At 42.6% G+C, this 144,179-nt stretch overlaps 2 protein-coding genes and 1 pseudogene across 2 annotated transcripts; 1 reads left to right on the top strand and 2 right to left on the bottom strand.

The window, feature by feature from the left end:
* The window catches only part of LOC139453179 (uncharacterized), an 8,631-nt pseudogene extending 6,082 nt beyond the window's left edge, over positions 1–2,549 (bottom strand).
* Positions 2,550–4,983: 2,434 nt separating this feature from the next.
* LOC139446657 (vacuolar protein sorting-associated protein 4-like) lies at positions 4,984–19,758 on the bottom strand. Its single transcript, XM_071227934.1, has 12 exons — positions 19,428–19,758; positions 18,877–19,009; positions 17,237–17,336; positions 16,885–16,967; positions 15,698–15,814; positions 11,902–11,939; positions 11,097–11,215; positions 8,752–8,964; positions 7,766–7,903; positions 6,669–6,765; positions 5,745–5,870; positions 4,984–5,232 (listed from the first exon to the last, which is right to left on the bottom strand). The coding sequence occupies exons 1-12, from the start codon at positions 19,680–19,682 to the stop codon at positions 5,140–5,142; spliced, it is 1,512 nt and encodes a 503-aa protein (XP_071084035.1). The 5' UTR covers positions 19,683–19,758; the 3' UTR covers positions 4,984–5,139.
* Positions 19,759–33,354: 13,596 nt separating this feature from the next.
* Positions 33,355–99,536, top strand: LOC139446648 (uncharacterized). The gene is made up of 2 exons (XM_071227925.1): positions 33,355–34,605; positions 97,254–99,536. The coding sequence occupies exons 1-2, from the start codon at positions 34,109–34,111 to the stop codon at positions 98,212–98,214; spliced, it is 1,458 nt and encodes a 485-aa protein (XP_071084026.1). The 5' UTR covers positions 33,355–34,108; the 3' UTR covers positions 98,215–99,536.
* Positions 99,537–144,179: the final 44,643 nt, after the last annotated feature.

Below are 144,179 nucleotides of genomic sequence, written 5' to 3'. Positions count from 1 at the left end.
TCCAATGGCGGGTACAAGATATTTCAAAACTGAATAAACAAAAAATATGTTCTTCTGGTTCAACACGATCATACGGTGGCCCATAAGGGACAAGGAGCGATGTGAAAACTATTTACACCGCAGTGGAAATATTATCACCTCGGTGGGAATAGTTTTCTGAGGTTTTGACATTTTCGCTTTTGTTTTTGACATTGTCGTTTTTGTTTTTGACATTTTCATTTAGTTTATGACCTTTTCGTTTTGGTTTTTGACATTTCCATTTTATTTTTTGACATTTTCGCTTCACATTTCAGCGACTCAATAGCTCCTTGAAAGTACATTTTCTATGTTTCTTTTGTTTTTATACATGATCTATAACATATTTGTATGAAAAATTGTGTTAATTTGCTAAGTGAAACATCAAAATATTGAAAAACAGACTCATGTCCCTTATGGGCCACCGTACGATCACCGTAATCCACTGTCCTTCAAGCAATGACCTCTATTCATGTTTTAGCCTGGTCAGTTTGCGATGACCTTTATTGATGTATAGCCCTGGTGGCCTAAATGCGATAACCTCCATTGATGGGTTGCCCAGCATGGTTACCTAGCGATGACCTCATTTGATATCAGACAGTGTAAATGTCACCATACTTTGGACAGATTACACACTGGTGTCATATATTCAGGTCATTCCAGAATATTTGAAGAGGTGAGGTGAGGCGAAATGGGGTTTATCGTTGCGTCCAAGATTATTGCACCCATATAGCGATGTGCATGCACGTGTGTGAGGGGGGTGGGGGTGGGGGTGGGGGTGGGGGGTTGAGGCTGCTTGTTTTAAATGCTAGCCCACTAAGCTATCATGCTACAGTTTAACATGAATACCCCACCCCGACTCCGAGCCGACCAGTCCTTGTGTTAGCCCCTAAATGCCGAGCGACAGGCAGGGTAACAACAAGTACCATCTCTTAACGTCGTTTGGTATGACGTGGCTGGGAATCAAACCACAGACGCTCTATCCACGAGACCATAGAGGGGGTACCTGTTATGGGGGCAAATTGCTTAGTTCTTTATCACTCACAAACAAACACAATTCCACAACGGCATGAGGGGTGGCTGAAAGGTTCTGAGCCTTACAGTGATAAACTGCGTTGATGGAGTTAGTTGCAAATGTTCTTCAACACAATCCCCTCCGAGGTCCACACACTTCTGTAAACGAAGTTGGAACGACCAGGGCACCGTTCCACAAAGCGATCGTAGCACTACGACAGTAGTAAGTCAAAATATGAGAGTCAAGATTTCCTTAGACCTACGATCGCATTGTGGAGCGGACTCTTTGGTGGAGTGGAAGACTTCCTCCTGGTAGTGCAAAAGGTCCTCCACAACATAAATGACGTCATTATTGTTTTCATAATGCTTGCCAGACAGATCTTTCAAATTTAGGAAGATGTGGAAATCTGATGGTGCCAGTGCTGGTGTATACCAAGATGTCCAATGAGTTCAAAGCCATATTCCTGCATTGCAGCCATGGTGACAATAGATGTGTGCACAGGTGCATTGTCCGAGTGAAACAACACACCTTCAGTGAGTTTGCCCTGACTATAGCCATGATATTCTCACCCAGTTGCCTAGGCATAATATTGGTCATTAATGGTCTGATCTTCAGGAGATTGTCCACCAATAGGATTGATTCCTCTGGCATCCCAGAGAACATAAAAGGATTGATTCCTCTGGAATCCCAGAGAACATAAAAGGATTGATTCCTCTGGAATCCCAGAGAACATAAGCCATCACCATGATAGCTGATGGAGCCAACAGACTTGACCTTCTTTAGAGAAGGAGATGTTTCCACTGCTTTTAGTGTTGTTCAGTCTGGCTGATAGTGGTGAACAAACGAATCATCCGCAGTGACAAATTGCTAAACAAAATCAGCTCTGTCTCCTTTAAAACAACTTAAATTCTAACGAGAGATGATGAACAAAGAGCGTTTCTGATCAGGATTCAGAAGCGTTGGAACCTGTCGTACTAAAACCTTTATGCCCAGTTCATTCCACAAAAGTTTCTCAACTCTCTGATGAGAGCCGTGAAGATCCGGGGTAGAATAGGTCTTCAGCAACCCATTCTTACTGTAAAGGCGACAATGCTTGTCGTAAGAGGCGACTAACGGGATCGGGTGGCCAGGCTTGCTGACTTGGTTGAAGCATGTCATCGTATTCCAATTTCGTATATCGATGTTTATTATGTCAATCACTGGATTGTCTGGTCCACACTCGATTATTTACAGGCCGCTGTCACAGCTGGAATATTGCTGAGTGCGGCGTAAAACAACAAACCAACCAAGCAACCAACTCTCTGATGAGAGATGCCTACTGCGCTGCCTATGTGACATATGGTGAGTCGTGGATCATCCATAACCATATTATGTATTTCATCAACATTCTCCTTAGTGGTTGCAGCTGAAGGTCTTCCTCACCCAGGATCATCTTAGAGGCTTCCTCTTGCCCTCTTGAACACTGCTGCCAACTTCTTGTGGCAAAGGAAGGAGCATCATCCCCTAAAGTTGACACCATGTCCGTTGTCCCCTTTCAGAAATATGCTGCCTGTTTGCTTATTTGGTTCAAATGCAGCCAGTGAGAGAGTATGGTTTTACAACGTTTATAGCAATGTAATGGTGGGGTACTCTAGAAATAGGCTTCACACATTGTACCCACGAGGGGAATCAAAACTGGTCCTTTGGGGTGGCGAGAGGATGCTTTAACTGCAAAGCTACCAGAAAATAATTGAGTCTTGGCCAGGCAAATAAAGACAAGCATTATTGTACAGCCACTTTTACACATAAACATATTTCAAGAAATAAAATGGGGAATAAAATCACTGCTTGCCTCAGGTACATCCAACGTTTGAAGATCATATCTTGAAGGAAACTGAACATCACTCTGGACAAGGACATACTTGGGTACCTCTCAAAGAAAAACCTCGCAAATGGAGGAATACTTGGAGAACATGAACAACGCACTGGGTTGACAAGTTTTATTTTGAATCAAACAATCAGTTGAAATTGAATGTCAAGACAGGACAGTAATGGTCGGCAGTCTATGCAGATTCATCTCATTGTGGTTCAGCCTGAGTATTCTGGTCAGTCAGCACCATGTCTGTGCTCGTAGGAGTTGTCTCAGGCACAGTGGCCTACTTTCTGATCAGAACTGGTCTTTTTCTGCCAACTCATTGATTGTGGGATGCACCTTTCATCCATATACATTTCGTGTAAAAATGAACACATTAAAACCATGGGATGATAAAACAACAAGGTTTGTTTGTTTGATTGGTTGGTTGTTTAACGCCGAACTCAGCAACATTCCAGCTATATGGTGGAGGTCTGTAAATAATTGAGTTTGGACCAGACAATCCAGTGATTGATATCATGAGCATTGATCCACACAAGTGGGATACGATAACATGCATCAACCAAGTCACCGAGTCTGACCACCTGATCCTGTTAGTTGCTATAAGTAGACAGATATAGAACCTGACACACAAGCAATAATCTCACCTAGTTTGGAGTATACAACTGTATTTTCTTTGTCAGTCGAGGACAAAGCAGTTGACATCACACTAATTATTTAATTATATACATAAGAAACAATAATCAGATGTATTGTGAAAGAAGTGAGTTAACACTGCTTCGAACAGTACTGAAGTCATATCACAGCATGTCAGCTTGAGAAAACTCGTTCCAAATACCAAATGATCCTGTCACGACTAATGGATTGCACCACTCTAGGCCAAATTACATGCATGAAATGGATCTTTGTGCACAACATGTTAGTTATAGTTATGTGATACAAAATAATATATGTGAATACTATCAAAAAAGATACAAAAATGTGGAATAAGCATTTCACCTTGAAAGTTGTATTATCACAGTTATATGCATAGGTAGGTTTGGTCAATAACATATTATCTCCTGTACATCCAGTGACATCCTATTACGGGTCATGCCAGAATGACCTTTCAGCCAATCAAGTGCTTACCAGATTTGGAATGTGTTGCTAATCATGTAACATCAAAATGTTTAACACAGGGTGTTCCGAATGACAGTTACGGGCTGTCAAACTGATTTCGTCAAAATCATCATGTCTTGCTGATAAACATTTGTAACAGAAGAGCCTTTCCACATGCAGCCCATAAGAAGTACTTCCAGGATTTGCAAAGCATGTGTACCGTCAACTTAGCGTCAACAGATGTTTTCCAAATCTTGTCATTTTTGTAATCAAGGTGCTCACATGATTTGATGCTCTTCGCGAAGTAAGACCCATTTTATTACAATATAGATCTTGATTATCGATCAGATCATCTTCATTGGGCGATGCCATTTTATTTGAGGCAAATTCAAGTGACATGAGAGGTGGAATCTGACTGGTCAATAGGAGGGACGTAGAAGGGACATAACTCGTAATAGCCACTGGTGGCACTACCGTCGAACCCAAAATTCCAGCCTTGTTCGGCAAGGGTGGAAACTGGACTTTTACAGTCAGTAACTCCCTTGCCTCCGGTAGATGACAAGTGGTGGAAGGTGCGGGTATCACTCTACATCATGGATCAGGATCACAAGCTAAAGCTGCTGCACCTGCTTCTCTTAGTGGTCCCTGACATAAGCATAAGATCCATATACAGGAGTCATTGTGACCAACCCATCACCAATTCAGCCCACACGTGACAATGTTGTCTGTGGTCCTGTGTCACAGAGATGGTACTTAAGTTATCATTGCTCATCCAGGGGCACGGGTGGCGCAGTCGTCTAGGGTGCCACAATTCACTGTGCAGAGTTGCGTCCCTTGGGCACGCCAAAGACCTATGATTGTGGGTTCGAATCCCGGTTCGCCCCGATTATGTTTCTAGGTTTGTCAGCACCATACCCGTGCTCGTGGGTTTCACCGAAGTGGTAAACGTCTAAGACCTGCATCACTTCGGGCTTTCCTCCCACATTACACTGACATGCCATGATATAACTGGAATACTGTTAAAAGCGGCGTTAAATCCAACTCACTCACTCACTGATTGCTCATCCAGGTTAAATGTGAAGATAAGAGTGCACTGAAACCCAGGCTTTCAAGGCATGCAAAGTTCATTTTGGTCAGCTGACTTCACATGTCAATGAAATTAAGTAACCATGTCCCTCCAGTCAGACATCTGTCGGTCTTCCCCTGGTTCGACTGTCCCACTGCAGTTAGCCAGAGAAAGAAGAACATCACTCTGAAAAACAGGAGAACATCACACTAAAAACACAATTGAACACCATTCAGTAACACAGGACACTGCTCTAAAACACAGGATGACGCTCTGAAACACAGGAGAACACCACTATGAAAACCTAAGAAACAACCGTGAAACACAGAACATCACTCTGAAATCAAAGTACACCTCTCTGAAATGCAGAATACCACTCTGAAACACAGGACACCACATTGAAACAGGAGAATATGACACTGAAACACAGTTGAACACCACTCTGAAACAGAGGACACCACATTGAAACACGAGAATATGACACTGAAACACAGTTGAACACCACTCTGACACCACATTGAAACAGGTGAATATGACACTGAAACACAGTTGAACACCACTCTGAAACAGAGGACACCACATTGAAACAGGAGAATATGACACTGAAACAAAGAAGATAATCAGGACAACATCCCCAGCATTCCTAAAACATTAGTAATATGTTGCATATGTGTTGGCAATGGCAATAGTAAATATACCATTTCTATGTCCGGCTCTAAGAATTTCTTTGCATCTACATCCATCCAGGTCATCTCTACAGCTCCTTCATCATCTTGGTGACATGGCATCCAGTGATCCTCGATGTTAGTCACAGGGTGTGCAATCTGAAAGAACATAACCTTTCATTGTTGTAGCTACCTTAAAAATCAGGATGCTAATGTAACTCACACACACAAGTATATTGCAGGCCTTTGGTTCGAAATTCCATGTGCTTAAATTCCAGTGGCAAGGCTAAAATCATAATAGAGGGTTCCCTGAGCTTGAAGGGAACTCTTACATGTTCAAAATATAAAATGACAGTGAGTGAGTGAGTGAGTGAGTGAGTGAGTGAGTGAGTGAGTAAGTGAGTGAGTTTTGCCAAAAGGTCCACTAAAGGTTCTCTACAGTGTGGTGTGACAATGACCATTTGAATATAGTGTAAATCTTTAACATATCTATAACATAGGACACGTGGAACATATTATGGGAACATTGATATCTTCAGTAGTCTAAAATCTTACATTTAGAACTAAGATGACGGATGGACAGGTTGCTGGGCAAAGGGACAAAAATAGATGAGACAAGTTCACTTTGACAATATCGAAGTGAGTGAGTGAGCTGGGTTTCACGCCGCTTTTAACAGTATTCCAGTTATATCCCGGCGTGTCAGCTTAATGTGGGAGGAATGCCTGAAGTGATGCAGGTCTCAGACGTTTATCACCTCGGTGAAACCCTTGAGCACAGGTATGGTGCTGACAAACCTATAAACATAATCAAGGCGAACTGGGATTCGAACCCACAATCATAGGTTTCTGGTGTGCCGAAGGGACGCAACTCTGCACAGCGAATCCATCGCCTCAGACGAATGGCCACCTGTGCCCCCCAATATCGAAGTGAGCTTTTAAAAGTAACACTGAATGCACCTTTTTGAAATACTTGGCACACTGAACTTGGCGCACCACCTGCATCATGATCTCCCTGCTTAATGCCACCATGTCAGCCTGTGTGCACCGATGTCCTCTGAAATATACAATCATAGGAATAATATTATCAAACACTTCCTGGACTCGTGAAGATCCGTGGCAGAATAGGTCTTCAGCAACCCATGCTTGCCTTATAAGGAGACTATTCTTGTCGTAAGAGGCGACTGACAGGATCTGGGGGTCAAGCTCGCTGACTTGGTTGATGAATGTCAACGATCCAAATTGCATGGACCGGTGCTCGTGATGTCAATCACTGGATGGTCTGGTCCAGATTTGATTATTTACAGTCCGCCATGATAAAGCTGGAATATTGCTGAGTGCGGTGTTAAGCAACAAACAAACAAATCCTGGCACAAATGCTCCCAGGAAATACTACTACTAAAGAGTGATTGGGCTTGGGTCAATAGGCAGTCTCAGCAAGATGATTCAAGACTTTCAAACAGGATGTTTTTATCTGCAGACTTTTTTCATCAGAAAGGCAGTTGACGCTCACCCTTATTACACACAGATTATGTCAGTGTCCTAAAAGAACTATTCACAACATTATGACTTGAGGTGAGGTGAAATGGGGTTTAATGTCGCATCCAAGATTATTGCACTTTATTAGCGACGTGCAAGCATGTGTGTGTGTGTGTGTGTGTGTGTGTGTGCGTGTGTGCATGTGCGTGTGCGTGTGCATTTGTGTGTTTGTGTGTGTGGCTGCTTGTACTAGTCCAGACTGATGCTGATTTATAGTGATAGCCCAATGAAATACCATGCCACAGTTTAACATGAATACCCAACTCAGACACAGTTTACTGACTCCAAGCCGACTAGTCCTAGTTTTAGCCCCTTAATGCCGAGCGCCAGACAGGGTAACAACAAGTATCTTTTAACGTATTTTGCTATGAAGTGGCCGGGGATCGAACCCCGGACCTTCCGCTCTTGGGGCGGACAGTCCACCACAAGACCACGGAGGTGGTCCATTATGACTTTAAATGGGTACCCTGTGTATCTCTCTATGATCTTATAACAGCATTTCATTGTCTTCAACCTACCCAAGTGATGCAGTTCGGTCCCCAATTTTGTCAAAATCTTTTTCTGTCAGCTTGTGGTTAGTTTCCTTCAGGTTGGCTTTCAAAATATTAATCCGTTCTCCTTTAGTTGGCAGTTGAAAGTAAATCCTCGATGATAGCCTTCAAACAAAGAGTAGATTTCAACAAATACTCTATTCCATTATATCTTTCAACACCTGTCTTAAGGATTGTCATGATAGGGCATAATTAGTGAAACCGATTAACACAGAGTCTTCGTACCATAAAAAACATTATCTCATGTGGTCCCTAGTTTGAGACAAGCAAATGAAGAGAACATTAAAACACAATTCCATAATCATTGTTTCCGCTGCACGCAGCAAAATTCCAGCTATATGACAGCAGCTAGTAAAATTCAGTGATTGATATTATATGCATCAGGTGAGGTGAGGTGAAATGGGGTTTAACGTCGTGTCAAAGATTATTGCACTTATATAGCTACGTGAATGCATGTGTGTGTGTGTGTGTGTGTGTGGCTGCTTGTACTAGTCCGGACTGATGCCGATTTATAGTGCTAGCCCACTGAGATACCATTCCGCAGTTTAACATGAATACCCCACTCAGACACAGTATACTGACTACGAGCCGACCAGTCCTTCCTTTAGCCCCTAAACATGCTAAATGCCGAGCGCCAGACAGGGTAACAACATCTTTTAACGTCTTTTGGTAAGACGTGGCCGGGGATCGAACCCCAGACCTTCCGCTCTCCGGGCAGACACTCTACCACTAGACCACGGAGGCAGTCCTTATATGCATCAGTCCACAATGTCGGAGTATGATGGCACAGAGGCAACCAAAATCACCAAGCTTGATCCAATTAGTCGATTCTTTTTCTGGTGTTCTATTCTAAGGCAGAAGTGGACACTAATAAGGATTCAGTCAGTACAACATATCTAGAGTTTTTCAAGTGGCAAATCCAGTTACGGAGTTGAGTAATAGAGGTGAATTACCTTCTCCTGAATGGGCTCTTAAGGTTCCAGGGTCTCTGTGTGACAAACACGACCCCGACCTGTTTGGCATAGCCTTCCATGTGCACCATCAACTCAGTGTAGATGCTTCTCAATCTGAGGTCTGATTCATCTCGATGTATCCTGTCAACATCCTCAAGGCAGATGATGCAGTTCTTTCTCTCACTCGCCATCCTGAACAGTTCTCGAACATTCCTGCAATCATTGAATAGTGGTCATCTATTCTGGGAGGCCATCGTATTTAATTCCTCACGAGTTCATCCTGCTGTTCATCCCTATCCTGTCCCTTTCTGTGCATGTGTAACAAGCTGGGGCTGGGTCCTAGCAGGGCCCTTTGCAATATGGAGAGAGAGGATGGTGATGCAGACACATAGTTTATTTGTTTGTGTGTTTGTTTAATGCCGCACTCAGCAATATTCCAATTTTATGACCGCAGTCTGTAAATAATCAAGTCTGGACTGGACAATCCAGTGATTGACATCGTGAGCTTCGATCCACGCAATTGGGATACGATGACATGCACCAACAAAGGCTGCAAGCCTGACCACCTGATCCTGTTAGTCGCCTCTTATGACAAGCATAGTTGCCTTTCACTGCAAGCATGGGTTGCTGAAGACCTATTCTACCCTGGATTTTAACGGCTCTCTGGAAGATGTGGCAGCACATCAAATATTGAGTGCTGTAGTGACAAGATTTTAACAGGAATTGTGACTAGAGTTACCTCCCCTGGCTGTTTACAAACATACAAAACTCGATCATTCGAGAGGTTTGGGGTTGGGGCGGTTTCTTGAAGGCAAGCTGTACGACACATAAGAGTTACATGAGGGAGATTGAAGACCTTGTATGACCAGATTTATGTTTTATCTACATTAAGAGAGTGAGTGAGTGGGTATGGTTTTATGCGCTTTTAGCAATATTCCAGCAATATCACGGCAGGGGACACCAGAAATGGGCTTCACATTGTATATACTTGTAAGTAGAGATTGGCTTCCTGACTGAAAACACTGAATTCCTGCTAGGTTCCAACACTATTCGGGATTTGGAGCACATCATCTTTCACGATAATTCTGGACGTTTTGTGAGTGCAGTGACTTGTGTCATGGGGTCTGTTATTTACTGCTATTGTCACTTAATGACCCATTGTATGGCCTAAGGATATCGTAATTTTGTGTTTCAATATTATTTGCTAATTATTTGCCAATAATCGTGTGTGGTCATTTACAGATTTCACAAAAGACACAAACTAATTTCAGGGTTAACCTCTGCATGTTAGTTTGGAACAATATAACCATCTAATAGATACATATCTCATTTTGTATCAAAATATCACCTTCCCATTTGATACTTGTATCATAGCACAAGGAAACACAATGAACTGATACTTAAGAAAATGTACAACTGTATGGATTAGAACGTTCGATGTAATCCATAAGGTTGTACGTTTTCTTACTTACTCACCAACTCCTAGAATGCCAATCAAACAATTACACTGATACTTCTTTTACGTTGTTTGCTGTTTAATGCTTCAGTCAGCAATATTCCATCTATTCTTATTTAGTAAATAACATCACGCGTATACCCTGTAACTGGGATACAATGACCATCCGATCAATTTAGTCTACCCTTAACACAAGTATACATTGCTGGGGACCTATTCTAGGCCAGAATCCCCATCATCTTCCCGAGGCAAGGGTGTCCACTAGCCTATATCAAAGCCTAGTTTCTACCCTTGCGACACAAAGGCCACTTTTCTTGGCGCGACCCTGGCGCCACCTCTCGTAGATCACGAGTTAATCCCCTTGTAATGAAAACGCAATGTCCAGTCAGATCGCTGTTTTTATCTCGTATAGCTTCACAAAGATGGCAACTACCATAGGCGACGACCTAGTCGATCAGAAAACGAAAACATTCGCGATTTCATCCCTGACACAAAAACATAGGCAATCGTTGGGGGGTTTAAAAGATGACAAAGACATATTCTTGTCAACAAAGACAGGCAGCAGTCCCTCACTTTCACACAAAGGTGATTTTGTGAAACATTCTCTGATTGAACTATCGATATGTGAGAGAGTCCAATCATATTTAGCACAGGAAAGTGGGCTTGCTGTGGCAAGGGGGAAAATGTGACTTTGTTGGAAAGGCTAGTGGAGGCTTGGGAAGATGAATCAGCTTGAATCCCCTGGTACCGATGCTTTGGAAAAAAGTGAAGGCCTTAGAAAATACTGACGAATTGGTCATAATCATCATCATCATCATCATCATCATCATCCTAACATAGATGAACACTGGCCACAAAGACCCAATGCGGGCATGTCGATCCTACATACCGTGCCTCATCTGGTTCATACTTGTTCATGAAGTCGTATATGGACAATTTGAAGAAAGTAAAATCAGGAATGTCGGAGGCAACAGCTCGCAGCGCCATCGTTTTGCCAGTCCCTGGATGCTGAAACAACAACTGCTGCTCAGATGCTTTGATTCTTCTAAAGGTTGAGGGTTCATACAGTTAGCACATCAGTTTTCCAATTCATACCTCAATGAACCAAAAAACATCCACAGTCAATCCTTAACTGTTAAGGTACGATGTCCAAAATCATCAAAGTCACAGAGCCCGATCATTACCTTGATTAAGTTGCTTGATACAACAAATTTAGGTTGCTAGTGATTTCTTCCATTCTAATGAGAAAAATACCATTCTCACAAAAATAACAAAAGGCACTTGCCTTCAACACTTGTCTGCATACACAGATTGAGTGGGTGAGTATGGTTTTATGCCGCTTTTAGCAATATTCCAGCAATATCACGGCAGGGGACACCAGAAATGGGCTTCATACATTGTACCTATGTCAGGAATCGAACCCGGGTCTTCGGCGTGACGAGGGAACGCTTTAACCACTAGGCTACCCAACCGCCCCCTCATTATTGAACAGTTTACGAGTTACACTCATATCTATTACCCTCTCGTGTGGGCAGGGAACAGCAAAAAGAAACCAAATTTGTGTTTTTCAATGTGAGGAAGTATTTATTCATTCTCTTCCATAAACATGCTCTTCTCGTAAATAGAATATTTTTTAACAAAGCACAAATAACCAATCGAAAAAGTAAAAAAAGTTTAAGTATTCACTCACTTACCCCATACAACAGGATATTACCTGGCATCCGACGATTTTCTGAAATGTCACAATATCAAATGAGTATGACTTTATGCATTTTTTATCCGTACCACAGCCATGTCATGGTCAAAGTAGGGCTTTCACACACCATAACCTTGTGTATTCTATATATTACACGGGGTGGTCGGGTAGCCTTGTGGATAAAGCGTTCGCTCGTCACGCTGAAGACCCGGGTTTGATTCCCGACATGGGTACAATGTGTGAAACCCATTTCTGGTGTCCCCCGCCGTGATATTGCTGGAATATTGCTAAAAGCGGCGTAAAACCATACTCACTCACTCACACTATATATTACACATTTTTGCATACATAACTGGCTCTGTAGAGGACTAATGGCAGCCACAGCAGTACACGAAGGTCAAGGTTGTCAAATGTCTCACAACATATCAAAATATAATATATGTTACTTGTCATTACAAATATTGGTTGATGGACGACACAGAGAAACAACACAAGCTCAACATGACAGTCAGGTGAGCTAAAACTGTGTATCGGTAGATGGCCATTTTGAAGTCTAAAATGAGTTAGTGAGTTAATGCCAGCCAGCAGTGTTACAGCCATACATTAATGGCAAACTGTAGAAAATCGAATACAAAGCAAAATGCACCTGTGAAAGTCTGGTTGAGAATTGGTATTCAGTAACCCATATGTGTCATAACAAGTGACTGACAGGATTGGGTGATCAAGCTCGTCAGCTTGCCATGTCCTTGTATCCAAACTGGGTAGATCGATGCTCATGATGTCAAACGTACGATGCTCATGATGTCAAACGTACGATGCTCATGATGTCAACGTACGATGCTCATGATGTCAAACATACGATGCTCATGATGTCAACGTACAATGCTCATGATGTCAAACATACGATGCTCATGACGTCAACGTACGATGCTCATGATGTCAACGTACGATGCTCATGATGTCAATGTATGATGCTCATGATGTCAAACGTACGATGCTCATGATGTCAATGTATGATGCTCATGATGTCAAACGTACGATGCTCATGATGTCAATGTATGATGCTCATGATGTCAAACGTACGATGCTCATGATGTCAAACGTACGATGCTCATGATGTCAAACGTACGATGCTCATGATGTCAACGTATGATGCTCATGATGTCAAACATACGATGCTCATGATGTCAAACATACGATGCTCATGATGTCAACGTACGATGCTCATGATGTCAACGTACGATGCTCATGATGTCAATGTATGATGCTCATGATGTCAATGTTTGATGCTCATGATGTCAACATACGATGCTCATGATGTCAATATACGATGCTGATGATGTCAACATACGATGCTCATGATGTCAACGTACGATGCTCCTTATGTCAATGTATGATGCTCATATCAACGTACGATGCTCATGATGTCAACGTACGATGCTCATGATGTCAATGTATGATGCTCATATCAACGTACGATGCTCATGATGTCAATGTACAATGCTCATGATGTCAACGTACGATGCTCATGTCAACGTACAATGCTCATGATGTCAATGTACGATGCTCATGATGTTGACGTACGATGCTCATGATGTTAAACGTACGATGCTCATGTTTTGTACGTACAGCCAGCTTAATTTCTGTTTGAATTTTCTTCCTCCTCCAAGACTAAACTCAAACTGACATTAATAACAATCAATCAGTAGACTGACCAGTTAAGTTGTCATGGTTCCTCAGGACACAAGCTTTCTGAGCATTTGCCATGATTTTGATTAAAAAATATGCCAAGCACGTTTATTCTGACGCGACATGATCGCTCCTAATTTCATTAACATATGGTGTTTTTTCCTGTCTGTGGTAGTCTGTTGTTAGGCCGACAACTTTGCTTCAGAAATTTCCAAGAAATGTCCGCATCATTCCATTTCCAAGAAACATATGCCATATTTGGAAGTGCTAATACGTTTTACCACGATTTATGAATAAAATGTGCCTCATTGTCATTGACCTTTCAGACCTTGACGTTTATTAACCTCATTGGTTGACTTGTATGCAAACTATTACCCAATTATTTTGTGAAAAATTACACATTCTCGTGAAATTTGACACTGTTCAAGGTCTTGATATTTCTGGGCAGACGAGTCATGACGTCAGCCAAAAGGCAAATGAACATAAGTTTTACTTCTGACTTTGAAACCAAATGAGATATCCTGATCGTGCAACTCGTTATTTCGACAACCGAATCAACCAATCATAGATTGTGCTGCTTCAGAAGATTGCATTTGCAGGTCATATTTTGTTTTCATTTCATTTGTGTTCAATGGCGTAACTTTGAAGTATATTGACATTTTAACATAGTTTCTGATAAATCTGAAAACCAATAAAGTCACAAACGGAATAAACACACTAAGAACATGAACAGTTCATTTCAGGAAGTGATAAGTACTCAGCTGATTATTCATTTGAAGTTAAACCCTTCAGGCACTCAGGAATATTCGAGTTTTCTTTACAGTTTACATAGTTATATTATTCATCACATGGATTTCAGTACCAGTTGATTACTAGACAAAGGTCCATCCGGGTCTAGTGATTATAGGAGTCGCTAATCCGGGCTCCCAGACAGATTGGGAGGTATCATACGGAATATTCGGAAAACTTACTCATAGATTTCAATAATTGTAAACTTCCTGTTCTTTGTTTTTACTCGCGGGAAAATGGAGCCAAATTGTTAAATTAATGAAAAATACTGTTTTGTAGGAGAAATAGTCTCTCATGGGGGAGACTGAGAGATTTCATCAAATTGTGGGAGGATGGACTGGTCAGTGATCCTCATCATTATGTCTACATGAAGTCGTACAACCCCTTCCATTGAAGCTTGTGTCATGTGAACCCTGATGAAACTGACTGCCCATTCTAAATGAAGGATGCATGGGTTCTTGACCCCATCATGCAGATGTCAGCCTCATATCTTTACCAACTGAATTGGGTAATTTTAATGATAACCATCATCCCGCGGCAAGGGCGTTAACTGACTTCAAAAGTCCAGTTTGTTCCCACCCTTGCCGAATTTGGCTGGAATTCAGGACCAACATTTTGGCCGGACTAACAAGCTTATGCATAGTCCAATCAAACTTCGTAAACAACATGGATTTCAACATGCAGAATTTGGTAGACTGAAGGATTTGCAAACCATGTGTACCGCCAACTGGGTGTCAAGAGATATTGTGCACATCTTTTCAAGATTTTAATCAAGGTGCTCAAGTGATTTGATGCACTTCGCAAGGTAAAACCCGTTTTATTACAATATAGATCTTGATTATTGATGAGATCATCTTGACTGCGCGCTGCCATTTTATTTGAAGCAAATGCAAGTGATACGAGAAATGGAATCTGATTGGTCAATAGGAGGGACAGAGAAGTGACATAATTCATAAAGCTAAAATCAAGCCTGGAAATTCCTGCCTACTTTTACAGTCAGTTAACTCCTTTGCCTCAAGAAGATGGATCATTTTAGTCGCTGAAATGTTCTGAAATAGTCAGTGAACTCCCTTGCCTCGGGAATATGATGATAACAAACGAAAGCACACACTCAACACAAATGTTGAGTTGCTGATGAGAAAGTTCACAGGATACAATCTTCTAATCAGTTGTCACATGTTCATGCAGAAAGGTGTTATAAGAGATCTGGCTTTACTGAGATTGGAACAGAAGTTTGGCAAATCAAACAATGCATCATCAAACATCTGGATTCCTATAGCAGCTAGAACCAAGTGTCATACAAAATCCACACTTACGAAATAATTGTGGATACATCGAAGGCAAAACGAGGTGTTCCATAAGGCGACTTACAGCTTCCTCCTGTCCAACAATATTGGACCGGTTTAGTTTCTCATTCGGATCCTCTATGAACCCTGCAAAAGAGAGAGAAACATTACAATGTCAGTGTACCTACCAGGTGTCGGTGTACCTACCAGGTGTCAATGTACCTACCAGGTGTCAATGTACCTACCAGGCATCTGTGTACCTACCAGGTGTTGGTGTACCTACCAGGTGTCAATGTACCTACCAGGTGTCGGTGTACCTACCAGGTGTCGGTGTACCTACCAGATATCGATGTACCTACCAGGTGTCGGTGTACCTACAAGGCATCGGTGTACCTACCAGGTGTCAATGTACCTACCAGGTGTCAGTGTACCTACCAGGCATCTGTGTACCTACCAAGTGTCGGTGTACCTATCAGGTGTCAATGTACCTACCAGGTGTCAGTGTACCTACCAGGTGTCAATGTACCTACCAGGTGTCAATGTACCTACCAGGTGTCAGTGTACCTACCAGGTGTCAGTGTTCCTACCAGGTGTCAATGTACCTACCAGGCATCTGTGTACCTACCAGGTGTCGGTGTACCTACCAGGTGTCAGTGTACCTACCAGGTGTCAATGTACCTACCAGGTGTCAGTGTACCTACCAGGCATCTGTGTACCTACCAGGTGTCAGTGTACCTACCAGGTGTCAATGTACCTACCAGGTGTCAGTGTACCTACCAGGCATCTGTGTACCTACCAGGTGTCGGTGTACCTACCAGGTGTCAATGTACCTACCAGGTGTCAGTGTACCTACCAGGTGTCAATGTACCTACCAGGTGTCAGTGTACCTACTAGGTGTCGGTGTACCTACCAGGTGTCAATGTACCTACCAGGTGTCAGTGTACCTACCAGGTGTCAATGTACCTACCAGGTGTCAGTGTACCTACCAGGTGTCGGTGTACCTACCAGGTGTCAGTGTACCTACGAGGTGTCGGTGTACCTACCAGGTGTCAATGTACCTACCAGGCATCTGTGTACCTACCAGGTGTCTGTGTACCTACCAGGTGTCAATGTACCTACCAGGTGTCGGTGTACCTACCAGGTGTCGGTGTACCTACCAGGTGTCAGTGTACCTACCAGGTGTCGGTGTACCTACCAGCAGATGTCAGTATACCTACCTGCCAGGTAATCCCTCCTCCTTTGGGTGGCTTCATCATATTCATCTGACCTTTGGGGCACCTTACTTAACACACTGGCCTCTCTACAAAACATCAAATACACCAAATATTTGCAACAATATCTAAGGCAAATCTGCAAACATTAATTTTCAGCATTTATATTGTCTTTATACACACAGAAAATATATGACAGTAGTAGTAGCAGTAGCAGTAGTTGTAGTAGTAGCAGCAGTTACAGTAGAAGCAGTGGTAGTAGCGGTGGTAGTAGTTAAAGAATATGGTAGTAGTAGTTTCAGCAGGTGGTAGTCGTAGTAGGCATTAGTAGTAGAAGTCACGTAATTTTCACTCTCACCTTTTTTCTGTGATTTGCTCTTTTAAAAGTTCTGCTTTGGTCAATAAGGCTTTTATCTTTGTCGTTAATAGAGTTCTTAACCTTCCCTCTTTGCCAATTTCTGAAAATATACAAAACAAAAAGATATTTCTTTTGATCATGATATGTGCGCAAAATATCATTTATCCAAGTCATTGCATATTACATTTGTTATCATTTTGGCATGTAAACTATTAACAAATTGAATACATGAAAATTCAGAGCTCCAGATAACTTTTGAGCAATTGAGTTTTTACTCGACAGTTTTTAATTCAATTGGGTTATTACATTTTTCATTCGGTATCCAATACTTTTTCACTCATCTATTCATCATTCTTTTGGGTTTTCCCCAGGGGTCCGGAAAATTTAAAATCCCAATTGGACATTTGCATTTAGGCCACGCCCCCTTCAAATAGCGTATTTTAGTACGACTTTTCACACACATTACAAGTTGTTACGTATTCATAATATGATGAATTATGAATTGTTTCAATTTAAATTGTTTATTTCACCGGGAAATTAATAACAAATAAAATCATTTTAGATGTACATGGAAAACATATGTTTGTTTCTGTTATAATAACGATCTGTTAACGTAGTGAACGGTCTAATTAATATTCATGAGTTATATTAATGAGTCTGCTCAAGTGTACGCATTGTAACATATGAATCGAGACTATTATGCCATATTTGGTTATCACGTGACCTCACGGGAAAAGGTTTTTTTTAAACTAAAGATTATTTAAAAACAAGACAGATAATATAATCACAAATACTAAAATATCGTTGATAGCAATAGTTATTTGAATACTTTTTGCAATACAATAAAATCTGCAAATCCTCATTGTATGTCAACCAAGTGAAAGTTGTTAGCCATGAAATGAGTAAACATTTTGAGATTTAAACAAAAAAATGAAATAATGTATTAGATGTATATAACGGTTGAAAATATAGGCTTGACTCGGAACTAAATTTGCTCGTAGTTGTGTTTTGGAAATTAGTTCTGTTGGAAAAATGTTTCATTGGGTATATATGTGTGCTGTTTTTATACATATGAGTTTTTCATTTAATACATGTGTTTCTGTACGCAAATTAATTGAAAGTAATTGGGTTTTGAATATTTTCGGGGGGTTATTTAATGGAAATACGCAGCTTATCTGTAGCTCTGAAATCTGTAAATGAATCATCTGAAAACCTCCTGACAAATGAAAGCTTGAAATTTACATGAGTACACCCACGAGATCTATTTGATAGAGAGTCTGCCCGGAGACTAGGTCATTGGTTTCGTGCCCCGGCCGCGTCATACCAAAGACATTAAAAGAATGGTACTTGTTGTCACCCTGCCTGATGCTCAGTATTAACAGGATAAAACAAGAATGGTGTAAAATGGATATGTCACTAATGCAATAAACAAGAAGTTGTCATCCATGATGTTGTACATATTTCTTATTTACTCACCAACTTCGAGAATTCAATTAAACAGTTGTTTTTCAATCTTTTGTAACAGTACTAGTCTAGAAGCTGAAAATTGTTTATATTTTATTTTCAAACAACTACATTGTATTTGAGCCCAAAATGTTTGTAAACTAATAAATCAAATTTAAAAGGTCTAATATCCATACTTTTTAAAGCTTCCAGCAGAATCTCAATACTATCCTTGTAAAGTCTGAAGGACTCCTTTATGTCTGCACTCTTCTCACTCTCAACTGCTCGTCTCAGCAAGTCCACTTCTGTAGCCATCTTCTTATGAATAGTCTGTAAAGTACGTGGACAAGTTATTGTACAGCACAGGTCACATAGACCCAGTGAAACATTACTCATTTTACCTTCCATGTCATCTTGCTCTTATGTAGTTTAACATCTACACGACAAGGTCATGTAACAGTACCATACAGATCTAGATATTGTATACTGTAACAGATATTTTTTCAAATAGTACAGTGACAATTTTAAGGATCAGTTAAATCAAGAGATTAAATGAACATCTTTGGGATTACTGTAATCATGATCATTTTTCAATTTTACAAAGAGGAATTATTTTTTTGTAGATTACGGATTCATACGAATGAACAAAACTTTGCCAAATTTAAGATATTCAACTGCTGAATTTTGAAACAACTGCCATACAACTTAAAGGATTATTCTGCAGAAACTAAAACTATTTGACACTTACATCTTTTTGTGTCTCTTGTTTGTCGTGAGAAACTTCTTTTTCATCAATATTCCCACAGCCTGAAACTTCTCCATCAATGTGAGAGTTGAGATCCTCTCCCCTTCTCGGTTCATTACCAGTCTCAATACTACCACGACACCCGCCGTCCACGACGGTACCACCACGACATTCAACATCATCGGCGATTTTTAAAATTTCCGATATATTAAAGCCATCTATGTCTATAACGCTGTTACCACAACCACCTGATGCCATTCTTTGTATTGGTCGTTCCGACTCTTGTTGGTGCCAGTGGTGGTTGGTGTACGATTCACGGTTTTATCAACGTCATTGGCACATGAAGGACAGGAGCGATAAGCTAAACCGTCAACAAGTGACACTTTGCTAAGGTTCAAGTAAAGGATCAACAGCCACCATGGTCTATTTATGCGCACTGACTAGGTCCCCTAATGCACGTGAGGCTGCGTCAGTCGATTTGTTTATGTTTACCTGTACGACCACCGACTTCCGGTGTTCATAATACATGCTAAAACTGGTGAAAGATGAATAAAATTGTTTGACAGTCTGACATGTAGGCAAAGAGATGTTTTGTATGGCATTTCGCATGCGTTTACCCTCACGTGGTCGAATGTTTACACAGCTTTAATGGTTATTTGGGCATAGTTATTTTTGTCTGCTCCTAAACTGATAATTTTCTAACTTCCACCAAGAAGAGTTACTACTCAGTTAGGCCGGTTCGCTGTCGAGAGCAAACGAACACTGGGTAACCGTCTATTGGTGAGCAGACAACTCAAACGTCTTCAAGTTATGTCAATCGGTGGAAAGAGGACCATCGGTGATCGTTATTGAATTGAATTTTACTTATAGGAATCAACCAATGGATTTCAAAATTGTGGGTGATGGTGGGGTGTGGTGGGGGTGGGGGATGGGGGGTGGGGTGGGGTTGATTTTGTTGTTTTTGTTTTGTTTTTGTTTTTTGGGGGGTTGGGGGTGGAGTCGGAGACGGGACGCAAGCCTCAGAGATTTTCCACTTTTGTCAACTCGTGTTGATATATTTGATATCAAAGGGGGTGGGGGAATGGGGGGCGAAACGTTAAAATAACCAATCAAAACCACTGTTATATATGACTCGCAAATGTGTATAATTTTCAAAATATATGGTAATAATGATTTAAAATAGGTAACACCTAGTGAGTGTAAATGTACCATTCAATCTCATGTGTTTATCAAAGTTATTTTTTTCTTCAAATCGTTGCTGTTAGAAAGCTGAAAATTGAGACTTCCACACCCTGTGGTAATCTGATTACTGTTCAAGTTTTCCCCTTTTGAGATTCTTACTGTTTGGAAACTGAAATAATGGGCATTAAACTGATCATCACTTAAAATGTTGCTTTCTCCAACTGATCTGCTATTAATTTATTTAATACATTTCCCGCCTGTACAGGCTCTTACAGAATGTTCCCTCTTTTAGCAATATCTTCCTTCCGATAGTTTCAAGCACGGGTTGAAGGGATGATTCAGATACAAGTTACTATATTTGCTTGCTTTTTGTTTAACGCCGGACTGAGCAATATTCAAACATGATTGATGGCGGTCTGTACATAATCTTATCTGCACCGGACAAACCGGAGATTGATATTATGAGCAATATCCCATTCCATTGATGTATGGGCACCCAATCCACCTGATCATGATCTGTTTAGTTGCTTCGCACAGCAAGCATAGGTAGCTGGGGGCAAATCTAACCTGGAATCAAAGGGGGGGGGGGGGGGGGGGGGGGGATACTAAACGAAGATACACATCATTTTTTTAATGCTGACCGCCTCCGTGGTCTAGTGGATGGAGCGTCTGCCCAGAGAGGTAGCTGGGGGCAAATCTAACCTGGAATCCAAGGGGGGGGGGGGGGGGGGGGGGCAATACTAAACGAAGATACACATCATTTTCATGCTGACCGCCTCCGTGCTCCCAGGTCTAGTGGATAGAGCGTCTGCCCGGAGAGGTAGCCGGGGGGCAAATCTTACCTGGAATCCAAGGGGGCCAATACTATACGAAGATACACATCATTTTCATGCTGACCGCCTCCGTGCTCCGTGGTCTAGTGGGTAGAGCGTCTGCCCGGAGAGCGGAAGGTCGGTGGTTTGATCCCCGGTCGAAACGTTCCAAAAGACGTTAAAGATGCATGGGACTATTCTACTAGTTGTTTCCCTGTCTGGCTCTCGGCGTAATTGGACTGAAACAAGGACTGGTCGTCTCGGAGTAAGTATACCGTGTCTGATTGGGGAATCCATTTTAAACTGTGGCATGATATCTCAGCTGTCTATAGCTAGCACTATAAAAACGGCATTTGTCCATGCTAGTGCAAGCAAAAACACGCATACACTTGCATGCACGTGTTGTTTAATGCAACAATCTTAAATAATCACGAATCATATGGTAATTTGACTAAGTTTGGGTTTCTAAACGCAAAATGTTTCCGGATTAATTATGTGCATTCATCGAACATTTTGATTTTATTTTAAGTACATCCCCTCTCTGTAAATAGAATTACCTCTGCTGAAGCGGATGTAAAATCTGTATATCTCAACATGTGTACTAACGAACTTATAGTCTCGGTACGGCCACCGTAAAATGTATCAATTGATCATGTGGTCTATGGTATTGTCTATAAAATGACTATACGGACGTTGAAAATATAAATACGATATTTGATCATCAGAGAATGAACGACTTATTTTTCTCGTCAACTCGTGTTGATATATTTGATATCAAAAGGCACTCGGGTGAGATTCTCTATAAACACCCTTTTAAAAAAAGAAACGCATAGGTATATTTTTAGTAAATTTATTGTACCTAATAAAGTCGATATATTTTATATAATATCATAGAAACAAATAGGAAATTTTGGAGCTCGATAGTCACATGTTGTCGTTGTACAAAGGCATTGGAAACTGTTCATTGTCATGTCACATAAGGCAGCAAGGTTGCGCTGAACCCAGTATCTCGTGTGACCGCCCCGGGCAGCAATCACGGCTCTGCATCTCCTCGACACTGAGTGGATAAGTGTACGAATTCTGTCCTGTAGAATTCTGCGCCAATCTGCTTGTAACGCGTTGGCCAGTTGTAGGAATGTCTGCGGCGTGTGCTGACATAGACGTACACGTCGATCGAGTTCATCCCAGTGGTGTTCGATTTTGGTTGAGATCTGGAGATCTCGACGGCCAGGGCAAGAAATTGATGTTGGCATTATGGAGGTAATCTACCGTGACACGAGCTGTGCGCGATGGAGCGTTGTCCTGTTGAAACAGCTCCCTCTGCTGGTCAATGATGGGATGAAGGTGAGGTTGAAGAATTTGATTCATGTAGCGATTTGCTGTCAAATTTCCCTGAACACAACCAAGGACCTCGTGGTGGAGGATATGTCAGCACCATGGTAAACGTCTAAGACCTCCATCACTTTGGGCTTTCCTCGAATATCAAGCTGACACGCCGTGATATAACTGGAATACTGTTCTAAGCGGCGTTAAACCCAACTCACTCACTCACTTGACAGTGAAGTTATTTGTCCCTTGTAATAGCCTTCATGACGTATACCATCTTACATAATTGTGTTCCTGTATGGTAGGACGTCATCGCTGTATAGTCAATGTGTTTGTAGTATGTAAGCATTTTGTGATACCTTGTACGAAAAATACTCTTTCTTTTCTGAAGATATTTGTTTTTCTGTTTGTTGTTTTACTCCTCACTCAGCAATATTCCAGCTATATGGCGGCGTTCTGAAAAAAATCGACCACACGATCCAGTGATAGACATCATGAGCACCAACCCACGCAATTGGAATACGATGACATGCTTCATCAACCAAGTCAGTAAGTCTGACCACCCGATCCCGTTAGTCGCCTGTTTCGCACCGTATGACACGACAGTTGGATATATTGTCCACCATATGACATGACAGCAGGATATATATCACACAGTATGACATGATAGCAGGATATACATTACACAGTATGACAGCAGGATATATTATCACGCCATATGGCACGACAGCAGGTTATATATGTATCACAACGTATGACATGACAGTGAGCGAGTGAGTGAGTGAGTATGGTTTTACGCCGCTTTTAGCAATATTCCAGCAATATCATTGCGTGGGTCACCAGAAATGGGCTTCACACATTGTACCCATGTCGGGAATCGAACCCGGGTCTTCGGCGTGACGCGCGAACGCTACCCGACCGCTTCTATATCACACAGTTTGACAGCAGGATGTATATTACACTGTATGACATGACATCAGGATATATATCACACCGTATGACATGCCAGCAGGATAAATATCACATCGTTTGACATGCCAGCAGGATATATATCACACCGTATGGCATGCCAGCAGGATATATATCACACAGTATGACATGCCAGCAGGATAAATATCACACCGTATGGCATGCCAGCAGGATATATATCACACCGTATGACATGCCAGCAGGATATATATCTCACCGTATGACATGCCAGCAGGACATATATCACAGCATATGGCATGCCAGCAGGATATATATCACACCGTATGACATGCCAGCAGGATATATATCACACCGTATGACATGCCAGCAGGATATATATGACAATGTATGACATCACAGCAGGATTTATATTACACCGTATGACATGCCAGCAGGATATATATATCACACCGTATGACATGCCAGCAGGATATATATGACAATGCATGACATGACAGCAGGATAAGTATGACAATGTATGACATGACAGCAGGATAAATATTGTACACCGTATATTGTCATCGCAGTAAAAGGATTACACTTTATATCAACGAGGGAGGACAACATGTACTACTGGAAAGAAGTCATGACATGACAGATTAATTTAGTAATATCGGGAGTTATTTAACTTGTTTTGAGTAGTATATGTCATTTACTCGGCGGGGCAGTATGTTTGCATTAAAACTGAACTTGAAAGAATTCGGAACGTGTTTTTTTGGTCTTCAACTGTATTTCGGAAGGTCATGCCGACTTACTTTTTAAAAGCAGAACAAATGTGAGGAGTTTAAATTACGCGATGAACAACATCACTCTTCCAGTAAAACTCTTGACAGATTGGTTCCGAATTAGATACAAGAACCAAACAAAATCTATCTAGTTCCTAAGGCAATTTAATTATCACTCATTCCCCTTGGGAGAAGAAGAAACAAATAGCTGTTTGAATTGTCTGTTTGACTGGTTTTGAAACATTTCTCCTGTTTCGCAAAAGATGATCAGTAATCATCTCTGTGTCGTCACCACTCTCCCTTTTCCGATGACTCGGGACCTGTCTGTAGGTCTGCGTGTACGGTGTAGCTTTCCAATTGTTAGATTTGTTTGTTTGTTTGTTGTTTAACGCCGCACTATTCCAGCTATATGAGGGCGGTCTGTAAATAATCGAGTCTGGACCAGACAATCCAGTGATTGACATCATGAGCATCAATCCACGCATTTGGGATGCGATTACATGCATCATCAACCAAGTCAGTGAGCCTGACCACCTGATCCCGTTAGTCGCCTCTTACGCACCGTATGACATGACAGCAGGATATATATCACACAGTATGACATGATAGCAGGCTATATATTACACCGTATGACATGACAGCAGGATATATATCACACAGTATGACATGACAGCAGGATGTATATCACACCGTATGACATGACAGCAGGCTATATATCACACCGTATGACATGATAGCAGGCTATATATAACACAGTATGACATGATAGCAGGATATACATTACACAGTATGACATGGCAGTAGGATATATATCACACCGCATGGCATGATAGCAGGATATATATCGCACAGTATGACATGATAGCAGGATATATATCACACAGTATGACATGACAGCAGGATATATATCAAACAGTATGACATGATAGCAGGATATATATCACACAGTATGACATGATAGCAGGATATATACCACACAGTATGAAATGACAGCATGATATATATCACACAGTATGACATGATAGCAGGATATATATCACATCGCATGACATGATAGCAGGATATATATCACAGAGTATGACATGACAGCAGGCTATATATTACACCGCATGGCATGACGTAGCAATTGGGATACGATGACATGCAAAATCAACCAAGTCAGTGACCAACCGATCCGGTGTCTTACGACAAGCACAAGCGCCTTTTACGGCAAGCATGGGTTGCTGAAGATCTATTCTCACCCGGATCTTCATGGGTCCCTAATTGTTAGGGTATACGCATGTTCACAGTTAGACAGATTAACATTAATAAAAACCGGCGTTTTGTAACAATTATTAGTTTTATTAGACTACTGCTGAAAGTTGCATGACACCATTCTGACTCACTAACTTATAGTACGACATACATGCATCTTACACAAAGAAAGCGGTATTTAAGAGATATAATCACAATAGGCCTAATTAAACATACGCATATGCGACGATAATTTTCTAATGCATAAATCCGACAACATGTGTGTTATTTGCTTTCATTGCCGCTTGCTTAGACTGCCCCTTCTTTCATTGTGTTCAGAGGAAATCCTTGCTGTTAAAATGCTCGATGGATCAGGGTAGTTTAATGGTTAAAGCGTTCTCCCCGAGGCAAGAGAGTTAACTGACTATAAAGTCCTGTTTCAACCTTTGCCGAACTAGGCTGGAAGTCATGGGCTCGATCGTAGCGCCACCAGTGTATATTGCGAGTTATGTCCCTTCTAAGCATCTCCTTAGGACCAATCATATTTCACCTCTCGTATCACTTGCATTTGTTTCAAAAAAATGGCGGCGCCCAAGCAAGGCGGTCTGATTGATAATTAAAATCTATATTGTGATAAAACGGTTCTTACATAGCGAAGTGCATCAAATCACGCGAGCACCTTGATTAAAAACATGAAAAGATTTGGAAAATATCTGCTGACAAGGAGTTGGCGGTGTACATGCTTTGCAAATCCTGCAATCGACCGAAATCTGCATGACAGTTTACCAACCGGATTTCGATTTCGTTGCGTTATTTTGACTGGACTATGCGTAGACTCGTTCGTCCAGCCAAAATGTAACTCCATAATACCAATCATGTTCGGCAAGAGGGAAACTGGATTCCATAGTCAGTTAACTCCCTTGACTCGGGAAGATGGTGTAAACCATTTTTGTCAAATTGAATGAAATATTTGAAAGAGGATGATGTATTGAATGTTAATAAAAAGTAAATATTAATATAATGTGTATTTATTCAGATCCAAAGTTACAAATGGTGATCCAAGAAAAGCTTCCAACAACAAAATGCCTTTCATGTGAGTGAGTGTGGTTTTAAGCCGCTTTTAGCCATATTCCAGCAATACCACGGCTGGGGACTCGAGAAATGGGCAGAGCTCAAGATAAGCTGCGTATTTGCGTGAAATACGCATCAGAAATGCAGAAATACGCAGTAAAATATAATCCAAGCGTATCAAATACGCAATGAACAACACAGATACGCTACAAAAATAAAACTTGTGCGTATCATCAACATATTGTGAAGTAACCCTGCGTATTCGATTAGCAAATCAGCAACTTATTTTGAAATTATAAACGGGCATTCCGTCAACCTTGCCAAACTCCACGATGACAGTCACATCATGATCATTTGCCATCACACTTTCTTGTCGAAGTATCGTGGTATTTTTGAGTCGAACCCACACGACACCAGTTTTCAGGGACTAGATGAATAGTGTTTTTTCTTAATATTTAACTTAAATACCCACATGTGTAAAAACTAGTGGGTAACAGAAATTTGAATACGCAGATAGAATTACTGATACCCAATGATTTTAAAATGCATGGGTAAAATACTCACAACACCAAAAGCTTATCTGGAGCTCTGAATGGGCTTCACATATTGTACCCAAAAGCGGAATTGAACTCGGGAATTGAATTGAAATTGAACGCCTGAAGGCTACCCAAAGGCTCTGTCTTATCTGTCGACGTCAACACCGGGAATCTTTCAAGAATTAAGTCGCAGTATGACCGATGTCCCATGATGTAGATAGCCAGGCTATTGGCTACTTAAATAAGAAATTAACATTGACAGCTCGTGCAGGCAATTAATGTTGTCACATGAAATCATGTCAGCGAAGACATTTTCACAGCGTTTTTTCATCGCAGTGTTTTCGGAGATAAAACGCGTTCATATTTAATAGAGTACAGTGAAAAAAACTTTGTGTTCGTGCGAGCGTGCGTGCATGCGTGCGCATGTGCAATTTCCAATTTCGGGGTTGGAACAGATGACGTTGCGGTTACACGTGACGGCAGCGATTATAAGGATTATGACAGTACAAGTCCAATGTCAGTGCCCATTTCAGCGATTCCCTGACCCCCGTTCTTTTAAGTGTGAGTGAGTGAGTATGGTTTTACGACGCTTTTAGCAATATTCCAGCAATATCACGGCGGGGGACACCAGAAATGGGCTTCACACATGTCGGGAATCGAACCCGGGTCTTCGGCGTTACGAGCGAACGCTTTAAACACCAGGCTACCCGACTGCCCCCGTTCTTTAAGATCTTCTGCAACATAACGTAACAAGATGGATGCGAGTAGGTGAGAGGTCACCCAGACCAGTGGTGACTTGTGACGATAGAGACAGAACGTTTGTAAAATATATCACTTTCATCGATAGTCTAAGCAAACGCTCACCCACTTATCTGCTTGATTTGCTGAAGCATATTTCAGACATTATTTACATATAAGAAATAATATCTCATACAAACACTGAACATGTTTGTTGGGGTTCTACGTCGATAGGTTTGAAATCATATACAGGTATGTATGTATTTGCACGTGTGTGCTTGCGAGCATGCATGTGTGTTAGCGTGCGTGCATGTGTATGTTTGTGTGCGTGCTTGAGTGTTTGCATGCGTGTGTGTGCATGTGCTTGCGTGTATGTTTGTTTGTTTGTTTAACGCCGCACTCAGCAATATTCCAGCTATATGACGGCGGTCTGTAAATAATCGAGTCTAGACCAGACAATCCAGTGATTGACATCATGAGCATCTTGTGTGCTTGTTTGTGTGCGAGTATGTGCATGTGTGTTTCCACTTTAGCATAAATATATATTAATTAATCGTAGACATATTTATTTCAATTTTGCTAACAATATTACATTAAGTGATATATTTCTTTCTTTTGAATAAAACTACCATGCCATTTCACATTTACGAAATATATATATATGTACTCTTCATCCTGGCATAATGTCTCATTAATGTAAAGCTACTTCTCGTTTTACATTCTAAAATATTTGATGTTTGATGAGAATTTATAATTATTATTTTTTTTAAAGAATGCTTTATGTGCAACGGTTGCATATTGTGAACACATGACTATGTTCGAGCAACTCATTCCTGATATTGTATTGTATTTCACTTCATAAAATAAACATGAAATTGATGGGCCTTAAAAAGTACGAGCTTCTTAAACGTTAACGACATCCACCCACGATAAGAACTGACTGGTGCCAAGCCGCGAGGAGAATGATTTATATAACAGTAATTTGTTTTCCAGAAAATGTTCTCTATTGATGTGTGGCAAAACTATTATTTTTTATGTTTTTAGAGATGAAGCACCATACTTATCTGAAAATGAGAGGGATAGTCTCTCGAGTGAAATACCGCTTTTTTTTACCTCCTCCACCCCAAAGACACTGTGGTTTTCTGAGAAAGAGAAAAAAGCAGTGCGAAAATACACAATAAACAATATTTTTTTTGTCTTTGTCGATATTTTCTCCAGATGTCCAGACTTTCCCCTAGCACACCTACCACTCACACACCCATCTATCATTGTCATGGGGTGATTTGGATGTTAATGTAGCTTTGGGCCTTTGAGGATACGATTGCTTGTAAATTTATGATGTGACTTAAAAATTGAAAGACGTTTTCCACTTTGACACCACCTTCGGGCACGGGTATAGTGCCTACAGACCACGAATCAGCATCAGGGCGAATGTGGGATTCGAACCCACGACCGGTGGCTCGATCCTGTCAGGTCTTTTGTATAAGGGACGTAACTCTGCATGGCGTAATGCAATTCACTGACTCTTTTTGATAACATCATAACGAACTGAAATAATATGTAACTTTTGAAATAGATAATCGATAGTAACAATTATGTGTGTGTGTGTGCGTGTGTGTGTGTGTAAGCGCGCCCTCCTGCGTGTGCGTGCGTGTGTGCGTGTGTAAGTCACACTGTGATTACATCTATGTAGCTTGAAGATTCAAGTCACACTGTGATTACATCTACGTATCTTGAAGCCTCAAGTCACACCGTGATTACATCTACGTATCTTGAAGATTCAAGTCACGCCATGATTACATCTACGTATCTTGAACAATTAAGTCACACCGTGATTACATCTACGTGTCTTGAAGCTTCAAGTCACACCATGATTACATCTACGTATCTTGAACAATTAAGTCACACCGTGATTACATCTACGTATCTTGAAGCTTCAAGTCACAACATGATTACATCTACGTTTCTTGAACAATTAAGTCACACCGTGATTACATCTACGTGTCTTGAAGCTTCAAGTCATACCATGATAACATCAACGTATCTTGAAGATTCAAGTCACACCATGATTGCATCTATGTAGCTTGAACAACATTTAGTCACACCGTGATTACATCTACGTATCTTGAAGATTCAAGTCACACCATGATTACATCTACGTATCTTGAAGATTCAAGTCACACCATGATTGCATCTATGTAGCTTGAACAACATTTAGTCACACCATGATTACATCTACGTATCTTGAAGCTTCAAATCACACCATGATTACATCTACGTATCTTGAACATTCAAGTCACACAGTGATTACATCTACGTATCTTGAAGCCTCAAGTCACACCATGATTACATCTACGTATCTTGAACATTCAAGTCACACAGTGATTACATCTACGTATCTTGAACATTCATGTCACACAGTGATTACATCTACGCATCTTGAACATTCAAGTCACACAGTGATTACATCTACGTATATTGAAGATTCAAGTCACACCATGATTACATCTACGTATCTTGAAGATTCAAGTCACACCGTGATTACATCTACGTATCTTGAAGATTCAAGTCACACCGTGATTACATCTACGTATCTTGAAGATTCAAGTCACACCATGATTACATCTACGTATCTTGAAGATTCAAGTCACACCATGATTGCATCTATGTAGCTTGAACAACATTTAGTCACACCGTGATTACATCTACGTATCTTGAAGCTTCAAATCAAACCATGATTACATCTACGTATCTTGAACATTCAAGTCACACATTGATTACATCTACGTATCTTGAAGATTCAAGTCACACCGTGATTACATCTACGTATCTTGAACATTCAAGTCACACCATGATTACATCTACGTATCTTGAAGATTCAAGTCACACAGTAATTACATCTACGTATCTTGAAGATTCAAGTCACACCATGATTACATCTACGTATCTTGAAGATTCAAGTCACACCATGATTGCATCTATGTAGCTTGAACAACATTTAGTCGCACCGTGATTACATCTACGTATCTTGAAGCTTCAAATCAAACCATGATTACATCTACGTATCTTGAACATTCAAGTCACACATTGATTACATCTACGTATCTTGAAGATTCAAGTCACACCGTGATTACATCTACGTATCTTGAACATTCAAGTCACACCATGATTACATCTACGTATCTTGAACATTCAAGTCACACAGTGATTACATCTACGTATCTTGAAGATTCAAGTCACACTGTGATTACATCTATGTAGCTTGAAGATTCAAGTCACACTGTGATTACATCTACGTATCTTGAAGCCTCAAGTCACACCGTGATTACATCTACGTATCTTGAAGATTCAAGTCACGCCATGATTACATCTACGTATCTTGAACAATTAAGTCACACCGTGATTACATCTACGTGTCTTGAAGCTTCAAGTCACACCATGATTACATCTACGTATCTTGAACAATTAAGTCACACCGTGATTACATCTACGTATCTTGAAGCTTCAAGTCACAACATGATTACATCTACGTTTCTTGAACAATTAAGTCACACCGTGATTACATCTACGTGTCTTGAAGCTTCAAGTCATACCATGATAACATCAACGTATCTTGAAGATTCAAGTCACACCATGATTGCATCTATGTAGCTTGAACAACATTTAGTCACACCGTGATTACATCTACGTATCTTGAAGATTCAAGTCACACCATGATTACATCTACGTATCTTGAAGATTCAAGTCACACCATGATTGCATCTATGTAGCTTGAACAACATTTAGTCACACCATGATTACATCTACGTATCTTGAAGCTTCAAATCACACCATGATTACATCTACGTATCTTGAACATTCAAGTCACACAGTGATTACATCTACGTATCTTGAAGCCTCAAGTCACACCATGATTACATCTACGTATCTTGAACATTCAAGTCACACAGTGATTACATCTACGTATCTTGAACATTCATGTCACACAGTGATTACATCTACGCATCTTGAACATTCAAGTCACACAGTGATTACATCTACGTATATTGAAGATTCAAGTCACACCATGATTACATCTACGTATCTTGAAGATTCAAGTCACACCGTGATTACATCTACGTATCTTGAAGATTCAAGTCACACCGTGATTACATCTACGTATCTTGAAGATTCAAGTCACACCATGATTACATCTACGTATCTTGAAGCCTCAAGTCACACCGTGATTACATCTACGTATCTTGAAGATTCAAGTCACACAGTAATTACATCTACGTATCTTGAAGCCTCAAGTCACACCGTGACTACATCTACGTATCTTGAAGATTCAAGTCACACCATGATTACATCTACGTATCTTGAACAAATAAGTCACTGAAATTTCAAGATATGGTTCGAGTTTATATGCTGATTCATTAAACACGTGTAGAAAAATCGAGCACACGCAGAAATATCTTAAAGCGAAATTTAACATCCTGTATTGGGAGGTTTTGTAAATGTGTGCCTGTCACTGCTCCTTTTCCAAACCATAAACTGTGATCTGGGTACATGCCCCGGGCAATACAGAAGCTGTGGGTTGTATTTGTCAGCTGGTTAGGCGTCAGCTGTTACAACAGCCCCGTATTTTATTATTCCTTATCAGGACAGGAGAGGTAACCTTTCTACCGTATTTCAACTAATAAGCAACCCTTTTTTCTGAGAACAAGCTGCACCCGGTGGGTAATGGTCGCCCGGCGGTAATAGGAGACCCGCATTTGATGACTTTGGTGATGCATAAGTTATAGTCACTACAAAACTGACATACAATCTCAAACATAGTAATATGAAATTGCAACTAACAACACCTAACCAAATTTAAGGCTGTTTTTATGTGGTGATAAAACAAGCCCGTTTCTAAGCCTTAATTTATTCCAGGGAGAAGTGATTTATATCGCGAGTTGTGTTGTACGCTGCTTCGTAACCAGAGCTTATTTGAGACGGGAGCATGTTACCAAACCGTCGCCTATTAGGTTATATACGGTATTTCCATTTGCTATATAAATTAGTAATTTACATGTGAAACCGTTGCGGATTTAATAGCTTAGATACCATACATATGCTAATGTCTAGTCATTCACGAGGTTGGACTGTAGAACACAGTATTTATAACAGGAAAATAAATCCTGTTAAAGCAGATATGGCTTGAGCGGATACATTGTTCAGGAATGCACCCATTACCTCCCCTTGTTACAGCGATCAATGCGGCATCGTTGTCTCGGAACGAGTGTTATTCAGGTTAATTATTGGTACAAGGGAGGTAATTCAATATGGACTACTATCAAAATAGTGGCGACAGGGCCAAGGATAAACCCCCACTATACACCAACAGGCCCTGCTCCTCCCCAACGCCTATCCTGACCCAGCGAGGCTAGGAAATAACTGCGTGAGTGTTAACATCATTATAACAGGCGCTCTGCCATTCAAACAATGGTAGCCTGCGTGTTGTAAACAACAAAAGCGACATTTGTCGAATGTCCGTTTCGGGCCTGCGAACACAGTAATGGGCGACAGGAGTAGCGCTGACCGGACCGAGGAAGTGGTCCCGTGGTTGTTTCTCAATACTCATGTATGTAACAAGGTGAAACCACGATGTCGCTAGACTGCGAAGGGGTTGGGGACAACCTCCATGTCGTCTGTCAGTTGTGTGTTGCCATGGATACCCGTAGTCGCGAAGGTGACAATGGAACGTGCACGCCGAGATAACCATTTCATTTGGGATTGCAGTGTTTATCCTGCGCGGAGAGGGGACGGGTTATCGATTGTGCTGGTGAGAGTTTAACGTACAGACCCGGTAGATACACACTTGGTGATTGACTTTGCCATTGGGTTCGTGAATTTCTTCATCTTGATGTGATTACAAGGATTCCCAAAATCATCTTGCCATACATATCAAACTCACTAGTCTTGATGACGGAAGTAATTTCTTGCTGAAAACTTTGACGTATTTTTGACGTGAATTATTAATATCCGGACCCACAGTTAGACTGACAAGGCTACATTCCAGTTTTGAGATTAAAAGTTGTGGTGATGTGAATCGGCTTGTGTTTTTAAACATGAGGTTAAGGATAAGACGAGCGTTCTACACGCTTTCCCTTGTGAACCTGTTGGTATTTTTGTTTTACTTATATGGACTCGCATCGAAAGTACCTAAAGGGACGGTTGAACAATACGAATTTGCCAAGACAGGAAAGGACAAAACAACAATTCGAAAAACAACAACAACAACAACAACAACAACATCAAGGCCCTTTTCCGACTCATTGAAATTTCGAAATAGAACAAGTCCTGGGTGTCCACACGTTAAACGACCCACCAGCGTGCCAGATATTCAACAATTTCAAAGAATTGGCCACAGTGATGCATTTTATGTTTTCTCGGCATTTTTTGACGATGTGATCGAAGCGTCCCCAATCGTTCGATTATTGGGTCTCTCCACTAGGGGAGGGGGTGGCACCCTATACTGTCAGTTGTGGTTCGATGACCCCACCGGACCTGATTTTCTGGAAGTTCAAGTCAAAGTCCAAAGGATACCCGAGGATCATGGGCGGAAGTGAGTACACTGTTATTATATCACATATGCTTATAAACATGCCTGCTTATTTTGATATGGGTAACTATCAGTGTGGATTTAGAGAATACCTCACAAATTAGGTGAGATTATCCGTCTTTCATTGTTGTCTATAATGAGGGAGGCTGTTAGTAGAGGTTTGACCATCCGTTTTCTATACCATGCTGCCCCACTCCTGAAAATATCTCCTTTTCCACATCACTGGACCGGATGTGATACATGATTCACCAGACACATGAAATATCTTCTACTTATCATCCCAGACTTTCACAGATGTAGGATGTTTGTTTGTTGTTTAACGCCGCACTTAGCAATATTCCTGCTATATGACGGCGATCTGTAAATAATCGAGTCTGGACCATACAATCCAGTGATTGGCATCATGAGCATCGATCCACGCAATTTGGATCGATGACATGCATCAACCAAGTCAGCAAGCCTGACCAGCTGATCCCGTTAGTCACCTTTTACGCTAAACATAGGTTGCTAAAGACCTATTCTTCCCTGGATTCCCAGGGGTCTAGTTCGTACACAAACTGTTGACTTCCTTTTTAAGTTAGTTCCACTTTGAAAAGGCAAAATAATGACATATAACAATGTTAATATCGCTTCAGGCTATTTGTTATTCTCTTGAAAATGTTTCGTTATACTCTGCAGATTTCTCACTTAACTCGTCAATCGAGACTGTTCGTTTCGGAAAGTGCCATTTAAGTTACTTGACCAGCGTGTGTTCTTTCGCTTCCAACAGCGGACTCGTAGTTTTCTGGAATATCATTTGTTAAAGTTGATTGTGTATGAATATATATTATAACTACATTTTTAGTCTCAAATACAATGGGTGGTGAATCGTCCCTGTGTGTTATGTAGGGAGAATTAACTTTTCCAGGTTTTGCATTTGTAATGAAACAATTTAATTTTCCGGTAGACAGCTACACAAAAAGTAAAGGATAAATAGGATATTCCATGTGTCTCGTGAAATATCATGTTTTTCTCATCTCGTGACGGGTGAGAAAGAGATATTTTCTATCTTAAATTATTACCCACGTGGTGAAGATACAGGTGGTAAGATACTAAATCCGTACGTCACACGTGTGTCGTACAAGGTTGACCTTGTTTTATTCGTTTTGATTGGATAACCGTGACCTCTGTCACACCGGGACTACTTTTTTCATTCATAAAAAATCGCGAGACGTCATTCATTTTGCGATTACAAGGCAGAACTGAAGAAATTCATGAGAACGAGAGATATTTACAAACACTTTATTAAACCAAACAAGATAGTCACACGCATCAAATTCGGATTGCATTCTATATAAGTTATGCATAAAGCTCCTACAGACATATAATCGAGCTGGATCTATAAATCGATTTACAATGTACGACTGCCGATCGAGCGCGTCCCTTGAGCGTGACGCACCCGACCATTTTCGCAACTTTCAATTTGATTTAACGTAAAAGGATAAGCGTGGTGAAATGAAGTCTGTTTAAACTATCTGGACAGATATCTAGACTTACTTGGGATGATCCGGTTGTGCCATCGGTGTCCCCTTTGAAGCGTATTTTGTGGCGCTGTTTCGGGAGGTTTTGTTCATGAATGAACGAACACGACAGCACGACCAAATCACTTAAAGTTCACAGTTCCGATACAAATCATTCGAAAACTCCGTGGAAGTGTGCTTGACTTCTGATTTTGAGGCCCCAAACATCCCAAATGTGAACAGTAACATTCCCTATCTCTAGCGTAAAACGCTGTGAGTGGATCGCGGTTGTCTTTTCTTATTCCGGTGGCGACCTTGCCCTTCGATCGTTCGAAGCTGTCACTGACATGCAAGCAGATTTGAGTTTGTTGATTTTCACGTCTTCAGTATATAGGGTGGTACAGTTAACATGAATGTCTTTGGCGAACAGTCTGATTTCCCTCTTCCAAAATGGTACGAACATGATATAAATTCAGCTGATAGATCAAGGAAACCGAACCATTTTGATTGCACAGACGGGACCCCGGCAGTGCGATGCGTGTGACTGTTGGTGCGATATTCAAAGTGTGGCGCTAATGTGACATTTCAAATTTTCTTATCGGGGTCCTGCGTACTAACAACATGGCGCTTGAATTACCATAAATTGAAGACTTTCTTCCAAAAGGAACTTGAGCGTCGGTGCTGGTTTGTTTGCAAACAGAACAGCAGGCGCATGTTGTTAATGTTAGTCCACTCGTTTCGTAAAAATGGTATCTAACGAGAATGAGTGTAGTATTCTCTATATATATCCTCGACACATGAAATATCCCCTATGAGATCAAGGAGATATCACTGAAATGAAATTGCATCACAATGCTTTGCAGACCACTGTGACATTATCGTTTCCATGACGTCACAGTCAAATGACGTCACTAATCTCTGCTACTGAAACTGGTTGTGTAATTTTCACACAAGACACTGCTTATTACTGTTTATAGACTACTGTTGGCTGTCCGAATTTGTCGGCCATAACCACCTGAAATGTGTTTGCATTTGTATGAGTTGGGAGATAGCATTTCATCTGTTACTGGTGTGCAGCTCGAGGCAAAAAAAAACATAAATATTTGAATTACTGACGGTTTCTGTCTCCTGACCGAAACTTATATACAGCAGCTCCCAGTCCCAAATCCTTTGCTCGAATTTCACAACAGCTTGGGTTAAAATATTAAAAAGGGTCAAAAGCAGACTGCTATAGCTTTTACGCATCATTTACATAATACGTTTGTTCAGCTAAGGATTTGTTTGTTTGTTGTTTTACGCCGCAATCAAAACATATTCCAGCAATATGACGATGGTCTGTAAATTATCGAGTCTGGACCAGACAAACCAGTGATTAAATGATATCATGAACATCGGTCTACGCAGCTGGGAAACGTTAACCATCAACCAAGTCAGCGAGTCTGACCACCCGATACTTTTAGTCGAGTCATGGGTTGCTGACAAACCTATTTTCTAACCCTGATCTTCACAGGTCCAAGGATTACATGACTCCATGATCCCAGAACATTGTTTCACACGACAAAATCATCAAAATCAGATGTTAGCACTCGTTACCGCGAAGTTGTTTCACAGATGGACACGTTTCTCTCGCCCCAAACACCTCCGTAGTTTCTTTTCATTTGATTGTGTATTGTCTGTTACTTTGAATTATATATCATTTGCTCACCTAGAGGACACGGTATTGAAGATGTGCTAAAAAAGAGTTACCATATTCGACGTAATAAGCGCCTTGCTCTAATAAGCGCCCACGTCGATGTTTGCTAATATATTGGCTGATGAACAATCCCAGTTAGCACCCCTTCCAATTGATCAATGTTCACAAGACTTATTTATTCGTGTACGCACTCGTGTATTATATGCCCCCTTAAATATGAGCAATTATTTTCTGGAAAATATATCTGTCGTGTATGATACGCACATACTTTTGTTTTGTATCATTTCAGGCTGTCAGCATAAACTACAAAATTTACGATCTTTCAACTCTGGGTTTTTTTTCTCAGTAAAATTATATTCTAATAAGAGCCCCTATTTCTAATGTTGACGGCGCTTATTACGTCAAATACGGTAACTCAAACGTTTCGTAAAACTATAATATTGACAGAATTCGTCGATAACTAAGTTGCTACTATTTATCCATAAAATATTTTCCGAACCTTTCCGGGTTTTTTTAGTGTGGCAAATTTGTGATTATATCAAATTTCTTCCTATTGACTGCCTGGCTGTATACATAAGAACTCATTTAACTGTTCCATTTACAATTAGTTAATATGAATCCCCCGTTTATTGTTTCAAAAATAAGTAAGCGATTATTTATCCTGCCCTGTAAATGCTGCTGTTTGATTACTGTTTGTGTAAGGAAGGTTAAATCCCTTTAGCCTTATGATACGGCCCCTAAGATACGGCTGCAATACGTGACACGAACACTATGAACCATGACACACATTTCGGTAGTAAATCCTCCTCAAAGCAAACAGTTTACCCTTCTAGTCACACCGTATCAAAGTATACTTATGGTGTATAGATTTTCAAGGGCAGTGTTTGTCGTTTAGTAAGTGGTTTTGTAAATATTTGTTATTGACAAAAATCAGTAGTCAGCAGAGAGTATGATTCTTGCTTGAACGCTCTGCTGAATAGGAAATGTTGTCACTGAATTCAGAGCTCCAGATAAGCTTTTGGTGTTGTGGGTATTTTACGCATGCATTTTAAAATCATTGGGTATCAGTAATTCTATCTGGGTATTCATATTTCTGTTACCCACTAGTTTTTACACATGTGGGTATTTAAGTTAAATATTTAACAACACTATTCATCTAGTCCCTGCAAACTGGTGTCTCGTGGGTTCGAGAGCTTTATAGGACTCAATAATACCACGAGACTTCCACAAGAAAGTGTGATGGCAAATGATCGTGATGTAACTGTCATCGTGGAGTTTGGCAAGGTTGACGGAATGCCCGTTTATAATTTCAAAATAAGTTGCTGATTCGCTAATCGAATACGCAGGGTTACTTCACCATATTTTGATGATACGCACAAGTTTTATTTTTGTAGCGTATCTGTAATGTTCGTTGCGTATTTGATACGCATTGATTTTATTTTACTGCGTATTAATGCATTTCTGATGCGTAATTTACGCAGATACGCAGCCTATCTGTAGCTCCGGACTGAATATGTCATGGTCAAAGGGCTATGATGACACACAATCAGTCAGGTGTTACACCTTGAGACAAGACGAACGTTATTCACTCCGCTCTTTCACAACAAACCTGGGGGCGGTCGGGTAGCCTAGTGGTTAAAGCATTCGCTCATCACGCTGTTCGATCCCCGGCCGCGTCATACCAAAAGACGTTAAAAGATGGTACTTGTTGTTACCCTGTCTGGCGCTCGGCATTAAGGGGCTAAAACAAGGACTGGTCGGTTCGGAGTCAGTATACTGTGTCTGAGTGGGGTATTCATGTTCAACTGCGGCATGATATCTCAGTGTGCTAGCACTATAAATCGGCATCAGTCCGGACCAGTACAAGCAGCCACACACACACACACACACATGCATGCAGTAGCTATATAAGTGCAATAATCTTGGACGCGACGTTAAATCCCATTTCACCTCTCCTCACCTAATCGCTGGATTGTCTGGTCCAGACTCAATTGTCTACAGACCGCGTCATATTGCTGGTATATTGAGTTCGGCGTTAAACAACACACAAACAAACAAACAAAGTCTGAGACATGCATTCAGCCATCACATCGGACTTTGATCCCACATTGAGCTGACACGGCGTGATATAACTGGATTACCGTTCAAAGCAGCGATAAAACCCATTTCACTCTCTCCGATGGACAATCATCTAGGGGCACTTTGTCAACCGGTTTCCTATTTTTACCGGTTCCAGAACAACAAGTATGAGCAACTGTTAATCCAGTCCATACATTGGAATCCCCTGTGTGTAATTGTTTCATGTATTAGGTCATAGTTCGGATGAAGGGCTTATGAGTGTGTGAAATTTCTTGTTACTTGGTGGACGAGTCGTTTCATGTTTTAACTGATCTTCGCAAACGAGATATATGAATCGATTTCGTTGTTTTTTTTCAAGTTTAATCCAGACGCTTAAATGTATTGTTTTTGTTTTCCTGGACATATCGGCATGTTGGGGGAAATAGTTATGCTGACATTTCGATGATTATCATGATGTTAAATCCGATTTTCTGATTATTTATTTTTGTCACAATCGAAAGAGAACTTTAAGCGAGCGAGCTTCTTCCAGTAGTATTTAAGCGTATGCCCGCAAGCACGGGTATATGACTTTATGGCTCCATATCGTATAATATCGTATTAAGTGTCGATGGTGGCGCTGATAAACTAATAATCGAACTTATGGCGAACCCCTTGGGGATTCAGGGTTAGAATAGGTCCCCAGCAACCTGTGCTGGTCGCAAGAGGTAACCAAATGGAACGGATGACATGGTTGTCAGCGTCTCCTCGTATCCCGACAGCGTGGAAATTTGCTCTCAATATTATCACTTGATTGTCTGGTCCAGAATCGGTTATTTACAGGCTGCTGACTTGGTTGATGCATGTCATCGATCCCAATTGCGTGAATCGATGCTCATGATATTAATCACTGGGCTGTCTGGTCCAGGCTCGATTATTTACAGACCGCCGTCATAAAGCTGGAATATTGCTGAGTGCGGAGTTAAACAACAAACCAACCAACCAACCAAATTTACAGGCTGCCGTCTTATTGCTGGAATATTGCATCTTCCTGAGACAAGGGTGTTAACTGACCTCGAAAGTCCATTAAATTTGACTTATATTAATAAATATCTGATTCAGTTTACTCCCTTTGCTTGGGGAAGATGGAATATTGCTGAGTGCAGCGTTAAATAACAACCAAGCATGGTACAAATCTGAGATAATCCACCATTTCATCCCAACAGTTAACGTTATGAAACCAGCACTGCGATTCGAATTATAGCGTATTAGACCAGTAGGCAAACTAATATATGCACCCGAAATCCTTTTGAATATTTTGATCGATGGCCCTCACTTTGGACGACCCTAAACCCCGAGGGGCCAGTGCTACTGTATATTCCTCAATGGAGTTTACTGGACAACAGAACCAGATTTAGTAATGGACTGATTTCTCTGGCTGGAAAACCTTTTGTCCTCACCACTTGAAATAGAATCACGAAAACGTCGCGATGATTAATTAACGAAGATGGCTGCATGTGGGCTAATGCTTAAAAAGTGAAAATAAGCCTTTCCGCCGATAAGGCATATTACTTACAGTAATGACAACAATTGGGAAGAGCGCTTTTCGAGAAGTATCCATTTCATCAGTGAGTTTTGATCACGCGGTTACAATCCGGGTAAGAATCGGCAGTAATGATGATGTTTATCGCCAGCAAAGTTAATCATCGCGATATTTCGTGATTCTTTTTCAAGTGGTGGGGACTATCGTCTTTTTTGTCATTTTTACACAATTTAGGATTTATAGTATATGTTCTATTACTGGAGCGAGTGAAAGGCTGATTTGTCTAACCCAAAGAGTGAACACATAGCTGCTAGTCAACCAAAAGAGCACCAGGTTTTGTATACCAAAGACTTGCTCACGCTGAAATGTTAGAAAAACGTGTTTGTGACATATTTTCGCGTATTTTAAATGTTTAGCGTTCGTCCCAAACGTGCATGTGTCAAAGTAGACACAATTTGTGGATAACATATTCTTTAATTATTGTAAAGGCAGCGTTTCGGTATAGATCCTTAAAAGGTTGTCAAGCAAGACCGTCTTCAGTCTTGCTTGAAAACGGTATAAGGATCTATACCGAAACGTCGCCTTTACAGTAATTAAAGAAATTGTTATCCCAATCTTATTAAAATCAGATCTTAGTTCACGCTACCGCTAAACAACTTTAGTTTAGCGGTATCGAAAACTAAGATCTGATTTTAATGAGATTGTTGTTATCCATTAATTGTGTCTACTTTGTCTTCCGTCAACTTCTAAGTAATGCCTATCAAACAATTCAGAGCTCCAGATAAGCTTTTGGTGTTGTGGGTATTTTACCCATGCATTTTAAAATCATTGGGTATCAGTAATTCTATCTGGGTATTCAAATTTCTGTTACCCACTAGTTTTTACACATGTGGGTATTTAAGTTAAATATTAAGAAAAAACACTATTCATCTAGTCCCTGAAAACTGGTGTCGTGTGGGTTCGACTCAAAAATACCACGATACTTCCACAAGAAAGTGTGATGGCAAATGATCATGATGTGACTGTCATCGTGGAGTTTGGCAAGGTTGACGGAATGCCCGTTTATAATTTCAAAATAAGTTGCTGATTTGCTAATCGAATACGCAGGGTTACTTCACAATATGTTGATGATACGCACAAGTTTTATTTTTGTAGCGTATCTGTGTTGTTCATTGCGTATTTGATACGCTTGGATTATATTTTACTGCGTATTTCTGCATTTCTGATGCGTATTTCACGCAAATACGCAGCTTATCTGGAGCTCTGAACAATTCATCTGTGAATGTGTTGACAAAGTCTCATTCCGATTCATATCAACAAAACGGATAATATTCATAACAATATGCAAATTTCTCATTTATGCATAATGTAATGGCGATAAGCGGACTACACGTGTACTGTGCCATTGCTTCACGCTGTAGGTTGATGAATGGTATCGGATTTTGCATGGGCGATATACAGATTGCCCACGCTGATACCAGTACGTTTAATTACTTCCCACACTCTGCCATGGATATCAACAATTCTTGACACGCACTTACTTCATAACTAATGTCTTTATAAGGTAAACTTCTGCATATCTCGGATACATTCATGCGAAGGAATTTTACGTATTGTTTAACAGGAAATAGCTGAGCTTTACACCATAACAGTCATGCATATTATGCATATTTATAACCAAATAAGTTATGACTGGGAGAAATTCACTGGATTGAGAATAGTGTGACGCCTTTTTATCAATAGTCCAGCCACAGACCTGGACACTTGAAGGAGCACATTGGTTGGTGGTGCATGTCAATATGTACAGCCGTAAAGTGTTAACCACAGTCAGCAATATTGCAGCTTCATCACTGCGTGACCTCGGGGCACGGGTGGTCCAGTCGTCTAAGGCGTCCCTTCGGCACGCCAGAAACCTATGGTCGTGGGTTCGAATCCTGGTTCGCCCAGATTATGTTTCTAGGGTTGTCAGCACCATACCCGTGCTCGTGGGTTTCACCGAAGTGGTAAACGTCTGAGACCTGCATCACTTCGGGCTTTCCTACCACATTAAGCTGACACGCCGCCATATAACTGGAATACTGTTAAAAGCGGCGTTAAAAACAACTCACTCACTCCCTCACGGCGTGACCTGGTGGTTGATGTTATGAGCTTCGACTTACAGTCGGCGAGATAGGAACGTATTCTTACCCTGTACCTGCGTGGTATAGTTTGTAATGAATGAGTTGCCTTAAACACTGCCCCGACCAGGATGTCAGCTATCATGGCGCGTCAGCTCAATATTTGTAAGGTGCGGTGAAATGGGGTTAAACATGGCTTTCATGATTATTCCACTTACCGTATTTAACGACGTGAATGCAAGTGTGGGTGTGCGTGCGTGTACCATCGTCCGATCTGTTGCGGTTTTACCATGCTAGCCCACTGAGTTTTAACATGGATACCCCACTCGGACACAGTATACTGACTCCGAGCCGACCAATCTTGTTCTTATACATTTTCTGCCGATCGCCAGGCAGTGAGTAAAGAGTATGCCATCTTTTTACGTCTTTAAAACTATTAACGTCGCATCGGGATCAGAATTACCCAAGCCATATAGCCACGAGAGCAAATTATACAGTGATGCAAGCAACGACTCGTCAGGGCATGCATTACCATGACTGCAATCACAGTGTACCTACGAACAAACAAAACAACAAACAAATAAAGATCTAGCAACTGGAGCTTTCCAACACAACGTTGTTTTCCCACATACTCCACTGGTTTTATTTTTCCAATCTATCAAGCAGTTGATGTTTCGCCTGATGACACAAGGATGGTGTCTCAGTTTCACAAATGGCACTAATTAAAATGTCTAGACCATAGACTCGAAAAGAGTTCTCTTGTCTGCTTTTAATACATCACGACTTCTTGCGTATCACCGTTTTCAATGTCTCAATTAAACAGATTCAAATTTTCCAAAAAGTCAAAACTGTTTTATGTACCGCTTGATCAAGCTGAAATGAGAAATATACCCGAATACAGAATAGCTATAGCCTCAACGGTTAATTGTTTGTTATGAAGCGTTTTTTGACAAAGTAATTCATGGTTATATAAGAGAAGTGACGTGTGATTGCTATATATTTTTCGAGTTGTAAAGCGATTTTTTGTAATTTTAGCCATGTTAACACATGACGCCGTTTTCTATATATAAGGCGCTCGTGTCGGTCGTTTTCAGATTAGGTATTACAAAAGTGTTCATCGTCTTAAGAACATTTTGTGTGAGATGTAAATTAGATCGAGTTGCCGAACGTGTCAAATTAGATCAGTCACTAACAATAATCGCGGGGTTGTCCATTAATTAAAGCTTTGTTTGTTGTTTAACGCCACACTCAGCGGTTTGACGGCGGACTGTAAATAATCGAGTCTGGACCAGAGAATCCAGTGACTGATATAATGAGCATACCCAAGTCAGCGAACCTGACCACCCGATCCAGCTAGTCGCCTCATACGACTGGCATAGTCGCCTCTTACGACAAGACATGGGTTGGTGAAGTTCTATTCTAACCGGGATCTCCACAGGGCCAATGTTCAATGCATGGGTAAACTGCGTGAAGCCCACTTGCTTGCTAAAACAACGGAAAACTAATCGTCCACTGTGTCCATATGTAAGTAGCAACTACTGGGCCCCGTTCTCAAAAAGCGATTGCAACACTAAGTCGATCGTAACCTCCATAGACCGCCTCCGTGGTCTAGTGGTAGAGCGTCCGCCCGGAGAGCGGAAGGTCCGGGGTTCGATCCCCTACCGCGCCATACCACAAGACGTTAAAAGATGGTACTTGTTGTTACCCTGTCTGGCTCGGCATTAAGGGGCTAAAACAAGGACTGGTCGGCTCGGAGTCAGTATACTGTGTCTGAGTGGGGTATTCATGTTAAACTGCGGCATGGTATCTCAGTGAGCTAGCACTATAAATCGGCATCAGTCCGGACTAGTACAAGCAGCTGCACACGTACATGCACGTCGCTATGTAAGTGCAATAATCTTGGACGCGACGATAAACCCCATTTCACCTTCACCTCACCGTTACCTTCATACTTCAGACTTACGACAATCGTTAGCATTAGATCGCTTTGTGGAACGGGGCCTTGATGCACGTTCTGCCAGGGTTCTCACACAGCTAGGTTTTTAGGTACAGTGTCTTTCGAGTGTATAGGCTGGCAACACTAAGCCTCCTTCACATGCAGTTTTCAACTCAGTTATTGTAAGATTGTGTGCCTATAGTCTATTGAACGCTTTCCTAATCTATTTCGCAAATTGCCTCTGGCTAACATGTTGTGTCAAGGTTGTGTTACTCGAAATAGATGTGTGCTTTTTACCATAGAAACCAACAGCTGTGACAAACCTGCGTCAATTGCAAGTGTTGGATGGCCGTTATTGGTTGCCGTTTCACTCCAAGGGATATTCAATGTAAACAGATTTGTTTGTTTGTTGTTTAACGCCGCACTCAGCAATATTCCAGATATATGACGGCGGTCTGTAAATAATCGAGTCTGGACCAGACAATCGAGTGATTGACATCATGAGCATCAATCCACGCAATTGGGATACGATGACATGCATCAACCAAGTCAGCGAGCCTGACCACCCGATCCCGTTAGTCGCCTTTTACGGCAAGTATGAGCTGCTGAAGACCTATTCTACCCCGGATCTTCACGGTACATTACAGAGACAAGAGTCTATGTGAAATTTCCAAATTTGATTTTGCGGTGTTACATCTTCAGGTGACATGCCACGACAACGCCAACGTTTGTTAATGTGTTCTGCATTAAAAGTGTATATAACCCGCGCCTGTTCCGCGAATAATAATTCAAAGCGAACCACAGCGAACAATATGAACCGTTATCTTGCACAACGAAGCTCTCTTCATAATTTGTATACATACGTAATAGCATTATATGTTTTTCACTGGTATACTTCAAAGGATGGATTTCATTAATTACGGCTCCCAGTTGGCCGCTCGAAAGGAACGCAACGATTGATGACGTCATTGAAATACGTGCTCTAATTCGAGTTGATTGTGAGAGACGTACTGTTAGAATATAAACCAAATCAGGCCTGGTTGAAAGGGAATAAAATTAAGTTTGTTTTATTTTTGCATGAAACAATTAAATTTTAAGAGAGTCTTGCAGTATTGTGTTTGAATAAAAGAAGACGGACCTGTTTTCCACTGATTATATCAGTAGAAATATGATACCCCATACTATCGTGTCATAAGTTGTAGCAATCATTTTTCGAAATATCAATATGTTTCAACTTATCTTGTATTTAGTAGGAAAGGTATCCATTGTGTGATTAATGTTATATATTTGATCATAATACTATCAGCTATTCAAGAACGGTGTTGTTTACAAGATTAATAAGTTTTTTCATTGTGATTTCTTGCGTGGGGATTCCAAGTTCCTCAGCTGGTTTGTTTGTTTGTTTGTTAGTTGTTTAACGCCGCACTCAGCAGTATGTCATCTATATGACGTCGGTCTGTAAATAATCGAGACCATTTCAAGTGCCCGCTTACAGACTTAGACTCGACTGAGTCAATTATGGGATATATATATCAATTAAGTATTATTATATTAACCAAACTTCATTCATAGCAGCAGGGGTGGCGGTGTAGTCTCGTGGTTCAAGTGTTGCTTCATCACACCGAAGACCCGGGTTCGGCTCCCAACGTGTTTTTTGTGTGTGTGAAGCCTATTTACTGTGGTAGTTTTGTCCTTTCTGCTGCCATTATCGATCCGAAAGAATGCCAATTACTATTTCGTTCATACATCAAGTCATTACGACATGCAATCGATAACGTTTGTAATAACTTCAAGGTCATGAATATTCAACGACTTTATTTTGTTATGAGATATTTGTGGAGCTTATATGTATTGGCTACGGCATTTTGGGAACCAAGTTGAATTCCCTTCACAATAAGATCCTCAGTCTTTGTTCAATAGCCACGCCGAAAGCCTGAAGTCGAGACCCCACATGGGCTTGTTGCCTTGCTTGGTCAGCGCCGCACTCAGCAATATTCCAGCTATATGACAGTGGTCTGTAAAAAATCGAGTGTGGTCAAACAAACAAACTTTTAACACAGGACAAGAGATTTCACAGCCATTCACTCTTACGGACAATTATATACTAATACCCTGTCTGTGAACAGAGCGTCTGGCCGGGGACTGGAAGATCGGTGGTTCGATCCCCAGTCTCGTCATACCAAAAGGCATTAAGGGGATAAAACAAGGACTGGTCGATTCGGAGTTCGTATACTGCGTCTGAATGGGATATCCATGTTAAACTGCGGCATGGTATCTCAGTGGGATAACACTATAAAACTGGCACTAGTCCTGAATAGTACAAGCAGCCACGCGCACGCACGCACGCATGCACGCACACACACACGCACGCACTCAAACGTTATTATATTTTAGCGCGACGTTAAACCAACCCCATTACACCTCACTTTACCCAATAACATAAACTCGGTAAGCTTCTGATAACTGACACATCCAACCCTTCAAGCGAGAAATGAAGATATAACCGCTTATCATTGTGTTCTTAATGCGATTCAAAAGATTCTAAGGAACCGCCGGGAGGCATAATACCGTCAATAGACGCTATGTATCGTCAATACCTAACGTAAGTTTGATATGCTACCGTGACACCTTTCATTATGCTCGCACCGTTCGTCAAGGAGCTCCGCGCGGACACTGGGGTGAAGCGATGAGTATTCGTGGAAGTGAAGCTGTTTGATACATACAGTAAACTACGTTCATAACGAACACCCCTATGACGAACTGACTTCTATAACGAACTTATTTTTAGTCCAGTCCATTTGTTGTATATATGTTGTATATATGCTTATAACGATCTACGGTTATTACGAACTAAACTTAGTGGTCCCTTGAGTTCGTTATAACCGTAGTTTCATGTGTGTACGAACACTGGATGAAGTGTAAGGAGACAGAAGGTATGGGTCGGTGGGTACAGAAGTGATGCTTTTTCAGACTATTCAAATGCTTCAAGCACTGGATCACTATGTAGCCTGAGTTTGTTCCGGGGCGCGGTGTGGTTTGCGAGTTTGAAAGATAGGTGCGAGAGCTGTGTCAGATCTTGGCAACATATTGATGGCAGGTATGAGCGATATTGTTCAGAAATTGGGTCATTGTGGCTTCCATGGTCACTGAACGGAACGTTTGCCATTTAAAGTTTGTGGGGATGAATTAGGGCTGTACGAACATCCATGGTATCGTGTTGCACTGTTTTAGGTTACAGTGACGTTATTTCTACCACATATCGGCTTCCCGTGTTTGTTGGGAATTCGAGCCTTTGGGGTATTAATCTGATAACCACAAGAGTGCCACACGTCCTCCCAGATGTACAACCCACACATTTTTGTGACTGTCCATTAGTGTTGCACTGTTGTTAATGTAGGATATTGCATTTCGTGTCCTGAAAGCAAGCACGTCCTCGCCATGTTTGTCCCGGGTATGGCGACACCCATCGCCTGCAGGTAGCAATACCACTGAATCTCTTCGGAAGATAAGAGGATATCTAACTTCAAGGACATCAACAGCTGTCTGTCTGTAAACTTGAAATCCAAACCTCGAACGTCCTGGACCGTAAACCTGTTTCATCTGTCGGGTTATTTAAATTAGGGACTGGAAGTGAATACGCCCGACCTGTGTTCGTGTGACAGAAAAGATGGTTCGCGAGATAACAAGAGCCTCTTCACCCGTGACCCTTAGTGGCCTTGACTGGCGTACATTTTGTCGCTTTTATGTCAGTGATACAACGTTGAAAATAAGCTCTGTTGGTAGTATTAAGTCTTGACCAGGCTCTGACCAGTCAGTGATGCACTGTTATGACCAGTGTCCGTTGGGACACAGGCTTTTGAACAAAATGTTAATTGATACACTACTGTTTTGTTTCTTTGTTTCTGTATAACGCCGCACTCAGCAATATTTCAGCTATATGACGGCGCGGTCTGTAAATAATCGAGTCTGGACCAGACAATCCAGTGATAAACATCATGAATCTCGATCCACGCAATGTGGGGTACGATAACGTGCATCAACCAAGTCAGCAAGCCTGACCACCCGATTCCGTTAGTCGCCTCTCACGACAAGCAAAGTCAGTCGTCTTTACGGCTAGAATGCTTTTCTGAAGACCTTTTCTACCCCGGATCTTCTCGGGTCGATACACTACTGTGAATCACATCCGTCCTCGACATACATTTGTTTAATAATACAGTGTTTCTTAAGGAATGTGTTGTCTTCAGTGAAACAATTTTGTCGACAATCTCTGGATTTGTGACATCTGGAAATATGGATAACAGTAATTTATCAATTGTTGATGACAATCTGTGTCACCAATTGTTCTCAGAAATCCAAAGGTAAAAATCATCAAGTTTGCTTTTTGGAGTGGTACAACAATGGTACAGCAATGGTACAACAATGGTACAACAATGGTACAGCAAGGGTACAACAATGGTACAGCAAGCGAACCAAATTAACATAAACATACGAGTCAGCGGGAGGACAGTTTATGTCGCATAGACAGTAGCTCAGCCATACATCAATGCATTCTGAGATGCCTTCCAACCTTGATATATGTTGGGTTTTTTTTGTTTAACGCCACACTCAGCAATATTCCAGCTATATCACGGCGGCCTGTAAATAATCATGTCTGGACCAGACAATCCAGTGATTGATATTGCGAGCAGCGACCTTGTGTCGTTGCTTTAATAGTTCCAGATCAATTAATATCACTAGTGTCAGAAATGTACTATCCTATTATAACATATGATAGGGTAGTATATCATCCTGGTCGTCGGGATGGGGCGGTCGGGTAGCCTAGTGGTTATAGCGTTCGCTCGTCACGCCGAAGACCCGGGTTCGATTCCCGACATGGGTACAATGTGTGATCATCGTTGTCTCGAAGTAATACCTTGTCCTCTGCGCGTTCCTTCTTATTCATCACTTTTGGTTGTGTCGGACCTCGGATAACTCGAAGTATATCCCTTCAACTTCGACACAACGGTGATTAACTTACTCCCGACACTGGAACTGACACAAATAGACCTTTGTCTGCACTAAAGTATCCAGTAAATTGATGATGGATTATTTTTTTTATCGAAATCAAGTTTTGTTTGTTTGTTTATTTGTTTGTTGTTTAACGCCGCACTCAGCAATATTCTAGCTCTATGACAGCGGTCTGTAAAATAATCGAGTCTGGACCAGACAATCCAGTGATTGACATCATGAGCATCGATCCACGCAATTGGGATCGATGACATGTATCAACCAAGTCAGAGAGCCTGACCACCCGATCCCGTTAGTCGCCTTTTACGACAAGCATAGTCGCCTTTTACGGCAAGTATGGGTTGCTGAAGACCTCTTCTACCACGGAATCGAAATCAAGTACCCATAACCTTTAATATAATTAAACTTTTCATTTCTAGATGTAAAACGTGATTCATATAATTTGAAATAAAAATACATCGTATTAAATGGCAGTCTCGTTTGAAATGTGCCTTCAGCAAACGATAGTAAAGGTCAAATTTATATGATCCGATGGCCCTTTAAAAAAGATTTGCTACTGTTGAAAAGATAACGTTTGGGTAATTGCAACGTTGCATAAACTATTTATATTGCCCTACTCTCAAAACAACTGAGATAGCTTTGTATTATAGATTACTATAATTGGCAGATTGGTAGGTAATGGTTAACATTTTGAGGGATTATTTTTTGCTGATAAAATCGTAGATATTTTTACTTTGGCGATATTAGCTGGACTTATCTTTACGGCTGAATGGCTTTATTTCGTCGTTGCAGTATATAGAACAACACTCGTTCGGCTCACTTAAGTCACATATTATAGAGATAAGCGGGAAAACGATATATGTAGATGATATACTTCGGTAAACGAGTTCATAAAATTTAAAAAAACGTGATGCATTATTGAGTCCCACATTTGTATCAACGCGAGATTTGATAAAATAATGAATTGTTAAGACAGTACCGTATTTATTTTTCGATTCCAGAAATCACGTTTGTTAGTTCTATATTGAGTTCGCACACAAAGCGTTATTTGTGATGTGCTTAATCGTGAAACTGTAATGTCATTTTGAAGGTGGTGAAATGGGGTTTAACGTCGCGTTCACGATTATGAATGTGAATCATAATGTGAATCACTGGATTGTCTGGTCCAGACTCGATAACTTACAGACCACCGTCATATAACTGGAATATTGTTGAGTGTGGCGTCAAACTATAAACTAACACTCAGAAGGCTGGTGTTCATTCCCAACATGAGTATACATTCTGTGAAACCCATTTCTGCCCCCCCCCCCCCCCCCCCCCCCCCCAACGCGCCGTGATATAGCTGCACTCACTCAATCACTCACTCACTCACCCTAAATAACTCACCCACCTAAATAACTCAAACTGGTTTCATGTTCGTCTATGTTTGTTATACGGTTTCATAAGACAGCGTGAAGAGAATTCGTTTTCGTGTATAAAGACTAGACACCAGGAAGAACGTTCCCTCATGAACTCGGTTCACTCATCCGTCAACACAACCACGATCACTTCCTTGTTGTACTACCACGAGATACACACAACAGCTACAGCACAATGAATATAGGGCGGATCCGGATTACAAAAGGCACAAAAGACATCACGACATTTTCTTTATTTATAGGCATGTTTCTATATTTTTACCCAAATTGAAAAAAGTGTATACGCCATTTTGGAAAGCAATAAGCCAGTGACCAGGAAAACGAACCGATCTGAAACTGCGGGTTCATATGTCGGCGAGCTACCCGGGTAACTTGAACAGAGTGGGGACACAAAAGGAGAACATTTCACGGTGTCACGGCGACCACCATTGGTACGTGACGCCATAAAACTGTAGGGATTTATTTATAGTTATTAACAGGCTGAGGCTAGGGTGTGGTTGCTGTTACATTGTGTCGGGTTGTTTGACATGTAGTTAGTGGTATGTTTGTCGTTTAACACCGCACTCAGCGATATTCCATCTATATGACGGCGGTCTGTAAATAATCGAGTCTGGACTAGACAATCCAGTGATTAATATCATGAACATCGATCCACACAATTGGGATCGATGACATGTATCAACCAGGTTGGCGAGCCTGACCAACCGATCCCGTTGGTCGCCTCTTACGACAAGCAGTGTCGCTTTTATGGCAAGCATGGGTTGCTGAAGACATATTCTACCACGGATCTTCACTGGTCATGTGTAGTTAGTGTTACTTTTTCTTGGATTTAAAACATAGGTCGCCGTGTTGAACAGATTTTGTCGTGGGGTGAATGAATTAACGTTTGTCTTCGCACGGCAATGATCTATAATATGTTCTGCTGACTGTCACTTTAGGGGACACGGGTGGCCCAGTCGTCTGAGGCGCGGCGAGTCGCTGTGCAGAATTGCGTCCCTTGGACAAGTCAGAAACCTATGATTGTTGGTTCGAATCCCTGTTCGCCCCGATTATTTTTTTAGGTTTGTCAGCATCTAACCCGTGCTCGTGGGTTTCACCGAATTGGTGACCGTCTAAGACCTGCATCACTTCGGGCTTTCCTCCCACGTTAAGCTGACACGCACCGATATAACTGGAATACTGTTAAAAGCGGCGTTAAACCAAACTCACTCACTTATTGTCACTTTAAACCAGTAGTCGTTATTCACAGCATGGATCGTTGCTCCCAATATGATCACAGGATTGCCTTGTCCTGACTCGATTATTTACAGGTCGCCTTATATAGCTGAAATGTTGCTGATTTGGGCGTTAAACAACAAACAAATGTGTCAAACGTTCCTGTCGAAATACAGATGCAAGTGACACTATCGGCCAAGGTTCGAGTCCTCACATGCTCTTGTCATATGATGATGATGATGATGATGAATGCGACGTAAACCCCACCCCTCACTCACCCAGTGTAAGTTCCGTAGCTGGACAACTCATGGGAATTCCGTGTAGTAATAGTGGTACCCAGCAACGATTGTCGGTCGTAAGAGGCGGCTAAATTGAACGGGTGGCCACAGGCTCATTGACTTGATTGATTGCATGTCATTAAACATTTGTTCATTTGTTGATTTGTTGTTTAACGCCGCACTCAGCAATATTCCAGCTCTATGACGGCGGTCTGTAAATAATCGAGTCTGGACCAGAAAATCCAGTGATTAACATCATAAGCATTGCTCCACGAAATTGGGATGTAATGACATGCATCAAACCATGTCAGCGAGCCTGACCACCCGATCCCGTTAGTCGCCTCTTACGACAAGCATAGTCGCCTTTTACGGCAAGAATGGGTTGCTGAAGACCTATTCTACCTCGGATCTTCCCGGGTCAGCTATGAGTTATTCTGTCCTAATATATCATAATAATTCATTTTACAACAAACATAATACTATACAGCTGGATATACGAACCTGCCAGTTCAGAACAGTATCCTGGGACGAATACATCATCGTATTGTAAAATATTAATCGTTCTTAGTCGTCACCTAGCACAGGCCTTTGAGAGGAAACCGGGCATAACCCGATCAATGCGACAGCGGATGTATGGTATAGATATAACATAAACGCTTGTGAAAGCATTTTCTGTCGGGTTGAAAGAGTATTTCTCTAACAATGACAGACACTAGCATATAGGGAACGTATTGAGTGTTTGTTCCCGTGTAAAAATCAGTTCGGATTGACGGCCATGTAGCGACAGACGTTGCATAAAGAAACCCCAGTCCATGTTGTGATAGTTTCTGTGCCATAAATCAGAATTTACTTGACAACATGTTCGGACTCTCTCAAAGAACTCCGTGGATGGCTCAATACAACTCGAGTGTCTGATGCTATATAATGTATATTGCTTGGGCAGCAGATGAAGAATCTGATGAAGATGGTTCTGCTCATTTCCCGACATGCACCTGAGCGGTGGGGATTCCGGCTTTGCAGCTCAGGGGCTGACCATTTGATGTTACGGATTTTGTCGAAAACAATAAATTGTCCCAGAAACTTCTTGAAAAAATAATCATGCTGCATATTGTTGGCAAAATAAGATATTTTCTCCAAAAGAAATAACATCGTTGCAATGTGTTTTTGGCGCATTGTATTGATGAAATCATTATCTGTTTTTTTAGTTGTAGGTGCAAAAATCTCCATTCTCTCGTTCTCCCTCTCCCTCCACAGAATGTCAAATGGGGGTGGCATCGTACCCTGACGCCATGGACCGTTGCTCAACGATTTTATGGTGTGTTTTTTAAGGCCCAGACTATTAAGTACATCCCGCTTTGCTATCGACGGATTGTTGCTGATCCATATTTACGACTCCTGTGTAGGTTGTTGACCATGGCAATGCGGTAACCAGGAAATGGGAAACTATCGCGAAATGTAGTCTCATATTTGGAAAATCACTATGTGTCAAAACAACAAACAAAGAAAATCCCCAGTCAATATCCACAGCTCGTGTATCTTATTTCTGAAACAGCAGCATTTATATTTAATGAATAGGTATGGATATATCATTGGCACGTGGAGCAGATAACATGTTTGCAAATGCTTATCAGAGGCAGTGTCGGGTTACATGTAAGCTGTGTTCTGTCGATGATGTTTACTAAGAGGGATGAGCGTTATGCGGACGATTTTATTTATAATTAACAGTATATTTTGTTTGTTTGTTGTTATCAGTGCTTGTCAGAGGCAGTGACAGGTTACATGTAAGCTGTGTTCTGTCGACGATGTTCACTTAGAGGGATGAGCGTTATGCGGACGCTGCAATTTATCACTAACAGTTTATTTTGTTTGTTTGATTGATGGTTGGTTAACGCCGTATTCAGCAATATACCAGCTGTATGACGGCAGTCTGTAGATAATCGGGTCTTGACCAGACAATCCAGTGATTGATATCATGAGCATCGATCCACTCAATCGGAATACGATGACATGCATCAACCAAGTCAGCGAGTTTGACCACCCGATCCCGTTATTCGCCTCTTACGACACCCATATCTGGCTTCATTTGGATGGCTGCCCAACAAATCCACCAGGGAAACGCTGTTGTTTATTTATTCATCGTTGGTCGGGCGGTCAAAAATATATCAACTAATTTCATATATGTGTCGTATTTTATCACAAAGGGCCGTGGATACGCAGGAAATGCTGTTATCAGACATACCTCTTATTTATGATCGTTTTGAATGTTTTCTACATAAGCAATTTTCCGAGCCTGGGAATGTCATTAGTATACACATCATGATATCACTGGAACTAAGGAACTAAAAATACAGCGACCTAATAGTGTCGACAACAACTCAGATCATCGGTGGCCTTTATCAACTAAACCATTGACAGTGCAACTGTTTTTATAATAGCAGGCTCGAGACAGCGCGAGAAAATGTCAGGTTGGCCGCGATCGCGACCACACATCTGTTGCGGTCCTGTGACTTTTCGGACGTCATTCGAACACCTTATCTCACACTGTGATAACGGGCGGTGTATCTGGGATAGGTAACTTATCAACTGGCTGGCTCCCTGTGGTATTTTGTGTATCAAGATTAGATACTTACAAACTACACCTACAAAACCATATATATATTTTTATACAAATGTATTAGCCTGAATCTTTATAAAGAAAAACTCCTTGCAACAGTGTAATTGGTAGGCAATATTTTTTATCAGTCCGAAGCATAATTATTTGTTTCAGTGACAATTCATTTCTTTCAATGGCATAACACTCATGCACAAAGTGACCCGTGAAGATTTCGGGTAAGAATAGGTCTTCAGCAACCCATGCTTGCCGTAAAAGGTGAAGATGCTTGTCGTAAAAGGCGACTAACGGGATCGAGTGGTCAGGCTCGCTGACTTGGTTGATGCATGTCATCGATCCCAACTGCGTGGATCGATACTCATGATATTAATCACTGGGTTGTCTGGTTCAGACTCGAGTATTTACAGCCCGCCGTCATATATCTGGAATATTGCTGAGTGCGGCGTTAAACAACAAACAAACCAGCCAACCAACCAAACAATCCCTCTACCCTTTACAGTGGAACATCATATAGTAGCTTTAGTTGTTCTATCAAAACCAAAACGTTATGCATTCTTTCCTCGTTGTCTATTCAATGAATACACATGAAGGTCAATACACCAGGCACAGCGCGTCATACGAGTGCTGTGATATTTCATGACAATGGGGCTGACCAGAGACAACATTATCACCTGATACCCCAGCCCCGAACCTGTGTTGATAACGGCTGCAGTGCAAATACCTCGGCAGTATTTGTATAACAGGGACGACATATGATGTTGAATATGAAGATAATATTACGAGTAGGTAAACATTTCCCTGCCTGACCCGGATAACAATCGCTTGATCTCGGAAACAACAATCTCCTATCGTTTGTGATCCTACGGAAGCCTTTCAGAGCCATTATTTTTCAAAACGTAATGCTTAAATTTCAAGATATTAAGTTAAAATTTCAAAATACTATGATGAAATTTCAAGATTCTATGTTGAAATTTTAAGATACATAAGTTAAAATTTCAAGATGCTAAGTATGTTAAAATTTCAAGATGCTAAGTTGAAATTTCAACTTAGCATATTGAAATTTCAACTTAGCATATTGAAATTTCAATTTAGTATCTTGAAATTTAGATGAAATATTCTGTAGGCAGGTAGGTAGGTCAGGGGTCGCGATCGGTAAAAGGTCATAAACCGTTCAATATTTGTTGAAGACCCTTTGTAAGCACCCCAGATATCATACATCAAATATCACAAATACACAACACTATTGGGATTTGGTGTTAACATAGGTCCTCAGCAGCCTATGCTTGGTTTGAGAGGCGACTAAATGTATCGCGTGGTCTGACTTGCTGACTTGGTTCATTGTGTGACATCGCACCCTTACAGAGTGAGACGTTGCTGATAATGCAGTGTTTATTTAAAAAATCATACATCATTTCAAGATTTGTTTATGTTTTTTGCTATTTTGTTTATAAAATTACTTTTTACAGTTTTGAAAACAATATGAGTAACATTTCTATGAAATGAAAAGTTCTGTTTTTTGTAAAGTCTAATAACTGATTCACGTCACTGGAGGGTACAGGAACTATTTAGGTGAGGTGATATGGGGTTTAACGTCGCGTTCAAGATTATTGCACTTATATAGCGACGTGCATGTACGTGTGTGTTGTGCTGCTTGTGCTAGTCCGGACTGATGCCGATTTATCGTGCTAGCTCACTGAGATACAATGCCGCAGTTTAACATGAATACCCCACTCAGACACAGTATACTGACTCCGAGCCGACCAGTCCTTGTTTTAGCCCCTTAATGCCGAGCGCCAGACAGGGTAACAACAAGTACCATCTTTTAACGTCTTTTGGTATGACGCGGCCGGGGATCGAACCCCGGACCTTCCGCTCTCCGGGCGGACGCTCTACCCCTAGACCACGGAGGCGGTCTCCATCGGAGAGAGTGAAATGGGTTTTATCGCTGCTTTGAACGGTAATCCAGTTATATCACGCCGTGTCAGCTCAATGTTGGATCAAAGTCCGATGTGATGGCTGAATGCATGTCTCAGACTTTGTTTGTTTGTTTGTTGTTTAACGTTGCCGACTCCGAGCCGACCAGTCCTTGTATTAGCCCCTTAATGCCGAGCGCCAGACAGGGTAACAACAAGTACCATCTTTTAACGTCTTATGGTATGACGCGGCCGGGGATCGAAATCCCGGACCACGGAGACGGTCCAGAAAGTATTTAAGGAATAGAGGGAATCATTTGGTTTAGTAATTAGGCATATTGTCAGTTGTATTGACAAGGCTTAGGACTGATCTTTTTAAGGAAAACAAATATTTTGTCTACGGGTTTAAACCCCTAGAAAAAATTGTTCGTTTAACATGCTTGATGTCTTAGGAAAAAGGTGTTATGAGTATCAATAATCTTTGTTCGTCTTTTCCTTGAAGATTGCGTGTTTTGAAGTAATTAACCCCTGCAATGCGTGCTCTTAGGTTTTGGTTCGATCTTTTGTCCAAGCGTCTCAAAGTATGTTATACTTATTCGAGATAGAAATTTTACTTTTGGGAGTAGATTAGGAGCCTAAGTTACTTCAAAATGTCGCATTCAGCCAGTTTACAAGCGAAAGAGAAAGGAAACCCCGAAGTGTAATTTGACATCACTGAATGTCTCTAACAGACTACTACCATAAGACATAAAAGGATATGTAGAACCTCATTCAGTCGATAAGATATTATCAGAACTCCACTTAAATCAATTCAGCGACATAGGTTGTGGTAACGTTTCCAAAGGCTTTGGTAAACTGTATCTTGCCTTGGTAATGGGGAACATTTCCCTGTCGGTTGAGACGGACTCAATCATAGACTAGACAGACAGTATGAATGAATAAACCATTTGTTAAACTTCTTCGGCTGTAGTATGTGAACACCCCCGACGTCGATGTCGTGCATAGGTAGACCCAGCGGACGTGGTCTCATCACGACGTTGACCTTAGTAGGTTTGGCGTTAGTGGTGATTTCTATAATTGTATATAGCATTTACAAAACTCTGTCCATATTCTGGGCAGAGTTTGGAGTGTTAAGACTTGGTCTTAATAATGTAGATGAGGTCTCCTGGATTCAGCACACACTATCGTTGATGAGATGAGCGGTTATTGTCCAGGTACGCTCACAAATACGAGACCGTTATTTAATAAAGACTTAGAGTGTTCTGACCAATAAAAATAGTCTCTCCCCAACAAAAATCGAAAAGTTTGCATGGAGATGATGTCGCATGTCGCACAACAATTACGCTGATCGGTGCTCGTGAGTGAGTATGGTTTTACGTCGCTTTTAGCAATATCGCAGCGGGGGTACACAAGAAATTGGCTTTGCACATTGTGCCCTTGTGGGAATCGAACCCGGGTCTTCGTAGTGACGAGCAAATGCTTTAACCACTAGGCGAACAACACGCACCCTCTCCTCCTCCACCCCCCTCCCCCTCCCCCCCTCCCCCTCCCCCTCCCCCTCCCCCCGGTGCTTGTAAAGTCAGTCACTGGATTGTCTGGTTCTGACTCGATTGTTTACAGATGGCCGTCCTATGGCTGGAATATTGAAGAAATTTTGATTACCAACAAACGAAACATTTTACATCAAAACAGGAATGGTTTAATTTCCATTTTTAATTTGCTAAAAATTCAATACAAAGAATCAACTCTGGTGCACACAGGGCACTTATCCCCGGCCGCGTCATGCCAAACGACGTTAAAAGATGGTACTTGTTGTTACCCGGCCTGGCGCTCGGCATTAAGGGAATGAAACAAGGACTGGTCGGCTTAGAGTCGATATACTGTGTCTGAGTAGAATACCTGAGTTGGCTAGCAAAAGTCACACGCACAAGCACACATAGAGGCAAGCCGATATGTAGTTGGTTTGTTGTTTAACGCCGCACTCAGCAATATTCCAGCTATACGCCGGCGGTCTGTAAATAATCGAGTCTGGACCAGACAATCCAGTGATTGACATCATGAGCATCGATCACGTAACTGGGATCGATGACATGCATCAACCAAGTCAGCGAGCCTGACCACCCGATCCCGTTAGTCGCCTCTTACGACAAGCATAGTCGCGTCGCCGCTGTGTAAGTGCAATAATCTTGAACGCGACGTTATACCCCACCCTCCCCACCCTCCCCACCCACATCACCCCAGAGGACACAAGCTACAACATCGAGACCCAGGCGAATTTCAGTTTGAATACGTCGCACCAGTTAATAACGACCCAACGCTTTCAGTCAATGAGAATGTCGTTCAGCTTTTGTCGGATGTTAAACATTTTTTTTCAGTTTCCTATTCAGACATATCAATGGTCCTTTTGTTCATGTTTCAATCGAAACCGATTTCCAATAATCCAGTCGTATTTGGTTAAATAATTCATTCATCTGACATACAATCGAATCAAAAGCGATCTAACGAAGGTTTTAATCACAAATGTAATATTGATGTGTTTTGCTTGGGCCGGCTACGTTGATCGTGAACAAACAGAGCAGCGCTGATTACGTCCAAGGTGGAAATTAAGTTCCCCGGGCCTCGTAATCACGTGGGATCTGCGAAGATCCGGGGTAGAATTGGTCTTCAGCAACCCATGCTTGTCGTAAGAGGCGAGTAACGGGATCAGGTGGTCAGGCTCGCTGACTTGGTTGATATATGTCATCGTATCCCAATTGCGTGGATCCACGCTCATGATATCAATCACTGGATTGTCTGGTCCAAACACGATTATCTACAGACCGCCGTCATAGAGCTGGAATAACAACAAACAAACAAACAAACACATAAGTCGATTTATGTACTGTGTCTGATTTTACACCGCTTTCAGTAATATTCCAGCGATATCACGGCGGGGGACTCAAGAAATGGGCTTTACCCACTGTACCCATTTTGGAAATCAAACCCGGGCCTTCGGCGTGAACGCTTTGACCACTAGGCTACCCCTTCGCCCCTGATTCGAGTACATGTTATCAAATACTGGCATGTGTTCAAGGCATGATTTACACACATGGTAGTACTTTTGTTAACTGGGGGCACGGGTGGCCCAGTCGTCTAAGGCGCCGCGATTCGCTATGCAGAGTTGCGTCCCTTGGGCACGCCAGAAACCTATGATTGTGGGTTCGAATCCCGGTTCGCCCCGATTATGTTTCTAGGTTTGTCAGCACCATACCCGTGCTCATGGGTTTCACCGAAGTGGTAAACGACTGAGACCTGCATCACTTCGGGCTTTCCTCCCACATTAAGCTGACACGCCGCGATATAACTGGAATACTGTTAAAAGCGGCGTAAAACCCAACTCACTCACTCACTTTTGTTAACTGAGGCGTAAAACCTTCACAAACCCAATCGATGAGATCGATGAGATCCATCGATGAGATTAGCAAAAGTGTATGTGTCACATGCTTAGTGTAGGTGAAGAATAATCATCCTTACTAAACAACCCCTATCTCTTCGTTGCGTGGACGAGAGCTAGCTGCACGATCAGATTGAACAGAATGAACGGATGCTTTCATACATGCAACTGCTGCAGCTAGTCAATAGTCTTGTGAAAAGTGGCTGTACCGGTTACAACAGCGTCGTATTCCATGTTGGCATCAATAACGACTGCTAATCGACCTGCCGCATGGATCAGTACCTTATATGGGAGACAAAAGACACAAGCTTCGATAGATATATCAGTCTTTCACGAGTAAAACATGGCGGAGACGTTCTTGCTTCAAGCTTTTTGTCAACTGTCAGTAGACGTTACCATAAGCGCCGGAAACAGCGACGTAGCTGCCTGTTGAAGATAATAATTATGGTCATGGCACTGAACTGTATATTGTTGGAAAAGAGATGGATCAAACTCTGCTTTGAGTCGGAGATGTTAAGCTGGGGTGATAAGGGGTTTGACGTCACGTTCAAGATGATTGCACTTCTCTAGCGAAGAGTGCGTGCGTGCGTGTGTCTCCTTGTACTTGTCCGGACTTATGCCGATTTTTTATAGTGCTAGCCCACTCCGATCTAACCTGTCCTTGTCTAAGCCCCGAAGTGCCGATCGCCAGATCACAAACCCCGAGAAGATCCGGGTTAGAATTGTCTTCAGCCGTATCAGACGACTTACGGGATCGGGTGGTCAGGCAACTGAAGAGGTTGAAGCATGTATCCCAATTGTGTTGACCGATGCTCATGATGTCAATCACTGGATTGCCTGGCCAGGCTCGATTATTTACAGACCGCCGTCATATAGCTGGAATATTGCCGAGGGTGGCGTTAAACAAAAACAGTTGAAATAAAGACAGATCACATCGGCATTCACTGACAACCAACATATTATGTCCACCTAAACCCATGTCAAGCCGTCGGGACGGTCGGGTAGCCTAGTAGTTAAAGCGTTCGCTCGTCACGCCGAAGACCCGGGTTCGATTCCCGACATGGGTACAATGTGTGTAGCCCATTTCTGGTGTCCCCCGCCGTGATATTGCTGGAATATTGCTAAAAGCGGCGTAAAACCATACTCACTCACTCACTCATGTCAAGCCGTCATATAGCTGGAATATTTCTGAGTGCGGCGTTAAACAACACACCAACCAACACATATGGCCATTATTCGGAATAGTAGTGTTGCGTGTTTCATCTCAGTCAAGCAATGGAACGATGTCGTGTGTGAAAACACGGAAGTATAATGGACCAAACCATTTGTATGAATTTGTGCTAACAATGCCTTTGTCAAATTGAGCAATGTCAAGAGCAAATGATCACAAAGCTGTCCACATGTTGCACGAGAAAAAATGTCGTTGTAATCTGAACGCTCATTGGTCAGAGCACTCGCTGGGTCCTCATTGCTTGAACCAGGCAGTGGTTTGATTATCTGGTTAAAATTACACTGCAAATGGTGGCCGTGTGTATTCATTGTGTTTGTTTTATTGTTGTTTCTTTGTTTAACGCCGCACTCCGCAATATTCCTGTTATATGACGGCGGTTTGTAAATAATCGAGTCTGGACCAGACAATCCAGTGATTGATATCATGAGCATCGATCCATGGAATTGGGATACCATGGCATATTTGATATCAACCAAGTCAGCGAGCCTGACCGACCAATCCCGTTAGTCGCCTCTTACGACAAGCATATATTGATCGCTGAAGATCAATTCTAACCTGGATCTTCATGGGTCGATCTGTCCTTAATCACAATAGGTCTCTGGTTTTATTTGCCGCTCGGCATTAAGGGGATGAAACAAAGACAATATCGACTCTGAGGCAGTATACTGTGTCTGAGTGGTGTATCCTTGTAAACCGGAGTCCGGAGTCCGGAGACACGCGAGCATGCACTTTGCTCTCGCGCGCACGCACGCACGCACGCACGCACCCACACACACACACACGTGCATGCGCGTCGCTATATAAGTGCCAAAATCTTGCACGCGACGTAAACCCCATTTCATCTCACTTCCTGGTTGACGAACGCATTTACAAACTGGGTTATATAGCCGAGAGCACGCTCGGACATATTTAACATATACTCGCATGAGTGTACCTACTTATTAGCCGGCGAGGTTTTGATCATAGTTTGTGATAATGGACTAGATAGGTCTCCATCACAGCTGTTGTCAACATCCGCATCATGCTGATGTTTTGACCGCGTGAAGTCCAAGGGAATCAGCTGTGACATTTTCTACCACCATGGGGCTCTGCTGAGGTGGATCCATATCCAGAAATGTTCGGAATGGTTCAATGTCTAAGTGTGCCAAATTTGGTGCTTGTGTCCGAAAGTGCACAATTTTGACAAATTCCAGCCTGAACAAGTCCTACTACATGTACCGTTACAACGATGTGCCATGACGATGTCTGTGTGCGTGACGCTGAGGGTATTACAACCCGGGTCGTGTAATGTTCTGAGCTTCACTATACCTGGGTTTCTCTAACCACGCACGAGTGGTTTCTGCATGGGTCAGTAAAACCACAGACCCATTTTATCTGTTCCGGGGGAGACTATCAGTGGGCATAGGGGTGTTAGGAAGGGTTGGTTGGTTGGTTGGTTGGTTTGTTGTTTAACGCCGCACTCAGCAATATTCCAGCTTTATGACGGCGGTCTATAAATAATCGAGTCTGGATCAGACAATCCAGTGATTAATATCATCGATCCACGCTTGTGTGTTGGGAAGGGACGACTTGAGATCGAGATTGATAAAGCAGTGTGTTTATTCAAATTCTTAGTAATGGATTAAGGTTTATTAAAGGATTTGTATTTTTAATACGCAAGAAAAACTGTAAATATGATATTGAAGTAAAATTAATACGTACATGTATATTACAACTATTAGATAAAACGGTTGCGAATGTTACAACTGTTAGATAAAATGATTGTGTATCAGCCGATCGCGAAGTTCACTTACCGACAGTTACATTAATTCGGAAAAGCTTGTGCGACAAACATACTAATAGATGCCAATTAAAAAGCACATCCTGCCTAGTCAATGTACATGTCGTTTCTTAAAAACAGTCGCTGGTTGGTGATTAAAGAAAGAGCACTCTTCTTCCAATGCTAGGTTTTGCAAACAAAAATGGCTTTCCGGAGAATGAGCCGCAAGCAGACGCAGACGGGTGTACTACTGTTCATATAAGTGTTAATGATTTACAGGGTTTATAACGAAACAAGTTTTCAAATTAAAATATCCAAAATGTCAAGAAATAGGTGAGTCAAACAAAGTTGAATATCCTCTGAAAATTGTGGATACCAAATCAAAGTTAAACCCCTGGGTAAAGTACCCAAACAACATCTATAGCTCTGGTTATGCAACACTAGACAGAAACAATCACCATGAGGATAAGCATAATTTAGCAATAAAAGAATCTCTCCAGAGTGTCTTTTGGTATCAAATATATCGACACGAGTTGATAAAAGTGGGAAAACTCCCAGGCTTGCCGAGAATTTGTTCCACTTTTATCAACGAGTGTTGATATATTAATTTTGATACCAAAAGATACGAGGGTGAAATTTTATTTATCATCCAACATCATTCTTCCACCTTATTCAGTTTGTAGACAGTAATAAGCAGTGCCTCAAGTGTAAAAAGTACTGCTAACAACTTCAGTAGCAGAGCCATTAGTGATGTCATTTGATTGTGACGTCATGGTAACAATGACGTCACAATGTTCTGCAAAGCATTGTGATGCAATTTCTCACCCAAGCGAGATCTCCTGTGGGGGCCAGTTTTGGATGATAAATTGCCATTTAACGACACGATATAGACCACTAATGTTTTATCCCACTGAGCGAGTAACGAGCGCCCTGCAGCTTTTTCACTTCATTGACGGTTAATTGCCATGTCTGTCTCCCAGACCCGAGAGAATAAATCTAGCGATGAATCCAATTCAAGTCTGGAATTATTTGGCAAGGAAATTAAAAGTGAACATTGTTCTGGACTTTATGTGGATGTTACATTTATTTTGTAGATATATATCATTAAATTAGATAACTTTACTTCTGGGACTAGGTGTTCGCATATTGACAGCCCCTCGCATGTTCAAGGCATGTTGCTACGTGCTGTGGTCTGAAGCTGTCGCCCGAGTCACGTGACTGACCATGTCTAAGTTAACGGTTTCGTGTTTAACCAAGATTAGATAGTCGAATTCATGCACACCGGAATTAACTCGCCGCGTCAACAGACATTCGTATCATCTGTTGACATATCTATTTTAGTAGACCGTCTTGGGAGGGCTGATGACACAGGACAGGGTATTTCACTGGTCAGTGGGTGAGGTGAAATGGGGTTTGACGTCGTGTTCAAGGCTATCGCACTTTTAGCGATGCGCATGCACGCGTGCGTCTGTCTGTCTGTCTTTGTGTGGGGGACTGGTGCCGATTGTACAGTGCTTGGCCACTGATATACCATGGCAGTTTAAGTGGATATTCAGACGCCGACCATTGTTTGTTTTCTTTTCCTTAATGCCGAGAACCAGGCAGGGTAACATCAAGTTCAATCTTTTAACGTCCCCGGGCAGACGCTCAATCCACTAGGCCAGTCAACAAGAACATATATTGTGTGTGTTTTAGCCGAATTAAGCGATATGTTGGCCTGACCTCGACCCCTTGCTGATAGGATGCAAGTCTGGATATGATCAGCGAGTCTAAGGGTCACGTTTGTGAGCAAGTCGTTAAGAACAATCTTATCGGATCACAGTTTGCCGAGTAGACTTTACAAGTTGAGCTGACGATTTATGACTATAAATTCTTTGCACTGACGCCAAACTACACGGGTATGCACGAGTATGGAGTTTTTCACACCAAAACAGCAATTTAAGATCTTCAGGACGTTGATCGAGTGAATGTTGTTTTACGCCGCAGTAAAAACCGCAGTGTTTAAACTTTATCGCGGCGACCTGTATAAAAATCATATATTGTTCAGGCAAGCATGTGGTTGATTGCATGAGGAGAGAAATATGTCTTCGTGGTATTCTGCCCGCCAACATTGCGAAAAGCTGACATATTGTTTGAGGTGAGGTGAAATGGGGTTTTACGTCGCGTCCAAGATTATTTCACTTATATGATGACGTTCACGCACGTGTGTGTGCGTGCGTGTGGCTGCTTGTACTAGTCCGGGCCGATGCCGATTTATGGTGCAAGCACGCTCAGATACCATGCCGTAGTTTAACATGAGTACCTCATTCAGACACAGTATACTGATTCCGAGCCGACCAGTCCTTGTTTTAGCCCCTTAATGCCGAGCGCCAGACAAGGTAACAACAAGTACCATCTTTTAACGTCTTTGCAGCCGTGATAGAGCCACATATATATTATTTGAAGGGGTAACACACTTGAGATAACTAACATACTTTCGTTTCGAGATTTCCATAAAGCATAGTTGCTGCATGGTGCCATGCGTATCATATGGTTTGTTTGTTTTTGTTTAACGGCGCACCAAGCTATATTCCACGGCGGTCTGTAAATAATCGAGTCTGGACCAGAGACAATCGATTGACATCAGGGCATCGGTCTAGGAAATTGGAACCTTTAATCATACTCATTGTCTTTCTTGTAACTGGAAAACAAACTCAGATCTTTATGTGTTCTCTGATCTTCGTGATAAATCTAGTTCTCCGAAAGAGATGTGGGCGGTCGGGTAGCCTAGTGGTTAAAGTGTTCGCCCGTCAGGCCAAAGAGGGTTCGATTCCCGATATGGGTACAATGTGTGAAGCTCATTGCTGGTGTCCCCCGCCGTGATATTGCTGGAATGTTACTAAGAACGGTGTAAAACCATATTCACTCACCCTCTGTAAGAGATGTGTTTAGTTTCCGTAAGTTCGTCTATTTTCTTTATGATGGACGCAAAAAGTGAGAGTTTGAATGCAGTACGCGCTTCTAAGTCAGGGCCAAGCTCCCTTAAACGACAAAGGTCACAGCGGCGACCATTGATAAGTCTGTTTACGTGGAGCGGTTGAACTTATCGTACGGCAATCGTATATGTCTTTATGGGTTGACATTAACATGGCTACCGACAGTCGTAACGTTTGTGGAGGGTCGACGGGACAAGGATGGCCCAGTCTGAAGGGTCGCAATTCGCTGTGCGTCTCATTTGCTCGTAGATCTCATCTAAATGGTAAATGTCTCAGAGCTGTGTGACTACTGTCTGACCCGTGATATTACTTAAATACCTTTCACTCACTCACTCGCCCACCAACCCACTCATTCACTCACTTACCCACTCACTCGCCCACCAACCTACCCACACACCCTTGAACTCTCACACACCCATTCACCCATTCATTCACTCACCCACTTATCCACTCACCCACACACCCATTCACTCACCCGCCAATCCACTAACCCACACACCCATTCACTCACCCGCCAATCCTTTCACCCACTATTCCACACACCCATTCACTCACCCACTTATCCACTCACCCACACACCCATTCACTCACCCGCCAATCCACTAACCCAAACACCCATTTACTCCCCCGCCAATCCACTAACCCACACACCCATTCACTCACCCGCCAATCCACTAACCCACTATTCCACACACCCATTCACTCACCCACTTATCCACTCACCCGGACACCCATTCACTCACCCGCCAATCCACTAACCCACACACCCATTCACTCACCCGCCAATCCACTAACACACACACCCATTCACCCACCCGCCAATCCACTAACCCACTATTCCACACACCCATTCACTCACCAACTTATCCACTCACCCACACACCCATTCACTCACCCGCCAATCCACTAACCCACACACCCATTCACCCACCCGCCAATCCACTAACCCACTATTCCACACACCCATTCACTCACCAACTTATCCACTCACCCACACACCCATTCACTCACCCGCCAATCCACTAACCCACACACCCATTCACTCATCCGCCAATCCACTAACCCACTATTCCACACACCAATTCACTCACCCACTTATCCACCCACCCACACACCCATTCACTCACCCACCAATCCACTCACCCACTATTCCACACACCCATTCACTCACCCACTTATCCACTCACCCACACACCCATTCACTCACCCGCCAATCCACTAACCCACACACCCATTTACTCCCCCGCCAATCCACTAACCCACACACCCATTCACTCACCCGCCAATCCACTAACCCACTATTCCACACACCCATTCACTCACCCACTTATCCACTCACCCGGACACCCATTCACTCACCCGCCAATCCACTAATCCACACACCCATTCACTCACCCGCCAATCCACTAACACACACACCAAATCACTCCCCCAATATTCCACACACCCATTCACTCACCCACTTATCCACTCACCCACACACCCATTCACTCACCCGCCAATCCACTAACCCACACACCCATTCACTCACCTACTAACCCACACCCCCATTCACTCACCCACTATTCCACACACCCATTCACTCACCCACTATTCCACACACCCATTCACTCACCGGCCAATCCACTAACCCACACACCCATTCACTCACCCACTATTCCACACACCCATTCACTCACCCACCATTCCACACACCCATTCACTCACCTACTAACCTACACACCCATTCACTCACCCACTATTCCACACACCCATTCACTCACCCACTTATCCACTAACCCACACACCCATTCACTCACCCACTTATCCACTATTCCACACACCCATTCACTCACCCACTATTCCACACACCCATTCACTCACCCACTATTCCACACACCCATTCACTCACCTACTAACCTACACACCCATTCACTCACCGGCCAATCCACTAACCCACACACCCATTCACTCACCCACTATTCCACACACCCATTCACTCACCCACTATTCCACACACCCATTCACTCACCTACTAACCTACACACCCATTCACTCACCCACTATTCCACACACCCATTCACTCACCCACTTATCCACTAACCCACACACCCATTCACACACCCACTTATCCACTATTCCACACACCCATTCACTCACCCACTATTCCACACACCCATTCACTCACCCACTATTCCACACACCCATTCACTCACCTACTAACCTACACACCCATTCACTCACCCACTAACCCACACACCCATTCACTCACCCACTTATCCACTATTCCACACACCCATTCACTCACCCACTATTCCACACACCCATTCACTAACCCACTATTCCACTCACCCATTCACTCATCCACTATTCCCCACACCCATTCACTCACCCACTATTCCACACACCCATTCACTCACCCACTATTCCACACACCCATTCACTCATTCACTATTCCACACACCCATTCACTCACCTACATACCCACACACCCATTCACTCAACTACTAACACACATACCCATTCACTCACCCACTTTTCCACTAACCCACACACCCATTCACTCACCCACTTATCCACTAACCCACACACCCATTCACTCACCTGCCAATCATTCACTTACCCACTAATCAACTCACCCACACACTCATTCACTTACCCACACTCCCATTCATTCACTCACCCACTAACCCACTCACCCACACACTGCACTGTGTCTCCATCACATGTGATTAATGGCATGTGCAACCCATAAAATACACTCAGCCGTGTTTCGAGGAGAGATATCATGCCCTCCTATCATTGAGTCCATTGAAGCGCACAACTTCGGCATTTATTCTCCATTTCACTCATGTGTCAAATATCATGTATCCAACAATGTAAGACAATATATCATTTAACTGAATTGTAACGTTTATTTATGAACTAACCGGACCCTTGAAGATCCGGGGTAGAATAAATCTTCAGCAACCCATGCTTGCCGTAAAAGGCGACTAGCGGGATCGGGTGGTCAGGCTCGCTGACTTGGTTGATGCATGTCGTCGTATCCATATTGCGTGGATCGATGCTCATGATGCCAAGCACTCGATTGTCTGGTCCAGACTCGATTATTTACAGACCGCGGTCATAAAGCTGGAATATTGCTGAGTGCGGCGTTAAGCAACAAACAAACAAACAAATATGAACTAACCGAAAAGCACGTTCATGAAGTCATCTAATTATTTTATCAAGGTCACGTGGACCCATGAGATCTTATGCTAGCATGGAGGTATGATAAATGTGATTATCTACTTTATGGCAGGCTTTACTGCGGCAGTGAAGTATCACTTCCGGTTGTTATTAATACAATAAACTCGGGGCTAATATTGTTTGGTTGAGGGCAAGGGTTGTAAAATGGCAGTTTTATTGGGTTTTATCACGAGTGTACAAGTGAACAGCGAGCTGATATACACTTACAAGTCGGATATTGCTGTACGCCTTTGGTACATGACTACATACATTGGAAGCAACTGATTCTGCAATCCTGTGGGGGCATGGGTGGCCCAGTTGCCTAAGCGGCCACAATTTGCTGTGGAGAGGTGAGTCGATCACACGACTCTTGATTTCGATTAGACTTAGCGGTCTCCAGGGGGAGACAACCCAAACTGACAGAGCCAGGCGTGACAATGATCGTACGGAAGGTCGCTCGCGGGACCCGCTATTTGAAATGACTTCAACGTGTATATAGCTACCTCCAATAACTCCTACTCTTGGGAGAACATTAAAGTCTGTGGATACGAAGAAGTGGCTATGGCTTTAGTATACATATAAATTATATACGTCTCAAGGACGCGACTGTGACTGCAGCATTCAGTAAGAACAATGGACTGTTGTCTTTTAGCAGCTGTCATGACACTTTTACATAGAGGATTCTAGAAAGAAGGAAAGGGATCTACACGACGAAGAAATGTGCGTCCAGTTACACAAAATGTAAAGAATAGACGAAGAAAAAATACATCATCCCGAGGGAGTATGGTTTTACGCAGCTTTTAGCAATATTCCAACAATATCACGGCGGGGGACACCAGAAATGGGCTTCACACATTGTACCCATGTCGGGAATCGAACTTGGGTCTTCGGCGTGACGAGCGAACGCTTTAACCACTAGGCTACCCGACCGCCCTTGTGAAGAGGTGAGGTGAAATTGGGTTTAACGTCGCGTTCAACATTATTGCACTTACACAGCGACGTGCATGCACGTATGGCTGCTTGTTCTAGTCCGGACTGATGCCGATTTATAGTTCTAGAGAACCGAGATACCATGCCGCAGTTTAACTTGAATACCCCACTCAGACACAGTATACTGACTCCGAGCCAACCAGGCCTTGTTTTAGTCCCCATATGCCGAGCGCCAGACAGGGTAACAACAAGTACCATCTACAACGTCTTTTTGTATGAAGCCGCCGGGGATCCAACCACGTACCTTTCGCTCTCCAGGCGGACGCTCTACTACTACTAGACCACAGAGGCGGACTCGCTGTGAAGAGTTGCGTCCATTAGGTCTGCTGGAGACCTATCGTTGGTTCGAGTGAGTGAGTGAGTTATGTTAACGCCGCTTTTAACAGGATTCCAGTTATATCACGGCGTATCAGCTTAATGTGGGAGGAAATCCCGAAGTGATGCAGGTCTTAGACGTTTACCACTTCGGTGAAACCCACGAGCACGGGTATGGTGCTGAGAAACCTAGAAACATAATCGAGGCGCAACTCTGCACATCGAATCGCGGCGCCTTAGACGACTCGGCCACCCGTGCCCCCTACCTCCCAGATGAAGCTGACAGGACATGACATGACGGAAATACAGTTCAAAGGGGCGATAATCCCAAATCCCCACTATCTCTCACGCACTCTCTTACTATTAAGGATCGACTAATAATTGGTTTACAAGCAGTGTGGTAAATGGCAAATGAAGCTAGAGACCTATCGTGATTAAGGACAGATCGACCCATGAAGATCCAGGTTAAAATTGATCTTCAGTAATCTATGCTTGTTGTAAGAGTCGACTACCGGTTGGCCAGCCTTGCTGACTTGGTTGATGCAGATTGGTGACCATGATGTCAATCACTAGATTGTCTGGCCCAGATTCGATTATTTCCAGACCGCCGTCATACAGCTGGAATATTGTTGAGTGCGGCGTTAAACAAACAAACAAACAAACAAACAAACATAGACAGGATCATGCATATTTTTGGATCAAGTCTCTGGTAAACCACTTCAAAATATTCAACGAGGCACAATTATGTCAATAAGTCATTTTTTATAAGAATCCAAGTTTTAAACTTGTCCCAGATGAAATTAGAACGTGCCAGCCGCTTCTTGGCGTAAATAGGACCACCTGTAGTGAAACAAGATCCGGAGCGCTCATACACCACGAGTTAATACCTGCGTCCAGAAGAACGTTGTGTCGCCCAAGCTTTGCACACGTAACGCCCGGCCGCCAACCACAAAATGCGTGTATTTGTATGAGTGTGTCTCAAGTCAAGATGGGCGACAGTAAGAAGTGGTTAGCTTGTTGACCAAGAGCTTAGTTTAGCAATGCGTTGTTGACCAAGACGTGGTATGTGTACAGTGTGGTGACGTGTGCTCATACACATTTAAACCTGTGGAAGAATGGCGCGCTGTCTCATTGGAAAATATGTAATAGAAAGTGCACACTGTATTATATAAGTCGTGTGTCGTGTGTCTTGTCTTGTTGGCGCATGGCCTTCACACGCGGTGCAGGTTTTGGTTTTATCAATATTGATTTTCTTTTTTATGGAACGTGACAGAGTCTTAGATGTGTTTTGGAAGTTGGATCAGTCACGCGCCAAGACTTGTCACATTTGAGATTTGCCCTGTGACAAGAAGAGTTACGGAGTGTTAATTCGACGTAATGGTCGATTGTTTAGGTGACGTGGCCGAGCGATTCTAAATGAAGATCGACGATACGCTAGAACAGCTAGCAGGATTTCAAACTGTGTGTGTGTGTGTGTGGGGCTGGGGTCCAACCGACCCAATATATCACAAAATCCACCCCTCACTTCCCCACCCCAATACGCACACGCACACGCACACGCACACGCACACGCACACACGTTGAGCAACCACAACGGCATAGATTGATTGAGGAGAAGATTCGTTGTCCTCTTCCTTAAAGTCCGGACAATAATTCCGTTAATGAAACGATTTTTCAACCCGGATTTCGCACCGGACAAAACCGAACGACATTGACCATGGTTCATATTGCTATGATCTTTATTAGACATATTCTCTCACGTTTCACGACCTAACGTTAATTTTGTTTCAACTTGTGTTATTGACTTTGATCTCGGAATTATGTATTTGTTACCATGGGGAATGAGCTCGAGGAATTTGTTTCTGGTAATTTCAATGCGATCGTAATGACATCCATGTTATATACAGGCTACCTATTAATCCGCATGGCGCACCGTGAACGATTTACTGGGGAAGTGTCTGGTTATGTTTTGTTTGTTTGTTGTTTAACGCCGCTCTAAGCAATATTCCAGCTGTATGGCGGGGGTATGTAAATAATCGAGTCAGGACAATACAATCCAGTGATTGACATCATGCACATCGGACCCGTGAAGATCCGGGGTAGAATAGGTCTTCAGAAACCCATGCTTTCCGTAAAAGGCAACTATGCTTGTCGTAAGAGGCGACTAACAGGATCGGGTGGTCAGGCTCGCTGACTTGGTTGATGCATGTCATCGATCCCAATGGCGTGGATCGATGCTCATGATGTCGATCACTGGATTGTCTGGTCCAGACTCAATTATTTACAGACCGCGGTCAAATAGCGGGAATATTGCTGAGTGCGGCATTAAACAACAAACAAACAAACAAAACATGAGCATCGATCTAAGCAATAGGGGTACGGTGACATACATCAACGAAGTAAGCGAGCCTGACCACCTGATCCTGTTACCCGCTTCTTACCACAAGAATGGGTTCCTGAAGACCAATTCTAACTCGGATCCTCACAGGAATTGTGATGATGTACAAAGTATAAGAATCATAGACACGATAATACGCAGACTTTACCGAATCACAGCGTTTGTAGTCTTTACGGCCAGTCGTTTACGATTCGTGCCGAATGTGCCAGGTTCCGTTAAGTCAGTGATCAAAGGACTTTGAATTATTTTGAAGCGACTTCAGGTTTTCTTTATGTATCGACATTGTTGTCGGAAAGACAATTAGGAGGCTGGGTATGACCAGAGGCTGTATCTAGGACGCGGCGGCAACCTTTGATGTACCGAGGTTGCAATCCTTTATTGTCATCAATGGTGAAGCACGCAGTACAAGAATATGGGAAGTGTGATCTTTTTTGCTCCAGATATTTGGTGTTTCAGTGCTCTGGGAATTCGTTTTTGTAAGGGATGTAAACGTGGATCTGAGTCCGCGTAAGATATCTTTATTCTGCGTGATAAATATGTTGGTAAACATCGGCAACGATCTATCCAAAGAAATTCGATCCGGGTTAGAAGTGTTCTTCTGCAACAGAGGACTTACGGGATCGGGTGGCCAGGAAACCAATAAGGTTTAAGCATGTATCCCAATTCCGTTGACCGATGCTCATGATGTCAATAACTGGATTGTCTGGTCAGGCTCGAATAATCAACAAACAAACGAAAAGCCAAAGTCACTGGGGACCTCTCCCGGAATCTCCATCGGGGACGCGTATAATCGTGTTCGTATTTTTAATCAACAATCACAATTTCTTTAAAAAGAAATCTTTTATTTTATGTATCACAAGCACAATAGATTCATTGAGTTTGCCTTGTATGCCGACCTCTCGTACTCATCGACCCACTCGATACATCAGTTCTGTTTAACCTTTCCCGTGCGGAGCGTAGAAGTCTCGTACCCCTGTGTGCAGTTGCGTCACATCCTTGCCACTTTCGAAATCTTCGACTTCAAATATCCATCAGTCAATGTTGTATGAACATAAAATGTCCCAAAGCGCTAGCTATCACGCCCTCGCAGACCCACCCACTCGCCTGGGTACAAAGTGTCGTCTGCTCGGTTTGTCGTCTGCTCAGATGGAGCGGCAGCAATATGAAGTCGATACATAATTGATGGAGAGCTCTTTGGATGGTGACCTTGAATGAATGTTTCATGGTGCAGCTACAAATATAGCTGCGTTTTGACAATGTTATATGTTTGCTTTTAGCAACTCACGCATCTCTGTCACATGAAGTGTTTTGATCGTATGTGGGTAGTGGCAGTTGTTGTAAGACGACACCTGGATTGCGTAAGCAACCGTCAGTTTTTACGGGAAGGATGTGAGGTTCATTTATATGCTTCGTATAAAGTATATGCCCTTTTTCAAGTGTATACCATTTTTGGCAAACCATCTTTTAAACGTATCGCTCTTTGTGTAGAGGAAGCAGGAATGGCCCAGTCGTCTCAGGCGCCGCAATTCGCTGTGCAGAGTTGCGTCCCTTCGTCGTGCCATAATCGTTGAGTGAGGTGGGTTTTTAACTTGGCTTTGAACAGTGTTCCAGTTTTACTGACGTCTTGCTGACTGGCGTATCAGCTTAATGTGGGAGAAAAGCCCAAAGTGACGCAGGTCTCAGACATAACCACTTTGATGAAAGCTGCGAGCACGAGTATGGTGCTCTCAAACCTAGAAACATTATCGGGGCGAAGCCGGATTCGAACCCACGAAAATACGCGCATTCTCTCTCTCTCTCTCTCTCTCTCTCTCTCTCTCTCTCTCTCTCTCCCCCCCCCCCCCCCCCCCACACACACACACCCCCCTCCCTAACAATCCACCAAATGTACTTCAGAATTATGTCCATCCAGAACTGGGGAAATGTAATATACTCATGTCTAAATGAAACGGTTTTAAGAAATGTAAGAAGGAAACTTATAGTATTATGATCTGCAAGCTCGATGCTGTGTTGGTTGGTTGGTTTGTGTGAGTGTCATTTACGTTAAGGGGGCACGGGTGGCCCAGTCGTCTAAGGCGCCGCGATTCGCTGTGCAGAGTTACGTCCCTTGAGCACGCCAGTAACCTATGATTGTGGGTTCAAATCCCGGTTCGCCCCGATTATGTTACTAGGTTTGTCAGCACCTTACCCGTGCACGTGGGTTTCACCGAAGTGGTAAACGTCTTGGACCTGCATCACTTCGGGCTTTCCTCCCACATTAAGCTGACACGCCGTGATATAACTGTAATACTGTTAAAAGCGGCGTTAAACCCAACTCACTCACTCACTCATTTACGTTAATGAGAGGCATGGACGTTGAATCTGTGTTTTGGCCAACAGTCACTAAGACAGGAAAAGGTTCCATTTGCGCTAGGATTTTGATTATCGATTTTGCCCAATAGCGTGGAACGATGCTCATGATGTCAATCACTGGATCGTCCGGTCCAGACTCGAGTATTTACAGACCGCCGTCATATAGCTGGAATATTGCTGAGTGCGGCGTTAAACAACAAACAAATGGGGAAAAAGGGATTATCGATTTGCTACATTGCAACATATGTAGTCGTGTGACAGCGTCGAGTTTTTCATCTCCCGTACGGGCGGTCGGGTAGCCTAGTGGTTAAAGCGTTCGCTCGTCACGCCGAAGACCCGGGTTCGATTCCCGACATGGGTACAATGTGTGAAGCCCATTTCTTGTGTCCCCCGCCGTGATATTGCTAGAATATTGCTAAAAGCGGCGTAAAACCATACTCACTCACTCATCTCCCGTACAATCAAACTCAACCTGGCTTATGGTTGGCAGGGAGAAAAACGGACTTAATATATTGTTGCATATGGAAAACCAAGGTTTTTATCAGTCAATCAAACCACAACCGACTGTGGTTGGGAATATTCTCACATTGAAGATATTCATGGATTCCTGGGTATAATATGTTCCCAGCACCCTGTGCTCGAGAGTCAATTAAAATCATGGCAAAGATGTTAACTGAGTGTAAAGGCCCAGATTCCACCCTTGCCGAACTAGGCTGGAATTCCGGTGTGACATTTTGGCTGGACTAACGAGTCTATGCATAGTCCAATCGAAATCGCTCAACGAACTGGACATCCGGTGCGTAAACAACATGGATTTCAACGGGTAGATTTCGGTCGTCTGCAGGATTTGCAAAGTACCCTCAACTGGGCCTCGACAGATGTATTGCAAATAGTCTTTAATCAAGGTGCTCAAGTTATTTGATGCACTTCGCTCGGTATGACCCGTTTTATTACAATATGGATCTTGATTATCGACCAGATAATTGACTGGAGCCGCCATCTTTTTTAAGCAAATGTGATATGAGAGGTGGCATCTGATTGGTCAATAAGAGGGACATAGAAGACACATAACTCGTAATAGCCACTGGTGAAATTCCAGCCTAGTTCGGCAAAGGTGGTAACTGGACTTTTATAGTCAGTTAACGCCCTTGCCTCGGGAAGATGAATAAAATGAGTGATGGATGGTTGCAAATATTGACTGACGTATTGCCCCATCTGGGTTAGAATTGGTCTGCAGGAACCAGTATCGTGAGGTAGGCTGCTCGAGGCGTGGGACTTACTATTTTAAAGTCGTCTTGCATTGGGGATCTTTTCCCAAACCTGAAGAGATGCCATTAAACCGGAAGTGCTTATTTTAGAGTAGCTGGCGACTCAGTGCTAATTTGCACTGCGTTTGACAACATTAGGGATCAAAGATAAATATAGATATGTATTGGTTAGGTCAGCTGGCACCTGGTTCGGTAAAGTCAAAATGCTCCATGAAACATGATTCTGGTAGGAACGTTTTGGGGCACACGGTAAACGGTGGGTATGGGTCGGCTTCTGTTTTTTGCAATTAATATAAACATGTTTCTTTTTGGGTGTAAGTGTGTATCCCAAGGGGGGTGAATCGTTGGTCGTTCTGTCAAGTTGTATGACTGGTTCAGACGCGATTATTTAGACGCCACCGTGTACGTTGGAATGTTGGAGTGTTTTCGGTTGCTGTCACAAAAGTGAGTCATCTTCTTTTGAAAAGACCGCCCCTGTGGTGGTCATGTGAGTGAGTATGGTTTTACGCCGCTTTTAGCAATATTCCAGCAATATCATGACGGGGGACACCAGAAATGGGCTTCACCCGTTGTGCCCATGTCGTAAATCGAACCCGGGTCTTCGGCGTGACGAGCTAACGCTATAACCACTAGGCTACCCGACCGCCTCTGTGGTCATGTGAATGGATCGTGTGCTGGAGAACGGAGGGTCGGTGATTCGATCCCCGACCGCATCATACTAACAGACGGTAAAGGATGGTACTTGTTGTCGCCATGCCTAACACTCGCCATAAGGGGAATAAAACAAAGACTGATCGGCTCAGGGACAGTATACTGTGTCGTAGTTGGATACGAATGTCAAACTGCAGCATGCACCGTTATACCACATTTCTCCTGCTTTGAGGACCGGTATATGGTGTGTGATTGTTCAGTTCTCTGTTCATTGTCCACATTGCATCTGCATCGTGTCATATTGGTTGCAGGTGATATCGATTATTATTATTATCGAGTAACTTATATCGTATTAAGTACATTAAATTATTATTTTGCTTTTGATGAAACATGCACCGCGCAGGTGTAGATATTAAAACATCGACGAACATGATATTTCTGCGTTTTATGTCTCATTTTATGTTTTTCTATTTAAACACTTTAAGAATTGTTGTCTTAGCTGTTCGTCCAGGTGCAAATACTGTGTTTAGGGTTCAATGGTACTTGGCAGTGTGTCGTCAGAATACAACGTGGAGCAATAAGGCGAAGTGACGCAGGTTTATTGAAACCCACGAGCACAGGTATGGTGCTGACAAGCCTAGAAACATAAACAGGGCGGACCGGGATTCGTAGCTACAATCATAGGCTTCTGGCGTGCCCAAGGGACGCAACTCTGCACAGCTGACTGCGACAGCCACATTTGTCTTAGCCAAGACCGTCTCCGTGGTGTAGTGGATTCCTGGACGCGTCATACCAATACGTTAAGAGCTCGGCATAAAGGGGATAACACGGGGACTGCTCGGCTCGGAGTCAGTATACTGTGTCTGAGTTGGGTATCCATGTTAAACAGTGGCATGGTATCTCAGTTTCATAGCACTATAAAAACGGCCATAAGTCCAGACTAGTACAAAGAGCCACACACATACGTGAATGCATTCACTTCGCTATATAAGTGAAATAATCTTGAACGCGATGTTAAAATCCATTTTACCACCTTCAAAATGACGTATATAATTTCACACTTACTCTGAAGCACATCGACCGCCTCCGTGGTCGAGTAGTAGAGCGTCCGCCCAGAGGGCGGAAGGTCCGGGGTTCGATCAACGGCTGCGTCATACCAAAAGACGTTAAAAGATGGTGCTTGTTGTTACCCTGTCTGGCGCACGGCTTTAAGGGGCTAAAACAAGGACTGGTCGACTCGGAGTCAGTATACTGTGTCTAATTTGGGTATTCATGTTAAACTGCGGCATGGTATCTCAGTCTGCCAGCACAATAAAGTCGGCACACACACACGCACACACGCGCGCGCGTCACTATGTAAGTGCAATAATCTTGGACGCGACGTTAAACCCTATTTTACCTCACCTTAAGCACATCACAATTTTGTACTAAAAACGCACACGCATACACACACACACACACATCGCTATATGAGTGCAATATTCTTGAACACAGCGTTAAAGCCCATTTCACCTCACCCCACCCAAGACGCGCCTACTTAGTTTGAATTACATTTCGATTGTACATTTATTCAATTATTTAGTCATGGCGGTGTTGAACGATTCAGTGCAATCGTTTGATAAAACCGAACGCTGCTGAGTCTCGAGAGGCGACTGTTATAACACCGTTTGTGCTTATGGGGAGTCAGCTACTTCGTGGTTTCTCTATATTCTTTTGTTCAATTATTGACCATCGTCGCCTCGCAACCAACATTGCTGGCACCATCGGGGGACCATGTCTAAGTTCAGGGGGAGTAAACAAAGCCTTAGTGCAGGATAACTTCCAAACACAACGCGCTCCTTTTTAACGTCGAGAGTTTTATATTGTTCTTTCTCAACAGGCAGACAATCAATGTCCCTAATCGAATAGTGTCAGTTGTTTGAGGGATTCAGAATGAAAACTTTCTTGTCAGTCGGTCCATGTCTGGGTTTCATCAGTTGATGCTGAAAGGCTTACATCACTTTTACTCGACTTCAGAAAAATAGTGATATAAAGGGTCCATCGCCATGTCTTATAACCCCGGTAATCTTTCCACGCAAGACCGCCTCCGTGGTCTAGTGGTTGAGCGTACGCCCGGAGGGCGGAACGTCCGGGGTTCGATCGCCGGCCGCGTCATACCAAAAGACGTTCAAAGATGGCGCTTGTTCTTACCCTGCTTGGCGGTCGGCATTACGGGACTGGTCGGCTCAGAGTCAGTATGCTGTGCCGCAGTGGGGTATTCATGTTTAACTTGGTTGGTTGGTTGGTTTGTTGTTTAACGCCGCACTCAGCAATATTCCAGCTATATGACGGCGGTCTGTAAAATAATCGAGTCTGGATCAGACAATCCAGTGATTAATATCATGAGCATCGGTCCACGCAATTGGGATCGATGACATGCATGAACCAAGTCAACGAGCCTGACCACCCGATCCCGTTAGTCGCCTTTTACGACAAGCAAAGTCACATTTTACGGGAAACATGGGTTGCGGAAAACCTATTCTAATCCCGATCTTCACGGGTCTTTAAATTACTAAATAAAGGATAGTTGCACATAGAGAACACAATGAGCCAATGAACCGCAAGAACGTCCAGTATCTTGCCATTTAAAGGGAAAATAAACATGGACCGCTGTATCAGAAGCGTTGTATTAGTGAGTAAATAGGGTTTCACGCAATCACAGGGAAATATTTTCTCTGACTTGGTTGATGCATGTCATCGTATCTCAATTCTGTGGATCGATGCTCATGATGTCAATCACTGATATCTGGTCCAGACTCGATTACTTACAGACCGCCGTCATATAGCTGGAATATTGCTGAGTACGGCGTTATACAACAAACAAACAAATAATAATTTAAGCATGTATATTTTATTTTTCTGCACTCACTCACTCACTCACTCACTCACTGACGCCGGCTGTCTCAAGGCCGCAATCATTCCGAACGCATTTTCCAATAAATCTTACAAACACATTACCGCAACTCGGGATCAAACACACTTACCCACTGAACACGTATAAGTATTATCACACATCTCCTAGAGACACATGGAGAGTCTCACACATCTCAACAAGACCCACATATTCTCAGAGACAGAAACACGCTGATGCTCGTCCTCGCCCTCTGGGGCTTAGTTCAATTTGTACACGGTGGAGCCACGTTGCTCCATTTGTCGCTGCATCCTCGTTGAGGTTTTGTTCTCGTGCGCTGGTTGCTCTTGTGATGGTGCTTCAGCAACAGCACATTATCGCCATAATACCACACTACTCCAACACCAGCTGAAGCACTGACGCAACGTCGCCGCCTTTCAAAAGAGTCACTCAAAGATGGCCTCGCTTCTCAAACTGCTCTTCGGAGAGGCCAGTTTTTGAGTAAGTGCTTCGCGAACACTAACGGGACATTTAGGAAACAAAGCTTTTATGTACCCTCTTTGAGATTGTCATGGCGCAGCCCCGGTGTTCGACAGTTGAGGAAACTATTGATTTTTGCGTGTATTCACTAAACTAAGTTAGTTATGGGGGACGATGTGTCGTAAATTCCGTTGAACTTCGCGTGTTTCCGTTGAATATCGCGATCGTTGTGACGGGTGACGGGTCAGTACAACCTTAAAAATGGTTCTCTTCAAGTGAATGTTGGTTTAATAGACGTACAAATACAGTCCTTTAAAGGGTGTATAGTAAGTACCGTAAATCATTGGAAAACGCCCGGCGTTTATTTATTTCGGAGGGTCCCGGCGTCTATTCAAGGCAGGTGTTTATATTTTTCAGAAGAGGATTATTACATCAAAGCCTTGTGTTTTTTTCTCACCTTCTGTAGGTGAGGTGAAATGGGGTTTAACGTCGCGTCCAAGATTATTGCACTTATATAGCGACATGCATGTTCGTGTGTGTGTTTGTGTGTCTGCTTGTACTAGTGCGGACTGTTGCCGATTTATAGTGCTAGCTCACTGAGATACCAGGCTTCTGTGTTGAAAGTGTGAATGAAGACGATGATGGCGGCGGCGGCAGCGACGGTGTTGATGATGCCATGCGAGATTCTGTGAGTGTAATCTGCCTTTTGGGCAGACTATTCACATCTTTCCTGCTATGAATAAGCCTCTTGTGTCTGGACAGAGCATCCTTTCTGGACAATGTTTTACCACATTCCCGGCAAGGTACCCTCCCATTCATCATGAGTAAGAATTGGCAACTGTCCTATGAAACAGCTGCAACACTTATTTTATACACACTCCTTCATACAGGCGTTGATGTCTTCAGCTTGCTGATGTAAAAAAACAGTGTCAAAAGAGTCATGTTCCCACACTATGTGTGACTGAAGATGTATAACGACGACAACAGAGCACTACTGCAGTTCATCAGAGTTGTCTCCTTTTCTTCCGGTGGTGGTTTGAGTTCTTCCTGTTAGGTTCAGCCTTTATTTCAGCCTTTACTCGTTTGATTGTAGCTTCCATCTGAGACTTTTATATGTAGCTTGGGTTTAGCCTGTCGAGAGGCTTTTGTCTTGACATTCATCTTTTGGAATGATTTGGATTGGGTTCGTTTTCTTTTCTTTACCAGTGAACGAACGCCCCTTCCTGTGAATTCCTGTGAAACCACCCTACTCAAAGATATCAACTGAACGGCTCTGATTTTTCCCATTCGTCTTCGTGTTTTCTTGGGGGGCACGGGTGGCCCAGTCGTCTAAGGCGCCGCGATTCGCTGTGCAGAGTTGCGTCCCTTGGGCAAGCCAGAAACCTATGATTGTGAGTTCGAATCCAGGTTCGCCCCGATTATGTTTCTAGGTTTGTCAGCACCATACCCGTGCTCGTGGGTTTCACCGAAGTGGTAAACGTCTGAGACATGCATCGCTTCGGGCTTTCCTTCCACATTAAGCTGACACGCCGCGATATAACTGGAATACTGTTAAAAGCAGCGATAAACCCAACTCACTCACTCACTCACTCCTTTGTTCTGGTTGTGTGTAAGTATGTTGGCCGCGAACCAACACTGGAACCAGTTTAGACCTCACTGCATCTGGTATGTGTATCAGGGCAGACCTTTGCCCATAGTTTTACCATTCTCGAAACTTCTAATTTGATGGAAACTTTCAAGTGATTACTATCAGTCCGTTCCCGCCGTTTGGGGAATTATTGTTCAGATGGGATCTTCCGGAGCTCCGATTCAAGCAACGCACGCGGTATTGGGTACCAATGTCCACGGAAAACTGAAAATGCTTTGTCATCCGACCAAGCTGTTCCGTCGGACCCCACAGGAGGGTAATTCTTGGAAGGATTCGTAGCTGATGATGAATCAATGAGCATGTTCTGCGGTGAATGACTTTCGTTTTGACACTGTTCTGTTTTGAAATGGTATTTTTTACCCCAGTGGTGTTTCCAGATTTCATTTTCCTGCTGAGTTGAGTCATGAGAACAGTATTTCCTTTCTAGTTCCGGGATTCAATTGATCCCCAGCAACCTAGCTTGTCTGGTGGTCAGGCGGGTCCGGGCTAGAATAGGTCTTCAGCAACCCATGCTTGCCGTAAAAGGCGACTATGCTTGTCGTGAGTGGCGACAAACGGGATCGGGTGGTCAGGCTCGCTGACTTGGTTGAAGTACGCATCGATCCAAATTGCGTGGATCGATGCTAATGATATCAATCACTGGATCGTCTGGTCCAGACTCGGTTATTTACAGACCACCGTCATATGACTGGAATACTGCCGAGTGCGGCGTTAAAAAACAAACAAACAAACAAACATTCACTCTTATTAATATCTATTGCTGGGAATATATTAGATACCAATATGTTTAAGGTCAGTGGACGAATGTGTGGAGAGATTCCCCTCTGTCCTGATCCTTGCTAGTGCCTTGATAAGTGGGACTCGCCTCGTCCGGCATCGCGAGTATCACACAACCTTCCGTGGATCACCACTTCTGAAGGGTCACTGTGGTTGTCCCATTTGTTTGTTTGTTTGTTCGTTTGTTGTTTAACGCCGCATTTGGAGCCGTGGGGGCGGTCGGATGGCCAAGTGGTTAGAGCGCTGAAAACCCTGTTATTCCCAACATGGGTACAATGTGTGAAGCCCATTTCTGGTGTCCCCAGCCGTTATATTGCTGTAATATTGCTAAAAGCGGCGTAAAAACAAACTCACTCACTCACTATTGGCGCCGTGTCAAGAAAAGAGCCTAGCTAGGCCAGACAAACCAGGGATTGATATTATGATGCCCGGGTATAATGGAACCCACTTTGACTAGCATAGGGTGGTGGTGACCACTTCTAACCAAGATTCCCTGTGGGAGTAGGGAGGGGAGGTTTGGGTCTTGGTGGCTCAGTGGTTAAAGCGCGTGTTCATATTGACGAAGACCAGGGTTCTATTCTATGAAACTCATTAATGGTGTCCCCGGCCGTGATGTTGTAATGTTGCAATTTGGTTGCAATAATCCTCATTCATTCATCAAAAGTGAGTGAGTGAGTCTGGTTTAACGCCGCTTTTAAGAGTATTCCAGTTATATCGCGGCGTGTCAGCTTAAAGTGGGAGGAAAGCCCGAAGTGATGCAGGTCTCAGACGTTTACCACTTCGGTGAAACCCACGAGCACAAACCTAGAAACGCATTCATCAAGATCTATTCTGAAACATATGTTGCATGGATAAGGTTTGTGACACACACACACACACACACACACACACACACACACACACACACACACTCTCTCTCTCCCTCTCTCTCCCACATTTACATGCATGCATACATACATACATACATACATACATACATACATACATACATACATACGTACATATAATGTATGTAAATGATTAACTTTACACACTCAGTGATAATGAATATTTAATAACATTATTATATACCCAGTAACAATAGAGATTTCGTGATACGTAATATTTGATCACTAAAAGCTATGAACACAGAGGTACATTAGAGTTAAATGTAGTTTGAAAGTCAGTCTCACGAACACTGGAGAAACAATACTACCGGAGTCATGAACCTAATTGCGGAAATAGCAATTCACATGGACAAAGGTCATATTACCAATGACACTTAAACCAACTTGCATATATTTCCGGAAGACCAGTGCACTGAGTGATTGAGTGATTCTGGTTTAACGCCGCTTTTAACAGTATTCCAGTCATATCACGACGTGTCAGCTTAATGTGGGAGGAAAACCCGAAGTGATGCAGGTCTTAGACGTTTACCACTTCGGTGAAACCCACGAGCACGGGTATGGTGCTGACAAACCTAGAAACATAATCGGGGCGAACCGGGATTCGAACCCACAATCATAGGTTTCTGGCGTGCCTAAGGGACGCAACTCTGCACAGCGAATCGCGGCGCCTTAGACGACTGGGCCACCCGTGCCCCCACCAGTGCAATGAGAGCCGTGAAGTACAAGTACTTCAGTTTAAGGTCACGTCCTTTTTTGCCTACATTACCCATATACACCGATTTGCCTACAGGGAATGTGTGAGTAGATACGTACATAGGACTCCGGAAGATGTATGCTGTCCTTGACGTTGATCCCTTTCCAGCTGTCTATCCAAACAGCCAAGACTGATAAGAGTTAATATCAAGTTGTATGGAATTTGTGCGTTAATCATAGGTCCCTAGACAGACCAGTCGAAATAAGGTTTTGTCAATCTCAAATCAAGAATGGTATTTGCTTTGCTTGAAGGCATGTCTCACGTTACTGATTCCGGCTGAAGCCCCAACTGAGACGTGATTCTCATCCAAGAACTTCTTATTGTCAATTTGACGACGTTAATGTCTCACAATGCCGACACACGTTGGAGACTCGTTAGTGGAGGACATTTGAAATCATATACCATCCGGGTGTATATCAAAACGAACGCGCTCCGATTGCAAGAAGTAGATGTAATTAAGTAAAGCAAGCAAAGTAATGGTTGTGTGAATTTGCTGACAATTTTCATCGAAATTTGATCATGTCTGGGAATTGCAAAGCGGAATTAAATTTCGCAAAGCACTGTTGGCTACCTTACCCCCTTCCATTGCAATCAATACAGATTCTTGAAGGGTCTTAGTTTCCTTCAGGGTGATACCTTAACCTGCACAACTAGAGATCCAGGGGATCCAGTAAATAATTTCAAGGGTCCTGGACCCCGTCCGGCAAAGCGATCGTTGCGCTAAGACGATTGTAACTCCCATACTTTAACATGGACTTACGGCAGTCTCAGCACCAAGATTGCTTTGTGGAACGGGGCCCTGTAAAGTAATGAAACGGTGTAGTGTACTGTACTGTAGGTTTTGATAAATACTTTAAATTACGGGATCTTTATTTTTCGTTCAGTGAGAATTATTGTGCGTCCCTCGGGATGATAGGGCGGTCGGATAGCCTAGTGGTTAAAGCGTTCGCTCGTCACGCCGAAGACCCGGGTTCGATTCCCGACATGGGCACAATGTGTGAAGCCCATTTCTGGTGTCCCCCGCCGTGATATTGCTGGAATATTGCTAAAAGCGGCGTAAAACCATACTCCCTCGGAATGATGTATTTTTTCTTCGTCTATTCTATACCTTTTGTGTAACTGGACGCACATTTCTTCGTCGTGTAGACCCCTTTCCTTCTTTCTACAATCCTCTGTGTAAAAGTGTCATGACAGCTGCTCAAAGACAACAGTCCATTGTTCTTACTGAATGCTGCAGTCACAGTCGCGTCCTTGAGACGTATATAATTTATATGTATACTAAAGCCATAGCCACTTCTTCGTATCCACAGACTTTAATGTTCTCCCAAGAGTAGGAGTTATTGGAGGTAGCTATATACACGTTGAAGTCATTTCAAATAGCGGGTCCCGCGAGCGACCTTCCGTACGATCATTGTCACGCCTGGCTCTGTCAGTTTGGGTTGTCTCCCCCTGGAGACTGCTAAGTCTAATCGAAATCAAGAGTCGTGTGATCGAATCACAAATCAATATCGAGTCTGATAGTTAATAATCTCGCTTCGAGAGGGAATAACAGTAACTTAACTGTCCGCGACAGAAGCTGCGGGACTTTAGGGGATTTCAGTGGTGAAAACTGGCTCAGGCTGAAGGTCAAGCTGTTGTGGGACCCCGCATGGGTTAAAGGTTAAATCACTCTCGGCGTTGATGGGCTTTTGAGATAGTACTCCGCTGATGGTCATGGCATATAACTGGTTTCAGTGCCCACAGAAGGAGACCTTAAAACATCCTTGCTTTATCGCCTTGCTTTGACAGAATGATATAGCTGGGCATTTAACTGAACGTCATTTCTTACACAGATGGGTATAGACTGTCTGAAAGATGGAAAGATTATGACATTCTTTGTGCGTCAGAGGCACTTGGGTGGACTAGTAGTTATAGTGTTCGCCCGTCACATCGACCCCCGGGTTCGATTCCATATCTTAATTCGCGAACAGCTGCTGTCATCACTGATTTTCGGTCATCCATTCATGTAATTTTTACTGCTATTTTGTCATTTCGTCGGCACATTTTGCTTCGTCGGATAATCAAAACTGGTTATTCTCAGGCATTGACGTTTTCTAATACCTTGCATGGATAACCCAGTATAATCTTGGGCGCTGGCAATCGACGTGGATGGCTAGGCCCCTTATCTGGCCAGGATCCACTGGTTTGAAACCCAGAGTCACCCATATACTGTCTTATCATAGTAGTCCGTGGTCGTGGGTTTCAAGGGACGGTCGGGTAGCCTAGTGGTTAAAGCGTTCGCTCGTCACGCCGAAGACACGGGTTCGATTCCCGACATGGGTACAATGTGTGAAGCCCATTTCTGGTGTCCCCCACCGTGATATTGCTAAAATATTGCTAAAAGCGGCGTTAAACCATACACGCTCACACACACGTGGGTTTCAAAGCGATGGTAAACCAATCTCACCCACTCACTCACTCACTCACTAAAGTCTACCAAATTTCTTGCGTTCCATTCATAATGTTTAAAAGCGTTCTTTCAGTCATAATTTTTTAAAGCGTTCGTTCAAACATAATGTTTTAAAGCGTTCTGAACGTTCAGTCATAATGTTTTAAACCGTTCGTTCAGTCATAATATTTTAAGCGTTCGTTCAATCATAATGTTTAAAGCGTTCGTTAGACACGCCGGACACCCGGGGTAGATTGCCAGCATGGGAACAATGTCGGAAGTCCATTCTGGGTGTGCCCTCGCCGTCATATGACGCGGATACAGGGATAGGCGACATCTTCACTCACTTACTCGCATTTACTTCAGTTATTGCCAGTCGTGTTTATTGATGTACGTTGTTTGGTCTACAAAGCAAATCAATTGAACAGAATACAGCACTGTGCTTATATCAAGTTGTATGTGTCTGAAGTGGCTGGTAGGTAGAGTTTATGCCGTCGCCGCTTAACCGTCTCCATGATCTAGTAGATAGAGCGTCTGCCCGAAGATCGGAAGGTCGATGGTTCGATCCCCTGGCCGCGTCATACCAGTAGACGTTAAAGATGGTACTGGTTGTTATCCTGCCAAACGGTCGGCATTAAAGGTATAAAACAAGGACTGGCAGGCTCGGAATAATCTGTTGTGTACCCATGTTAACATGACCCGTGAAGATCCGGGGTAGAATAAGTCTTCAGCAACCATCGCCGAAAAAGGCGATATACTTGTCGTTAGAGGCGACTAACGGGATCGGGTGGTCAGGCTCCCTTACTTGGTTGGGAGAAATCATGTGTTTCCACGCAGTTGGGATACGATGACATGCATCAACCAAGTCAGCAAGCCTTACCACCCGGTCCCGTTAGTCGCCTCTTACGACAAGCATAGTCGCCTTTTACGGCAAGCCTGGGTTGCTGAAGACGTATTCTATCCCGGTTCTTCGCGGGTAAGCAAGTCACTGCACGAGTGAAATAATCTATACCCGACGTTAAACTTCATTTAGTCTCACTCCACCGTAGCCACTGGCAACCTGCCCAGTAGGATGGAACACGTGGTCCACGCCTTTGGGGTGGGATGACCCTGTCGGCGAATTATAATGTATTCATATTCATATAAGCATGAGATATGGATCACGTAAGCCGCTCGGGAGTCTCCAGGGGTAATGACACGATTGTATTGAAGCCTCCTGCTTGTATTGTTAACAAGCGATTTGGATGTGCGGATATTCGTCTGAAGAAATCACGTAACATACGGAGACTGTGATTGAACTGCTTGATACGGCACAGATGCCTGTGGCGAAAGACAATCCAGATATTCGTTGATATGTTCAGGATAGCATATTGGATCGATAATTGATCTATATTTATCGATTTGCGTAGAGTGTGGTGATGCAAGTACAGTACATTCGCTGTACGGGTGATTTGTAAACGCAGTTGGTTTAATACGATGGATATGATAAGAGACTGTTTTTCTCCTTCTGTTGGACTTTGAATATTTCATTTCACGCCACGTCCGAGGTCTAATGGACAGAGCGTATCCTCGGAGATCGGACGTTCAGATGTTTGATTCCGAATAGGCGTTAAAAGATGGCACTTGTCGTTTTCCTGTCTGACGCTCGGACGTAAGATGAAACACGGAATGCGACTCAGAGGCAACATAATGTGTCTTTTAAATAGATCTCCATACAGATCCGTATTCTTTTATGAATACTACAGAATAGATTATTTGAGATCCTGGATCCTTAATTTTGCTGTTCCAATTTGACTCCTAAGCTGTTCTAAGATACTTTAACGCGCTTATATTTCTCGATCAGTTTGATCGAAGATCAGGATTGCTACACAAGATTCTACATGAAGTACTCGATTTTGTGTGAAGTATTTTTTTCAGATGTGGACAAGATTTGCGTGTTCAACACTGACAGTTCTTTTGGGAGATTGTATTTATTCCTGAAAATAGTAACAGTTCGTGGTTCGTTTCTTTGTTGTTTATCGCCGTACTCACCTATATTCCATCTATATGACGGCAGTCTGTAAATTATCAAGTCTGGACCCGACATTCCTGTGATCGATATCATGAACATCGATCCACGCAATTGAGATACGATGACATGCATTAACCAAGTAACCACCATGACACGAAAACCTCAAAAGTTCATTTGTTTGTTGTTTAACGCCGCACACAGCAATATCCAAGCTTTATGACGGCGGTCTGTACATAATCGAATCTGGACCAGACAATCCAGTGATTGACATCATGAGCATCGATCCACGCAATTGGGATACGATGACATGCATTAACCAAGTCAGAGAGCCTAAACACCCGATCCTGTTAGTCGCTTCTTTTGACAACCATTGTCGCATTTTACGGGAAGTATGGGTTGCTGAAGGCCTATTCTACCCCGAATCTTCACGGGTTTGAAACAGTGTTCTAGTTATATCACGGCGTGTCCGGTCAATGTTGGAGGAAAGCCTGAAGAGATGCAGCTGGATGAAGATAGAGAGATGTACGCGTCGGTTATATTTTACACTTGCACATGAACACTATCAATGTTTAAGTCGATCTAATGGCCTGCGTCTGGCAAATATAAGCGACTGAGCATCGACAGGCTGCACTGTTATGTGGGTGGCGTTTGGCCCGGTGCATATTGAATGTCCACACATGATGTTGAAAATCGATTGTGACGACTTGAGTGTTATATGAATCAGTTGTCCATGTAACTCTACATGTTCGGAATAGGACTCGAAGATTGATCTCGTATGTGTGATTCAATTGCAGCCTCGCTTCACAAAGTTCATTAAAGACTCCGTGTTTGAATATGAGGTCTGCTGTCAGGTAGCTGCGGTCTTGTTTCTCGTGTTGCTAGCGTGTATGTTCTCCGTCGTTGCATGTTTGAAAAAGTTCTGACGAGTTCCTCAGTGGCTGGAGATATGTGTAGTGAATTTAATTCTTGTCAGGTCTTCTGTTTCCCGAGTGCACATGAAAGTTTGGATTTCTTTGTCAGTGCGATGTGCACGGGGCTTACATCGCTTTTAACAATGTTGCAGTTAGGTCACGGGGAATTGGTTATTGACAAAGGGGCTTTACATTCATCCATATACAGGCAATAGAACTTGAATTTAGTGAATGCATGTCCAACTGTTCACTTGTCAGCTGGGGCGGTCGGGTAGCCTAGTGGTTAAAACGTTCGCTCGTCACGCCTGAGACCCGGGTTCGATTCCTGACATGGGTACAATGTGTGAAGCCCATTTCTTGTGTCCCCCGCCGTGATTTTGCTGGACTATTGCTAAAAGCGGCGTAAAACCATATTCACTCACTCACTTGTCAGCGAGAGGGTACCCGGTAGGATCAGATGATAATGTCCTCCCTGGTGGTTATTACTAAGCACACTGATCCGTTGACGAGAGAGTTGTATTTGTGTGATGTCCTGGGCATGCTTCATGGTATACTATGGAATATTATTATTCGTGCTTTTACTTACTTTACTTACTTACTTACTTATATTACTTATTATATTACTTACTTACTTATATTACTTATTTATATTACTTATTTATAGTACTTACTTATATTACTTACTTATATTACTTATTTATATTACTTACTTATATTACTTACTGACTTAAATTACTTATTTATATTACTTACTTATATTACTTACTTGCTTCTTGGCCATCGACCATCTGTCGAGTTTCAGTAGTTCGAGACATTAGACTGTTTACGTTCTGGGGGCATGTCAGTAAAATAGTCTTAAACTATACCGGGATTTCGAATTGAGGGGTTACACAGTAGTGTGTAAGCAATATTCCAACAATATCACGGCGATGGCTTCATCCATCCGTTGGTCGCCTCTTGCGACAAGCATAGTCGCCTTTTACGGCAGGCATAGGTTGCTGAAGACCTATTCTACCCCGGGTCTTCACGGGCCTCAGATAAATTGAACATTTCACAGCCTCCTTTGCCAAACTCTTGATGTCTTCATTTGTGTATTCAGTACCAAGTCATTAACGCCAAGATCTTTTATCTTGCAAGCAACACAGACGAATACACGACGTTGCGGCAACTGAGTCTCTGATATCCGTCTGTTACCCCCGTCTGTCGAATTTTAATGAAGCCAAATCGGGAACGGGTCATGTGTGAATGGTATTGGTGAATTAGGAATTATTTTAGGACGATAGGGATCTAACAATCGCGGCCCTGGGGGACCTTTATCACCATCGACTGTGGTCGTTGGATGAAACCAGCTCACTAGCCTAACGGACCCCTACTCGTGAAATCGATATACTTTGACTGGTACTAATAGCCTATTTATTGTGTTGTCTCCAGAATCAATAATCATAATCCACACAATCAAGCCTGAACCATCCCCTCTGACCCTGTGCTCGTTTCAACGCTGTCCCCAATACCCTGACCCACGTTTTCTCCCTCGGGGTCAGGAGCTTACCTTCATCAATGGTAGCTTGTCTGAAATTCTACTTTACTCGCCAACGCGCCGTGACATTCATCTGCGTCATGGATACGTTTTCCATCTTATCGCTTCAATATTCAAACCGTCTTTAAATTCAGTTTTCTCAAGTTCTATCTTCTGGACATATATTTTGGACTGAACGCCAGCTGCATAGGTCAGATTCACGCAACTGTGCGTCTAAATGTCCGGCTCAACTCGTTTTACGACGCTCTAACTAAATTGGCTGACATTTGTTGCATCCTCTGGGATGTCAGAGAGACGATATGTGCTGCGATCGTGTTACTGCCAAGTTAAAATGGCGGCCAATAGGTACAGTAATATCCAACTCCTCGGTAATGTGTAACAATATATCCTAATGTCAAAGAAAGCACGAGGCCCTATGAATTATTGATATTGTTTCCGATAATTTTCCTCGCGGATAATTTCTGGTACCGATTTTTAAGAATGCATCTAGGTTTTAATGGCTATGATAGAAAGGCGTTAAAGTAGGATTTCATACGGTCATAAAGACGTTCTTAGTAACCCCGAAGGTCACTAAATTCCATAACTGAGTCATTTATATTATGCTATTCTGAACAATTGGTTTCTTTGTGAATAATGAGGTATAATGTTATAATTTGTCGGCGTATAATTTGGGACTTCAAGGTACTTTATTTTTATAAACAATTTTGTTGAATGCTAAAGACATTAAGAGGTTGTGTGAAGTAATTTCAAGTAAATCGTATTCTTTAATTTTCTCCTTTATTCTATAAAAAAATTGATAACAGGAAATATTTTTGTGAACGCCTTTGTGAAAACGTAATACATATACTGCCACACGTTGAATATCTGCAAATCCATTCTATCAGTTTGATAGAGATCTTCACAAAATTGAGAAACTAGACCAGGAAATTAATATGCATTTTTGTCACGGAATTTGTCGAATTTACCGAGTCACAAGCACATCTAAGAGACAATATGCTTTCACAGCATGTAAGATCACAAGAGACTGATCGAAAATCAATGCCACTTTCAGACTTAGAAAGGGAACTATTCTTTTCTGTTCTTTTTTTCTGGTGTATATCTGGGTAAAAACGGCGGCTAGGGCTTACTGGGGCTGCATTTTACATAGGAATTGTTTTGTTGTGAGGAATTCGATATTGGCCTTCGACCCCCCTTAAGAAAAAGTCTAGCCAGTAGAAAGTTTTGAAAACAGAAGGAGATTACAAAGGAATGTGATTCGTACACATAGTATGGGATATAAAAAAACAAGTTCTGTTTTCAAGCTCAAGATATTTCAATTTTGGTTCGTATATTTTACTGTTTATGTATATATTTTGTTATGTGTTAAGTGCTGTGTTGAAACATTTTGAAATTCAGAAAAAGACTCTAGAATGTTTGGAAATAGGCTCGTCGTTGCTTGTGAATAATTTCCCGCTTTTTCATATTGACAGAAATATGAATAATGTTTGAAAAGTTGGAAATACAGATGTGGTTACCTGGCGGTTTGGTTGGATCGATACATTGTACAACAGATGTCTCTGAACTTGGAATTACTGAGAGGTTTTGTCCCGCAGCTGAAGGCTATGAGGCGCTGAATAACTAGGGACAGGGAAACTCAGTGACGTTTCCAAGTCCTTTAGGCAACGGGTGAAACAATGCGCTGTTTTAATGCGTCTTCAGAGTGTGTGGTTACTGCTGTACGTATCAGTGTCTGCATCGTTCTATTGTGTTGATACGGCCTCCGTGGGGGCGTGGATAGATGTGAGTGAGTGAGTTGGGTTTAACGCCGCTTTTAACAGTATTTCAATTATATCGCGGCGTTTCAGCTTAATGTGGGAGGAAAGCCCGAAGTGTTGCAGGTCTCAGACGTTTACCACTTCGGTGAGATCCACGAGCACGGGTATGGTGCTGACAAACCTAGAAACATAATCGGGGCGAACCTGGATTCGAACCCACAATCATAGGTTTCTGGCGTGCCCAAGGGACGCAACTCTGCACAGCGAATCGCGGCGCCTAAGACGACTGGGCCACCCGTGCCCCCTGTAGTGGATAGAGCCCGGTGGGGGGATATCGTTGGTTTGATCCCCGGCCGCGTAATACCAAAATATGGTAAAAGATCACGGGTCAGTATACCGTGTCTGATTGAGGTATCCGTATCAAGCAGCGGCGTTGTCTCTTAGCGGTCCAGCACTAGAAACAGTACGCACGCAACCTCTCACGCACGCACGCACGCATGCACGCACGCACGCACGCACGCACGGGCGAACACAAACATGTTAGTGCAAAAATCTGATTGAGGTGTCCATGTCAAGCTGCGGCATTAATAGTCCAGAAATACAGAAACAGCATCAGTACGCACGCACGCACGCACGCACGCACGCACGCACGCACGCACGCACGCGCAGGCAAACACAAACATGTAAGTGCAAAATCCTCGAACGTGAGGTTAAGTTATAAACCCCACTTCACCTCACCATTGGGCATGGCACGACGTATGGCGTTCAAGCATAACAGAAAGTGATGTCGTTCACGATAATATGTCACGAACTGTTTCAAATAACGTCAATAGCTGACCGTCTGTTTGAAAGAATGCATTCGAAAAACCTCGTTACCGACGCTGCCGATAGCGTGAGACCAACACTTGGGGTTGTAACGACATGCTCCCACAGTACATTGCCAGACGCTTTGTGCCTTCTGCTTCCAGGGGAATATCAGATGACGGGCCATTCTTTCTCGCCATATACATATTCTCCGAATTGAACATGGCTTTTTGATATGGGATTTCTTTGTGAGGTCGAGTTGCGTTATGCATCCTCTCAGCTTCAGTTGTCAGACATTTTATTATTTATAAATCTTCATATTACTTTTTTTGCAGGCGTTTGTGCTAAAAATGAGTTCTCGATGTTCGGGTCTTTAACCATGATTGGTTATACTTTGTTACAAATACATCTCCAAGCATAGCCAAAACCATGTTTGTCTGAAGGCAAATAACTTATATATGGGCAAACCTTTGACATTGGGAAGAAAATATATTTAGCTCACCTGGACCGAAGGAACTGAAACTTATGTATAGGAACATAATATGACTTCGCATGTTAATGGTGTTGAATTGAAATCTTTTATCCATAATGAAAATTACTATTGAGTTCTGGAAATGTTTTAAACATCTTCTTTTTAGAGCTTTTATTTGATAGGGTTCACAGGAAATTAGAGTCAGATTTCATCGTGGTACAAAGAAAGAATTATGCTAAAATGGAAGAGAATACTTCGTAACTTCGTAACGCTGCTGTGACCAACGTTCTTGGTTGCCCGTTGCCAGACGCTCTGTGCCTTCTCTTCCAAAGGAACAGGGGGTACGGTCGGCCCAGCCGTCTGAGGCGGCGTAATTCGCTGTGCAGAGTTGAGTCCTTTTGGCACACCCAAAACCTATGATTGTGGGTTCGAATCCCGGTTCGCCCCGATTATGTTTCTAGGTTTGTCAGCAGCATACCCGTGGTCGTGGGTTTCACCGAAGTGGTAAACGTCAGAAACCTGAATCACTTCGGGTTTTCCTCCCACATTAAGCTGACGAACTATTTTGTCTCACCATATACGTGAAGAATATTTAACATGAAAAATATGTATAAAGAATATTCCTCTGGTGACAAACATTGATGCAAAAAAAATTGTCATGTGTAGAGTGTCGTCGTGATTCGTAAACTGCTCAATTGTTCTACATTATCTTATAGCAGGCAGACAAAAGAAATTCTAATGATCTGAGTCATGCACGCTGAGACTGACACTTATCCTTATCCTAATGTCACATGTATTAATCACTTCACTGCATCGACCGCCTCCGTGGTCTAGTGGTAGAGCGTAGGCCCGAAGGGCGGAAGGTCCGGGTTCGATGCCCGGCCTCGTCGTACCAAAAGACGTTTAAAGATGGTACTTGTTGTTACCCTGTCTGTCTGGCGCTCGGCATTAAGGGGCTAAAGCAAGGACTGGTCGGCACGGAGTATTCTGTGGCTGAGTGGGGTATTCATGTTAAACTGGCGCATGGTATGGTGGGCTAGCTCTATAAAATCTGCATCAGTCCGGACTAGTACAAGCAGCCTCACAAACACATGCACTGAGTGGCTGAGTGGGGTATTCATGTTAAACTGCCGCGTGGTATGGATGGCTAGCTCTATAAAATCGGCATCAGTCCGAACTGGTGCAAGCAGCCACACACACACACACACACACACACACACACACACACACACACACACACACACACACACGTGCATGCATAAGTGCAATAATCTTGGACGCGATGTTAAACCTAATTTTACCTCACCTCACCTCACCTCACCTCACCTCACCTCACCTCACCTCACCTTTACTGCATCAACACTGTATTATATGTAAAACAGGTGATTTGAGACCGAGATAATCAGTTCTAATTTAATGTATCGTGTGTTTCAGATACGGGGCGGTGTACCTGAAGTGTGGCCTACCTCAAAAGCGACGCCCATATGCTGTCTCCATTGCAAGGCAATCCTGCGAACCTCCAACGAACTATCTGCCGGTGATACATTCTGAGAAAGCGTCTCATGAATTTGCAGTGTGCGTGACCCCATTCAATTTTAGATACAGCCGAGCGTATGAGCTGGTGGAAATGGTTGAATTCAACAAACTGATGGGGGCAGGGATGGTGATGTTTTATAATCAAAGCACGGGCAGAAACGTAGACGCTGTCTTGAAGCACTATGTTGCGGAAGGATCTGCGGAAGTAGTGCAGTGGCATCTTCCAATGAAGGTGGACACATGGCCGCCAAGCGGGCAACCGGAAGTGCACTATTTTGCGCAGCTTGCTGCCTTGAATGACTGTGTGTACCGAAACTTACACCGCTCAAAATATCTGGTATTCACAGACATGGATGAGTTCGTCATCCCCAAAGCAGAAAAGAACTGGACGTCTATGGTGCAGAAAAAGGTAGCTAAGAACCCTAACATTGGTGCTTTCATCATAAGGTGTAACTTCTTCCGGAAAGATTGGCCTAAGTATTCGAAGGACTTTGCCGGAAGGAGTGACGCGGAGAAATACAAATCCATCCTGCTGTTGAATGTGTTGAGAGAGAACAAAGCTTTCAACTACTTTCAACGTTCCAAGTATATTATTGTGCCTTCTCGTGTGGAAACTGTGGGTATTCACAACATCTGGGCTCTGCGGCCTGGCTTCATCACAGACCGCGTGTCGACATCTGATGCCCTCCTCCACCATTACAGAAACTGGGAGAACCCGGAAGACAGCCAGACCAGGGTGGAGGACACCGTCATCCATGGCTACAAGGACAAGTTGCTGGAGAGACTCCGCTATACCTGGAGCGAACTACCCGGGGTTGTATTGGACATACCCCTCTCAAACTATAGCAAGCCTGTATAGATTTTGATGAACCTCCTCTACGGTCCTCTGCAACCCTTAAGGACATACCTCTACAGTATTCCTGGGGCAAACAGCCCAGGGTTAGTATTGAGTCTGGCAATTTATAGCAAGTTGTATACATTTTGACGAAACTATGCTGTATCGGCATATTTTTGGTAAAGATACACCTCTTTAGTATTCCAACGGCAACTTACCCCTTGTTCGTATGAATACCTCTTTAGTATTCCCTTTGAAGCATACTCTACTCCTGGGTCGTATGGACATATCTCTTTAGTATTACTAGGGCAGGGATATATCTTGGGTTGGTATGCACATACCTATTTGGTAATCCAATAGCAAACGACACCGGGTTCGTATGGACATACCAGTTTAGTATTCCCTGGGTAAATTACTCCGGGGTCGTATGGACACACGGCTGTAGTATACCCAGGTCAACATACCCCGGGTTGGTCGGGACATACCTATTTAGTATTTTCAGGGCCAAATTCCCCCGGTTCGTATGGACACACAGCTGTATTATTCCCAGGTCAACATACCCCGGGTTGGTCGGGACATACCTATTTAGTATTCCAAGGGCAAAATTCCCCGGGTTCGTATGGACAAACCTGGTCAGTATTACTGGGGTAAAATACCCATTTGACGAATTTCTGCGAGTTCACTCAAATTCGGTAACTACGTCCTTCCTCGAAAAGACGAGGGGACCCGGGTAGCCCAGTCGTCCAAGGCGCCGCAATTCGTTGTGAAGAGTTGCGTCCCTTGAGCGCGCCAGAAACCAATGATTTTGGTTCGAATCCCGGTTCGCCCGTATTATGTTCCTAGGTTTGTCAGCGCCATACCCATGCTCGTGGATTTCAGCAAAGTGGTAAGCGTCTAAGACCTGCATCACTTCGGGCTTTCCTCCCACATCAAGCTGACACGCCGTGATATAACTGTAATCCTGTTAAAAGCGGCGATAAACAAACTTACTCACTCACACTCGAAAAGACGACCGGGTCTCTGATACAAGCCAGGCCTAGATAAAAAGTAAATGCATTATCCCAATTTAGGAACCTCACAACGAAAAGTCCCTTACTTACAGTGAAAAAATAGATGTCAGCGGCGGTACGATTGTCGTAAGTATGTGTTAAAGAATGCATATTACGATCGTCTTTCACTTCTCTATCGGGTCTTCACTATAATTGTGGGCCCCCATTCCACAAAGGCGACCGTAGCTCCCATACTTTAACATACACTAATGACAAGCGTAGGGCTACGATCGTTTTGTGGGACGGGTCCTAGGTGATTATAATGTCTTCATGTATACACGCTTGGGGCATCTATTAGAGGATGTACTGTATTTCTCTTCCTGGGACAAACTACCTGCGGTTAGTTTGGTCCTGCACCTTCAAACTACACAATGTGTGTAAAAACTTGGCAAATCTGTCCGAGAAACCCTTTCAACTAACCTCTAGCAAGTGTCAGATGTTCTGTCGGAAACAGCTATATTTTGGCGCTGGGGTAGCCTAGTGGTTAAAGCATTCGCTCGTCACGTTCGTTCGCAAGTCCGGGTTCGATTTCCCACACTGTTACAATGTGTGAAGCCATCGCCGTGATATTGTTGGAATATTGCTTACACACTACTGTGTAACCCCTCAACTCGAAATCCACGTATAGTTTTAAGACTATTTTACTGACATGCCCACAGAACGTAAATAGCCTGATAAGGACACTTCGCTTGTCTTGAACTATTGAAACTCGACAGATGTTTGATGGCCAGGAAGCAAGCGCAAAAATTGGTGTTAATGTAAAGTTATCCTACAAATGATTCACAAGTCAGACTGTAGTGAACTCATGGTATGGATTTCTGTTTTGTCTGTCGAATTATGTGTAACAACAAGAACGTGTGTTTAAATATGATAAGTATTCCTTAGATAGGCCTTCAGCAACCCATGCTTGCCGTAAAAGCGACTATGCTTGTCGTAATAGGCGACTAACGGGATCGGGTGGTCTGACATGGTTGATGCATGTCATCGTATCCCAATTGTGTGAATCGATGCTCATGATATCAATCACTGGATAGTCTGGTCCAGACTCGATTATTTACAAACCGCCATCATAGAGCTGAAATATTGCTAAGTGCGGCGTAAGACAACAAACAAACAAACAAACTGATGAAATACGCGCAAGGTATCACATGAAACGAAATATTAGTGCTAGCCAATCCACAATGACGTGCCTGAACAACTTTTTGTCGTTGTACTGTAAACATGAACAGAGGGCTCAATCATTTAATGGTCTAGTGTTAGCTGGGACTTTTGAGAATTTGGTTTAGGTCACTTCAAGAATGACAGTGTGTTTGACCGGAGTTGCCCGAATATTTTAAGGGTTGTCTTAACGACCACCTCGTCCAGTGTATATTGATTGTTTGTTTGTATAATATGAGGGTAACTTATCTTTTCTAGAAAAAGAATTTTTTGAACAAGGAATCCCAGTGCGACTCCAAAATATTAAGTGATCGGTCCTTTAATAACCATCATCAGATGACTATTACAATCATGCCAGAGAGGTATGACAGTCCTACCTGATTTTATGATAGTATGTACATGTGAATTGCGAAGACCGCTTAGTTGAACTGGTTGGTGGTCAATACATTGTAGGGAACTGCTACAGACAAATTTATTATTTGAATTGTTTTGTAAAAAAACTCAATATTTATGAGTAGACTTATTTTTTTACTTTGGAAGATATTTGTGGATATTTTCTTATACTGAAAGCTTTTCAATACTAGCTAGTGTCGTGTGTTCGATGCTGAAAAAGTCCATATGTTCTTGCATTGTAAATTGTAAATAGCTTTGTGTGTGAGGATGGACACACGTAACGAATACTCGGGCCTTTATGTTTCATAGTTCATTGGGCCCTGTTTCATGAAGCGATCTCCGATATGAAGTTACCTTTAAAGGAATTATGAAATTCGTAGAGCCACGATTGTTCCGTGAGGCGGGGTCATGATATGTTGGCTATATTTAGTTGGAAACATTGCCATCTGCGCTACATCCAAGTTACAGGGAACAGTGGTTTAGGGGGAGGGGGGGGGGGGGGGTGTTTTTCGTCAGCTTTAATTGTCTGCTAAAGCACGACATGGGACTTTCGCAATGGCTACCGAATCAAAGTTATCTACAATCAAATCCCAACGGAATCTCCTTAGAAACTTGTTACGCTCTAACCGTCAATTGTTTACCTCGTCTGATTGAGAAACGTTACTTCACAGTGTTTGGTATTAGATCAAGAGAGTATAACTTAGCACCCTCGCAGCGTGCCAAGTGATTTGTTCAAATTTAGTCGCAGATGTGAATCGCGTCTGAGAAGATTACTGTTCTAAGCATTTGGAATTGGTCATTTGGGAACAGGAATCCTGCCCATCATGGCAATAATGCACCAGCATCACTCCATACAGCTTCTTGTTTATCTAAAAAATGTTTCATTCCGCTTCAGTAGGACAGATGATTGCGGTGATAAAAAGCTGCGTACGCATCATATTGCAAGGGCTATTCAATTTCGATATTCATGATGTAAGATCCAAAAGCATCGCTTTTTCGAAGGTAACGTCACAGACAGCGGTAGGTTGCGGGAAACAAAGACAATTGGTTTCGATCAGCTTCATCCCATTGTTTGGACCAAGGATGTTTGGGTGTTCCGTTTAGCCGATTGATAGCACCACGTTATTCACCCCCTACAACTGTAGTTGGGAGTCAGGAGGGGCACGGGTGGCCCAGTCGTCTAAGGCGCTGATTCGCTGTGCAGACTTGCGTCCCTTGGGCACGCCAGGAACCTATAATTGTGGCTTCGAATCACGGTTCTTCCCGATTATGCACCATACCCGTGCTCGTGGTTTTCACCGAAGTGGTAAACGTCTAAGACCTGCATCACTTCGGACTTTCCTCCCACATTAAGCTGGCACGCCGTGATATAACTGGAATACTGTTAAAAGCGGCGTTAAACCCAACTCACTCACTACTTGGATTCAGGAAAAACTTCAGCTTACACTCAGTTGATGAAGGGGTTTGGTGAGAAATGAAAATCTCATTTTGCGTTTCGGTTTTTCCAAGTTTGATTTTAAATCAGAACAGACATTATTCAACATTGTTAGCAAAGGAAGTAACTGGTAACTGGTTCGTGGCATTAAATGTTCATGCGCGTGTACTGGAAATTTCTTTTTTGGAAGGGTATGATTCGAATGCATTATAAATTGCCTCTAGAGTTGATTAACCTTGCCCTATGGGTAGTGTACTTCCTCGCCTTGCATTAAACGCTTAGTTTTTTCCACATATTCTCAGTTTGAGAACCATGTTGTCCCTAACCCGCTTAGGAAAATCCCTCGTAGCACTTTTTGCCTCTGTTCACGTCAACACGACCTGCATGTTAACGAAATATTAAGTAACCTGTCAACAAGGTTGAAAGTATGCGTTCACAATCAACACCCACACTGCACCTCGCGGTTGGAGCTCTGTCTCTGTAATTGGAGCTTCCGATCCAACATCAACCCTGAAATGCAAAAAAAAGAGTAAAATCAAATCATTCGTGTGGATTTTATTGACGCAACATCATCATCCATATGCCTGTTCTGTTTACGATCTGTTATCATATCAAACAGTGATGACAGCGTACCTTCAAACTTGAGTGAACCGCTACCATGATGGGAAACAAGTTAGAATCACCAAACACCTATCATTAAGCAGAAAGCGGAGTTAATGGCATTTGAATGATACGTTAGCGTATGTCCTTTGTGCTCGTTTTGTTTGTCCAAATTTGAAATCCCCACGCAGGTTTGAAAAAGAGAGTGAGGCAATGCCATAACCTTGAGTTTATCTTTCTTGTGTCACAATAATGGACCTGTGATTGCAATATCCCTTGACGGTCACAATCCGTAGCTGTCACCGCGTTGGTTTAGCAGCCATTACTCGTGAATTCAATCCTTTCGATTTTTTGTTTCAAATGTGTGATTTGAAATTGAATGTGACACATAAAACTACGTCCAACAAATCCAACAAATTCTTTCAAATCATATCCAGAATTTAATGTCAAATATTGATATGAAATAGATATTAATCATTTCGGGGTTTTCTTTTGGTATCGGGTTTCTTTCCCAGCACCGAGATACAGTAATGCAGAAGAGAGTCCCCGATGACCGAGACATGCCACTATTATCGGAATTGGTTAAGCATAGAGATTCGATTGCCAATACGAACGTTGTTGCAACTCATAAATTATTTATCACTTATGGCATTGTTTTACAATTATACTGATGAATGTACTTTTTTTGGAGTATAACGCGTAAATCAAAATTGACATAATCAAATGAACTGGATGGGGTTTGCCCCAAATTGTATATATGTTTTTGGGACCTGTGATTTATGTAGATAATCTATATATCGTGTACATGGTGGATGAGATCAATGTTTATGTGGGTGATTGATTTTTCCTGAGTGTTTCTTGTGAATTTCTATGCACTGGAATTGATCCCAAAGTCAATGGGTACGGCTTATCCGGACATATCACCTACTCTCGCCCCCTGGGGCTGCCGCCTCTATTTAGGGGAGAGTATTTAGACCAAGCTTTTGGGGCTTGGGTTTACGGATTTTAGGCTCGAGAACTGATGGCGATAGGTAAAAAAATATAATAATTCAAATTTGATATATATTTGTAATTTCCTCGCGATTCGTCATAATTTGTTGTTTTTGAAGTTTAAAGATAAATGTTCAACAGGTTTTAATCACATTATTTTAAATTATTTATTTATATTGATAGCGACAATAAATGAGTATTTTGTAACATTTTACTTATTTATGGTCGCTTGATAAAATAACGGTAACTGCCTTTCATTTATTTATGTTTGTCACATTTCAATTTTTGAACACGGTGAATTCGTAAACAAAGTTTAAAAGAACGTCTGAACTGTAATCTTTAAGAAATCGTCCTACGTGATATGTTTCCACGCATTCTTCTGGTCCAAATACCCTTTGCTTTTATTCATTTTACCCTAGGATGATGTAATAAAAATACATATTTTCATGTTTTATTGGGATCACGGATTCAGATTGTTTCTTCATCATTGGATGGATGAACCTGCGCACTGTCTCGGTATATTCCGTAATACATATGCCAATACTGAATATCTCCCAGGATCAATGTCGTGCACAGATACTTATAATATATATGTTCTGATGTTATTCCAAAGTTGAGTATTATTGTTATTCTATTTGTATTCATTTCATGTCAATAATCAATAACGCATTTTCATGTTTCTGTTAATTACGCTGACACATGCTTGTTTCTTGCCGCATACAATCATTATTGACAGTAGGCGGTTTTGTAAACGTTGATACTTTGGTAAGCCGGAAAGTCGGGTAGCTTTCACTGAGAGTTATCTGCCCTTAGTTTCTCTCTTCCCACCAGGCGAACTGCAACGCTGTTGTCATAGAAACTGCTTCAAATTTAGAGACATTTCGCATTACGACAGTGACCCAACGGCACTACCCAACCCTCCCACATCAAAATGAACTTAGGAAAAAATTCCAAGAAAACATAACCAATCTATATTTTAAGAAATCATTGTTTCTTTCCAAGCAGGTATACAACACGTTGTAAGCTGTATGTTTCCTTGTTGAATTACGATGTATTATTTATGTCCGTTACATTTTGATATTTTACCATGTGCCATTATTTATCTATCATATAGTTGAGCCCGCTAAGACGGCGGGGCAGTCCGTTTAGTGTGTTAATTATGTTTAATTCGTGCCCCCGTCGTGTAAGGCGCCGCGGTTCGCTGTGCAGTTGGGCATGCTAGAAACCTATGATTGTGGGGTTCGAATCCTGGTTTGCCCCGATTATTTTTCTAGGTTTGTCAGCACCATACCCATGCTCGTGGACTTCACCGAAGTGGTAAACGTCTGAGACCTGCATCACTTCGGGCTTTCCTCCCACATTAAGCTGACACGCCGTGATATAACTGGAATACTGTTAAAAGCGGCGTTAAACCCAACTCACTCCCATAGATAAACTGTCACTTCCAGAGTGAGTGAGGGGCCGACCATTTGATATTCTCTGAAAATGTTTGAAAAGATTGGTGAAAAAGAAAGAGTACAAATTGTATGCCAGAACAAAATATGTTGTTACAAGGGGTTGGTTTGTTTGGATTTGTTTTTAAAAAGGATGTTTTTAGTCACAGTTTTTGTCAAAGTTTTGCAGATGAAGCTGAAGAATATCTAGTCTCCATACAAATCCCATACCTGCATCTCTCTCTCTCCTTAACCCCACCGAATACCAAATCGTCAGTCCCTTAGAGATGTATTATCGTTTCGAGAATTGCTATGAGATCCCTATTGTTACTGGTGTTCCTTGAGGTTCCTACTATCGCGAAGAGACTTTCAACCAGTGCTAGAGCATGACAGTGCGATTAGTGATACGCTTTCTGTCAGCGTTGGTGTTCATATAGTCATCCACTGCTTGTGGTTGGTGACACGACTAGTGCAATACAGAGCTGTTCTTCCTCTAGTCATATTCCAGATCGTTACTCAGTCACATTATTAACATCTCCTACTCATTATTGTCCTGCAATAGTGTCCATGAGTTTATGGCAGCACAAATTCCTAGAAGTAGAAAACGAAACCTTTTGATACAAGTTCGCTAGCATCAATTTACGAAATACTGCTACTGGTTTTGTTTCAAGCTCCTCCGTGAAAATGTGTGAAAAGAAACTGATTATTCAACTGATTATTGTCAGAATGTTTTCAAGACATATTGTCACTATCGGGTGGTCAGGCTCGCTGACTTGGTTGATGCATGTCATCGTATCCCAATTGCGTGGATCGATGCTCATGATGTCAATCACTGGATTGTCTGGTCCAGATTCGATTATTTACAGACCGCCGTCATAAAGCTTGAATATTGCTGTGTGTGGCGTTAAACAACAAACAAACGAACTATTGAGGTTTTCGTGTCATGATAGCAGTTTCGGGTTTGTCTGGTCCAGACTAGAACTAAGAACCAAAGAGAACGGAAGTATTATCACAGCATATTGACATAGAACTACATAGATATGGAACTGTAAATCCATCTTGATGAAGCTTAATTAAACTGACCAGTGGCTACACAGCTTGCAACTCAACCAACCCATCAGCAGTGTTTATGGGATTGAAACCGCATTGGGAAATCATCCATCAAATGACAACCTATGTGGACATATATTACTCTTTCGTTGACTTTGCATAACCAGATTCGAGCCATCGAGGAAACTGACTATAAAAGTCCAGCTTCCACCCTTGCTGAACTAGGCTGGTATTATGGAGTTACGTTTTGGCTGGACTAACGAGTCTATACATAGTCAATCAAATTCGCGCACCGAAATCGAAATCCGATTCGTAAACTGTCGTGCAGATTTCGATCGATTGCAGAATTTGCAAAACATGTGCCCCGCCAACTCGTTGTCAGAAGATATTTTCCAAATCTTTTCATGTTTTTAATCAAGGTGCTCACGTGATTTGATGCATTTCGCGATGTAAGACGATGTTTTATCACAATATAGATCTTGATTATCCATCAGATCGTCCTGGCTGAGCGCCACCATTTTGTGTGAAGCAAACGCAAGTGATACGAGAGGTGGAATCTGATTGGTTCATAGGAGAGGCTTAGCAGGGACATAACTTGTAATAGCCACTGGCGGCGCTACGATCGTGCCCAGGAACTCCAGCCTAGTTCGGCAAGGGTGAAGACTGGACTTTTAAAGTCAGTTAACTCTCTTGCCTCGGGAAGATGGATTCGAGCTTGCATGTACCCTTGGTTGTTGCGTCAGGCGACAGACGGTTACTTTTTTTTATTCCAAATGTGTGTGTGTGTGGCGTGTGCTATCGGTATGCTGACCCTTCATGTTTTGTTGTTACGGTCTTCTTATGTTCTGGTGACTGATATTGTTGGGAAGAGGGATTTCAATGAGGAGATTCTCAATGAGTGTACAGTCTTTAATTTCAACGACTGACCAATGACTCAAAGAGTCTGTATGGGTCTGCCACGGTGTCATAGTCGTGATGGGGAGCCACCACGAGATTGTGTCATAGTCGTGATTGGGAGCCACCACGAGCTTGTGTCATAGTCGTGATAGGGGGCCACCACGAGCTTGTGTCATAGTCGTGATGGGGAGCCACCACGAGCTTGTGTCATGGTCGTGATGGGGAGCCACCACGAGCTTGTGTCATAGTCGTAATGGGGAGCCACCACGAGCTTGTGTCATGCTCGTGATGGGGAGCCACCACGAGCTTGTGTCATAGTCGTGATGGGGGGCCACCACGAGCTTGTGTCATGGTCGTGATGGGGAGCCACCACAAGCTTGTGTCATGGTCGTGATGGGGAGCCACCACGAGCTTGTGTCATAGTCGTGATGGGGAGCCACCACGAGCTTGTGTCATAGTCGTGTTGGGGAGCCACCACGAGCTTGTGTCATAGTCGTGATGGGGAGCCACCACGAGCTTGTGTCATGCTCGTGATGGGGAGCCACCACGAGCTTGTGTCATAGTCGTGTCATACATCCCATATACCCATTCAACATGGAGAAGGTATCCTTGTGATGATGTACGGCGCCTCTGTGTGGATTATTAAACATGTATTCCAGTGTATGATCGACATGTGAGTTCTTTGTTGCTTGTATGTACATGTACCAGCACAGTGATGTCACAGATAATATGCACTCCCAATTGCGGTGAAGACGCTAATTTTCTGTTTTGTTGATATCCCGTTGTTTTAACGAGCCACAAGTCATTTGCATGCTATGATGAAAGGTGCTTTTAGAATTCTGTATTTTCATAATTTCCCATTTAGTTTTTTTTTTTAAAGAACCAGTTTTGACATTTTAGCTCATGGGAAATTTGGAAAGCTTTATATCGGATTAATTACTTTACGCATGATTGACTGACGTTGTTGTTTGGCTTTTAATCTATTGGTAATGAATAACAGATAGTCCTAAAATAGCATACCACCACATGGTTTATGATGTGTGTAAGTATCTCAATTTGAACGGATCGCAGACCAGGCGAACACTAGCTGGGGCAGTGGGCCTGGGCGTCGCAATTGCATGTATAGGGTTGCGTCCCTTCTCCGCGCAAGGATCCTCGTCATGGGTTCTAATATCAGACACCGTTTTGGTCAAAGTCATGCCAGTGACCACGGTTTGGGCCTTGGTCATTTACTCCCCCAGTCTCTTCAGGCTTTCCTCCAACATAACGGAAATATTGTTCAAAGCGGAATAAAACACAAGGTCCTTCTTCGCTCATTGTTACGTGTGTATTCATTCGTGTGACATCACTAGTGCTAAGGTTCTCTGTCGAGGTTCAATGCTTTATATTAACACTTGTTGGATTTCAATGTGTCCCGGTATGACTGCTGTATGTTCTGGTGGAGATCATGCATTCCTTGTGTGTGGACATGTTTGCGTGTTTTGGAACAGGTATTTAACTATTTTGAATTTAACTTTGTTGGAATAAAATGAATATTAAATGCATTCTGTTTCTCTTTCCGAAAACCTTGTTTGGATAGGTCATCGCTGCATCACTTAAAAAACGGCCCGTGAAGATCCGAGTTACAATTGGTCTTTAGCAGCCCATGCTTGTCGTAAGAGGCGACTAACGGGATCGGGTCGTCAGGCTCGCTTACTTGGTTGATGCATGTTATCGTATCCCAATTGCGTGGATCGATGCTCATGATGTCAATCACTGGATTGTCTGGTCCATACTCGATTATTTCAGACCACCGTCATAAAGTTGGAATATTCCTGTGTGCGCGTTAAAGAACAAACAAACCTTAATTTGACTGGAACGCGGTGATGTAAACCAAATAGTGTCTTAAACGGCGTAAACCACTAAATACCATCTCGCCCATTCCTTTAGTCACTGGTTTGTCTGGTCCTGACCTGGATATGTTCAGACCGTCGCATTTTGCCTCGAATATTGCTGATTGAGACGGTAGGCTAATAATTCACATATTTATAATGCGCCAAATCCACAACCTAAACATGCTCAAAGCGCTGCATAAAGCCCCCATCACAGGATCAGTCTGTACCTGATATTCATTCTGCCGCTTAGGGGGTAGAAAACGTCTTCAGCAACCCGTGCTTGCCCTAAAAGGCGACTATGCTAATCGTAAGAGGCGACTAACGGGATCGGGTGGTCAGGCTCGCTGACTTGGTTGATGCATGTCATCGATCCCAACTGCGTGGATCGATGCTTATGATTTCAATTACTGGATTGTCTGGTACCGACGATTATTTACAGACCGCCGTCATATAGCTGGAATATTGCTGAGTGCGGCGTTAAACAACAAACAAACAAACAAACAACCATCTCATCCTATCGGGAACCCATTCACAGAGGCACATTTCGAACAGTCGCTTGCCTAAGGAGTCGGCAGATGTGGGGCAGGACCCAAGCCCTAGGAATGTTTAGGTGTCAAGCTGCCGAACGCCGTCACCCATCCAACAACTCTCCGCGACCAGCGGTACTCTCTCACTCATTCACTGGTCCAGACCGGACGATGTACAGACCGTGGCGATATAGCTTAACTATTGCTGACTGTAGCGGTAGACAGCATTCATTCACTTATGAGGGTCGGCAGTTAGAATACATGAGACCGCCTCCGTTGTCTTGTGGTAGAGCGGAAGGTCCGGGGTTCGATTCCCGGGCGCGTCATATCAAAAGACGTTAAAAGATTGTATTTGTTGTTACCCTGCCTGACGCCAGGCATTAAGGGGCTAAAACAAGGACAGGTCGGCTCGGAGTCAGTTTCCTGCGTCTGAGTGGGATATTCATGTTAAACTGTAGCATGTTATCTCAGTGGGCTAGCTATATAAAATCGGCATTAGTCTGCAGTACAAGCAGAAAGAAATACACACGCACGCACACACACACGCACACACATACACACACACACACATGTGCATGCACGCCGCTGTAAAAGTGCAATAATCTTGGACGCGACGTTAAACTCCATTTCACCTCACCTCACCTTAGAATACATGAACAAACGCCCAAACCGTACAAACCGTTTGATCACGGTTACAACACTCAAGGTCTCAGCAAAGTTTTCAAAAATATTAATGATAGACATGTGAAGGACGCTTCCAAATTTGACGCATCAGTGACAAAATAGATATCCGATGTAATTCCCTTGTACCATTAGGTTCCCGTGTTTAAAACTTATGTGTGTGATGGGTGCCACCAGTGGCTCACCTTATCGCGGACACCTGGTGTCATCACTATTTGATCGTGATTCAGAGACAAGTGCATGCTTAACATATCATCAAACTCGGACGATGGCAGATATTCTAATGACATGCCATGCACACCCTTTTCGCGTTATTTTGTCTTTTACGCCCAGTGGAATCTGTTTCGGGGGATAATCGAGACTGGTTACTCTATGGCGATGACGTGTTATGTTTATGCGTATGGAAATGTGTGTGTCGCTTTCTATTGATATGTTTGATCGTGCTGATGTTATAGTGACGTGTGTCTTTTTTAGTCGGCCAATTAAATGAGGCCAAACGAGCCCTACTTGGACCTTGTGCGAACCCTACCACAGTATGGTACTGAAAGCAATGGGTGGAAAAGCTCAATACGTTGTACGAGAAATATAGTCTTCAAAAAAAGAAACTTGACGTAGATGTAAAACCACTTTTTGCCAAATATCTAAAATAATTACATTAAATGAGAACCAAATGAGTCAAACAGAAAGATGATGTGTATGACGCGAAAAACACATGCAAAGCACATACACGTAGCGTTTGGGGATCAATTTTACAGTTTCATCCAAACGCAACCGCCTGTAAAAAACGTGCAGCACAGGATCCTGCATATAGGCATGCAGGCCCCCCTGCTGAATGGGTATAAAAACCCACATCAACGGCTGTTCATACAGTCCTTATAACGGCAGTAGAGGCGGTGACAGAATGCCAAGACTGAATGCAGCTCAACGAAACAACGCCATTGGGAGATTACAAGCTGGAGCAACTCAGCAAGAAGTGGCCAGGCACTTTGGCGTATCCAGACAGACAATCTCCGCACTGTGGACCCGATACAACAACACCAACAGAGTTGACGACAAACCAAGGTCAGGAAGACCAAGGGTGACAACCCAACCACAAGATCGATACATCCGGCTGCGACACCTCCGAGACCGCACTACCACAGCCACGTCTACAACCACACAGATCCCTGGGGTACGCAGAATATCAAACGGTACGCAACAGACTGAGGGAGGCTGGACTTTTTGCACGAAGACCTGTTCGACGTCATGTATTGACCCCCACGTCATCTGGCGGACCGTCTGCTTTGGTGCCAACAGAGGGTTAGATGGGCACGTGCAAGGTGGAGAAATGTACTGTTTACTGACGAGTCCCGTTTCCTACTCACACGTGCTGATAGGTGCGCACGTGTCTACAGACGTCGGGGTGAACGTTACGCCCCCAACTGTGTGCAACAGGTTGCCTCATTTGGCGGCGGGAGTGTCATGGTATGGGCTGGAATTCATCACGGTGGTAGGACGCCTCTCGTGCATGTGGCAGGTGCATTGACAGGTGTGCGTTACAGAGACTTGATCCTACAGCCTTACGGTCTTTCTCACGTCAACGTTCATGGCGGACAGTTCCAGCAGGACAACGCTCGACCGCATATTGCACGTGTTTCTCAGGACTTCTTACAGCACAACAACATCCAGACATTACTTTGGCCAGCCCCGGTCACCAGATTTGTCCCCGATTGAGCATCTGTGGGACGAGTTGGATCGACACTTCCGGCGTTTCTTGATGCACTTCAGCATGAATGGCAGCACACCCAACAGCGTGTTATTGACAACTTGATTGCATGTATGGGTCGTCGGTGTCAAGCAGTGATTGATGCACGTGGTGGGCACAACCGATACTGACATTTTCTGTACCCCTGTGACATTAACTGTATCGTGTACGTGTGTCTGTCTAGGGGACACGATTAATGTTTTGAACATTGTGTACATTGATCTTCAAACAGTGTTTCAATTTTGATTTCTGTGTCCTATTTTGAAAGAATCGCATTATACTACATTTTGAAAGTCAGTGTCAAGTTTCTTTTTTTGAAGAGTATAGTTCCGTCTTTGCAATGAAATCTAAGCACTGATTGGACTGAGGTTCCCTGTCGTTTGTAGGAGGCCGTGTCTTGATTCGTTGTTTAGTAGAAGCGTCTACGAATCCGTCGTAAATATCCAGGGGTCATGGAGGAACATATAGTCAACCTCTGAAGTATTGACGATTGACAATTGCTGACTCACATCCACGACCGCTTGGAGACAGAAAACTACATTATCAATCAACTTTACAGTGGGGACGTCATACGACGCTTTGGTTTTTTCTAAAAAACCAAATGAATATGTAAATAAATATGTCACGTCCAAAAAGTAACGATGTACTGTCTCTGGAAGAAAAGGTAACTTAAATTGCTATCTCAGGGCTTGTTTTTACTGCGTTCAATTTACATTTTCATGAAACACAATGAACTGATTTGAATACCTTCTCCTCAGAGGGACCCACAGGACCAAACAGGAATATTTGCGCGCAAGACAAACATGAGACAACTGCAACAATCTGAACAAATCACGATAAAATGGCGGAAACTGGATATTTCATCCAAAAAACTTGTCAAGGCAAAAAAGGAGATATAAACTCTCATTCACAAAACTTAAGGTGTCCTGCAGAGTGATGTTTTAAGATAATTATGATAACCTGTAATTATTTTACGGTATCAGCGGTATTTTCAGATTTGGGATTCCGTAAACACAACTGAGACATCCACAGTGAGACCACTAAATGTTTGATCTACCTTGATGCTGGATTGTGTCAGCTTCATACGTATCCTTGCTTTGATCTTTCTCCAACTCTGCCAGAATATGTCCTCTGAAATATTATCAACTTGGCATACTTGGCCTGTGGGCCACGGTGTCAGGTCTCAGATTCTTTGGCTTTCTGGATATGACAGCAAACGGTCAAGGTCAGCGGGTGGGTTTTCGTTTGTCACATTGTGTATTCTTTTATGTTTATTGTTATTGCTTGAATAATGAAATTTGAAGAGTCCATGTGTCTTTCCATATCAATGACATGTTTCTCGAAGAACAATGAATTAAACAAATTTCATCAATTGTAGGACTAAAATATGAGTTACAAAAAGGTCCAATAAAAACAAAACTGAATTTGTTTTAGTGACTTTGACCTTGGGCTCTTATATGCCAAACACTAGGTTTGTTTGTTTGTTTGTTTGTTTGTTTGTTAACGCTGCATTCAGCAATATTCAGCCTCGATTATTTACAGACCGCCGTCATACAGCCGGAATATTGCTTAGTGCGGCGTGAAAAAAACAACCAACCAACCAACCATTACCGGTCACGTCATTGCAAAAATCTTACAACTATCAGCAGATCTAAGTTTGTTGGTGGCATCATTATTTGCACTAAACATCGTTGCACTAAATGATGTTGCAAAAATACCTTTTTTCTTTTTCACAGAATCATGTGTACCAAGTTTTCACTTTAGATACTTAAACCAGAATAAGGTTGAAGTGCCCTCAGTCATAAGTCAGGTGAGCTACTTGGAGAATACTACTCATTAATTCTCGTTAAACACAACACTATACTATTAGAAAGTTTACGAGTTTCGCACAAATGGTATCTCACTAGAATGGATGTGGTATTTTATTTATTACCCATGTAAAAATATGTATTTAAGCGTAAATGCATAAAAACTTTCTTTCGTTGACAAATCAAACTGAAACCGGTTGCAAATCTGGTTGCACAAAAATACTGGTATATGCCCAAATATGGGCATTGTTACCATTTCTAAGCATACGATTTAACAACATGTCCCTGCTGTTGTGTGTGCAAACATGACAGCATCACCTCTCAAGATCTTATTTTAAGAATTTATTCAACTTATGGTAATTCAAGCGCGTTGTTGTTAGTACGCACCACACCTATAAGAAAATCTAAAAAGTCAAATAGCCACGCGCTTTGAATTTCGAGCAAACTGTCGGTCACTGGTACCGACGGATTACCCGGCTGTGCAATCAAAATTTTGCGGTTTCCTTGATCTATCAGCTGAATGTATATCCTGTCCGTACCATTTTGGAAGAGGGAAATCAGAGTGTTCGCCAAAGACATTCATGTCAACTGTACGACCCGATACCGAAGACGTTAAAACCAACAAACTCAAGTCTGCTTGCATGTCAGTGACAGCTTCGAACGAAGGGCAAGGTCAACCTTCGGAATAAGAAAAGACAACCCTGATCTACTGAACAGCGTTTTCCGCGAGGGAATGTTATTGTTCGCATTTGGGGTGGCCACAAAATCAGAAGTCAGGCACACTTCCACGGAGTTTTAAAATGATTTGTATCGGAAATGTTCTATTCTAGTGATCTAGTCGTGCAGTCGTGTATGTTCATTCATGAACAAACACCTCCGGAAGCAATGTAACAAAATACGCTTCGAATGGCGACACTGATGGCACAACCGAAGCACCAAAGTAGATATATGTCCAGGTAGTTAAAACTGACTTCACTTCACCACGCTTAACCTTTTACGTTAAATCAAATTGAAAGTCGCGAAAGTGATCGGGTGCCTCACGCTCATTGGGACCCTCGATCCATCGGTAGACATTGCATATGGATATGGCTCGATTATATAATGTCTGTAGTAGCGTAGCAAATAGAATACGTAGAATGCGTAGCAAATTTAATGCGTGTGACGATCTGGTTTGGTTTAATAAAGTATCACTGAGCAAATGTCTCTCGCTTTCAGTTCTGTCTTGAAGTTGTAAAAGTGAATGACGTCTCGTGACTTTTTTATGAATGAAAAAAGTTGTCCCGGCGTGACAGAGGTCACGGTTATCCAATCAAAACGAATAAAACGAGGTCAACCTTGTACCACACGCGTGTGTCGTACGGATTTAGTATCCTAGTACCATCTGTATCTTTACCACGTGGTGATAAATAGCCTTGTGACTATTTTTGCAAAAAGGTACTTATTTTGAGTACTATTTCACGCAATAAGTACAATCTCATGAACGAATTTACAGCGTTGGTACACGAATAACACGAAGTCAACATGAAATCGAGAACTTTACGTGCGACCCGTGAAGATCCTGGGTAGAATAGGTCTTCAGCAACCCATACTTGCCGTAAAAGGCGACTATGCTTGTCGTAAAAGGCGACTAACGGGATCGGGTGGTCAGGCTTGGTGACTTGGTTGATGCATATCATCGATCCCAATTGCGTGGATCGATGTTCATGATATCAATCACTGTATTGTCTGGTCCATACTCGATTATTAACAGACCGCCGTCATATAGCTGGAATATTGCTGAGTGCGGCGTTAAACAACAAACAAACAAACAACTTTACGTGGTCTACTGTGTAGCAATAGCAATAGATCACATGTGAAAGTGCACAACTGGTGCATGTGGAACGCAGCCGAGGGTTTAAGCAGGGTCTTTATTGTAGACAGAAAATCAATATGACTACCTATTAAGGATAGATACAAAAGCAGTGATGACGCCAGATGGTTGCAGTAAATAGTACTATACAACTGTTATACGCTGGGCGTGGGTAGCAAGCGTTGTCTTGGATCAAGCAGGTTTAGGCGTAATACAGCAACACACCCAAATCATTAAGTCAGAGACATTTTTAAAACAGAAAGTCAATACAACTGATCCTATTTACTTTGTACAAAATGATACAGACTGAGTTATTAGGTCTTTGAAAGGCAGTTAGAAGTGAATGAGGAAGAGAATATATGGATGTCAACTTCTTTATTATGAGTGAGTGAGTGAGTATGGTTTTACGCCGCTTTTAGTAATATTCCAGCAATATCACAGCGGTGGACACCAGAAATGGGCTTCACACATTGTACCCATGTCGGGAATCGAACCCAGGTCTTCGGCGTGACGAGCGAACGCTTTAACCACTAGGCTATCCGACCGCCCCGGCACATCTGAATTTAAATACATATGTCATAGAAAAGTAAAATAGATAACAAACATATCATAAAAACAAACTGGTAATATATTTTCACAACAATGACCCCCTGAAACATTTGGTTTTTTATTTGTTTTTAAGGGACACGAGAGGTATTAAGCTGATACAATCAATGTGGTATATGATATATGTTTAACATTTCAATGGAATTGGATGGCATATAAACTCATTCGTTGGCACATCATATGTTAGCAACAGATGTTGCATTGCCTTTGATTGAACGAACAATGATGGCAGTAACACAATGGATGGACAGAATGGCATGACAAAGGGTAAAGTTATTAATAGTATTTCATCATTGATCTTTTCAAAGCAATGGTTACATTGTTGGAATATCATTTTTAATATGGTGAAGTACATCAGTAAAAGTATGCAGATATTGTTAGAATTGAAACCCACATCGTTGTGAGTGCGTAGTTTTTATATATCCATGAGTCATGGTTGTTATTGAGAGTTACCTCCCTAATGCTTTGTGTACTGAATGTTTACTCCTGTAGACAGACACGTCTATTATTCACGCTGTACAAAAGTGCTAATACCTCGCTACACGGAATCGGGGTCAACGTTTCCCGCCTGTCCCCTTGACAGAGCTTGGCCCCCTTTCATCATTTAGCCCATCACAAACGTGTTTAGTCTAATAATTTACAGTTATGAATTATTATTTTTTAAATTCATAATGATTTAAGCATTTCGTATGCGACAAAGATATAATTTCTTTCAAACATTTGTTTGCATCTATCTCACAATAACTCATATCATAGAGTTTGGCTCCCTTTTATCATTGTGCCCAACTAACACAAACCTGTTTAGTGTAATAAATTTCCAGTTAGGAATGTTTTAAAAACTATTTTCATAATTTATTTATTTTGATTGAAGATGATCATGACTTTAATTACCACTCACATAAACATTCACAACAATTGAATGAGTGAGTGGCTTGAATGACATAACTGAAATACGGTTCAAATAGCGTCAAACACAACCACTCTTTACTCATGACAGAAAACACTGATGTGGTACTACAGAATTGGGATTCGTGTCTTTGTCATTAGTGAGAGCTACATGAACCCAATACTCACTCAATCACCAGCGGGAGGCACGTGAGATCTATTCCTCACATAATCCTAACTGGGAACCCGTGAAGATCCGGGGTAGAATAGGTCTTCAGCAACCCATGCTTGCCGTAAAAGGCGACTATGCTTGTCGTAAGAAGCGACTAACGGGATCGGGTGGTCAGGCTCGCTGACTTGGTTGAAGCATGTCATCGATCCCAATTGCGTGGATCGACGCTCATGATATCAATCACTGTATTGTCTGGTCCAGACTCGATTATTTACAGACCGCCGTCATATAGCTGGAATATTGCTGAGTACGGCGTAAAACAACAAACCAACCAACCAACTTTACAGGGATTAGGTACATCTGACAAGATAGTCACCCTTTAAGATCATTGAGAGACATGTATCAACAGAGGTAGGGGCGGTCGGGTAGCCTAGTTGTTAAAGCGTTCGCTCGTCACGCCGAAGACCCGGGTTCGATTCCCGACATGGGTACAATGTGTGAAGCCCATTTCTTGTGTCCCCCGCCGTGGTATTGCTGGAATATTGCTAAAAGCGGCGTAAACCCATACTCTCTCACTCACTCAACAGAGGTGTTGTTCAACAAGACAGTCACAGCCTGAAATCCGATCTTTTCAGCTTGGGCATGATACATTTAGATGTCACACATGAAGATTTTTTAACATCAGGTTATCGATAAAACTGTTAGCAGCGACGTATTATGATACGTTTTTTGTATATAAAACATAATAAACAATGGTGGTGTTTTGATGACATCAAAGAAACGGAAAACACCTAAAGCCTTACAAAGCTTTTATCTCCAAGCATCAGCCCTGCTGATGTTTAGCCATTGAAGGGTTAGTGAAAGGCTATATACACATCAGTCTGTCAGCAACGTGTGAATTAGTTCTCCACAATCCGCAATATTCTAGCTACTTCAAGGTTTGGGATTCTAGGCCAGACAAATCAGTGGTTGATAGCATTATCAAAGATCAAAGATGCGATTAACAACAGCCAGTTCACACATAGTCACCTTTGCTCCTCTGGAGTTGCCACGGAGTTGCTGATTGGAAGGAGTGTCACCAGACATTAAGTGAGACAAGTGCAGCCAGGTCACCAGCCGCCGATACACCGCCACCACATATTCTCCTACATTGCACACCATGTGGTAAATTTCTAATGCAAAGAAATAAAACGTGAAATACGTACATGCAGTGGAGACAGATAGTGTCGCGCTTTTACCATCAAACGTTACAGCATCATCAACAACAAATAATAATGATGATGTTGGTGGTGATGGTGGTGGTGCTGCTGCTGATGATGACGAGGATGATGATGACGACGACGATGATGATGAAGACGACGACGACGGCGATGATGATGATGATGATGATGATGATGATGATGATGATGACGACGACGAGGACGATGATGATGAAGACGACGAAGGCGGCGGCGACGACGGTGATGTTGATGATGACGACGATGACGACGACGACGATGATGACGATGACGACGACGACGACGACGATGATGATAATGACGATGATGATGATGATGCATGGTCCAAACTGTTGTTCTATAGCAGATGTATTATTGACTGTGCGTTAAACACTCACTCACTCAACCTTGTAGCATGAAGGTAGCCTGCCCATGGGTACCCGGTGGAAATTGCCGTGGGACGACGATTGATGAGGTTGTGGAAAGTGATCTTACAGGCACCTCAGAAGTATGGTCTCAGGCCGAATACGGTCAAACAAAAGATAGTCACACATGAATGAATATGAGTTTTGTTTCTTTTGGTATCTTATCAACAATATAAAACTGGAGATGCTTCACTCATTGTATCAATGTAGGGAATTGAACACGGGTCTCCTCCTACTGTGCTACCCCAACGCCCCCGGGGTAGGGAGAGTGTGGGCTGCATATGTTATTTCCTACTGTGTGCAGCAACGTTTCATTAGCATACAACTCTAGCACAATGGGGGGCACGGGTGGCCCAGTCGTCTATGGAGTTGCGTCCCCTAGACACGCCAGAAACCTACGATTGTGGGTTCGAATCCCGGTTCGCCCCGATTATGTTTCTAGGTTTGACAGCACCATACCCGTGCTCGTGGGTTTCACCGAAGTGGTAAACGTCTGAGACCTTTCCTTCGGGCTTTCCTCCCACATTAAGAGCTGACACGCCGCGATATAACTGTAATACTGTTAAAAGCGGCGATAAACCCAACTCACTAGCAAAATGAGGGCGGTTCTACGGAAGCCTTTTAGGGCCATCTGTTTTATTATTTTTTATATTGAAATCTCAAAATAATGCGCTACCTCGGAATGCATATATATAGAGTACCCGTTTTGTTAATTCATTACACTGGTGACGGCAAATTGTGAAAAAGTGGTAGTGGTGACACAATATCAACTTAATTTTGAGTACTTATACTTTATCTTGAAATTTCAACTTAGTATCTTGAAATTTCAAGAAGAAATGGCCCTAAAAGACTTCCTTACGGTGCTCATTCAAAAGGATGTTCAATATTAGCTTTATGTCGGCGGCTCAGGGGCGGTCGGGTAGCCTAGTGGTTAGAGCATTCGCTCGTCACGCCGGAGACCCTGGTTCGATTCCCGACATGGGTACAATGTGTGAATCCCATTTCTGGTGTCCCCTCGCCGTGATATTGCTGGAATATTGCTAAAAGCGGCGTAAAACCATACTCACTCACTCACTCACTTGGCAGCTCAGAAATAACACGGACTCCTTGGCAACACTGGCATATTGATGAACAAACAATGCCCAAATGTCTTTTTGTATTTAAAAAAATCTCTCTGACAACGATGAACGACTACATTAAAATTAAATTGTTCATTCACTGATAATTTGTCATTCTCCGTGATTAAATATCCCCAAATGACCCTGTTGTGTGGGTTGATATCAACATTATTTCGGTCTTGGTTCCAAGTTCAAAACAATGGCAAACATAGTATAGACATTCTCCGTCCGACATCTGAAACCCGATTTCGGCAAGGTAACGTTATCTTGAATAAAACGTCCACTGACATCAGATCTATCCATAACAGCTTTAACTATTGATGTTTACTAAGTACTCTCATAATCACTTAGCAAAGGGTTGTACGAGTCCGCGTTGGTATATTATCTCTATAAAGTGCTCTGGATTGTTTTTTCGGGAAATAGAGACCTTTGACAGAATATCATCAGTATATCTGTTATGGGCGTATAGTTGAGCTGCATAAACTGTTAAATGTGTTATCACCGCGTGTCGTCCATGACACGACTTTCAACATTCTCATCTAGCGACAGCGGGTTGATTTCCCACAAACACTTTAACTGTTTACGTTTTTCACAAAGTCCCTTAATCTCTTTGTAGATTTCCTGGAGGAATCCACTTCAGCGAGAACTTCCATTTCGGGAGTCTGGCGTTGATTTGGGCCGTCGCACGCATTAACGAACTCACTGGCGCGGAGTCTTTTCCGTATTCCTCCGCGGTGAAACGTCCATTGCGGAAACATGCCCAGTTCCATCGGAGGCCAACTTTTGTTGATTAAATTTTGAGTTTGCTTAGAATGTAAATTGAACTTATGCCGATTTGCCTGGGGACTGATGCCCGGATGTAGGAGGTGACGGAGATTGCTTGCCAAGTACAAAGCGGCCCCATAGCGATGCAACCCTCCTGATCGAGGTCTAATGCCATTGTATGCTAATGCCTCCGTCGAAGCTTTTCGCATTACCAAACTTGAAAGAGTTGGTCTGTCTTTCTGGCTCGTTCTGCTTATGTCTCCATGTTTTATTCATGTCAATCCAGTTGAACGTTTCTTCAACATTAAAACATGGCGAATGTCAAGGTCACCACGAAGACGGCCCGTTACCACTTCTGTTAACATCTCATGCATTTTGAAACAGGCAAGGACGTTTTATTAGAACTCTCAAGAACTCATTGACTCGTCTTTTTAGTTCGTGATTGCGTACGGTGAGTAAGTGATACGTCCTTGAACAACGTTTCAACAGCGATAGGTTCCAGTCAAATCACGTGGCTGACTTTCTAAATGGCTAGATTGTACACAGTTCTTTGGAAATTGTTTTAACATGGCCGCGTAGTGACAGATCAAGACACATTATTGTGATGAGTCTGTACTTGGAAGCAACAAACAGCGGATCCTGATAGATAAGGGGCACAACTCTCTACTGAAAGGCACTTTACTAGCGTATTTAAAAATAGTAACTGCACTTTGTTAATATGTTCTGAGTGCCATCGGGGGCACGGGTGGCCCAGTCGTCTAAGGTGCCGCGATTCACTGTGCAGAGTTGCGTCCCTTGGGCACGCCAGAAACCTATGATTTTGGGTTCGAATCCCGGTTCGCCCCGACTATGTTTCTAGGTTTGTCAGCACCATACCCGTGCTCGTGGCTTTCACCGAGCATCACTTCGGGCTTTCCTCCCACATTAAGCTGACACGCCGCGATATAACTGAATTACTGTTAAAAGCTGTGTTAAACCCAACTCACTCACTCTGGGTGCCATCACTAATTAAAATATCTTTCCTGCTTTAACGACCGCTTTTGGTAGTTCAGAGTCACGTCACTTGTGCGCGCCCAGTTCCAGTGACAGCACTTATAATCTTTGCGTCTGCATTTTAGCATTCTCGAAATTCTTCCCAATTAAGGAGCGAATCTCTTTGATGTGTTTTTTTTATATCTTCGTTTGCTTTTGATTGAATAGGTTTTAACGTTTTTGAAATGAGATAGTGTTTACCGGACGTTATGTTTCATATCATGAAAAGGCAGTAGAGCGATCTACTTGATGTTTTGCGGGCAATTAGGCTTCGTCGTCCTAAGTCTGTTATATTTTCACGAATAGTTTTTTAAGGTTTTTCGATTTATAGTTTCAAAGATATTAATGTGTCAGCTGAATATGTGGTTTAGCCTTAGCTCTTCACACCGACGCCCCGGGTTCTGTTCCCCTTATTGGCAGATACAGTTACATTTGCGCGCATGGTAGCCAAGTGGATACAGCGTATGCTCGTCACATCTTCATCGTCCCCACAACGCTGTGACAATGCTCGAATGGTGCGTAAAATCTTACCGTCACTTAGACCTTCGTGTTTTCATTGCTATCTGTAGTTGTGGAGTTTTAACGTTTCAGAAATGAGTTATTTTACGCCGCGCTCACTTATATTCCAGTTATATAACGGCGGTCTGTAAATAATCGAGTCTGATCCAGACAATCCGGAGATTGACATCATGAGCATCGATCCACGTAATTGGGATGAGGTGACATGCAGCAACCAAGTCAGCGAGCCTGACCGCCCGATCCCGTTAGTCGCCTCTTACGACAAGCATAGTCGCCTTTTACGGCAAACATGGGTTGCTGAAGACCTATTCTACCCTGGATCTTCACGGGTCTCTTATAATGAGGCACAGGAGTAGAGCGTCTTACAACTGTGTTAAAATTAATTGACTGTCCAATAACACATGACTTTTATTAACAAATATATCTGATGTGTTAGACCTTTTAATTTTCGATGTCACGGTTAAATATTTGCTGTGCGGAATTGCGTCACTTGGGCACGCCAGAAACCTATGATTGTGGGTTCGAATCCCGGTTCGCCCCGATTATGTTTCTAGGTTTGTCAGCACCATACCCGTGCTCGTGGGTTTCACCAAAATGGGAAACGTGTGAGACCTGCATCACTTCGGGCTTTCCTCCCACATTAAGCTGACACGCCGCGATATAACTGAAGCGTCGTTAAAGCCCAACTCACACACCAACTCACATATGCTTCACTTAAGCATTGCATTGCTACCAGATATGTTTGTATTCAGGTTGTCTTAGAATGCTGTTTTGAATCTTGCTGTGTTATGTCATTACCTGTCAGATTAATCTGACAGGAGAGGCAGTGGGGTAGCCTAGTGGTCAAAGCGTTCGCTCGTCACGCCGAAGACCCGGGTTCGATTCCCCACATGGGTACATTGTGAGCGAGTAAGTAAGTTTGGTTTAACGACGCTTTTAACAGTATTCCAGTTATATCACGGCATGTCAGCTTGATGTGGGAGGAAAGCCCGAAGTGATGCAGGTCTCAGACGTTTACCACTTTGGTGAAACCCTCGAGCACGGGTATGGTGCTGACAAACCTAGATACACAATCGGGGCTAACCGGGATTCGAACCCACAATCATAGGTTTCTGGTTCCCGCGAATTGCGGAGCCTCAGACGACTGGGCCACCCGTGCCCCCTGTAGCACATATAGCAATCACAAAGGCTATAAATGTTCATGATTTTGTTACTTAATAGTAGCCAATGTTACTGTGATTTTTAAAAAGACACAACAGCGTTTTGTTGTTCTGTTGGTTACTTACTGGACGACAGCTCTTTTCGCATGATTACAAGTTTCCTGTGTGAATTGGGCCACATATGCCATCAGTTCTTACTACCAATACCTATCGCGCATGTTAAACCAAACCAAGACCAAACCAAACTAAAGAAGTTCATGCCTCGTTTCTGAGTGATGTGGTGGGTGATTGTGATTGTTTACTTGAACCTTTAGCGAACACCTAACACCCCAGCACTGGAGGAAAACAAAGCTTACTCACTTCCATAAAAATACAGTTATTTAAAAACAAATCCATATAAATACAGTTATTTTAAAGCAATATATTCCACCACGACTACCATAAAACACTCGCTGTTTATTAGCGGGCCTCTTGGGCACAGCACGCGCGGCCTCATCTCAATCATTAATGCTTTAATTCTCGCTAAAAGCATTTTACTGTCAACTGCGCTGATTAGGCGCAAAGCCTGCATCTCGTTGATATGTCCTCTGCGAGCATCGGGGGAACATCCGAGTTGACGGACGCGCTAACTGTAGCTTTGAGAAGCACTTTGTCAGGCGAGCGGAATGCCGAGCGGAAGTTTTATTAAATTGAGCTTACTGCCAGGGGAGATAATTCATGATGACGTGTTGTCACGAAAGCATGACAACCTGTGAATATTTCGAATTGGTTTGATATGAATATTTTTATAACTGATGGAATGATTTTGCATGGTGTTTGGTGATATTAAAATGATACATATTCACAATCTGTATCGTTTTGAGCGTTGTGTAACCTGAAGGTCAATCGGTACCTCCTATGCTGGTCGTTTGGGATGGCGAAATGGGTCGTCGGGTGGTTAGGTAAGGTGAGTTTGAATTGAGTTTAACGTCGCCTTCTAGATGTGTGGTTGTGTGTGCGGCTGGTTGTACAAGTCCGAACTAATGCCGATTTTAAAGTGCTAACTATAGCCTAGTATAGCCAACTGAGATATCATGCCACAGTTTAACATGGATACCCCACTCAGACACAGTATACTGACTCCGAGCCGACCAGTCCTTGTTTTAGCCCCGTGATGCCGAGCGCCACTCCTTCAACGAAACTTTGATACGACTCGGCCGGGAATCGAACCCCGACCTTCTGCTCTCCCAATTTTATCCGGACTAATAAATTGTCCCCGAAAATTCATGAAAAAATCATTATGTTTCAGACTGACAAAAAAACAGAAATTGCTTGCCACAAAAAAATACTTGTTGCAAATTTTGTCTTTAAGAGAAATTCAGGCTCATAAATTTATATATAACAAATATCTGGTTTTATAGCTGAAGCTGAGACAAATACCTAATCTCAATACAAATTCAAGTCCCAGCCCCAGCCCCAGCCCCAGCCCCAGCCCCAGCCCCAGCCCCAGCCCCAACCCCAACCCCAACCCCAGCCCCAACCCCAACCCCAACCCCAACCCCAACCTGAATATCAAATGGTCGGTCCATTAAGTTGGACTGTTTTCGGGTAGTTCATTGGCCATAGTGTATTATTTTCAAGTGATTACGGGGGGCATGGGTGGCCCAGTCGTCTAAGGCGTCGCGATTCGCTGTGCAGAGCTGCGTCCCTTGGGCACGCCAGAAACCTATGATTGTGGGTTCGAATCACGGTTCGCCCCAATTATGTCAGCACCATACCCGTGCTCGTGGGTTTCACCGAAGTGGTAAACGTCTGAGACCTGTATCACTTCGGGCTTTCCTCCCACATTAAGCTGACACACCGTGATATAACTGGAATACTGTTAAAAGCGGCGTTAAACACAACTCACTCACTCATTCAACTGATTACCAGTTCTTTGTGGACAATTTCGTCCCTTCGTGGATAGGATGTACTCGTTGAGGGTCGACACCATATTTTCGCCCGATTACGATCCTTGGTTTTGTGAGCACCACACCCCTCCTCGTGGGAATCTCCAGGGTGGTAATCATCATTGACTGGAACCTGTGTTTTGTCCCAAGATTAACCTGAAATTTGAGATATGGTTGAAATTCTGATCAAAGTTGCCTTTAACCAGCCTCACTCACTCTATCACTAACTCGCTCCAATTCCAGGCGATGTGCCAGTAAATAGTAGAACAGGGACAGTAGCCATAGTTACCTTTAAGACTGGTACCCGATGGTAGAAATGGGATAGAGGGAAAACGGTTGTTATCGAAGGATTTAACTTCAATCCCTAGACGTGATCATTGCCTCAAGGAAAGGAATGGACTTTGTAAAGAAATCATTTTTTATTTGCCACTATACCACGTCGGTGGCTTGGTACCAGGTGATGTGAAGGCTTTCACTCCTCCTGTAGCTAATGTACTTTTAAAATGAACTAAACCCGCATACATGTAGTTTCTTTCATCTTTGCAATCGTTTCGCGAACACCTTGTATCATCCCTATTCCATGGCGATTCGTAATATAAAAGCGACAGAACCCTTAAGTTCCATTTCCATACGAAATCTCTACGATTCCGACTATATCATGAGCACCAGTTTATGGATCACTGTCAAATAGTGATGATAGTAGGTGTTCGCGAAACGTTGAGCTTATCCTGCTCTCACGGTTGCACCCGTCACAAACACATGCAAAGGCAAGTCAATGTTGAAAAAACATGCTTATATGTCGGAATCGTACACTGGGCTGTTCTTTTAGAAGAGATTTCTTATGAATACGGAAATGGTTTTGTCGCTTTTATTTACCAGGTAGATCTATGTATCTAGTAGTGTTTTGGGTTCGTTGTTATTATACGTTTACCCATTGTTACTATGGCCCGAACTCTGTTTTATTAAGAAAAACACACGTGTCATTCAAGCACGCACTCCCCACAACATCAACTGCATACTCGATGCTCATGATGTCAATCACTGGATTGTCTGGTCCAGACTCGATTATTTACAGACCGCCGCCATATAGCTGGAATATTGCTGAGTGTGGCGTTAAACAACAAACCAACCAACAACCATATGAAGTTCTTCCTTCAAAATCTTTCCCACCTTTACCTTCGTTTCGCTCTGTTCTTCACTCTTGTTCATTGCTAAAAGCGGCGTAAAACCATACTCACTCACTCACTCTTGTTCATGTCCATTCCAGGGGGCGGTCGGGTAGCCTAGTGGTCAAAGCGTTCGCTCGTCACGCCGAAGACTTGGGTTCTATTCCCGACATGGGTACAATGTGTGAAGCCTATTTTTGGTGTCCGCAGCCGTGATATTTCTGAAATGTTGCTAAAAGCGGCGTAAAACCAAACTCACTCACTCACTCATCTCATTCCGAATAGGATCAAGATATTTCGTCTGGAATAATCCTCACTTCTAAACAAAACCAAGTACATACGCCTATAAGTTTATAACTTTATACACAAACATACCCGAACATACAATCAAACATGGCCATTTGAAACAGTATTTTTTTATTTGTTTGTTGTTTAACGCCGCACTCAGCAATATTCCAGCTATATGACAGCGGTCTGCAAATAATCGCGTCTGGACCAAACAATTGACATCATGAGCATCGATTCAAGCAGTTGGAATACGATGATATGCATTAACCAAATGAGCCAGCCTGACCACCCGACCCCGTTAGTCGCATTTCACAAGACGCATAGTCGCCTCTTACGGCAAGCACCTATTCTAACCCGGATCGTCACGGGCCTTTGGAATAGTAAGACAAGTCATTGAACCTCCGGGGGTGGAGTTGTATGAGCCCAGGGGAGCGATCTAAGGCCCAATAATTTCAGCCTGGCATTGAGTTGGGCTTCCTTCACCGAAAATGCATAATGCACGCAACCAAGGTAATACTATGTGGCAGGCAACTAACAAATTTTCGACATCTCTGCTCTTACCGGAAGTCCTGCATTTGGTCCTCATACGCATGCGCGACTTCACAGAATATTCACATCCGGTGTATTGCACACAACATTGCACTCACAGGCTGCAAGCCTCACATTTTTTCTTGTTATCCACACGCCGGAGTGAAGCTATTCCAAAATGGTTGCCACGCCCTACTCGCCGAAGATGACAAGAATTGTTTACCGACCTGAATTAAACATAATCTTAACAACAACAAAAACAGATTACCTCACAAAAACAGGATCCTGGTGTACGCTCCGTCAGAATGTTTGCTATCGATTTTAATTTACTTATTTCTCGGTAAAACGTAAAACTGTGACTGACGCTCTCCTTGACAGAACAATGGCCGCCGTCACGCTGTCAAAGGAGACGTGTTAGTGCTAGAAGATCATAAATATAATTAGGAAAAGTAAAGCGTGTTGCTTTTAGGAAGATAGAAATACAAATTCAAATTAAACTTCTTTGGGCAGATGCATACTTCTTACTAAAAAAACAGGATTGTTCATGATCGGTTCTCAGAATTCAATTGTCCCTTTTTCGTACCGAGTGAAATTATTATATTCACTTTTCCCCTCTCATAAAATCAGCAATTTGCAGAGTCTTTTCTTTATCGCGTATAGATAATATGATAAACTGAGGCTGAAGATTTGAAAAATTCAAATAATTAGGCGCCAGACGTTAGATGTCAGAAAAAACATTGCAAAGAAATGCTTGCTCATACTGTTTAATCGATGCGATAAATCATAGCAACACTCTATTAAATAATGCATTACTTGTCTATTCTAACCTGTTGAGTGTTTTCGTTAGTATGCATGGGAAATGTGATGCAAAGTTGGCGTTGCCGTGCCCAGAAGAGTTACTAATGTGATCTACGCATCGACAGAGCTGTTAAAACTACGGAAGACGTGGCTATAATCGCTATGGTAGAAACTGAGGCAGCCCACTTAAAACTTTGCGATTGGGTGTATGTTCAATCATTCATCACATGTGTCTGATAGAGGTCGTGTTTCGTCTGTTGTGTCGAGGGTTTAGTGCACCTAAATTTTATTTCAAGGCAGCTTTACAGTTCCACGCTAAAATCATGCTTTTTTGGTCAACAAATTTAGCTGAAATATTTTTGCCAAAATCATGTAAAAAGAATCCGCCTACGTCTACGCTCTTTCATTTTTAATCCAATCTATACGTTGCTGTCATGTTTTTTGAATATATTTTTATCAACATGGATGTTGTACCGAACGTGTGTACTGAGGTATTTTAGAAAATATCCCCCTTTTTTATGTTCAAGTTCTCGACGTCAAGATATGATACATTCAGGTTTCTGTTGGCGAAAATGTCTGTCTGACACACATACACACACACACACACACACACACACAAAGACAGAAAGACAGAAAATGACTCTGTACCTGAAATACATAAAAAAAAAATCATTCTGTCTATTAAAGTCCCAACTATCCCGATTCCGGGGAAGAACGGGTCCTGAGAACCACGGTTTGTTTTCCGTGCCGTCTAAAGAGGATAAGATTGTCATGCTCGACTAAATTGTTGAATGAGTTTCATTGTACTCCGCATCTTCCGGAGGCAAGAGAGTTAACTGAATATAAAATTCCAGTTTCCGGAGACAAGGGAGTTAACTGAATATAAAAGTCCAGTTTCCGGAGGCAAGGGAGTTAAATGAATATAAAAGTCCAGTTTCCACCCTTGCCGAACGAAGCTGGAATTCCGCGGCTCGACCGGAGCGCCACCAGTGACTATTACAGCTAATTCGTCGCGCATGACCATCTTATCCTCTTTAGACGGCACGGAAAATAAACACGCGGTACAAGCCTCGGGACGATGCGTACCCAGGTGAATCGTTGTTCACGCACACACAACCACACAAGCGTGCGCACAACCACACACACACTCAACCACACACCACACACACACAACCACGCATGCACGCACACACAACCACACACACATCCACGCACAAGTGAGTGAGTATGGTTTCACGCAGTTTTTAGCAATATTCCAGCAATGTCACGGCGGGGGACACCAGAAATGCTACATACATTGAACGCCCAGGCTACCCGAAAAGTTGTCCCCACTGAAAGACACTATGCACTTTGTAAAATGTTTAAATCTAAAACACATGTCGCAAGGGAAGTAACTCTGGGAATAAGTTATTTACGGTACCAATTTTCGAACACAGATTTGACAAGTATCTCAGAGGTAAGCTTGCACAGTTTCGTTCATGTAACGTCAGTTGTTTCTGAGAAAAGTTATCCCCACTGAAAGACAGTATGGACCAAGTTGTAAAGCAAGGAGCAGGGGCCATAACTCTGTAAAAAACATAATTCACAGCACCAATAAACGAACTCAGCCTTGAACAAGTATCGCTTATATAAGAATGCAAATTTTCATTCATGTAATTTCAGTAGTTGCTGAGATATTTGTCCACACTGCACGCAGTTGAAAGAACGGAGCCAAGGTCATAACTCTGTGAAAACTTAATTTAAGACACAATTTACGAACTCATTTAAGATCATGACCAGTAATATCAGTGTGTAAAATTCATATCTCTAATAGTGTTTGAGAAAATTTGTCCCCTTTGAGAAGCGGACGAACGGACAAACTCCGTTCCTATCCTCGCCCCACTTCGAAGCGGGGGAGACCGCCTCCGTGGTCTAGTGGTAGAGCGTCCGCCCGGAGAGCGGAAGGTCCGGGTTTCGATCCCCGGCCGCGTCATACCAAAAGACTTTAAAATATGGTACTTGTTGTTACCCTGTCTGGCGCTCGGCATTAAGAAGCTAAAACAAGGACTGGTCGGCTCGGAGTCAGTATACATGTTAAACTGCGGCATGGTATCTCAGTGAGCTAGCACTATAAATCGACATCAGTACAGACTAGTACAAACAGCCACACAAACACACACACGTACATGCACGTCGCTATAATACGTGCAATAATCTTGGACGCGACGTTAACCCCACATTTCACCTCACCTCACCTCACCTCGTAGCGGGGGGATTAAAATCATTTAAAATCATACAGAGACTCCCTTCTCTAAAGGATTCATTTTATGATATTCCAAATAAAAATATGCAAATGTTTGTATTCATGTTTCTAAAATGTGTGAACGCAATTCACCCGACCTTTTCCAAAAAAGTTGCACCAGGTCTTGTCTTCATCACCTGTCAACGTTTTCTCGGCAGTGTGTCGTGTGCGTTGATAATCACAGACAGCAGGGGGCCAAGGGAAGAGCGTGTGGCTTGAAGGTTCCCGGTAAAACTAATAACATGTTTCTCCCGTGGCACGCCACAACAGAAGTCTACAGTTGGAACTTGGCACTGTGTAAGAAATAATTCAATCTGTGAGTCATATTACGTTACACCTCTTTATTGTCCTCACTCATTATCAATGTCATGCCTGGTGTTCCTGTCAATTAAGATAAAAACAGTTGTCAGTGTGAAATGTGGGTAAATACCTTGACGATATGTAATGACCTGCTATATTGTTGAATTGTCGAGTTAGGCTTGAAGTTTAAGAAGGGGCGTTGTTACATGGAGAAGATGATAGGGTGTGTATGTGGATTTCAGAAGACTCGTTCTGTGAGGTGAGGTGAAATGGGGTTTACCGTCGCGTGCAAGATTATTGCACTTATATAGCGACGTGCATGTACGTGTGTGTTTGTGTGTGTGTGTGTTTGTGTGTGTGTGGCTGCTTGTACTAGTCCAGACTGATGCCGATTTATAGTGCTAGCTCACTGAGATACCATGCCGCAGTTTAACATGAATACCCCACTCAGACAGAGTATACTGAGTCCGAACCGACCAGTCCTTGCTTTAGCCCTTTACTGCCGAGCGCCAGACAGGGTAACAACAAGTACCATATTTTACCGTCTTTTGGTATGACGCGGCTGGGGATTGAACCCCGGACCTTCCGCTCTCCGGGCGAACGCTCTATCACTAGACCACGGAGGCGGTCGACTCGTTCTGTGACTTCTGACAGACTACAAGCGATACAAAGCGACGTGTGTGTGTGTGTGTGTGTGTGTGTGTGTGCGTGCGTGTGCGTGCGTATGCGTACCCTGTGTGTGTGCCTGTGTGTGTGCGTGCCTGTGTGTGTGCGTGCCTGTGTCTGTGTCTGTGGAAGATTACAGGATGAAACGGAGTTCCCAAAACGTTAACGGAGCATTGTTTGCATGTGCCGTCACTATCTGAAGCACGGCAGTTATTAAGGCCAGTACGTAGCGTGTGTGTCCACCATTGGCCTGAATGACTGCCCAACACCTCCTGCTCATGGAATCAAGAAGCCTGTAGATGGCACTTTGTGGAGTGGCATTCTATTCTTCCTGAAGAGCTTGGCGTAATTGCCGTGTAACCTGTTGCCCTGACTGACGTTGACGTAAACGTCTGTTTAAACGTCATTCAGCGGTAGAAACTAACATTTTTAGTCCACTAGTCCTTATAATGATAACATATAGCAAAACCTTCAAAATGGCAAATGTCTACTGGTCCTTATGATACCTTAACTATTGGGCAGTTTGGCAAGGACTACAGGACGAGCACCAATTTCTAACGCTGTCATTATGTTGCGATCCGGTTACCTTGACGGTAATGGCTACACGTTTATGTTCTGAGCTCTAAGGAATCCAGTTTAGACTCGTGCTGTGGGGCGGGGCATTGTCATGCTGAAAAAATGGCCCCTGGTTCTTGCGGAGAAGAGTCAACGTGAGGACGTAGTGTCACGTCATGAAAACGCATACGTGTTAGGTTAGTAACGCTTGCCTTCTTGCTCAGATTCTGGCAGTACGTCAACGGTTACAGGCAGTCTGTGCTGATGTGGGACGTCAACCATGACGTTTTGTTGCTGTGGGAGTTGCAGTGGGTGTCATGTTTTAAAGATGTAGTAATCCTCGGCTGCTGTGGTGATGCGGGATCTACGACGATTTCAAGGGGAACTACTCGTTTGTTGTATATTGTGCCCATAGACTCGCCAGCTTAAAGTTTACCGATAACATTATTTCGCCCATGACGATTTTCGAACTTGACTTCGTTAACTGAATATGCTTTGACAACGACACGTTTCAAAACTTTGTCCAAGAAACGAGTAACCAGCGTCACTTCAGGCTTTCTTCCCACATCAAACTGGCACACCATGATATAAGTGAAACACTGTTTAAAGCGACCAGAATCACTCTTAGCGAGGCTTGTAAAAAAAACTAAGAAGGTGACAAAGTAGCCCCGAACACACAGTTGAGGTGAGGTGAGGTGAGGTGAGGTGAGGTGAGGTGAGGTGAGGTGAAATGGGGTTTAACGTCGCGTTCAAGATTATTGCACTTATATAACGACGCGCATGCACGATTTTATCCCTACAAATAAATTGTCCCCGGAAATTCTTGTAACAAATAATTCTGCATCAGACCGTGACAAAAAGAGAAATTGCAGGCCACAAAATTACATTGTTGCAGATCAATCCTCGTTTTAGCCCCTTAATGCCGAGCGCCAGGCAGGGTAACAACAAGTACCATCTTTTGACAACTTTTGATATAATGCGGCCGAGGATAGAACCCCCGACTTTCCGCTCTCCAGGCAGACGCTCTTCCACTGGATCACAGAGGGGCACCTGAACACACGGATGGGTGGACAGCGACTGCAGCCTCACACACTACGGCTCCGCCAGAACAACTGGAAGGCACAGGACACAAGACACCAGGAGTAATGCATTGTGGATATCTTCTTTTTCCCTTCACGTGACACAAACCACATTCTCTTAGGTCAGATCAACTATTCCTGTTTTCTGCGAATTTTGGGGAAAACTGAGTGGGTAGGGAGGATATAATTTGTCATTTTATTTCTTTAGAGGTTATACCGATAAAAGTAAACATGGCCAAGACGCTTGCCGCATGAAGTATGAACTGACGCGCCGTGGACTTGCAGACTATGGCTAGTCGCTTGACCCATGGATCTGTTTGTTTGTTGTTAAACGCCGCACTCAGGAATAGTCCAGCTGTATGACCGCGGTTTGTAAACAATCGAGTCTGGACCAGACAATCCAGTGATTGACATCATAAGTATCGATCCACTTTGAATGGCATGTGATGAATAAAAATCGGAAAATGAAATTTGTGTTGCAAAAGATGAGTTGCAAAGACGTTTCTTAACAGTGCTTAACAATTAAAAAATACAAATTAGGGGCTGTTTTTTTAACAAAATTTATTCATTGTCATTTTTTCGTCTACATGGAATTGTCGCGCTTTTTTATATGTTCAAGTGAAAGCAATGTCGCAAACCAAAAAGCAGAATCATATTTTGTAAATTATATAATTTATTAATTGGCTAAACTTTTCAGAATAACGGTATATTGAAGACCATGTTTTCGAAACAGAAAATATATCCTCTGACCTTTGTCAACATGTGGACTCCGTAACAGTCGTGTAATAGGAATGTCGCAACAATATCGTTTCCGAAACAGAAAATATATCCCCTGACTTTTTTTAACATTTGGACTCCATAACATTTCAACACGGCGTTCACACTTGTATCACGCATACTGTCGATATCACTCCGCGTTCAGCTATTTACGACGTCTTGTCCAAACAACGGAGGCTCAGTCGCCGTAATGAAGTCTTTCTTTCCATGGGATTGGGGTTAAAAGGCGCATGTTGTTATTTTCGCAGTTAATGTCCCTGGAGGTATGGGGGTAATGAGAGTCAAAGGATGTACCTGGCTCGCTCAGACACGAGTTGTTGTCGGTCATGGGGAAAATGTCGTCATTAATATTGCAAGCCTCATCTCCTGTATAATTGATGCTGAGCGTGGTGTGGAGTGCATGCATGCGGTTCTAAGTTCATTCTCCTATAGATGGTCTCATGTCTTTCCATTCCCTACCGAAGACTTCTCATCTAAATACATGCAAAATTGTTCCTATGTCATGGAAATCTGACATTTCACGGAAATACATCCCAATATCTCCTGTATAATTGATGCTGAGCGTGGTGTGGAGTGCATGCGATGCGGTTTTAAGTTCATTTTCCTATAAATGGTCTTACGTCTTCCCATTCCCTACCCTAGGCTTCTCGTCTTAATACATGCAAAACTGTTCCTATGTCATGGAAATCTGACATTTCACAGAATACGCAATCGCTTAACATCACAAAAAGGCGACTGTTCCTTCTTCGAGTCGTGAAATACGGCAATTTGCGCGGTCGTCGACATTCATCAGCCGACTGCACCAGCTTCGACAGCGTAATAAGAAAGTTAAAAACATGAGTGTTTATCATGTTGATGTTAGATTAGGTGTTAAGAAAATAATTATCAGCCAAATATTCATCAACACTCTTATTTTTTCAATTTGCCTATAAACATTTCGTCGCAAAAAGCGTAGAACATACTTTGTCGACGTTGAAACGCCAACTGCAAGTTACTGATATAGAAATGGGTATGAGTTTAATGTTATATTAAGAGTTTAAAGCCCTGTAATGAAGGGCAAACTATCCATGGCTTAAATTAAGCCTTGATCCTCGTTTATTTTGAAAGATTGCAGACAGGGCTGAAATATGTGCTAGATCCTGATCAGAAAGGCTACCATATTATTTATCTAGATATACTTTAACATTATAATGCATCGCTTGCAGTTAGAGGCGAGTATGCTTCTCGAAAGAGGCGACTTACTGATTGTGTGTGTGTGTGTGTGTGTGTGTGTGTGTGTGTGTGTGTGTGTGTGTTCCTATGACAATGACAGTTTTTGAAAATCGGATCGTGTATTATTTTACATTTATAACAATTTCACGTATCTGTTGACGAGATCTGTTGTGTTAGCGATAGATTTAAACGTTCTAACTGATAACTCTAAATAAAAACATTACTTTGGTGTATCTGGTACCTGGTAATCGTCAGAAAATGTGTTCTCAATGTCTTTGTAATACTGCGGTTTTCACCAAGACATTGTCTCCAAGCATATACCCTGCTCCAAGCTTGCCAAGCAATACCAATAGCTCATTCAGGTAATGAAAGGTAAGTATTTAGTTCACTTTGTTACCTATCTGTAATAGCACCCAGATATTGTGTTTTAATTATTTTTTTGGGGTGCAGTTTTTTTGCTGACTTCCAAATTGAAACGCAGAGGCTAACCCACAATACCAAATTGTGAAGTCAGTAAATGAGTCTTTAAATGACCACACAATAAATGTATAATTAATAAATTATATTTAAACACAGTTTTAGATTTCAATCAATAAGGCAATGACATGGGTTGCAGGTGCCATAAATAACAGGTCTTAGATAAATGTTGGTGCACTCATTAATGTTTCGAACATTGTGACTGTTTATTGACTTGAAAGAAGGTTGGCTGTCTCAGTTCTTGAATCCCGAAGAGTGCTGGAAGCTGACAGGAATTCGGTGATTCCAAATACGTGTTTGCATTTGGTAAGTAATTAGAAACAAATCAGATCGAAGAGGCCTGTAATCGCTCTCTTATATAGGTAAGATCGCCTCCGTGATCTAGTGGTAAGTCTTGGGTTCGATTCCGTATATGGTACCTGATGTTACCTTGCCTGGCGCTCAGCATTAAGGGGTTAAAACAAGGAATGTGTCTGGGTGGGTTATTGTTAAACTGCGGCATGGTATCTAAGTGGGCTAGCGCTATAAAATCAGCATTAGTCAAGACTCGCACACACACACACACACACACACACACACACACACACACACACACACAGAGCCATAATCTTGAGCGCGACGTTAAATCCCAGGTCACCTCACCTGTTACAGGTAAAGCCAGATCTTCGGAAACTGTGACATCCCGAAACGTCTAGAACGATCACGTCCGCCATGGTAATGTACAAGGGCAGATAACCCTCGTTTAAGTATAAAACCATTCTGGAAAGTGTCATTCGCTTCTGTTGACCGCAGTTCAAATCTGACCACGACAGTTCTTGAAATATTTTACTGGTAGTTCACTTGTTTGCTGCCACTGACAATTACGACAAGTACATTAACAACAATAACTACCGCCACTAAAGGTACTTACCCGTAACAAAATGCTCACTAATAATGTGTGGGAATATTCGTCTAAAAGACATAAATACATGTATTCTGAACTGAAAATCCATATGATGTACATAAGACTACAGAGTCGGGTAGCTTCATTCATCACTCAATAACATTTTACAAAAGTGGCATAACACGATGCAAATTGCTCTGAAACACTTGTTTCTCAAAGAAAATAATAGAAATTAATGTTTTGACCAAATAAATTCTGCAAAATACCTTTAAGCTGTGTCTTCACGTAGGTGAGTGAGTGAATGAGTTTGGTTCATCCCGCCCTGAACAGCATTGCAGTTATATCAAGACATGTCAGCTTATTGTGGGAGGAAAGCCTGAAGTGAGAGCCCACTTGCACAAAGCCATCTTATCGTAAGCCTGTTAAAGTATGGGAGTTACTATCATCTTAGCGCTAAGATCGCTTTGTGCAAGTGGGCCCAGGTCCTTAACGTTTTCTTTATTGGTGAAACCCACGAGCACGGGTATAGTGCTAACAAACGCAGAAAAACAATTGGGGGGAACAGGATTCGAACCCACGACCGTAGCTTTCTGCCAAGGTAACTCTACAAGCCACTTGCGGCCTCTAAGACGACTGGGGCATACGTGTGCTAATGGACAGAGAGGAATATATTCCCTTTAAGGTTTCGAGGCAGAATACAACCACTAACATTAACACTAACTCTAACACTAACACACGCTAACACTAACACTAAAACTAACACACGCTAACGCTAACACTAACACTAACACTAATACAAACACTAACACACGCTAACACTAACACTAATACAAACACTAACACACGCTAACACTAACACTAATACAAACACTAACACACGCTAACACTAACACTAAAACACGCTAACACTATTACAAACACTAACACACGCTAACACTAACACAAGCTAACACTAGTACAAACACTAACACACGCTAACACTAATACAAACACTAACACACGCTAACACTAACACTAATACAAACACTAAAACACGCTAACGGCAGCCTAACGCTCACAATAACACACGCTAACACTAACACTAATACAAACACTAACACACGCTAACACTAACACTAATACAAACATTAATACACGCTAACGCTCACACTAACACACGCTAACACTATCACTAATACAAACATTAACACACACTAACACACGCTAACACTAACACTAATACAAACACTAACACACGCTAACACTAACACTAATACAAACAATAACACACGCTAACGCTTACACTAACACACGCTAACACTAACACTAATACAAACATTAACACACGCTAACGCTGACACTAACACACGCTAACACTAATACAAACACTAACACACGCTAACACTAACAAACTCTAACACTAACACTTATACAAACACTAACACACGCTAACACTAACACTAATACAAACACTAAAACACGCTAACGGCAGCCTAACGCTCACAATAACACACGCTAACACTAACACTAATACAAACACTAACACACGCTAACACTAACACTAATACAAACATTAACACACGCTAACGCTGACACTAACACACGCTAACACTAATACAAACACTAACACACGCTAACACTAACAAACTCTAACACTAACACTAATACAAACACTAACACACGCTAACGCTAACACTATCACACGCTAACACTAACACTAACATTAACACTACGATGCAATTAACGGGATCGGGTGGTCAGGTTAGCTGTCTTGGGTAATGCGTGTCATCGTATCTTAATTGCGTAGATGGATGCCCATGATGTGAATGACTAGATCTCACACACACACGCACGCACGCACGCACGCACGTACGTACGTACGTACGTACGCACACACGCCTCTCTATCTGAGTATAACGAACGCGACGTAAAACCCGACTCACCTCACCTCACCTCACCTCACCTCACCTCACCTCACCTCACCTCACCTCACCTCACATATGATCTTCTTAAATGTTCGTTTACGGAAATCATTTGATTAAATCTCCATGTCGACAACTAACGTAATACAGGTAGAACCAAAGTGTTTTTTTCCCTTACGACCGAAATGAAAACAAAAAAGGTTTTGACCATCACTGAAACAAATACCGTAAGACTCGGAAAAACATGGAACTATTCCAGGCATTTTAACTGTTTTGAGACTTGAAGTATGTTCGTTAGACCTTATCCTATATTTCGTTCGATGTAAATTAGAAGCTATTTAACATGATACATTCTACTACCATTCATTTTACAGGGAATTCAGTGCAAGAGATATACACAAGAGACCTTGGACATCTTCGCTCATCTGAATTATTAATCCAGTTAAACAGATTGAACCTCTTAAATAAAAGTAAAGGTATCTGGTCGACATCTGCTTGTTTTCTTCTATACGTAAAATTACCTTAGAAAGTTTAAATGAAATTATGAAAAATGAAATAACACATTGATTATGTTTTAAGCTCGTCACACCGACCGTCCGGTTTTAATTCCCCACATGGGTACAATATGTGAAGCCAATTCCTGGTGTGGGTTTCCTATAATAAGCGGCGTACAACTTCAAAACGCACGTTAGTTTGTGATCACAAACTGCACCCCTCCTTAAAACAACAATAAGGGGCAGTCGGGTAGCCCTGTGGTTAACGCGTTCGCTCGTCACACCGAAGACCCAGGCTCGATTCCCGACATGGGTAAATTGTGTGAAGCCCATTTCAGGTGTCCCGAGCCGTGATATTGCTGGATTATTGCTAGAAGTGGCGTAAAACCATACTCACACTCTCACTCACCTTAAAACAACCTATATCGGCGCTTCACGCATGTCCTCGACCTTCTAGGAAGATTAGTCCCGCCCTTTTCACGATCACCTGTGATATTCGCGAGGGCAGGTATTTGTACGAACGTGTCGCTTTGAGTATGGTAGTTATTTGCATGTGACATATGGGCGTTTTTGAATAGCCCCTAGGGCGTTAACGTCTTAGCAATACAAATTATGCATGCGGTCTGGTATCATGTTGATACAGTTGAATAGCTGTTACGATGAAGCAAACTCCTAAACAAGAATGTTTGACACGTTTTCGTTCGTGAGTGTACAAATACATTACCTTTTGAAATATATGTTATCTTGTTGCAACCCAAGTGGATTTCCACTGGCCATGTTTGTTTGATGAGCAAACCATATAATTATACAAATATCTAAATCACATGCATTTGTTCATGCTTGTATAATCAGACGGGATCCAGTTTACTCAAGTTCAACTATGTACAACAACACACGGTGTCAAATTTCCCCTTATCCTGCCACACAGTGTTTAACTCAACCAGGTACCCCTATGTACAGCCACACAGTGTCTTACTCAACCAGGTCCTCCTATGTAAAGCCACACAGTGTCTAACTCAACCATGTCCTCCTATGTAAAGCCACACAGTGTTTAACTCAACCACGTTCCCTCCTTTGTAAAGCCACACAGTGTTTAACTCAACCAGGCCCCCCTATGTAAAGCCACACAGTGTCTTACTCAACCAGTTCCCCTATGTAAAGCCACACAGTGTCTTACTCAAAAAGGTACTCCTATGTAAAGCCACACAGTGTCTAACTCAACCAGGTCCCCCTATTTAAAGCCACACAGTGTCTTACTCAACCAGGTCCCCCATGTAAAGCCACACAGTGTCTAACTCAACCAGTTCCCCTATGTAAAGCCACACAGTTTCTTACTCAACCAGTTCCCCTATGTAAAGCCACACAGTGTCTTATTCAACCAGGCCCCCCTATGTAAAGCAACACAGTGTCTTACTCAACCAGGTCCTCCTATGTAAAGCCACACAGTGTCTTACTCAACCAGGTCCCCCTATGTAAAGCCACACAGTGTCTTACTCAACCAGGTCCCTTATGTAAAGCCACACAGTGTTTAACTCAACCAGGTCCTACTATATAAAGCCACACAGTGTCTTACTCAACCAGGTCCCCCTATGTAAAGCCACACAGTGTCTAACTCAACCAGGTCCTCCTATGTAAAGCCACACAAAGTCTAACTCTACCAGTTCCCCTATGTAAAGCCACACTCCTTTGTAAAGCCACACAGTGTCTTACTCAACCAGGTTCTCCTATGTAAAGCCACACAGTGTCTAACTCAACCAGGCCCCCTATGTAAAGCCACACAGTGTCTTACTCAACCAGGTCCCCCTATGTAAAGCCACACAGTGTCTAACTCAACCAGTTCCCCTATGTAAAGCCACACTCCTTTGTAAAGCCACACAGTGTCTTACTCAACCAGGTTCTCCTATGTAAAGCCACACAGTGGCTAACTCAACCAGGCCCCCCTATGTAAAGCCACACAGTGTCTAACTCAACCAGTTCCCCTATGTAAAGCCTTTAAAAACTATGTACTTCCACGCACAGTCTAGTTTGACCAGGTTCAACTATGTACAGCTACGCACAATGTAGTTTAACCAGGTTCAACTATGTACAGCCGCCCACAGTCTAGTTTGACCAGGTTTAACTACGTCCAGCCCACCACCATCCAGTTTAATCAGACTCAACTGTGTACAGCCACGCACAGTGTAGTTTAAGCAGGGTCCACTATGTACAATCGTGCACATCATTTGACGCGTGTAGAAGATCAACTAGGATTTCTATTCCCATTTAATTCATTTGAATTGAATGTTTACGACTCTCTTAAAACCCATTGTACAGCCAGTCGATTCCAGATTAGCTTGCAAACAGGAATGTACAACAGCCCGTAAGATCAGCTGTAATCTCTACTACCTCGGGGCTTCTCTTACAGACTGATATAGTCACCATGGTTGCCAATGTATAGTTTGTAGGTCAAATAAGCTCAAGTGAAATCCCAACCATTTTATCTTTTTGTCGATTGATTTTAACTGCATTTCATTTCAAGCGTTCGCTCGTCACGCTGAAGGCCCGGGTTCGATTCCTCACATTGGTAAATATATGTGAAGCTTTTTTCTGGTGTTCCCAACCGTGGCATTACTGGAATACTGTCAAAGCGACGTAAAACCATACTCACTCACTCACTCATATTGTAATGGTTTGTTTTGTTTGTTGTTTAACGCCGCACTCAGCAATATTCCAGCTATATGACGGCGGTCTGTAAATAATCGAGTCTGGACCAGACAATCAAGAGATTGATATCATGAGCGATTGGGATACGATGACATGCATCAGCCATGTCAGCGAGTCTGACCACCCGATCCCGTTAGTCGCCTCTTACGACAAGCATAGTCGGGTCTTACGGCAAGTATGGTTGCTGAAGACCTATTCTACCCCGGATCTTCACGGGGATATATAGTTGTGATGTGGACACTAGTATTTTATGAGACCACATCGAATTACTGAAATCACGAAATGAGTTACTGATATCAAGAAAGACAACCGGCACTCCCTATTACTACATTTGAAAAGTCATTCTCTCTCTGAGTACAGCAGAATCTCGCTAGTCCGGAAACACCTCCAACAAATACTGTTGGGAACCGCACCTATATACCGTGGGTTCCAATCCAAGATTCGCCAAGATTATGTTTCTTGGCTTGTCAGCACTATACCCATATTCGTGGGTTTCACCTCAATGGTAACCTGTCAAGACCAGTCCACACCACGCTGACACGCCGTGATATTATATAATGGAAATACTGCTCAAAGCGGAGTGAAACCCAACTCACTCACTCACGTATGTTAACATACTTCGTTGCACAATTATCTTGATAATATTTACAGTAATCTGAGGATGAGACATAGCGGGGGCACGGGTGGCCCAGTAGTCTAAGGCGGCGCGATTCGCTGTGCAGAGTTGTGTCCCTTGCGCACGCCAGAAACCTATGATTGTGGGTTCGAATCCCGATTCGGCCCGATTATGTTTCTAGTTTTGTCAGCACCATACCCGTGCTCGTGGGTTTCAGCGAAGTGGTAAACGTCTGAGACCTGCATCACTTCGGGCTTTCCTCCCACATTAAGCTGACATGCCGTGATATAACTGGAATACTGTTAAAAGCGGAGCTAAACCCAACTCACTCACTCAGGCGTCGCAATTCGACACCCGAATAGTCAGAATATGCGTGCAGAACGTGCACCACGCGTTCTACGGGCATTCGACTTGTTATCTCGTATATATATAGAAACAACCTGAAATATTAATGGCTTTCCGGGCACTCGGGTTACAGGGCTGCCCCTCTCATCTCTGCAGATTGTTATCGTTCATGACATTCAGTTCTCCTTGGCATCCTCGATTGTTTCCGATATCGATTGTCATAATCTGTTGTGTTGTTGTCAAGTATTTCAGTGTTGATAAGGGAATACTTTATAATAAATGAGACATATAACTACTGACTTGGGAACATTAGTGCTGGGTTTCCCACGACAAATTGCCACGTTGGTTTCTTCTTGAGGTGAAATGGGGTTTAACGTTGCGTTAAGGAGTATTTCTCTCATGGAGCGACTTGCGTGTTAGTGAGGTGAGGTGAAATTGGGTAAAACGTCGCGTCCAAGATTATTGCACTTATATAGCGACATGCATGTACGTGTGTGTGGCTGCTTGTACTAGTCCGGACTGATGCCGTTTTAGAGTGCTAGCTCACTGAGATACCAAGCCAAAGTTCAACATGAATACCCTACTCAGACACGGTATACTGACTCTGAGCCGACCAGTCCTTGTTTTAGCCCCTTAATGCCAGACAGGGTTACAACAAGTACCTTCTTTTAACGTCTTTTGTTATGACGCGGCCGGGGATCGAACCCCGGACCTTCCGCTCTCCGGGCGGACGCTCTACCACTAGACCACGGAGGCGGTCTTGCATGTTAGTGTGTATGTGGTTGTTTTCACAAGTCCGGACTTATGCTGGCTTTCCAGTGTGAAGAGAACATTTGGCTTATCTTGTCAAATAACGTTTATCAAACTTGGTGACCTGATGAGGTGTTTTTTAATGCTATTCGATAAGATTATATAAGCCATGTAATCTCTGTGCAATTTTTCTTAAAGAATATGCCTCTTGAAATAAGCGTATACCTAGCTATTGTTTTGGAAAACAAGGGACAGAAATATTACTCTTGTTTGTTTGTTGTTTAACGCCGCACTCAGCAATAATCCAGCTATATGACGGCTGTTACTCTTGAAATATATCTACACTTATGCTAAATCAAATTATAAACGATAAAATTATAATTACTCTGGAAATATATGTACACCTATGTTTAATTAAATTATAGACGACAAAACGTTCCTCTTGAAATACACGTACGCCTATATTTAATTACAATATAAACGACAAAATTGTACTCCTGAAATATATATATGCGCTATGCTTAATTAAATAATAAATGCCAAAAATGCAAGTTGTTGCTATGCAATTGTTATACATATGTTTGAAAAATGTTAAACTGATAGTGAACCCAAATATTCATTTTTCCCTTATATATTGATCTCCTGTAGTATGACCACAACCATAAGACCGATATATTGCGTATATGAGGTCTCTCGCTGTCGATTGCAGATTCCAAGAATTATCTCACTTTCACGACTAAACTCCTGCTGTGAGCAATATCAATTTCTTGGTCAAGAAGCTAGCTGGAGTTGTCCCCCTTATAATATGTAGCGACGCCTTCATTCGTGACCAACTCTTGCTATTCCGAGACAAGC

The sequence above is a fragment of the Haliotis cracherodii genome, unplaced genomic scaffold, assembly GCF_022045235.1.
Source record: "Haliotis cracherodii isolate W230 unplaced genomic scaffold, xgHalCrac1.p SCAF_10, whole genome shotgun sequence".
NCBI lineage: Eukaryota > Metazoa > Mollusca > Gastropoda > Lepetellida > Haliotidae > Haliotis > Haliotis cracherodii.
Note: the sequence above shows the minus strand (reverse complement) of the source record. Positions and strands in the feature narration are given on the sequence as shown.

Coding starts and splice junctions, on each gene's coding strand:
- LOC139446657 (XM_071227934.1), bottom strand. CDS start 19,682: ATGGCATCAGGTGGTTGTGGTAACAGCGTTATAGACATAGATGGCTTT. Junction 17,337..18,876: donor TCTGCTGGAAGCTTTAAAAA/GTATGGATATTA, acceptor GTATATTTTCAG/AAATTGGCAAAGAGGGAAGG. Junction 11,940..15,697: donor GATGTATCCACAATTATTTC/GTAAGTGTGGAT, acceptor GTGACATTTCAG/AAAATCGTCGGATGCCAGGT.
- LOC139446648 (XM_071227925.1), top strand. CDS start 34,109: ATGAGGTTAAGGATAAGACGAGCGTTCTACACGCTTTCCCTTGTGAAC. Junction 34,606..97,253: donor CCCGAGGATCATGGGCGGAA/GTGAGTACACTG, acceptor CGTGTGTTTCAG/ATACGGGGCGGTGTACCTGA.